Here is a 119,450-nt window from a genome sequence, read left to right as displayed (position 1 = left end):
TTGATCAAGTGATATATTATAACTTTTATCAGTGTATAAAAAAGAGATTCATTAGAATTTAAAAAATTGAAGTAAACAAACATTTAAAATATATTTTAATTTGAATATTTGTTTTCCTTTTATATTTTTTTGAAATATTTTTTAATTTTATCAACTAAGTTCATCAATGTTGTAGTTTACAAATTTAATAAATGTTTTGGTTCACATGAAATTTTATTTGGTATTCTAATATAAAATGTAAACAATTATAATTTATTTTAAGGTATTTGGCATCGGAGAAAATCCTCCTAATATTGAATATTTCATAATATTATGTTTTCTTTTATAAAAATTAATATTGAAGTAGTTAGAACACGGGTACGGGTATGAGTACGAGATTATACCCGTTACCCGATGGGGATGGAAAAAAAGTTTGATACCCGTTGGGTTTGGGTATGGATATGGGGATGAATTTTTTATGCAGAAATGGGTATGGGATAGCGAAACCCGTCCCCGTCCCGCCCCATTGTTATTCCTAGGAACAATGGACCAAAACCAACGATGTTCACGGGGTTGCAAAGAAGGAAAGTGAAAAAATAAAATATTGTAACACTTTCCAACTAATCAGTGACGGTTATTCCAATTAGTCGTCGTTATTTTCATACTTATAACGACGAATGTTTGTAAATCCGTTATGATTTGGCCTTTTTATTCGATATGACAGGTAGTTTCAGAAACACCGTTATGGTTTCGAATTTTAAATCAATATAATAACAATTTTATAAATAAGATGTTGTATAGTACATCAGAAAACTCTTGAACTCTTGATAATTTTTAAAATGTTAAAAAGATAGGAGATCATTGAAGTAAATGCAGAATAAATTTTGGTATAATTCAAGTGAGACAGAAAAAAGGCAAGAAAATATTTTATTCATTATTAGAAGATAATGTTTCACAAATATCCAATTTGTGCAAATCCAATGTAAATATAATTCTTTTATGTTGGACTAAGACTGCTCAACATGAAAAAATTGGTCAAAATTGTAAGAATATATGTCGTCTTCTTTTTTCATGTAAAATAGTCAATTAAGAATAATGAATATTGACATATTTTGTTTTTAGTACAATAAAAAGAAATATAGAATCTTAATACAACAATTTTACTTTTCTACTTCGATGAGTATTGTTTGAATTTTATTAATATTAGTATAATTGAACATCTAACATATCCTTAATAATTGTCAAATGAGTTTATTAAAGAAAAGAAAAATAACGTTATTATGCAATTAACTTTTTAAGAAATGTTAAGGCTGCTAAACTTACAAAGTAAGGAAAAAAAAGATAAATAGTGAAAATTTCAAAATTAATTGTATATTAATCCTGATTCTACTTTTAATAAACATAAGTGATAATTACTGAATACTAATACTTAATCATCTCAACACTCCAACATTAACAAAGTTAAAATTAAATTAATAAAATTAAAGTTTTTATACTAATATTATAATTTTTTTCATTATAATAGAAGAATACATGGTTAAGTATATTTTTAGTCCATGAACTTTGATCCAAACTTGGAATTCATCAATGTTTGAAACTTTTATACATTTTGGTTTCTAGACTTTAAAAAATAATGAATATAATCATTTTAATCCAATTACATTAACTTTTTTTTAGGTGTCGAACGCATTTTCCAACAAATACTGAACCAGGAATGTGTCAAGAATGGTGTAAACAATTTCGATACTAACATGAAACGCATTCAACACGTTAAAAGAAAAATTAACGTAATTTGATTAAAATGACTATATTCATTTATTTCTAAAGATTAAAGACCAAAATGTATCAAAGTTCTAGACAAAGACGGATTTTAATTTTGGATTAATTTAAGGACTAAAAACATATTTGTCCCAAATATATATATATATATATATATATATATATATATATATATATATATATATATATATATTTATCATGCTGAGATAACTATTTTTTCTATTTTTATGTTAAAAATCGTCCCACTTACATAAATTGAGTGACATGAATAACACATTTTCCGCTACTTTATCTAACTATAGATTTGTTCTATTGTACAATATAAATTTTATTTAATGTAGTAAGGTTTAATTTTTACTTTTTTCTTTTTAATATCATATGCGTATTGAGCTATTCTTTATCAAAATTATTTTAACTCAATATTTATTTTAAATAAAAAAATATACGCTAAGGTTAATTAATTAATCCATTAATATATATTAACTAAAAAACATATGTAATTAAATAACATAGCCATCTGCTTCAAATTTTATAGATATATAATTTAAATTTATGAAATTTTCTTTTAAGGAAATAAGTTATTAACAATTATTAAATTCTCAAATTTTGATACATATTTATTCTTAAATTTTTAAAAATAATATATATAATCTTTTTAACCAAACAATGTCAACCTTTTTACGTGTTAAATGATGTTTTAAGTTGTTATTTGAACTAAAAGATATCAAATGATATAGACATCTCAAATGTTAACATTAGTATAGAAAAGATGTTTGGAATTGGTTATTTTCAGGGTTCTACTTTGATTCTACAATCAAAGCATATCAAGATGAGGTAAAAAATAGAAGCTTTAAATTTTGGTTCTTAACCGAACACTACAAGAAAAAACATATTACGTACAACAAAAATCCATAGGTAAGATAGTTTTACCTACAAACAAAAATTTGTAGGTAAACTAGTCGTAACTAACGTACCTACAGATATATTCCTATGTAATATGCTTATCAACTTTAATGGCCACTTTTTTTCTGGAACACTTATGCAAACTTAAACATTAAAGTTTATCATTGTAGAGAATTTATATAATATCTAAGTAGTTATTAAAGCAAATAATTTAAAATACAATATTCGTGTCTAGGTTTAACAATGTCAAATTTTCAAATACAAGTATCTGAATACAACAAATATAGTAATGTGATGTTATTTTGAAGAATGCTTTCCAAATTAACAATGTCAATATTCTTCGAATCATATTCTTCGAAGATAGGCTTGGATCAAAGCCTATATTTGACATAAAAAATAATAATTAAACATTAAACAAACCAAAACAAATGTGAGATACTTAACGAACATATGAAGAAAACCATTAAAACATGTCACTGCGTGTCTTTACATTACAAATAAACATTAAATAGACCAAAACATATGCGAGAAAGAGGAAAACAAGATGGTTTGTGGCGGCCAAGAATGGAAATGGAAAAGACAGGAGAACAAGATACTTCGTCAAAAGAGGAGACAAGAACAAGATGTTTCACAATGGAGAAGAGCTTCATGTGGAAAGGAGACCAACAATGGAGAACTAGCTTTTAAAATTGGCAGAAGAGCTTCACAGTTGCAATGGAGACATTGGCGCAACGTTGTGGCAGATAAGTAATTTTTCTAAAAATTTAACCTTAGACAGAAGAATAAGCTTCAGTTATTTTTAAAACCGAAGCCTATAGCACTACAAATAATTTCAAAAGTGTCACATTGTTTTGGATTTTTTTTAAACCAAAACCTATTAGGCGATTCCGAATTTTTTTCTATATTAGTGTAACTTGAAACATCGTTAATATGTAAAAGAAACAAACGACATTGGTTTAATAAAATAACTACATTCATTCATTTGTAAAGTTTAAGGTCAACAAAAAAAGGATATTTTGCAGAGGTTTCTATTTCAATTTGCGAAGGTTTTTTACGACCTCTAGTATCAAATTTATGTTGCAGAGGTTTTTTTGTAGAGGGTTTTAACATCTTATATTGGTGACTAGTATTTTTTAGAGGTTGGAAACTTCCTTTATTTACAATTATATTACTACAGGATTTTAAAACCTCCACTTTTTTGTGGGGGTTAATACCCTATTCAATTTGATGATATATTGCAGAGGTTTTAACCTCCCTCTTTCATATTATTTATTTTTGTGGGTTTACTATTTTAATTTCCTTACGTTATTTCTAATATCCTGAATACAATAATATCTTAGTAATTAGAAACTTTTGTACCTGAGAATGTATTTCACCATTTGAGGTGTTTATATGTTTTTGTCAACAATATGTATTTATAAACTCCGTTCAAATAGTTTAATTGTGACAAAAGATATAACAAACATTTACCAAAGTGCTCAAATATATATATCATTGAAATATTTCATTCTCAAAATCACCATAGTAACATAAAATTAATTTAAAAATGAGACATAATTACAACTTAATCCATAATAACTCAAAAATCCATAATAGACTAAATAAATTTCATCTTAAAAAACATCATATACACCCTAAATGTTACCAGCACCAAATGATCCTCTTGTACTTAAAAGGAGACTCAAACTCATTTGCAACACCAGCTTCCTCAAATAATAAAAGAAAAATATTATAGTAAAAAATCGATAATATAAGTGCGATTTGAAAGAATTTGAAACATAAAAAAAAATATTAAAGTGAAATAATATAATGAGGCTTAATGATTCAAGGTTTCAAAATATAAATGGTTCAATAGCCAGAAAGATACTCTTCCTTGTTGTAATGAATACATAACATATAATTTGTTTAATTTAACAAGAGGAGGAAATGGCTAAGACGGCATATGAAAACTACAAGATGCATAACGACTCATGGTTTCAAGATAGACATGGTTCAAGAACATAATAGCCATTAAGATACATGTCCATGCTGTTTAAGGAAAAATGAGGACTAAACTTCCAAAAAGAATAAGATCAAAATTTTTGTAATCAAGATATATAATATTCACAACAATTAAAATTAAGTTCAACCAAGATCAAAGTTGTAAAATGAATAGGTCAACAGTATATCTCGTAGAATATTTACATTTGGACTATCATCCCCCATCATAAAAAGGGATTGATTCATCAGTTCTCATGCTTTTAAAACGAGTTTGATGTCGAATGGGATTGTAGTTAACATTATAAAGCCTTTTAACGTCAGTTATAGAGGAGTCAATGTCAATTAATGTCTATTTAATAGAAGACCAACTTCAAATTCAATTTAGATGTCTGTTGCAATGGGGATCAACATCATTTTTTACATTGATTTTTTCAAATTCTGACGTCAAATTTATATTGTTAGTTAATTATAAAATTAATTTTTATATTAATATTATAGACAATTAAATGTAGTAAAACCATTTAAAATATATAACAATATAAAAGAAAGAGAAAATAATTTAAGAGATATAAAAGAATGAGAAAATAATTTAAGAGATATAAAAGAAAGAGAAAATAATTTAAGAAATATATGAAACTTTACAAGAAACAAAATAAAATTTTTCTTTCCATTAATTTTTGTGAAATTAGATTTCATCCATGTCCTAAACTATCAATCACTTTTACTATGAAACTTTATTAATAAATGAATTTAATTTTCATAACCAAACAACATTAAAAATTTGTTAACGTGACAAATGGTGTTACTATATATCAAAGTGTGTTGATGTGAACACATATATCAACACGTGGACATATGCACGAAACAATGTTGTTTGCCACATCAATAAATCTTTAATGTCATTGGGTCACAATGACTAAATTCATTTATTAATAAAGTTTCTAATGAAAATGATTCAATTTGAGACTGAGACGAAATTTAATCTCATGTGAAAGTTAAGGAACTAAACATATTTAATTCTATTTACTATACAAATTTTAACTTACTTTAAGTTCCAAAATGATTCCTTAACTGTGTAACAGACAAAAAAAATGTCATCAATATAAAATACAAGTATTGCTATTTCAAAAACAAAAATAGTTTAGACTTAAACCATTAATTGAAGTGATAAAACACTTGATCACTTAAATCCAAAATCAAAATGATTATTCAAATTATTTTAACATGTTGTTAAATGTGCCACATGTTTTAAACTGGAATTGAAATTGAAATCAATGACAAATATCTTTGCACAATTATCCTATCTTAAACTAAACAGCTAATCGATAAATTGGTCTAATTAACAAATGCTTCTTTCTTGGTACGGTGAGTCCAAATATCTCTTCCATGTCTAACTCATCACAAGACATGCCCAACGGAAGCACCCAGTCAAAACAATGCACCAATTCAGCCAAAATAAGACTAACCATGGTTAAACCCAAATGAATCCCAGGGCACCCTCTTCGACCTGACCCAAATGGTATAATTCGAAAGTCCTTTCCACGAATGTCTATGTTGTTATTCTCAAACCTTGTAGGATTGAAAATTTCGGCCATTTCCCAAACTTTAGGATCTCGCCCTATAGCCCAAGCATTTATTATAACCCTTGATCTTTTCCTTATGAAATAACCATCAATAGTAACATCTTCTCTGCACTCATGAGGTACTAGCAAAGGTCCAACCGGGTGTAACCTTAGTGTTTCCTTCACCACCATGTTCAAATAAGACAACTTTTCCAAGTCCTTTTCCTCCACGTGTCTATTCATTCCAACCACATGTTGTAGCTCTTGTTGAAGTTTCTTCATCTCACATGGTTGTCTTAAGAGTTGTGACATAGCCCATTCTACTGTTGTGGAAGAGGTGTCAAATGTTGCAGTGATCATGTCAAATAATATAGCTTTCACATTTGTTCTATCAATGACATATTGGTGGTTTTGAAGATCATTGGGTTGGTGCATGAGTGACAACAAAATATCCACAAAGTCCATGTTGTGATTTTTATCTTCATCGTATGGATTACTTTCATGTTCTTGAATTATTTGCTCCAGAAACTCATCAAATGACTTTGCTGCTTTCTTTAATCTTTTTGTTCTTCCCTGCATAATAGTTGCATGTACAAGGGATAAATAAACCTTAACATCATTGTTTATTGAACATAATACCTCCATTTTTCTTAATAAAATATTATAGTATAATTAAACAATTATTATATAGTTGTAAAGTTGAGTATAAAAATATTAAAGATAGGTGTGAGTTAATCATGATTTATACCAAAGTTTAATATCTTATGGTAACAAGCATAAATGATAAATATAATAAATGAAAAGGTTTAGAAGTTTGGATTAAAATGCACACAAAAAAATTCTCACTGCACCGATTAATATATTCTAATAATATATATTAAAATATATTCTAATAAAATTTTTAATGTGGTGCACTACGTGATTTAATCTATTATGGAACAAACAAAGTCAATAATAATTAATCATGAAAATATTTATGTTGAGAATGAATTTTTTTTATTAAGAATATATATGTCATTGGTTCATATGATTTTTTTTAAAAGATGTCATTTTCATAATTCTTTCACGTCCAAAGAAGTTCAGAAGTTCGTCTTATAAAATAATTGAACTTAGCTTTTAAATAGGTCAACATGCATGATGATAAAAATTATTTTAATATTCAGGAGAATGATAACTGAATTCAAACTAAAAAAAACTTAAAGATAAATTAAAGAAAATTAATACTAAATTTTTTTAAATATAGATTTATAAAAAATACAATGAGTTTTAAAAACCCTTTTTTGAAATAGACATGAAATTCAAAGTATAAAATAATTTTCATCAAGACAATGAAGGGTTTAGTGTCATCTATCCATATTTTTACTTAATTTTTATATAATTGTTTTTGTTTTGCTGTGTGATTTTATTATAGATTGATTGTGGTCTTTTATGTTTTTTTTTTCTTTTGCTTTTTATTTTTTATTTATTGTAATAAAATATTCCTTTAATGACATTGTCCGATATAAATTTATTTGGGAAGTAAATATATTTTGTTTTATAAAAGTAAAACTTTTGTTTTATAATTATAAGGTTGAACTTTTTTCTTTCGTGGTCCATAATCGATCGATGACAAGGACATTAATGAAAATTATAATTTGAAAAAAAAAAAAGATATATGTATTTGTAGTGCTTGTTAGTAATTGTTGGAGGATTGATAGTGACTCATCATCCGTATCCACCAGAAAACAAATCCTCATGAGTTGTGTCTCATCATCCGTATCCACCAGAAAACAAATCCTCATAAGTTGTTTTCTCCTACTGATGTATAATTATCACTTCTCATACCAAAATGGAAAATGATTTTTCAAAGAGATAAATATGTTTTTTCCCCTATCTTAACTTTTAAGAAAATTTTAAAATTAATCTATTTTAAAATTTTGAATTAATTTAGTTCTTTACTTTTTGAAATATATGAATTTAGTCTTTTTAATCAAATTTTGTTAAGTTTATTTATATTTCGTACACATTTCGAGATTATATTTGAGTTGTTTACATTATTTGACACATTTTTGCTTTAATGTTAAGTTAAATATTATTATGAAATGTGCTTGAAATGTCAAATAAACTAAACAAAATTTGATTAAAAGGACTAAATTGAATTGATCCAAAGTTTTGAAAAATGAATGACTAAATTGATCCAAAATTTTGAAACGGACTAATTTCAAAATTCATTGAAAATTAAAGAAGAAAAAACATATTTAACCCTTTTATAATTAAATTTTGACAATTTTCTATTATAAGATAGTAGCTGTCCATTTTTTTCATTTATTCATTTTTCATATTTTAAAATTATTTAAAAGATCAAACATCAAATTATAAAAAAATAATTATCAAAATTTAATAGTTAAAATCTCGTTATCCTATCAAATTTTATTTTTATTTTCTTATAGGTTTCTACAAATTAATTGAGCTGTATATATTATATTGCACCACTTTATCATATATGTTATGAAAATTGATGTAGTGTGAGTGCATATACTAACAAGTTATAGCTGCAAAATATCTATAATTGAATTTGATACCTGAGGATCAAACACCCCTACCCAGGGCATGTAATCTGCAAGATTGAAAGCTCCAAGCAAGTTCATCACCTCGTGAGTCAGCAATTTCATGTCAAATCTGTCATCTTTGGCACGTCCCAACACCATTTTGAAGACGATGTTCTCCATCAGCTCCCCCAGCAAATGACTCAGATCCACGACTTCACCTGATTCTGCACAATTTTTCAGCGACTTCACCAGCATTCCCAACTCTTCTCTCCTCAGAGGAGCAAACATTTCAACCTTTGAGGCACTCAGAAGCTGCAGAGTGCACACTTTCCTCATGTTGCGCCAGTATGCACTGTACTCAGAAAAGGCCAAACCTTTGCTGCCATAAGAAAGAAATTCGGTGGCTTGGGTTTTGGGTCTGCTGGCAAAAACAATGTCATGGGTTTTCAGGAACAGCTCTGCAGTTTCGGGGGAAGAAACCACTATGGCTGGGACCTGCCCCAGCTTTAAGGACATTATGGGACCATATTTTGTGGCAAGGGATTGAAGGCTTCGATGTGGGAGTTTTCCTAGCATGTGAAGGTTACCTATAATTGGCAAGGGTTTAGGACCTGGTGCAGTTCTCCCATGATGTTTTTTTCGGAAGAACACAAAAACAATGAATGAGAGTGTGATGGAGAGGATAGCTAGTGCTTGAAGCAACATTTCTAGATCTGGATAGTTTTATGAGAAGTAAGATATGACTTTAGGGTATTTATAGACCACACTGATATTTGATGTGAAAATAGAAAAGAAATATATATATATATATATATATATATATATATATATATATATATTGAAATTGCTATAGAATTGAATTATAAAGGGTATTTGAAGAATATACATTTGAAGAAAAGTTTAGTAATGCATATAAAATGTATTTTTGAAGAAGGAAAGACAAAAAACGGATTGAGAATATACATTTGAAGAAAAGTTAAAAGAGGAAGAATATTTCTGAATTTTTATTACATATATTAATTTATAATAGAAATAAGTTAAGAGAGCATTTAAAAAAATAGTTGAGTCACTAGTTTTAGTTGTATATGAATAAACAGATAGATAAAACAATGTGTATACATGCAAGTAATTTACACTTATATTGTTTAACAAGGACAAGTATCATCAGTTTATCTACTTTTAGAAAAGAAAATTAAAAATATAAACAATTAATTTCTTCTATTATTTTCAAAAGTTAGTTGCAAATTTCTTATTTCAGTGTGGTCGGCAGCTACACCGGTCTTGAAACACAAGTAGTAAGAAAAATAAGGGATGTTAACCGGTCGGATCAATTCATTGTCAGATTCGCGACAAAAATTATTTTACTCGTTATCAATTTTGTTATTCGTCATATATCTATTTAAGAAATATATATATATATATATATATATATATATATGTAAATTTTAAAAAATTTACGAACATCCATAAATATTTGCACATATTTAAAAAACTTATTTTTATAAAACTTTAAATAAAATTATAAAAGATAATGTAATATAATATAAATTAAATTTTAATTGTACTTAAATTTAAACTAATAAAATATAACTTAAATTTAACTTTATAAATTATAAATTAAATTTTAATTTTAAATTTTGGAAGTAATAGATATATGTGGATACAGATAGTATGATATGTGCACTTGACATGTTTATAAATAGGTATATCAACTATTCGGAGACAATAGATATCTATAAGTACCAATTATCCGTTGCGGATTTTAAAAAATTTGCGAGTATCCGTTAATATATGCGAATATTTAAAAAAGTTATAAAACTTTAAAATAAAATTATAAAAAATATAAATATAACTTAACTTAAATTAAATTAAATTAAATGTAAATTAATTTTAACTTTAATTAAATTTAACCTAATAAAATATAAATTAAAATTTAATTTTAATTAAATTAACTAATAAAATATAAATTAAATTTTAATTTTAACATTTTATGGGTACGGGTACTATGATACCCACTACCCAGAAGTAATACATACCTGAGGTATCAACTATCTATCACGAATTTTATCTACAGATACCCACGAATATGAGTGTTTTTGTCATCCTAAAAAGGATACACAAGAAATAATTACAAGTCAGACTAACAAATATAGGGTTATGTATATGGATTTAGTTCTTAAATTTGGATGTGAAATTAAAATTCATTTTTATCTTAAATTTTGATATATTATGATTCTCAAATTTAGAAAATGAATGGATATAATCATTCTAACCAAATGACGTCAACCTTTTTTACATGTATTAAACGATGGTTACTTGACTTGGAACATGTGAAATGATGTAAACATTCCAAATACTACTATGAAACACCTTTTAATACGTAGAAAAAGTTGATATAATTTGTTTAAAATAACTACATTTATTTGTACATATTAGAGTTAAAATGCATCAAAATTTGTCATTAAAACGAATTTTAATTTTGCATCCAAAATTAAGGATAACAAATATATTTAAACCATAAATATATAAATACTCACCCATCTATGGTCCTAATTTAAAAAAGCTAAATATTATTTATATTTATACTTAATCAAGTATTCTATTTTTTAAATATTTAAACGAGTTTAAAGAGTGATTAAGATTTATTTGTAATTCCTAATCGAGTGTCTTTCGCTCTTCCGATAAAGAACAAGAGTTTTGCACTTATATAAATAATGTTTTAGAATTCTGTAGATGAAACAAATCAGCAGGAACAATTATTGGTTCCGAATTTCAGGTTTACCGAGCCCTTAGACACCACATAAAAATAATAGAGATAATGTGAAAGACATAAATGTTAAAGCAATATATTTTTTTTTTTAACTCAAACGAGAGGTGGCAGTGCGAGCATACGCGGTCGTTTCTGACTCTCAACTTTTTTATATATAATAGATAATATTTAATAAAAATTTACATTAATATAATTTACAATTGTATACTTATTTATTTACTTATTAAGTAACCAATTAGTGGTAAAAAGAGTGTGCAAATTCAACTCTTCTATTATAAAATATTAATAATTGATAAAAAAATATAATTACTTATTTAGTATTATCATTTTTAGTTTGGTTCAATTTATTCCTTTATTATTGATTGGTTTAATTTAGTTCTCTAATTATTTAAAAGAGTTTAATTTGATCATATGACAAACAACATTACGATGAATGTGTCCATGTGTTACCATGTGTGTGTCCGTCTTAGCACATGTTGACACATGACAACACTATTTTGTTACTCATTTTTTGCATTTTTAAACCTATTTGTATTTTCCCTCCTTTTTTTGGTAGTAAGTTGAAATAAATTAAAAGAAAATTACATAATTTGTAATATTTGTCTAGAAATCATCAACTTTATGTTAATTATGCCTACTAAGCTCATGTTTTGCAATAGTTACTTTATGTATCAACTTCCCTATCAATCTCGCGTAATCATTTATTTCAATTTTGTTTAGTGAACATCTTTCTCGATGCATATTTTGCGTTTTTGACCATTCTTCAATTTTCACTTGGCTTTATTATTTTGATTCCATGTGTAACCATCTCTTTTTTAATCTTATCCATGATGGTTTCATTTTTCAATTCCCTCACCTCAATTTTATATATATATATATATATATATATATATATATATATATATATATATATATATATATATATATATATATATATATATATATATACTTCGTTTTTTTATATTTTTACACTTTCTTTTTTTCTTTTCTATTTGTGAAAAAAAAAATATTGTGATTAATTAAAGATAGTTGAATTTAAAAATCTTAAACTCAAAATAGTTTTTCTTAACAAATTTTTAAGAATCAATAAACTTAGTCAACATAGAACTTTCTATTTATATATTATACATCTTATTATCGTTTTTAAGTAATATGAGAATTTTAACTCACTTTGTATTCATAAAGGACTCCTTAGTCATCTAATTTATAAAACAATTCCATCAATGCAAAATATAGGTATCATTATTACAAAACAAACAGAAATATATATTTTCACATTGTCTTTGATTATGACAAACAAAAATAGTTACACTTAAACCATTGACCGGATAAAACACTTGATCACATAAATCCAAAAACATTGTTCAAATTATTTTATCATATTGTTAAATATGTCACATGTCTTAAATTGGAATTGAAATCAACCTTCTCTCAACTTAAAGGGCTAGTCGATAAACTGGTCTAGTGAGTAAATGTTTCTTTCTTGGTGTGGTGAGTCCAAATATCTCTTCCATGTCCAACTCATCACAAGACACGCCCAATGGAAGCTCCCAATCAAAACAATGCACCAATTCAGCCAAAACAAGACTAATAGTGGTCAAACCCAAATGAATCCCAGGGCACCCTCTTCGACCCGACCCAAATGGTAAAATCCGAAAGTCCTTTCCACGAACGTCTATGTTATTATTTTCAAACCTTGTAGGATCGAAAATCTCTGACTTGTCCCAAACTTTAGGATCTCGCCCTATAGCCCAAGCATTTATTATAACCCTTGATTTTTTCTTTATGAAATAACCATCAACAGTGACATCTTCTCTACATTCGCGAGGTAATAACAAAGGTGCAACTGGGTGTAACCTTAGCGTTTCCTTCACCACCATGTTCAAATAGGATAACTTTTCCAAGTCATTTTCCTCCACTTGTCTTTTCATTCCGACCACATGTGTAAGCTCTTGCTGAAGTCTCTTCATGACAGCTGGATGTCTCAAGAGTTGTGACATGGCCCACTCTACTGTAGTGGAAGAGGTGTCAAATGCTGCAGTGATCATATCTAATATGATACCTTTCACGTTTGTTCTATCAATGGCATTTTGGTGATTTTGAAGATCACTGGGTTGGTACATGAGTGACAGCAAAATGTCCACAAAGTCCATGTTGCGGTTTTTGTCTTTGTCATATGGATTACTCTCGTGTTCTTGGATTATCTTCTCCAAAAACTCGTCGAATAACTTGGTTAATTTCTTTAATCTTCTGGTTAATCCCTGCAGAATGGTTGCATTGTATAAGTATTCTTTTACATGTAATAAATGTTTACATTAATTTTCATTCAACGATTTTATTTATTATTTTGTTATAAATACGAGTTGTTTTTAAATAGTCATACTAACCTAACAATGAATTGTAACAATGAATTGTAGATTGTGTGAAAAAATATTTCTCATATTTGTGTGAATATTTTTTTTGTCCGGATATGACCAATAACCTCTGTTATTTATGGAGTTAGATAATTTTATTCAATGACCGCAAATATGTCAAAAGTTGGACTACCATTAAGAAGTGGTGTATAATATTTTTTATATTTTAAAACAAATGTATTTTGTTTCATAAAAGTATTTTTGTTATTATTGATTGGTGGGACACAGACAAATTATACAAAATAAAAATAAGGCTTAACTTTCTCTTTTGTTGTCGAAGGATAATAAATGAATGAAAATTACAATAAAGAAAAAGCAGATATTTATGTATTTATTGTGGATGTAAACAATTGGTATAAACAAAAGCATTTGTATTTTTTACTTAAAAAATAGTATGAAAATAGATAGATTTTAAAATATGAAAATAGATATATGTGATTGAATTTGATATACCTGAGGATCAAACACCCCAAGCCAGGGCATGTAATCTGCAAGATTGAAAGCTCCAACCAAGTTCATCACCTCGTAAATCAGCCATTTTAAGTTAAATCTATCATCTTTGTCACGTCCCAACACCATTTTGAACACGATGTTCTCCATAAGCTCCCCCAGCAACTGACTCAGATCCACAACTTCACCTGATTCTGCAGAATTTTTGAGCGACTTCACCAACACTCCCAACTCCTCTCTCCTCAGAGGACCAAACATTTCGACCTTTGAGGCACTCAGAAGCTGCAGAGTGCACACTTTCCTGGCGTTGCGCCAGTATGCACTGTACTCAGAAAAAGCCAAACCCTTGCTGCCATGACAAAGAAAGTCTGAGGCTTGGATTTTGGGTCTGCTGGCAAAAACAGTGTCATGGGTTTTCAGGAACAGTTCTGCAGTTTGTGGGGAAGAAACAACTATGGCTGGGACCTGCCCTAGCTTTAAGGACATTATGGGACCATATTTTGTGGCAAGAGATTGAAGGCTCCGATGTGGGAGTTTTCCCAGCATGTGAAGGTTACCAATAATTGGCAAGGGTTTGGGACCTGGTGCAGCTCTTCCATGATGTTTGTTTTGAAACACAAAAACAATGAATGAGAGTGTGATGAAGATGATAGCTAGTGCTTGAAACAACATTTTTGAATCTTATGAGAAGTAAGATATGAATATAGGGTATTTATAGACCACACTGGTATTTGTGGTGAAGGAAATTGATTTTTTGAAATATTTTTTTATTAGAACTTGACGCGATTTTTTTTAGGTAATTTTTTGTTTTTTCATATTTTAAAATAATTTAAAAGAGATATTATAAAAAAAATTATCAAATTTTTGAACAAAAGAAACTAAACAAAAATGTCAGGGAATTTTTTTATTTTAGTAAGGTAGGTAACTCCTTTGCACGAGTAAGTAAGAAAGATACACAAGAAACAGCTACAAGTCAGGATAAATAATTTCGTACAGCGTACGCGCACGTGCATCTAAATTTATTGTCGTGTAAATTTTTTTTTTATTCAAATAATCAAAACAAAATGAATACAACATTATTAAAATGTTAATATAAAAAAAACACATCTTTTAATCTACAACAAATATGTATATAAAATAAATATATAAACACTCATCATCATCAGTTGTGGATTTAATTTAAAAAAATTTAAACATTGTTTATACTCATTATGATCAAGTTTTTTTTTTTTAATATTTAAACTAATTTAAATGATAATTAATATTTATTTGTTATTTCTAGTCTTTTTCACCACCCAACTTTCCCAAAACACAAGTTTTGCACGATATATATGATGTTCTGAAGATACTGTTGATGAAACAAATCAAGAGGAAGATGATTGGTTCTGAATATATGTTTATTGGTGTTTACGTAAGTCCTTATCCACCACAAAAAAATTGGTAGACATAAATGCTAATATAATTGCAAGCATAAGAGGTCATTTCTGGCACTCAACTTTCATATAAATATCTTACAAATTTCAAAATCTTTTTATATCAAAAAATTATTATCTAAAAATTTTAAAAAATATTTTTATCTTTTCTATAAAATATGTTACATACATTTATATTCTTTTAATTTATATATTTAATTATTTTAACTGTCAATATAAAAATAACGGAATCAATACCTATTAATTATTTTTTTAATCACTATCTTAGCATTCTATTTTATTTATTTAATTATTTAAGAAATTGGTTTCCTTTTATCTTTGTTGGCCCTAATCCTGTGAAAGTCCACCTTGGCTGGGTCCAAGTGTTTTCGATTTTGGCACTAAACGACGTCGGAAAAGACGTGCCTACTTTTACCTTTTAGAGCCGGACACAATAATGTAAGATTGAAAAAAAAATTGAGTTTGGATACTTCTTATTAATTTGGAGTGACTTAAAAAAAAAAAAAAAAAAAGAGTTTTTGAGCCTTATGATTATTTATATTCTTTTATAAATATTACTCTACCGTGTATTCCGTAGATTCCTGCCTCTCATCGCATATACTGCTTTTTCCGCTTTGCCTATACTGCCTTTCCGCTCTGTCTGATTACTACTACTGCTCTCTTATTTTTCTTGTTTTACAATATTTATTTTATTATGGATAACATACAGCCATTTTTGGGCGCCGACTACAAATCAGCGTTAACCGCTGTAGAAAAAATTACAAGCTCTCCTCCTGTAGGATATAAAAAACCTACTGCAGAGGTAGACTCTGTACACACAGTCCTTATAGGACAAAATAACACTATAATAGCCCTTCTAGAAGAAGTTTCTAGAAAATTGAATCATATTATTGATTCTACCAAAAAGACAAACTTGTCCGAAGAAATGGATGGTCTTATAAAGCAAATATCAAAACTGTCCTTAGGAACACATACACCTATAAAAACAACTTTTAAAAAATCACAAAAGTTTATCAAAGTGATAACCAAAGAAGATTCAAAAGCTGCAAGTACCAACACAGCATCCTATACAAAAGAAGATTCAAAAGCTGCAAGTACCAACACAGCATCCTCTACAAACAATAATAATAGTTTGTAATGATAGCACAAACCAATACCTCTACACAAACACAAACTGACAATATTAATATGAATATTACAACAGAACCTAATAGCACACAAAGATTCCCTGGAACCCCCAGAAGACTAAGGGAACATCAGACTAGAAGTCAAAATCTTATACAACATCCAGGAATCCTAGATAGATTCCTAAACAGACAAACAACTACTAATGTTAGAAGATTAGAAGATTTAGTAGATATACAACAAAATACAGATATAGGATCTAACTCGAGGATAGATTCCTTGAATCCTAGACAATTATACAACATAGGATGGCTAAGTTCAGAAAGAACAAGCCTCTACCGATATAGGAGAATAGAAGATTTTCATCTCCCTGACAACACATATGAGATAATCCCTCTTATATCTCCACAAACTGGAAGACAGTTATTAAACCAACAAGGAAGATATGTCCACATGGGATTAATTACCATTGGAGTAAGATCCCTAGCTAGACATATGATCGGAGCTAGAGCTTTGATAGTTCTACACGATTCAAGATTTCAAAACAATGATTCACAAAGTATAATAGGGATTTTAGAGGTAGATCTAAATCAACCTTTTTCTCTTATTTATCTTGCTCCAAATTTCACATTAACTTTGCAAGATTTTATAAATCATATAAACTTAGAAGTACAAACAATAGGTTTTGGACCAAATTGGATTGGTGAAAATCTACATCTAGACATAACCTTCATAGGAAGAATAAGTAATCATATTTCTTCCATGTATAGAATAAACACTAGACCGTTAGAAGAAGCCATTAGCTCTTATGGTACACAGTTCTTACCAGCCCAAGCCTTCACCAGAAGAAATGAAGGACATTTATGGCAAACACATTTACCCAGAGATGAAAATAACCCAATCACAGCCCCTTCATCTGCTATTTTACATAACAGGTCTAGAGGACTTAGTCTAAGTTTTGTAGATTACACAAATATACCACAACTTGACTTAGAACAAGATAGGATAGCTGAAAATAGACATAGCACTTCAGCCATTCCTAATAGTGAACACATCTCCATGATGAACATAATACAATATGAAGAAGATAAAGATGATGATATAACTGACGAAGAATGGAATCATCATCAAGAAATTATTGCCATGTATAGACAAGGATCTTTGAATCCTACTACAAACACAAATACTGAAAATATTTATGATGAGACAGACGATATCATAAATAATTTCCTTCACAGTTTAAATTTAGACAAAGAAGAAAACTCTTCAGTAATATCAGAACCTTTATCAACAATAGGACTCGTCAATGAAAGTGTAGGATCAGTAAACCCCAATAGTTATCAGTTAGATCATGGGGGCACACAAGAATATCCTACCGGATTCATACCCAGACAATATCCAACAAATGTTATTCTTTCAGATAATCAATATACAACACAGGGAAAAAGACTCCCAATAGAACCAAATTTCACTTTACCAAATCTTTTATTAAATATAGGAGGAATTGACCCTCAGTTGTTACCAACATACATTGAACAATGGACTGCTACTGTAATCCGTGATTATGGTATTCATTATGAAAAAGAAGTCCAATCTTCACAAGAAATGATTGCCAAAGGTGAAACCTATTTAGGTGATATAGCAAGAGCATGTTGGGAATCTTTTAAACAAAAATACCCAGCAGAATTAAATACATTAGTGATCGAACCTGGTCCTAATATTTATAATTTTTGTTCTCTGATACAAAGATTACTTACCTCCCAATCTGCAAACGATGGGAATACACTCAGACAACGAATTTATCTGGGACACCTAGAAAGGTTGTCTATAACGTATTTTGGAAAAATTAAAGAATTTTTACAAGATTATCTCATGTATGCCTCCATAGCTGGATGCTTTCATGATATAAGTATTGGAGAAAAAATGTTTCTCAAACTTCCAGGAAAATTAGGTCAGAAAATTAGAGAATCCTGGAAAAACGATGAGGTAACTCCCATGTTAAATAACCTCTCAATAAGAATACAACACATTATGAAAATAATGGAAGACACTTGCACACATATTGCAATACAAAAACAACTAAAAAATTCTGATTCTGGAATTTGTAAACAGATATACACTCCACAACAATACCATCAAAACAGACCTAACAGAAAATATATTCCAAGAAGAAGACCTAAATATAATCAATCTTACAGCCAAAGGTCTCAATCTTCTATACAAAAACCTTCAAATTCTAGAAAAACTTATACAATAAGATCTTCAAATTCTAGAAAACCTACTCTAAACCCTGACAGGCATGTCAGAAAATTTAGAGAAAATAAAAATTACAAACAAGCATTAAAATGTTATGCTTGTAACCAAACTGGACATTTTTCAAGAGATTGTCCAAACATAGCAAATCTTTATACAAAAGAAGCAGAGCTTGTAAAATCCTGCCACATGAATCTTCTCCCAATTGACGAAGATGTATCTACTGATTCTGAAATTTTATCAGTAGTTAGTATAACAGAATTCAGTGATGAAATTAATCTAGAAAAGCAACCCAAAAATTATGATTTAATAAATGATTTCACAAATAATGAATTCATCGAAATCTACCCTAAAGAAAATAATTTCGAATTAAACGACAAATACAATGAATTAAGTGAAATATTAGATGATTCTGGATATTATCTAATGAATATAACTGAAACAAACATATGTCCTCACACACTGCAATACTTCTCAGGACCAACATCCATTCCCTGCCAGTATTGTGATAGATATTTTCATAACTCACAAAGGGCTCATTGTCCGTTATGCTACAAAAATTTTTGTATAAAATGTATTACAACACATCTAAAAATACAAGATATACCAATCTTGTTAGAACAAAAAGAAAAAGTAAAAGATAAAAACATAATAGATACTAGAATCTCAATTTTAGAAACCAGAATAAATAACCTTGAAGAAAAGATTCTTCGTCTAGAACAAATAACCCAAGATACTGGAACAAGCAACATACAAAATAACATGATGGGAACCACAGAATGTATCCCATTAGTTTGTAACGAGAAACAACTAATATCTGTTAAGGTATTAGTAAAATTAAACTTTCCTAAACAAAACAAGAACCCTGCTAAAGAAAAAATCATACAGGCCCTCATAGACACAGGATGTTCAGAAACAGTTGTCTGCAAAACAAAAGTACCCTCATACATGATTACTAAGAGTAAACACATACAAAAAACCAGGACAATGTCCGGAATAATAATGATAAATGATGAAGAAATAAACAATATCTCTCTCCAATTTAGTACAAATTGTGACCTTTTTGGCCAAAAGATACACCTTAAAACGATACGGGTAGAAAACCTGGTCCCTTCAAAACAAAATATGATCATTGGTCTAGATTTTATTTTAGGCCAGAATAGAGCTATCACTATAAACAAAGATTACGTCACTATTAGTGACAAAACACAAATGTCACCCATAATTAGTGGAGACAGCCATACAAGACAATCCCCCGAGGAATGTTCATGTACAAACCCTAATTCCTCAGAAAAATGTAATTGTATGAAAGAAAATTTAGAAAATATAGATTATTACTCAGATGACACAATGGATTCTTTTTCATCCATAAAAATATCCAAAACAATCACTTTTGATAATATCCAACAGATTTTGGATAGGTTAAACAAAACCAGTATAATAGGAGAAGATCCTACAAAATTTTGGGACCGTGACCCCATTACTTGCAAATTAAACATAATTAACCCAGATTTAGTTATAAAAACTAAAGATATACAGTTCAATAACTGGGAACAAGAAGAATGTCGAATGCATATCGACCACCTTCTAAAATTGAAAGTAATAACTCCAAGTGAAAGTCCTCACAGGAGTCCTGCTTTCATAGTTAATAAATCCTCTGAACAAAAAAGAGGTAAATCTAGAATGGTTTACAATTATAAACGATTAAACGACAATACAGTTGAAGATGGATACACAATTCCATCTAAAGAAATTCTTATAAATCGAATTCAGAATGCAAAATGGTTTTCAAAATTCGATCTCAAAAGTGGATTCCATCAAGTAAAAATGGATCCAGAATCCATAAAATGGACAGCATTCTCCTGTTCTGAAGGATTATACGAATGGCATGTCATGCCTTTTGGTCTTAAAAATGCTCCAGCAGTTTTTCAAAGAAAGATGGACAACATTTTTAATGATTGTAAATCTTTTACATGCGTCTACATAGACGATATACTTATTTTTTCCAAAACAAAAGAAGAACATTATCTCCATTTAAAACAAGTACTATACAAACTGGAAAAATATGGTTTAATTATATCAAAAGGAAAAATGGAAATTTGTAAAAATTTCATTGAATTCCTAGGAACAGAAATAGGTAATGGAACCATTAAACTCCAACCTCATATTTCTAAAAAAATACAAGATTTTCCTGATAAAATGGAAGATATAAAAACACTAAGATCCTTTTTAGGACTTTTAAATTATGCTAGAAATTTTATCCCAGATTTGGGAAAATACACGGCCTCTTTATACAATAAAACTTCACTAAAAGGAGAAAGAAAATTCAATTCTGAAGACATAAAATTAGTCCAAAATATAAAACAAAAGGTAAATAAGTTACCTATTTTACAATTACCATTAGATTCAGATTACTTAGTAGTCGAATGTGATGGATGTGAATCAGGATGGGGAGCCATCCTAAAAAGAAAGAAAAATAAATATTTGTCTAAAAAGGATGAACAAATATGCAGGTATGCTTCTGGAAAATATACTGTAAAACCACAAGTTTACCAAACTAGCACCGATTACGAGGTCAACGCAATCATACATGCCTTAGAAGCATTTAAATTATTTCTGATAAATAAACCAGAAATAACCATTAGAACTGATTGCGAAGCAATTGTTTCTTATGGAAAAAATCAAATAAATAATGACAAAAAACCTCACAGGCGATGGTTACTTTTCAGAGATTATATAAACTCCGGAAAAATAATAAATTTTGAACATATTAAGGGATCTGACAATATGTTTGCTGATATCCTTTCCAGGTACATCATACAAAAATAAGATTCGAAAGAATCTTCTATACAAGTGTATATATGGAAGTAATACACATCAGAGATCCTGAGATCCCTCTTGGATTTCGGGTCAACATCAGATTACAAACATCATGGCCAAGAGGAATTAGTCCTAATTTTAGTTCTAATCCTGCTGTCGAAATAACTAAACTAATAAAAAGGATGAAAAGAAAACTAGCCAGGTTAAGGCTAAGAAGGAATGAATTATTCCCACACAACCCCTTTCTATACACCTATACACTTGCCTCTTATAAGGCCCACATCATAATGTTAGAAAGACAACTCAGAACTCTTAGACATTTTGTTGCCTAACCTTTGTGTCTTATTGCAGGTACAAAAGTTCCAGAATGGAATTTATACAGAGTACAAAGAAAGGACCTTTAGGTCCTAAACCCGTAAAGTCCCCTTTTGTGGTGGACCAATATACAAAATATGGCAAACAAGAATTGCCAATACTTACAAATACCTACCACTTTCCTAGTAGAGACAACACAAACGTCAAATTAAATGTTTTAATTGACAATATTTGGAATATTCCAAAATACACAGTTCAGAATGAACAACAAGTCACTAAGGTGAAACAGAGCATCATTAGTGCATTATACAATTTCTGCAATGCAGATAACAAAGGAGTTTTATTAACTTCATCAGCCTCTCCCTCTGGGAAAGGATTTACACACTATGCCCTGATTACAGGGCCAAACAAAGGAGTTTATACTTCATACAAAGACCTCTCTGAGGCAAAACAGGACCAATTCTGGTCTACATACAAAGGTTTTAATTCCCTAGAAGAAGCTCAAATGGCTTTAAAACTAGGAACTATTGATGAAGAGAAAATAAAAATGGGAATGGCATTCGAACCAAAGACCCAAACACATACCTATGCTGCCTCTTGCAGTTTTTCACCACAAATAAACCCAAACATCTTCCTTGCAAAATTTGAGGTCATACAGGAATTCTTGTTTGAGGTACATTCTGAAACACAAAATTACCACGGTTTGTTTGTTAAACCCCAAACATATTTTGACACAAAGACACCTTGTCAAGAGTCCTCCGACTATTGCAAAACAGTATCCACAAAATGTACTTGCCAGATCAAGTTTATTTTTAGGAAGGCCCAAATTGACTTAAAGACCTTCAAAAACCAACTATACAGAGATGTTGTCATATGTCCTTCTCTATTATTAGAAGCAGGATGTCTCCAAACACTTATCATTCCCCCTACCGAAAAATTTAATTCTCTGACCCAAGAAATAAATTCGGTAGTAAATGAGATACAGGCAGAATACATGACCAACATCTGCCTCCAAATTACCTCTTCTCCCAAGAGTGCCAGTAACCCTGATAGCATGGCAACCCATGTGATAAAACTATACACAGAATCTAATCCTGAGGCCCATGTCCAACTACAACACGAAACCTTGAAAGGATTATCTTTAAACAAAGATAAGCTTTACCAGTACCAGCTCTGGAAGGCCTATGTTGAAGGAACAAACTGGAATTTCTTAAGAAAGGATAACTCAGAGTATATCCTTTTAAAAGAAACCATAAACACCAAGATGTATTGGAAAAAGTTTATGGGAAATAAATTTCATCCTTTCCCTATTGAAGCTAGTCCAATACTAGTAAAAAGATTTGAAAAGGAAAGGATATACAGAGAAATCTACGAAGAAACAGGAATCCATGGACAAGGGACACCTGGATCTTCTTTTCCTTCAGACAATGAAGACTCTGACCAAATCCTTGAAGAAGACCCTGAAGACTTAACATCTACTGTAGTCTCCAGAAAAGGACAATAAGAAAAGTTTTACCTGTGACACAGTAATTTTACTCTTATCTGAGTAATAGACTGAAGGGTAAAACAACACAGTCATCTCATGACAGACACTACAAGTAACCGGTCAGTTAAAATCGGTTCTACAAGTAACCGGTCATTTAAAACCGGTTCAACAGGTTACAAGTCCAGAATTTCTCTATAAAAGAGTCTGTAAGACCCTTATGCTGGGCAAGAACTCGGAACCCCTCTCTCTCTAAATCCTCACTACTCTCCTCCTCTGCCTTCTCTCTACAAATCTCTCTCTCTTTAGTTTCTCTCCTTGTATACTTTGTTTGAAAACATAAATAAACAAGGAACTTCAGATCTCCCCTCTCCCCCTGGAATCTGAGTAAGTCTTTATGGAGTAGTTTCTTTTTAGGCATCTACGGATGCCCTGAGTAATATTTATTAAAAGATGCGATAATCATTTAAAGGCTTAAAAACTTTTTATCTTCCCGTTTAGCTTTCTGTTTATATATTCTGCACTCAGAGACTAAAATTTATGAGAGAATATCTAACCGGCTTTGCCAGATTTATATTCTTATAAGTTTTACCTCTTTCATGTTTCCCCCCCTTTTCCCATTTAAAATAAAATATCTTAAGCCAAACATACCACATATATACATAAACTCAAACTGAGTACAAAATAAATAGTAAAAAGTAAACTTTCTATGATCACAGTTATATTCTGATAGAACTTTGTGCTTTAGGTCAAGATTATTCTAGTATCTTGTGATCTTAAAAAAGATAAATAAATAAATTAGAAATTAAAAAAAAAGTAGAGTAAAATAAATATAATTCTAAAGAAATAATATTTTTGTAAAATAAAACTCGATTAATTAATTATAAATATTTATAATTTGACTTTTTAATATAAAATTATTGATATAATTTGATCCATTGTGTAACAATTTTTATTTATTCAAATATAAATGTAAATGAAAATAAAAATAATATAAGTTGATGAAAAATATCAAACTTGTAGTATTTTGTAAGGATAATAATTAATTTAGAAAAATCTTAAGTTGAAAAATGAAACTAATAATTTATTTCATAAATATTAAATTATAAATATATACTAATTCTACTTTAATTAATGTAGCTACGAATCTAACCTCACACAGCTGTTATTAATATTATTGATTACGTGGCAAACTTTGAGAGGATGTTAATTAATGTAGCTATTTTACTCTTGTTGTGATGTGAAGTTGATTATAACGTTTTTTGGAATCACGTTTAACATAATATCCACGACCAAACACAATAAATATCCACGACCAAACACAAGACTATTTATTCTTTATTCTGGTCGGAAGGAGAATGGAGATCAAGGAAAAGAGAAAAAAAAAAAAAAAAAGGTAAAATCTACTTATTTTATTTCTTATATGTTTTCTTTAATATTTTTAAAATTTGTATTATATTAATAAAAGTTACATAATTTTTAAAATAATTATCTATTTTTTAACTTATTTTTCTATTTAATTATCTCTAATTTTTTCCTCCAGACAAAAGATACTATATAGAGTACTATAGTTATAGTCACATTTTCATCATTATTTCTATCAATAATTATTGAAGCATAACTTTTTTTTTCTGTAGTCTATGAATGCTTTATGTTTATGTTCTATTGAGAAATAATATAAATTGCATATTTGTTAAGAGAAGAAAGCAATAATTTTATTATGAAAAGTAGTGGTGTATACTTATTTTAAGTGAATAAATAGTCCATCTTCACTATTGTTTTCAAAAAATTTTATTGATATATATTATAATAATAGTTTTGAGATTTAAATTATTAACATTTTAAAATAGATAGTATATTATACATAAATATATTTAAGAGGTGCTAGGATTCCAAACAAAGCCGAAATAAAACATGGATATCTTCATAGATACTTGCAAATGATAAACATAGGTATTTTACTATATGCTTGCAAGGGTTTAAACAGTTATTATTATTAATTGATTATGTTATGTTTGATTTTTATCGTGTTTGGTAAGATTAATAAATTAGCTATCAATTTATAACCTTTAGTTTATTTATTTATTTATATTTTAATATATTCTTGTGATATCTATACTTTTTTTAATACTAGTTATTTTAGTTTTATAACAAAATTTAATTATTGAATAATTATTTAAAGTTACATGAAAATTACATACTTAAAAATTATAAGTAACAAAACTTAATTAAAGTTTAAATCTCACTTATTTTTAATTATTTTTAATCGCGAGTTAGGTAAAAAAACCAATTGAGTAAATTTTTTTACATTTTTAATTAAATTTGTATGGTTATATTTTTTCATTAATTTGAATGATATGACTATTATTTAAAATAAAACATTTTTCAAATAAAGAAAAACCAACATAACTTTTCCTAAAAACATATAAGTACTAAAAAAGTTAATTATTTTAAAAATTTTAAAATTATAATTACATAATAATATGTTTTTATTAACCATGATTTCTTAGTTTCTAGATGGGTATGAAATCAGATTTATAATTCTTTATGGTTATGACCAAAACAACAGCAAATAGATTATACTTTTAATAGAGTGTGTTTGGGTAACTGGATTTAGTTTTAATAGCCTTTTCTTAGTTAATTCATAGTGATTTTTTAATTTTTTTAATTCAGATCTTATTTTACTTAAAAAGATTAATGTGATTTATAAGTTAAATTGACGTTGATTTAGCTCAAAAGTGATTATATCTTAATAATTTTATTTTTATTTTATTTTATAATTTTTTTTACTCACATGTTTCCACACTTTCGAAGCTGACATGACGATATAGTGAGTAAAAATAGAAAGAGTTAGAGAGTCGAAAAAATCAATTTTAAAATGGTGCAAACATCAATTTTATAAAAAAAAAAAAAAACAATTAATTTTAAATAAAATAAAACCTAAATTAAAAATAAAATAAAAAATTAATATATCACATTAAATAAATCCCCAGAGAGAAGGAAAATATTATACGAAGTTTCACGGCATCTTCAGCCTTTTGATGTGAAAGTGCATCGGAATACAATAATCGTAACAACAGCAAATAGCATGTTTAGATCGACAATCCACATGTGTTTTGTCCACTTTTCTTTCTTTCTATTATTTTTTTTTCTTGTATTGAGAATATACAACATGAAAAAAAATTAATTAATGGCTCTATGATTAACTTCTTCTTTTTTTGTTTTCTACATGTGATGTGCTGAATTTCACCTAACATTTGAAAGTTTTGAAAATAGTATTGAATTTCACCTAACATTTGAAAGTTTTAAAAATAGGATATCAATTCACTTCAATCTATATGTTTGCTTTCTATTAAGGCTTTATTTTGTAGTTGCTTTCTTTGTTTTTTTTTTATTATTTAGGTATACTGTTTCTTTTTTAATTATGTCCTGTGCACGTTTTATTAGGTTAATTGTTAATTTTTATTAGATTATTATTACAAAATTGAATATATAGGATATTATAATATATTGAAATAATGATGTATTTAATATCTTTTAATATGATATTCAAATATAAAATAATATTATTAATATATCTATATACAAAAGAATTTTATTAATATTATTACTTCCAACTTTTTATTTTTCAAATTATTTTTTAATTAATAAATTATATATATATATATATATATATATATATATATATATATATATATATATATATATTAAAGTCATTATTATGGTAGTTCATAGAAGTTAGGATACTCATCAAAACTATTTTTACTATTTTTTTTTTCAGCTAAAGGATGGGTGATGGACCAAAATCAAACAAACTAACCCATTTTACCACTTGATACCACAAATAAATCTTTAAATATTTGAATATCACTAATTTCCTTTTAAAAAAAAATCATAGACAAGAAATACAATACACACTTCTAACAAAAACACATTAACAATTTTTAAGTTTAGTTAATTAAGTATAAAAACATTTTAAAAAAACATGAATAGATATTTAAGCTTGGTTAAGTAAAAGTACTTTTCCTACTAAAATTCAAAATATAATAATAGTGATAAATTTTGAATCATAACTAGATATACTAAACATGTGTAGATGTGTTTATTTTTTTTAACTTTTATTCTAATTTATTATCTTTAAAAACCACATAGCAAGATAACATAGATGAACAGTCTGCAATAAATTTCCTTACCATGGTACATGTCAAGCCATAAGTTCCAATAAATTTATCTGAAGAATATATATATATATATATATATATATATATATATATATATATATATATATATATATATATATATATATATATATATATATAAGAAAACACCCTAATAAGGATGTAATAAAATTTCTCATAGCTCATGCATATAGGTAATCTATGAAAAGAATATAGTATCTTCTTAGGAAGCTTGAGATGGTTGAATCAAGACTAGGATTTGCTGGATGTCGAATCTGATTAAAGACTATCAAATTCTAAATAAAAATTACACAAATGTCTATGTGTTGCCATGTTCAACCAAACATTTCACACCAATGTTTCAGAAATAATTGTTCAAAACATAAAACACCACCTCCTCAAATTACACGTGTAGTTCCGGATAATCAATTCACATAATTCTTACAACAATGCTATCCTAGAACTCAAAGGTCTGCATCAATGAGTTTTAGGCCTTTTCGTCTGGCCTCCTTGAGGTCGAAATGCTGCACAGATCTTCTTCCAACAACGGACGGCAACTATAGAGGGTATTACAATCCAAGATGCATTTGCTCCGATATAATATGCATAATAGTAAAATGTGTTGCTAGAAAAATTATCACCTTCCAAAATAGCTGTGATATAATAGACAGCAGTTCCATATAATTGACCCAGAGAAATGGCAAACTGAAGAATATAGCTATATGACTTTCCTGTAGCTATTGCATATCTGTCATCACATACAAACAATGGGAAATGAAAAACAAGAGCAGATAAGATATTCAATCCAATGTTAAACTCACCACAGCAACAAGAGTTTGTTTATTAAAAGTTATTGAAAACATAAATCAGTCAATAGTCAATTAGGTAATGAGAATTCCAACAGTGTCACAACTATAGTTATCTTATTACAGTCTTTTGTTCTTTAAGTTCAACTTACACTGCTAGGAGGCTAGCTGGACCCTCCAAAACAGCTGTTATTCCTTCAACAGTAACCACCCCTGCATCCCTTCCTGCATACCTTGAATCCCCTTTGCTATATTCCTTCCCTGTTCATTCAAAAACTTTCATCAGCTAAAAGAATGCAAATACCTTGAAGGGAAATCCAAATTTCAATGTCTATACATTTCTGCTAAATGCTAAAGAAACTTACAAACTTCAGCCAGGTAGAAGCCACTCTTATCCTTGAAGAACTCAGGTGAGAAAACAAAATAACCCTCAAGAATCATGTGTGTAAGGCCTGTGAAGGCCCACCAGCACATCAGCACCCTGTCAACTTTGCTTTTCTTAAAACCTCCTGAACAAAATACAAAATCATCAAAATACAAACAGAAAACCTACTATCACCATTCCCACAATTTGATCACAGAAATTCAAATAACAATCATATTGGAAAGCACGGACATCCTAAACATACCACTCATATCAATTTCACTCTCTAATACATTATACTCTCAAATGTCCTTGTTGGTCAGGACAAAACTTAGATGCAACTTTTTAACTGCATCTGGTACTGTTCTCTCCAAATGCATGACAAATCTGTATTACTTGGATTACTCAGATAAAACTTTTGTTGTAAATCTTCATCAAAATCACATATAATTTTGTTCTACTACACAGTTAGTCATCATGCAGGTGGGTTTGACAATCAAGGACTATAAATAGTTTCAGAGACAATACACGGTTAACTGGAAACAACTGCTTTTGGATTGTATTATACTGACATATTATTAAACAATAAATCAGATGCATAGCAATGCAAATCAAGATTGGAAAACAAAAAAGAAAACAGATCTATTCAAATGTTTCACAGATTTGGAAGACACTGCACATTTGTAACCTAGAGAAACAATGTTTGACAGATGCAAATAGATTGGAAGACACTGCACAGATGAACAAATGTTTGACAGATGCAAATCAAGATTGGAAGACAATGCACAGAGAAGCAAATGTTGGATTTGACATATGCAAATCAAGATTGGAAGTCACTGCACATAGAAGCAAATGTTTGACAGATGCAAATCAAGACTGGAAGACACTACACTGAGAAGCAGATGTTTGAAAGATGCAAATTAAGATTTGGAAGACACAAGCAAAATGTTTTACAGAAACAAATCAAAATTGGAAGATACAGCAATGCTAACATAGAAGCAAATGTTTGACATATTGTTTTAATCCTGGATACTTACGATCAAAAAGAGGATAAAAAAGCAGTCTTTTCATTTCAATCACACATATTGCAGCACTTGAAACATGTGAAACATCTAACCAGCAGTCTCTCAGTAACATTCAAAATCAAATTTTGAAAAGCACCCAACACTCAATACTCCAACTTTAGCGGAAATGAAAAGTTTCGAACAAAGGGTTTTTAATTTTAAAAAAATTGTGACCAATTAAAGTCACAAAAACCTCACCATACACATACCCTAGACGCAGCTTTAAAATCTGTCAAGAAACACAATTGAAATAACATTGTGGGTTTTGAAAAGCAGAGAAGAAAGAGTGGAAACCTGAGAAAACCCAGATGAGAGAGACGATGAGCAACGAGGAGAAGGCGAAGACGACGAGGATGTTGGACATGGAAAGTAAGCAGGGAGAGTAATCGGGTAGGTGCAAATCGAGTGGGACATAGGGGTGAACCTTCGAGACTAGGGATGGATCCATCGTCGTCTTCTTCTTCTGCTTCTCCTGGCGTCGCAATGGGTATAGAGACTGCCTAGTGTTGACTGATGAGTTGGACAGAGGGAGTGTGAAAGGAGATAAGGGATGCGACACAATACTTCCTTCATCTTACGTTAATTCAATATTACATTAGTATTTGGAATTTTCGATGATATATTATAGATATTTTTAAATAAATTAATTATGTTGAATTGAATCAATATTTTTACTAATAGTATTTTTAAAATTATTTAGAGTTTTTTATGATAAGTGAAAATAGAAGCAGATTATGTATATATGAATGAAGAACTATTCATTTATTTCAAAATAACTAAAATGAATTACTCTTGATGTTAACATTTTATTTTACAGTTTAGAATTAACTATGTTTTTTATTTTTAAATTTGAATGCGAAAATATAATTCATTTCTGTCCCAAATTTTTGATACATTTTTTATCTCAGGTTTTAAAACTAAATAATTATAATTATTTTAATCAAGTGGTATTGAATTTTTTTACTTCAAGATAATTATGATTATTTTAATCGAATGGTATTGAGCTTTTGTTTAGTTCAAGGTCTACATTTGAATTGGATTATATATATCAAGTTGTTTAAATAACTCAAATATTGATGTTCACTTAAAAATATTTAACATAATTAAATTTTTTTTGACTAAATTTATTTATTTTTAACATTTAAGGGGATCAAAGTTTAAAATAAAAATGAATTTTGGTTTCACGTTAAAGTCTAATAAATAAAAATACATTTAATGTTGTATTCTTATAACGTTTCAATGAATTTTATAAGGTCACATTAATAATATTTTTATATAAAAAGAATAATTTATATACTTCAAAAAAAATCTTTCTTTTTCATAATAATAATAATAAAAGTAAATAATGAAATTAATTTAATTGATATATAAACTCTTTTTTTTCTTATCGAGTATTGGGATAACATTATTTTTTATTTAGTTCCTCTCTTGAAAAAAAAAACAAAGTAAAAATTGATATGTTTAGATAACTATTTTTAAAATCGAGATATTTGAGATATATACTTATATACTTATGCAAGGAATAATTTTTTTATGTAAAGAATTCATAATTGAGTATAATTTTTAAGAAAGAAGTATACTCATCAATTAAAACAATTTATTTTATTATTAATTTAACAACAGTTATATTTTGACAATGAAAAAGATGGAAAGATTGTTTCAATAAGTTGTATACAATAATAAAGATGATAGAGAATTGTGATATTTAATAAGATACAATTCATGAGAGGGAGAGAGAAAGAGACATTGTTGTTTTGATATGAAATATTATTGATGTGTATATATGATCATTAATAAGATGGAATATTGAGATTAAGAATAATTACTTTTGTAATAAATGAATCCTACTCATATTTTAGAGAATGAAATTATTAAAATTAGCCAATTAGTTTATCCTATATGCTATAAGTTAACATCTTAAATGGGATGAATTGGAAAATATGTTGATTAGGTAAAAAATGAATAAAAAAATTAATCACATTTATGATAGTAATTGAATTACTAAAAATGAGATGATTTCAAATTTAACATCAAAGTTAAAATGTGAAAATTTTTATATCAAATATATGTCTATTTTCCTTAAAAGGTTTGAGAGATATTAACTTGAAATTGTATAATTTGTTACGATTAATTAAATTATTTAAAATAAATAATGTTAAGTTTCACTTAAAAATAAAATTTTGAAAATATTAATATTTTGAAATTCATGTCTTTCATTTATAAGTTGTCGAGAACTTTATATTATTGTAATTTTTCGTTATTTCTCTTTTGATATTAGTTAGAATCATTTACGAGAGACTATTTTTTTATTTTTTTGTCTAGAAATTACTTCTTCTTTCTTTTCTAGTATCAACTCAAAAAAGTAAAACAGAAAAATTAATTAGATGTAATGCGTCTCCCTTTGCTGTACCCAAATATATTGTTTACCGGATCATGGGTTTTTCGTAGAGTTAAACATTTAATTATGTTAATTTTACTATTTTCTTGTGATTGAAATGGTTAACTTTATATAAATTAATGTCCAAGTAATGTTTCCGTATAAATTTATTCTTTATTATAAATTAAAACAGTTACCATTTCTCAATTATGTTTTGAAAAAAATACAAAAAATAACAATTAAACGATAGTAAACAATTCAAACATTAAATCCATAATGCAACAATAAAGAAATAATCTGAAGAAGTTAAATAAATTGTTAAAAAAAAAAAGTGTACATTAAGATTTCATTTTAATGAGTAAGAGAATAAAACACAAGTTTGATTTAGGTAAGTTATTTTAAAATGTTAATACAATGATTTAGTAAAACAAACTAAAATTTATTAAAATACCTTGTCAAATTCGGATAAACTAATTCCATCAACAATTTGGATTAAATGTTTTGTCAAACTTAATCTACAATTCGTATAATTATTTATACAATTGAAGTAAAAGTCAATTCCAATATCATATTGACCATTTTCTTTTTTTCTTCATTGGAGTTGATAACGGAACCAGTTTACTTACCAGACTTTGAATATTACCTGTACCAATGTTTTTGTTTATCGATAAATTCACGATTACTTATCTAATAAAACTATGAATTAAATATTAATATAGCTTTTTGTGTAAAATTCTCTTGGCAATTCTTTTATTCTTTTTCCATTTCCCAACACAACAATCAACGGTTTTACGCTTCAAAATTAGAAAATAAATCCTAATTTTTTTATTTTGTAAAAAAATTTAATATCTCAAATTCATTTTTAAAGGCTGGGAACAGTTTTGAAAAAAAAATTATAATCCTCAAATATTTTACTTATTACTAAAAAAACACTTTTAATTTATTTTAAGTTCACCTCAAACTTTAGGAATTCTAGATTTAACTAATTAAGTCATAAAAGTTTGTCCTAAAATAAATAAACAGACAAATTAACAAATACCCAAAAATTGAGCGGCGCGGGGGCCCAAAGCCCAGAGTACCGACTCGGCCCAACGATTACAAGGAAGAACCTGTCTCCTTCAAAATTGAACCTGTAAATGTAAAAATTACTCATGGATAATGAAAAAAATTGATAACAATGATACAAATTAATTATTAACCCAGCTAAATCACTGGTTATTGACCAAACAAAACATGAATAAAAGGTATTAAGCTTAAGCTAATATCACTTAATTTAATTAACTTTGCAACACATTCAGATCCGTTTTTCTGATTCCACATTACTCAGCACATAAGAGTTTTCCGGTTAGGCGAATACAAAACCCGAAACCGAGACACGAAAAAGAGAAGAAGAAACTATAACACAATTTCTTCAACCAATTCAGACACTGCACCACAAAATGGAGGCTCCATTAGGTGGATCCGGATCCGGACCCGAGAGGGACAAATCCACCGCTCCTCCATCCTCTTCTCCGATCTCCGTCGTCTCCGCCTTCTGGAAAGGTATCATCGAAACTTCACTTCCACGTTTCGCTGATTCTTCTCATTTCGCTCTTTCCAGTTTCCCATTGATATTCATAGCTTTCTTCTTAGTCTGTGTTTCTGTGTGCGGCAATTGACTTGGCTGTCTCTAATCTATGATGCGTTGCCGCATTGTTTCAATTACTATTGTTTCGGGACTTTATTTTTCTTCTTTTCAGATTTTGAGTTGGAGAAGGAGAAAACAGTATTGGATGAGCAAGGGCTTCGAATTGCGGAGAATCAGGAGAACAGTCAGAAAAATCGACGCAAGCTTGCAGAGAACACTAGAGGTATGAGCAGTTAGTGTTTTCGTTTCTGTTTCCGAATTGTGCTAGAAACGTATTTAGTAGAATTATTATTGATCTTTGTTACGAAATCAGCATTTGATTTAAGCTTCAAAGTTCACAGTTCACCTTGGATAATGTATATTTACATCTTCGGGCATGTTTTCACTAAAATTGGAACAACGGAAGGAGCACTGCTGCACTCTGCTTTTTCATGCTCTGTTTTTTTTTTTTTTCTTTGTCGTTTGTTGAGAAACTACATATTATACTTCTTACAGATTTCAAAAAGGCTTCCCCGGAGGATAAGTTAAGTTTGTTCAGTTCCTTGCTTAAGGGGTACCAGGAAGAGGTTGATAATCTTACTAAGAGAGCCAAGTTTGGAGAAAATGCTTTTCTCAACATCTATCAAAAGCTCTATGAAGCTCCCGATCCTTATCCAGCTCTTGTATCGATTGCTGTGAGTTCTAGGATTTAGCTTACGTTCCTCGTTCTTTTTATTTTTTATTGTGTTCGTATGTGAAAGAACTTGTGTAGTATTACTGGATGAATTGCATATACATTCTTGAGTTAGTTATGTATAATGAGTGTATGATTCTCTGATATAGAGATACTGATGTAATAATGCTTTTTTTAACAATGAGCACTGGTCCTTCCATCTTGGAATGCATGCAACTTTAGCGGTGTTTCCTTGCCATCAAATCTATGCTGAGACAATATTCTGTTTCCAGTATATCTTTTTTGTTCAGCTCATTATTGCTTTAATTAACGCATTATCATATTTTGACTTTCAGAGAGTTTGGCAACCATACTTTCTTAGTTTGTATATTTAAAGATTATCAACTTAGGCCTCCGTCATTAATTTATTATGCAATAACAGATCCATTTTTATTGCTTGCTAACTTGTAGGTACAATGCTTTTGTGCATTGGCACTTATGTTTTATGTGTGAAGGATGTGCATGTTTACGTATGCTTGTTCATGTTCTGATATGTTTTCATTGTACAGGAGCAAGATCTCAAGTTATCTGAACTTGAATCTGAAAACCGGAAAATGAAAGTGGAGCTTGAGGAGTTCAGAACAGAGGCAACTCACTTGAAAAATCAGCAGGCTACAATACGAAGACTTGAGGAGAGAAATAGGCAATTAGAGCAACAGGTTATTAATGCTTCTGATACTGTTGTATATGGTTACGTAATGTAGCAGTTCCTTTCATTTCTAGAGGAGAACAACTGTTGATGCTTTTATTTGTTGCCTCCTGTTCCCAATCTTGTATCAACTGGTGTGTTTTTCAGGATCCTATTTGACCGCCTGTTTTCATTTCTGTTATGAAACAATTCTCCCAAAAGCTTTTAGGTGAAAGCACAACAATGGTTTTTAATATATTAAATCTCTAAATCCTAATCCTTTATCCATGTTCCTTGTCTAATTTAATTTCTTAATAATATAAGGATGAATAAACTAAGGGGTACAGTAACTACAGGTATAGTATTGACTAAAGATTGCTTTACATGTGTTTTATCTAATACTGTATCCTACAACTTTCCTTAAATCTATTGGAAAAGGGGCAAAGTAGGACTTACCAAGTTGCTGATTTTGTACCCTATTTTTCAGTAAAAAGATTTCTCATGAATTTTGCATATATGGTGCAAACAAGTGAATTTGGGATGCATTTGCATGTTTCACGCCGGTTTATTATCTTAACATAACTGAATTCAACTCCCTACCATCAAATTGATAAAGTTCCTTTCAATCTGTTTTGGAGTGCTCTAGATCCCCAATATCTTTAAATTTCAATTACAAATTAAACCTAGTTTTCTTTCATGATTTTTAATTAGTCATTTGAATTTATGTGTATTAGATGGAAGAGAAAGTGAAAGAAATTGTGGAGATTAAACAACGGAGTCTGGCCGAAGAAAACCAGAAAACACTGGAAGTTCTGAAAGAAAGGTATCCTACAATCTTTTCTGCTATGGAGAATTGTTTGTTTGTTCAGTTTAGTACATGCAACAATTGCATTACGGGACCATTGAAAGAAGAGAGGGGAGGTATGGGATCGCACCATGTGTGAGCCAAATAAACACTGGCTCCAAGTACTACTTGTACACATGGCAAGGTGGGAGGAAGAAACAAAATTTGTTAATCGTGTGAAGTATAAGAAGGTCTGACAGGGAAAAGGAGGGGCAAAGAAGGACCTATTGTGACATTGGATGGATGTTAAGGTCTCTTGCATGACCTTGACTTTCTTTTTTTATTCCTTTCTGTGTGTACGTTTTCGTTAGCTTTCAGTTTTCTGTGAGTGAGGGAGAGTCCATGTTTTGTAAGTTCTGTTTATGCTATTTGGAATTATTCCTCTCTTTCTACATTCAAATATGAAATACCTAGGTTCCCATTAGTTTGTCCCTCTTGTTCTGTACAGACTGACTATTACTACTGTATCAGAAGTGTCCTCTGCTTTGATTACCTAGTATGATGATCTCTTTTTTTATGCAGGGAACAAGCACTACAAGACCAGTTGCAGCATGCCAAAGACAGTGTTTCTAATATGCAGAAATTGCATGAAATTGCTCAAAACCAGTTGTTTGAACTCCGTGCCCAATCTGGTAATCTAATAGTTTTCACTGCAATTTTAGTTGTATACTTCACTGGAATCTGTAACATTTGTTCTTTCATTACTTTATAATCTGCGGATTAAGAGTTAAGACCGTGATTCTCCTGATATTATCTAATATTAAGACCATGATTCTCCTGTGTTCTTGAAAACTACAGAGGAAGAGAGGGCAGCTAAGCAATCGGAGGTTACAATTCTAATGGATGAAGTGGAGCGTGCACAAACAACGCTTCTTAGTTTAGAAAGAGAGAAGGTGAAATTTACCATCTTTTATTTCGATAATTTGATTGTGAAGTATGATTTTTTGTATATGTGTTTACCTGTTTGATAAACTTTTTTTCAAATTTTGCTGCTTTCTCTTTATTTGTTTTAGAAGTTATGAAATAGTATGGTGCACTTCCTTGGATCTATCCCGTTTGATCAAATTCTTCAATTTTTGCTGCTTTCTATCTTTTTGTTTTAGAAGGTATGAAATAGTATAGTGCACTTCCTTTAGATCTATTTAATTGTTCTTTTGAAAAAATAGATTTTATAGAGCCTAGTAATAGGTTTTATAGAGCATAGTGGCAGAGTTTGATCTAAGGTGCAAACTTTTCCTAGTGAGATAAGGCTTGAGTTTTTTTTGTATTCTTTTTTTTTTTCACATTAGGTGCTCTGGTGGGTTGTAACTGTTTGTTGCTTTTATCCTTCAAAAAATGTCACTGCTGCAATCAATTCATGCTCCATATACATCTTAATTACATAGCGGGGAGTCTCTTACAAACCCACAATGCAGAATTTAAGTTTAGAATGAAAGGTAGAAATCTCCTTCTTAGGGTTTCCCATTGACAAAGGGGTTCCCTTTTTTTGCTTTCACATCTGAACTATTTTTCTGTTTTTCAATACCAACACTTCTCAATGTTTTCTCCTTTCATTCCCATCCTATTAGTTATGCTAACAAATAAACCAGTTCTGTAACTGATACTTGCTAATATTAACAACTATTACTAATTCCATAACTGGTTAGACTACTTTGCTCTGAATCCCATTCCCTTCAGAGTTCTTCTATACTCAAAAGTGGAACAAGAAAAAATATATTGGTAACCAAGGGAGATGGCGTCTTAACACTAAATCCTTTAACTATTCCCTGTGTTTGGTTATTCAACTATTAATTGATTCTTGTAGGGATCCTGATTGAAATAAGGTCTCTGAATTTGAGGACAGAGGAGCCTCCTAAACTAGAGAAGAGAAGGAATTCTCAGATTATATTCAGCATATCTCATAATATTAGAGTACACAGGTTATATAGTAGTCAATGCCTCATTCTAACAGAATTTATCCTAGCAAGTTGCCAGCTGCATAATATCATAATAATATTCTGGAACCACTGTTATGCTTTTATCCATAATAAACACATTCAGAGCCATGATTCTGTTAGAAGACCCTTTTGGGCCTGCTGGACTGGGCTTCTTCATTCACCATCGTAACAGATTCCAACTCTTATAAGGGTTGGTAGTTGTTGTTATTGTTGAAAGTTCAAAAGAAAATTATTTTCCTTTCTAAAGTTCATTTAATATCCTTTATAATCAACTTTAAATTTCTTTTACAACCTACCCCTCAATATTCTATACTGTTCTGGTCTCGCTAACAGTTTTCTTCCCACCAGGCATAAAGTATTGAATTACTACATTATATTATATGCTAACGCTATCATTGACTGTAAGCTAAATATAATTTGTAATTGTCATGCTAAAGGAACAGTTTTATTTGTTCAGGAATTTCTTGGGTCTTTAATGTAGGGATAGTTATTACTAGCTCATGATCAAATCTTAAAATGACTAAGGCTCTTTGGATATGCAAACTTTGGATGGGAGAGGAAGGAACAGGGGAACAAAAGGATTGGTCCCTTGTTTGGTATCAATTAGGGTAGAGAGGAAGAGAATTGGATGAGTTTCATTGTCTCAATCTGCTGAGTGCTGATGCAATTTTACATTCAATTAGACTTACGGTTTATTCTTGTGATACTTCTTTGTCTATGCAGGGGCTTCTCCGATCTCAGTTACAAACAGCAAATGAAGGTACTGAAACTAAGAATAGGTATGGCAGTCCTCTTTGTTTTCTATTTATTATTCTTTTTTCTAAAATCAATATTATCTGCATTTCAAGTTTCTAACTTCCAAATTGTACATAAACATTATTTTCATTGGTAGCTAAACAAGAACAGAAGTTACAGTTCTATGGATGTGATTTGTACTCTTCTCTAATTAGAATTGGAATTTCACCTTGGTAATATGTATAATTCTTTAATGTAAAGCTTTCCCTACATTTTAACAAGGTGAAGCGCCTAGTGTAATTAAAAAAAATAGCAGCTATTGAACCGTATGTAAGTTTTACCTTAAACAAAAGCAATATGTTGTAAGTACACGATCCATCTTTACTGTCCCTTCTAAGTTCAGTAACATTTCTGCTCTGCATTTTCTCCAAAGATCCTTTGGTCTTCGTTCTTCCAAACATGATTAGTAAAGGCAAACTTAGTTGAAATTGTTCAAATCCATGTTTTCATCAAGAAATCCAGTTTTATTTTTATGATCAATTTGCTATTTCTTGGAACAAAGTGAAAGTTGCAGCTGCTTGTTCCAAAATGAGTAAAATTATCACAATTCTATGAATATGCTAAGCAACAAACCAGAAGTTGTTGGATATATAGCACTGTTTCTGTTACTCTTATGATTCTAATTTGGTATTTTTAGCTTTATGTGTTATTATTTTAATTATTTTGTTCAGGTTTAAAAGCTTGTAAAACAAACCCACTTGATAAAATTCAGAGCAGAGCAAGCGAAGCAAACTGCATTCTTCACCTTTGGTTTTATCTCTTTCTGTTAACAGAAGCGATTACCTGGACACTTCAACCTATTAGTCGTACAAAAAGTTATTCAGTGGGCATAGCTACTTGACTTATTTTCTCTTTCTGTCTATCTGATCCTATATTCATATATGCATACTCACTCATTGATACTGCTCAAATTCTTCTAATTTCTTACCTTTTACACTGGATAACACTCTTCAGATTATTGTTTGTTTTTATTTTTGCAGTGATAGTTTTGACTCAACTAGTGCACTTGAGAATTCTTTAAATGCCAAAGAAAAGCAAATCTCTGAATTGAACTTGGAACTACACAATATTGAAACAACCTTATCTAATGAAAGAGAGGAACACATGAATGATGTCAAGAAACTTACTGCAATGCTCAATGAAAAGGTAATATTATGGTTTGCAAAAGTCTACATCAGATCTACTTAATGATATTTGAATTCATGTTAAGTTAATTGTGGTTTACGAATAAGCACATATTTTGATCCAATATATTGTTTCAAATTGTACAAGTTCCACAGTAAATGCATTTCAGTTGATATATTAGCAATTCCATCTGCATCATTTCATGGCACATAGTTTTGTTCTTTCATGTTCATGAGACTCTGAAACTACTTTTTAACTATTCCAGTCACAAAATTCTCAATTCAAATTGTGGTTTGGCATGTAGGTCTGTGAACTTTCACTTTGATGATGAATATTTCTTTTCCATTATTTGAGATATAAAAATGCAACTTGATAGTGCTCTTCCTTTGTGAAACTTTCTTTGTGTATGATACCGTGATTTACAAGCATTTGTTATGTATATCTAAAGCCATTATCTCGTAGTATGAACAGTTACAATACATGTCTGCTAATTTGAGTCTCTAAATTATTTTTGGAGCTAACTCACTTTTTTATGTCTTTTCATAATGTAGGAGGCTGCTCTTGAGGAGATGAAGAAGGAACTTCAAGCAAGGCCTACAGAAAAAACAGTTGATGATCTGCGAAAGAAAGTGAAAATTTTGCAGGTGGTGTTAGTGTTTCTTGCATTCTCTTATTTATTATTTTGGTTACCTCTTGTAACTTCACTATTTTTATACCTCCTTGTGAGCTATACATGCAGGCAGTGGGATATAATTCAATTGAAGCTGAAGACTGGGAAGTGGCTACAAGTGGGGAAGAGATGAGCAAGATGGAGTTTCTTCTTCTTGATAAGAACCGTAAAATGGAACATGAACTAACACAGTTGAAGGTAAGAATGTGATTTATTTAGCAATGGGATGCCCAGTCTTCCTGCCCCTATAAACAGAGAAAACTTTGCAAAAATTAGGGTGAAATAAATGATCAACTACCATAGCAATGTCCTTTTTTTGAAGAAAACAAGACCAGTTTCAAAAGGATCCTCTGTACTTCCTTCATTTGAGCATTGTTCATGTTAAGGACTCAGTAACACTATCATGTAGAAGGATGTTCTTTAAGATGATAACAAGTGTTCTTGCTGTGCATTTCAAAAACCTTTATTATTCAGATGAAGTTTTACCATTTCAGGTCTCACTTTCTGAGAAAACATCTTTACTGGAAACAGCTGAAGAAAAGATAGCAGAGCTTACGACAAAGGTTAATGAACAACAAAAATTGATACAGAAGTTGGAAGATGACATATTGAAGGTTTTGAATAATTGTCTCTGCCACCACTTTTACATATCCCCCACTTTGATTAGGATATGAATTGCTCTCTTTTTCTGATCTCTATTTGTCTGTATATGCATTTGTAAATTAGGATAATTATTATTTTTATAATGCATTTAATTCTTTTGATACAGGGATATAGTTCCAATTCAAAAGATCGTAAAGGCAACTTCCTTGATGATTGGGATCTTTCAGATGCGGGAGGGGCTGAGGCCTCTGAGGTAGATTCCTCTCTTGTGCTTCCATTCTTTCTGGATTTTATTTCTTTTCAAAGAATAATCTTGAAAGACACTAATGTCATGCATGCAGAAATTGGAAATAGATGCTGCCTCAACCATTAGTTTATTTTAGGCTAACCAAAAGGCTTAATCAGTGATTTGTTGGCTGGAGTGGAATTGAGTGTACTGAACAATGGATAAATTTAATTCTTATTTCAGATGCATCTCTTGGAGATATTAGCAAAATTCATCACAAGCCTTTTCCAACTTATGCTTTTGGGATAGCTAGTTCATGGGGTGGTTGAAATCTTCTTTTACCAGACAATTGATAGATTGATTCTTATAATTCGCATTCTCCCATTCAAACTTAGATGAACATTAGATGTGCTTCAAGTTAGCACGCTTTGAAGGGATGTACACCATTATTTAACTTTTTCTTTACAGCTTAAGCTTTGAGACAGATGGTTTAATGATACAATCTATTTTCTTTGGTTTTTTTAATGATGCATTTAGCTACAAATATTTATTTTTGCAATTAGAAGATTAAGACGTCGGAAAAAATGAAAAATTATTTTGCTGGATAAGTAAGTGGTGATTGATTAATCATACACCCAAATATTCCTCTGTATGTAAGTGCTTTAAAATAATATTTGAAGGACTCTTAAATTGGCTCTTTGTTTATCAGAACACAGACCAAAGGCAAGTATCCTTGGACCAAGATCAGAGCTCAATGCTTAAAGTGATTTGTAATCAAAGAGATCGATTTAGGAACCGCTTGCGAGAGACAGAAGAGGTATGTATATAATTGATATTACCTCATTTATTTTATTTCTTTATATCTAACATTATTTAAACCAAATTTTAGATTATGGATATGGCAGTGTAACAAGTGTTGACCTGGGTGAAATTTTCGCTTTTAATAGGAAATAAGGCAATTGAAGGAGAAGATTGGGATATTAACAGTGGAACTGGAAAAGAGTAAAGCTGATAATGTCAAACTATATGGGAAGATGCGTTATGTTCAAGATTATAATATTGAGAAAGTGGTTTCAAGGGGTTCGAAAAAGGTTTTCTAAACTGCGCTTGCATCATTTTGTTTCTTTCTTCAAGATCGTTTTTTAGCTTTTACCCTGAACTTGAGATTTTTTTGTGATTTTTGTTTAGTATGCTGAAGATATTGAAAGTGGTTTCTCGTCAGATGTTGAATCAAAATACAAGAAGATATATGAGGATGATATAAATCCTTTTGCTGCATTCTCGAAAAAGGTAATCCAGCTTGACTAATGTAATGAAACCCGGCATTTTAAAAGATGGCTCATGCATCATTATTAGTTTGTATTAGTGTCATGGCTTCACTGCCTTAATGAAATACACACATGTTAAAACTCTGATGTCTATATGTCCAAGATAACTAAAAGCCTAAAACCATACAATAAAATCTTTGAATGAATGTTCTATCTATTTTAAGGTTGTGACTGCCATCAAACGTGACTTCTTTATAACTGTTTGTAAAATAGCTTGAGTTTTCAGGTGTAGTATTACTAGTATTAAAAAGTTGTACGTGACTAGCCTTTGGTACAGGGAAGATACCTATTATGTCCTTGATTGAAAATCTAAACTTTGTCGGTTAAACCTGCATTTAAATAGTTGTTGTTGCTTGTTGGATCTATTAAACACTGGATTCTCTATATGCATAGATCTCCGTCTCCCATTTTGAACCTTACCTAGAAAAGGGAGGGCAAATTGGTATTGGATGAAAGAAGTGATTTGGTTAGAAATATGTAAACGTTGCCTTTGTTGTGTTCTATTATCAATTTTATTTAATTTTAATTAACTGCTTCATCTATTTTCATTTAATTAGGAAAGGGATCAAAGATACAAGGAGTTGGGATTCAGGGACCGAATTACACTCAGCAGTGGGCGTTTTCTCCTTGGTAACAAGTATGTCTTAATGCTTCTACAATATTTTTGAAATTATCCAATGCTCCTGTTTTCTTTTGCTTAAATTATTTATTAAACTATTTGATTTCAAAATAATGGAGAAAAAAAATTTCTCAATTCTTCTAATGCATTGACTTGCAAGCTCATAACTCATCATTAATTGTTGGCTTAAATATGTTTCAGCTCTTCAATATATAACCGATTTTTGTTGAGTATCCAATACAATTTTCCTTCAAATTGAATACTTAATCAAAGTTTCTGGTTAAGTCTCTTTCGATTCTTTCATCAGTTCCATGGTCCACGTGACTGTTTAGTTGTCAAACGTGTCACAAGATTTGAGTAAGTTTCTTTTGTCACTTGTATTAACATTTTCCGTCATCGCATAATGAAAAATATATCAATTGTTGTGATAAATAAAATCTTGAGGAATTAAAAGGGAAATTTAGAAATATTTCAAGGAATTGAACCAAATTAATATTTCATCTAAGAACTTAAATCAAAATTCTTAATTTATTAAGAATCCAATTTAAAGGAAAAAAAATTATTGGGTATTCAAGATAAAAATCGGTCGTATGCAGGAAAGCATATTTAAGTCTTAATTTTTTCACCAACCATTAATTTTTGGAGAAGGCTAGCTTTCATGCTTTCGAATCTCCAATTTCTTGCTGGTTCTGTCTGCCGAAAACAATGCCTCTTTCTACTGACCCAAGCAGGGGTGGAGCTATGATGATTGGCTAGAGAGGAGCCATGGCTCCCCCAAGCTTTTCAGAACCACTTATATACCTATATTTTTTATATTAAAATATTAATGAAAAATTGTAACGATTTAATGTTGTTTATTATATATATAAGGTATGTGATCGCGTTACGTATTCTGTTGGTGTCGTATATGGTCTTTTATGTTTACAAGAAAATTTAAATTATATATATATATATATATATATATAATATAATATAAAATTGTAAATTTAATTATTTTGACTCCCTCGAATTTCTGGATCAAGTTCCCCAGCCCAACTGGTTGCACTTTTTAGTTTTTAGGGTTACCCTGGTCAATTCTTGACACAGCCTTTCTTATATGTATGTTATTTTATTGATGTTATAGTCTATTTACCTCAATGGTATTCTTGTCTTGCGCACTTTCTACCAGTGTTCTTATTTCATGGGAATCTGCTAGTTGCAAATAATTTATTCCACTGAGTATACCTAATATTTTTCCGAAGAAAAGTGGTGCTCATTGTCTCTTCACCTTTATTCCTGGTTGTCTCGTATGATGCTGCTTTATTACTCTCTTTTCTACGGTTTCTTGATTATGTAGATAAGAGTTGGTCTAATCGTTATCCTCATGCTGAAACTAAGGAAATTGGTATCTTTAGTTTGGTTATCGTACAAGTTAATTGATAAAAAAATCACTTGCAGGTATGCCCGAGCTTTCGCATTCTTTTATACCATTGGATTGCATGTATTGGTCTTCACCTGTCTCTACCGAATGTCTGCTCTCAGTTATCTTAGGTAAAAATATGTGATGACTAATTTCACTGTTATAACTAACTATCATAGATGGATTTCAGCCACTCTTACCCTTCTCTTTTCCTGCAGCAATGGCCCAGAGGAATTCCTTGTCGGAGAGAAAAACGTTGATCTTCCACGTGGACTGTAACTCAGTTTTCTTCTGCAGTGATCGATTTCTCAAATTGAATGGTGCATGTGGTCGGAATGCAACCTCTTTTCAGTGGTCTTTATTTTTGCAGACAAAACGATAACATATTGTCAATATTCAACTATCAAATGTATTGTACATATGACTGTTGTTTTACTCTATACAATGTTGCAATGAAATAGAGAGGATTTTTTGTTTCTTTTCTTGTACACGACAAAACACTATAAAGTCGTTGTTGACGGGCCCATGAAAGAAGAAGTGTGGACTGAAAATTAGTTCCTTTTCTCAAACTTATGCCTTCAAATTAGTATATAGATTTAACAAATTTATATAAAAAGTCGCTTCAATTATGAGTGCTTAAGTCATTAAATTTTGCAATGCACCGTCACGTGATTTGTTTTGGCGATTTTTTTTTTGTTATGCAACATTGTTTTATTTTAGAAACCTCTTCTCTAGTACTCTAATTATAGAATAAATTATTATGGGATATGCTTTATTGGATTAGTTAATAATTTCTGTAAAATTTTAATTTCAGTTACTTTTATACAAATAAATTTTACCAATTAAATTGTTAAAAACTTCATTAAATAAATTAAATTAAATATATTTTAAATAAATACAACTATTGTTATGATTCCGAAAAAAGATATAGCACGAGTTGAGAGTGGCTGAATTGAATTGGAAACAAACAAGACTGTGTTTTAACATTACCTCAGAACTAAACTCCATTTCATCTTTTTTATTGATAAAAAAATGAAATGACTTATTTTTCTCTTGTTTAAAAAAAAAAAAATCATCTTTGATTGTTAGCTCTGGAAGCCACACTTCAAAGAAAGTTTGTTGTGTTATTTGATGAGAAAGTCCTCCACACGTTAACTGTTCCATTGATTTTATGGTAAGTTCAACTCTTCAATTGAGATTATATCATTCCTTTTTTGACCATATCAGAGAAAATAAAGAAATATTTGCAAGCTTTGTTGTCTTCTTCACCATGATTTTTTTTTCAATGATCATGTGCACACCTTACCTTCACTCTGAAAAAGGAAATAGTCAATTTCCTTCAGAAGAACGTTGGATACATTAGGTTAATTTAAAAGAAATAAAAAAAAAAAAAATTGCCAAATGTATTCTTAAACTTGTTGAAGGTAAAAAGGTTCAATCATGTTCTTTATCAAGACTTGGATGTGTGAACAATCTATTATTGCCCATATCATGTCACTTTCAAATAGTTTCGGGAATAGAACAGAACAACTATGCTCACAGAAAATAATATACTATTCAACAATAGTCTCCTAGTAGTTGGAATTCATCAAATTCTCTTTATGAAGAGAAGTGCTTGATTTTGAAATCAAATTTTAATGAACCCCACTTTTTCCTCTTTGACTTACCCTCCCTTTTTCACACCGCTTTGGATGATCCCAATGCGTAATCAGTGGTCAACATACAAAACTTTTTCCTGTCCCAAGACTTCATAGATTTTGTGTAATGAACCCATGTTATATAAAGTGATTTTTCATCATAAAGTGAACTATAATCTTTAGTTAAAACCGTATCAATCAGTAAGCTCTTGAATGGTTGAGTGGCTGAAAAATATAATTACCCTAAGAGATTTCATCAAAAACAATCATTTAAATTTTTAAGTTACTTTTATAAATTTTTAAGTTACTTTTATAAGGTAGAATTTAAGTTTAATTTAACTTCATAGAAAATCGATAAACAGATTTGAATTCATTTAAATATTATAAATTTATTTTATTTATAATTGATGTAAAATCTTTAAAATAATAAATTTTAAAAAAATAGGTTTTATATGATCTGATAGCATCTTAATAATTAAATTTTAAATATAATTCAATCTTTGTAAAATAAAGTGTGTATCTAATTATATTTTGTAAATTCGTCTTAACAATATAAAATTTTTAACAATAATGGATAAAAATTTCATATTAATAAAAATACAATGTTAAAAGAATAGGAATAAACACATCTTTGTCTTGTAAAACCATTATATATGAGGCTTTATCAATTAGTGGCACAACACGTGCAACATGTAACATGTAACGTGTGTAAAGTATGAGATTTTGGGACTTGCATTGCACTTACTTTATGCAGCATTTGTGGTTGACCAACCTGCATTCAACCATTTTTTTCAATGACATGATTTCATAACTCAAACTCTCTCTTCTTTGCTTTCACTGTGCTTCAACATCCCCAACCACTGCTTTCAATTTTACAAATACAAAATTTTTTTTCTTCCATCCACCCTTTTCTAAGACAATAACATATCAACATGACATTTTCCTAAATATCTCATTTATTTGGTATAAATTATCTATCAATTTCCTCAATAATTCAATTTAAATAATCATTTTTAGTAGAACATCATATCATATTTACTTTATGTAGAAAATTTGAATTCAATACATTACTTCAAACAACAAATACAAGTGTAAAACCAATATTTTATTTTGTTATATTATTTTATAGGGAATATCGAATTACAATGAGTAACTTTTACAAAATGTTATAGGGTTCAATATATTTAATTGATAATGTTTCTTTTTTCAAAACTTAATGTTAAATTGAAAGTTTTTTCCTATGAATTTTATGTAGAAAATTGTGTATTATTAAACAAATTAATTTCTAATCTATGTAGATCAAAATTATCATCTTAGATAAATATTTAATTTGATATTTAACATAAATAATTATAATGCTATGAAATTATCCGTATTTTATACGTTTATCATACTTTTAATTAAAGTCAACAAATAAATACAAATTATCATTATCATAAATAAAAATAGTAATGAGTAATATTGGTAAATACTTTGGTAGAAATAGAAAATAGGGAAATATAAGAGTGGATTCCAGCTGTTTAAAGTAGACAGAACCAAACCTATTTACTGCTACCATCCATGCATTATTTGGCCTACAATCACGGACCCTCTGCCCCACTTTTTAATGTTCACCCTTTGCAAATAGGTATGCTACCCTTCTTCTCTTCCCTTAACCTTCACAATAATAATAGGTTTATTTATATTATATTCATTAGGAAAAGATTATAAGATTATGCATGCATGATTTCACCTCGATCTACATAAAAGCTGATACAAATTCTTTTTGTAAACCTTAAATATGTCCTAAAATAAATAAGGAGAAAAAATTAAAAAAAAGATCAAAGAGACAAACATCCTTAAATCTCCTTCATTATCCAAATAAAATAAGAAAAACATAACAAGTTAAGTTCTCACATCACTGTCACATTTTGTATGCCATGTGCCCTACATGCAAAGCCTTTAACCAACACAACAGAGTACAGAACAGAGGAAAAACATGAACATTGACCTAAGACTCCAAACTCAAAAACCAGAACAAAAGAGTGAAGAGAGAAAAAAAAAAAAAAAAGCTAAGAACTTCATCAATCTTACAAACAACCCATGTAATGGAATGGAGTATTCATTCTCATTAAATTAAAAACAGCTACTTTTGGATCCACACAATCCAATTAATAATACAAACCTACCATCACTATATATATCATCTATTATTCATGTTATTTTTTTTTTTTCATAACATTAATAACAATAAGGATAAAGTGGTAAATTACACGATCTAGCACTTGTTGGAAGAGAATCCGACTAAAGAGTTCGCTAGATCGAAACTGACACGTGTCCCTTGCTGCTGCACGTTCCCTATGATCGACAGAGACGACGACGTTGGCGCAAACGCGAAACAGTAAGTTCCGGCGCCGTCCACCGGAATCAGATAATTCTTCGCCGGAAGCGCCCATATCTTGTCGCCGGAGAAGTGAAGCGACACCGTCGGCACGCGCACAGACTGCAGGGACGACAGGTCGTAGCAAGTGTCGAACAGCGCAACGCCCTCCGCGGGACGCAGGTTCTGGGTCATCCTCTTGAATGCGTCGCGCACGGCATTGTAGGCCCGGGTCTGCAACCGAGTTATGGCGGTACCGGAATCGACGATCACCCCGCCGACGCCGGACTGGTCGACGGCGAAAGTGTCCGGTGGGATGGAGACCATCTCGCCGCCGACGCTAAATCCGGTGAGTTCCACGTAGTAGAACGTGTTCACTTGGCGGTTCTTCAGCAACGGCGCGGTGACCGAGTCACTGGGTCGAGGCGAGTTGAACTCAAGAGTGGACGATGTACCCGAGTCGCGGTCCACTAAACAGTACGAAAACGACGCCGCTTTGATTTGCGAGGTTAATGACAACGGCCCACCACCGAGACCGAGAAGCCCCGCAGCCCCGACGAACAGCCCCTCGTTATCGTGGCCGCACCCGAGCGCGACCCGATTAACGGACCCGGACCCGCCGAACGACACCGTTTCGGTGACGTACTCGCCTACGGTGAACGACCCGTCTCCGTAGGAAACTTGGTATTCGCATCTACCGTTTTTGCACGCCGACATTTCAAGGTCCTGGCACTGCTGCGCGTCGCAGGTTAATGGGTAGTACGAGGAGGAGGATGTCGGGTCGAAAACCGGGTCGGACTGTTGGTAACAATCTGAGCAGGGTTTGCATTGGAGCCAGTTCACGTCGGAGCCTGTGTCGAGCACCATGTAGAAGGGCTTTGCGGGCTGGCCGACGCCGACGCGTGAGAAGTACTCGCCGCTTCCCTGGGAGGTGCCGGAGGAGACAGGCGTGGAGAGGTCTTCGAGGCGGACCTCCGTCTGGGTAGGGAAAAGGTCCGATCTTTTGACGCCATAGAGTGCGAGCTGAAGCCTGGTCTCGAGCGAGTTGACTCGTGCCGAGTCGCGGGCGAGTCGGGCCAAAACTAGGGTTTTGTAATCTGGGTGTTGCTCATTGACGAGGGTTTCCCTTGAGTGGAGCTGAACGGAGAAGAAAGACGAAGATGGTGAAGTGGGGTGGTGTTGCTGAGTTAAAGCTTGTTGTTGCAGAGCATTTTGGGGTTTGAAGGAGAGGATTTGATGGGCTTGGTGAAGGGAAGAAGAGATATTGAGAATGGTGGTGTGTGAAGGAGTAGTGATGGTGCGAGAAGAGGTGAGAGAGAGGATTGTGAAAATGGTGAAAAGTGAGAGAAGAAAATTTGCCATTGTTTAAAGAGAAAAAAGGTGTGAGAGTGAGTGAGGAGTGTGGAGGAAGAGAGGGTGATTGGATTGGCTTTATTGGAGTGAGAGAAGGAGAAGAAGGCACGGAGAAAGAGGTGCTTGCATTTCATTTCATTCATTGATTTTGTTGGTTGGTGGATGGGAAATTAAATTGGGAAAAAGAGTTTGGTAATGCATCTTATGCATTATTATTATTATTATTATACTTGTAAACTGTAAATAGACAGGTAGATTTCTAATATCTCATTTTTGTCTTTATGTGCATGCACAAGGTTCAGGTTTACTCTTATTTATTTTCTATATATATAACTAAAATCCCACATACAAGAAAAAAAATAACTCAATAAAGAAAAGTTTAAAAAAGTATCAGTGGATTGAACATGTTTTTAAAAAAGATTAAAAACTGTGTCAGAAACATAGTTAGGAGATATATCGGTAAAGGGTAAGTTGAGAGTAAACAAAGAATAATATGTTAATATATGTACCATTGAGAAGTAAAATCAGTAATTAAATTATATTTGTTGGCAAGTTGCAAAATGACTTTAATATTTCTTGTTTAATTGATATTAGCATCGATAAATTATAGTTTAACAAGAATGTCGAGAATAACTTTAAATAAATTATATTGTCAATATAACTTCTTATTAACCCTTCTTGGTAACACGTGCGTTACAAAAGGAATTGTTTAATATAATGTATTTCATCAGATGGGGTAATCCTTTACATAATTTCAGTATCATTATCCACTCCAATGCTCTCAAACTAAAACTAGGGAAGTTTGTTAGTTAATATATACCTATTGTATTTTTTTGATTAGTTTTTATGTTGTTTATTTTAGGAAAAAAGATGGTTATAGTTTAGCTTGCGTTCAGGGAAATATAATTGGTGAGGAAAATGAGACGCAATGCCAGTGTCTTTAAATGTTTTTATCAAAGTCCTTCAACGAACCAATTTTATTTTATCTAAGGGTAATAAACTCAATCGAACACGATTTTAAGTGTATAGAGTATAGTAGGCTAGAGTGAGTTGTCTTGCATAGCACATTAATGTTAACATAGTAACTACCAGGGATGTTCAAACACAATAGTTGCAATTGTGAAAGGTATTTGAGCTAAGAAAATTAGAGAACAGAGAAATGATAACAACGTTAATATTTCACTAGGTGGTTTCTGCATGTGTGTACAAGAATAGGACATTGTTTGATTTTTGTTTCAGATTGTTTCTGGCCCAATATGCTTGAATGCGCTACTTTAGCCCAAAAATCTGATCAGCCCAAGTCATATTATGAATCAAACAAGGTTGATCAAGTCAAACTGCATAGATACAAAATTTCTAAGACAAGTTCTTCAACAGTAAACAAAGCTTTGATCCAAGTAGAGTTGTCGTGTCAATGTTCCAAGAAACATTGATTTATAGGAAGTGTTAGAAATTCAAGTGTGAGTCTAAGTCCTATATTGGATAAAAATGATAAAGTAGAGCAATATATAAGAATAAAGATCCATAAACCCATTGCTTTAAAGTTTTCGATTAAGAGTGATATCAATACCTTATGTGGTTCGGCTTAGCTTTCATTGGTATTAGTTTTCACCGGTGAAACCCTTGGCCAAACATAGGACCGGTAACCTGAAGATCGAAACACCCAAAAGATCTAGGAAGAGTGTCCGACCGGTCATGTAGAAGCAATTGTAGTATCTAGAAGACACCAAATTTATGTATACCTCAAATTTGTCTTGGTTGTTGAGGTTGTTGTATCGGTCATAAAAGCATGTCAGTGTCATTGCTATTCTTGCTTCCTAGATTTTCTTTTATCTAGCTATGATTATATTTTCACTTTTTCTAGATTGCAACTAACCTGGATAACTTTGGAAGCAGCCAATGTTGTGCTGATGAATATATCAGCAATATCTGTTTGTTTTTAATGCTGCAAACTAGAACATTTAAAATGCTTTTCAAGACACCAACAAACACTGCTATAGTTAAAGCTCATTCCCTGTGATATTTATTCTTTTAGGTATGAAGCATTCTAGATAACCAATTGGTGCTTCAACTTTTACTTGAGTTTCAACCAACCATCTGAATCCAAATTTTATGTTATGTTCTGAATATTGCTTATATCAGAGTCTTGCTTCGGTGAAGGTGGAAATGTAGGGAGTGATGATATAGTATAAGGCTTTAAATCTAACCCATTGGTAGCAATTTATGTCTTGTATTAAGTACAAAGTAGCTGCTACCATCCCTTTCCTTAGCTAGTCATTACTTTTCTATACAAACATCATTAATGGTCGGAATTGGAAAGAAGAACATTATGGAACTGAGTAATTTGTAAGATATGATATGATTTGTGACCCAACCAAGAAAGTACTAGGCCAAAATAAGCACATGCCAATGATCTGTTTTTCTATCAGCAACCACCACCATCAGCTGGCTCAATTGAGCTCAAAAGGCCGTTTCCTCTCAGTTGCATGCAGTGGTCTTCAGCATCCACCTGAGCACATGTGATCACCACTGCTAATCCATTATGATGTGCCTCCTGCATGATGTTAACTGCATTATCAATTGTCATTCCAGGTATCACCTTCATCAACACTTGCACAACATATTCTCTCTTGTTGAAGTTGTCATTGTGCAGCAAAACTCGAAATGGTGGAGATGTTTTCCGAGATTTCCTGGTAGAAAAACATGTGATCAAAGATTTCATCATTCCCTTTTGGTTTCAAACATTTGATGAAATGAGACAGGAACAAACAAGAAAGATAAGAGTGAGCACTGGCAGAAAGATTGAATGCGTTTCCAGAAAATGGATTACTTGTCTATTTAGTTTGAACCACCCATTGAAATTGAAAGTTGAATTGTTATCAGTGAAATAACCATAACTAATATGGCAGACAACTAAAGAAACCTTGAACAAAGATATCAACATAATTTGGACATTTGCTATTGACACAACTTTGGCATTTCATCTTCCACCAAGATCAGTTCCAGAAATCAAACATTAGTATTGATGTGATATGCAGTAATGCTTTCATTTCATCAGTGGTTTTCAGTTCTTGCTGTAGTAGTTTAGCTAAACTGAAAGATAGTTATGGAATTTAAAATCTACTCCATACTCCCAGTAACAGTAGGAAATTAAGGGTCCAAATTTGTACTTCAGAGGCAGCATCTATAGTTTTTCAAATTGTTTAAATATTATTAGAAAGTAATGTAAATTCTAAAACAAAATCAAATGAAAACAAGAAGATATAGACTAGAAATGAGAAAAAGTCACAAAACAGAGGAAAAACATTTTCTCTGTGGCATCTAGCTAGATAAACTGATTCCAAAATATAATAATTTGTGTTGAGTGTTGACAGTGGAAATTTCTGACCTTGAACTAGGAGTTACAGTTTCCTAATTACACTACACCAAAATCCCCTTTCTGTTCTTACAATATATTTGAATGCATCATAACAGGGGCTTCAACATAACAACACAACTCAGCTAAAGGCTTAATCTATCACAGAAGGCTAAGGCAAGGGTTCTACCATTTTAAGAAACCAAACTAATACTTGGTAACACTTGTAAGAAAACTTATCCAGACATACACACGAATTTTCAACACGTCTCTTCAATTCTTCAGCATAATCATACAGTGATAAAATAAAATCCTCTCAACTGTGCTTACTGTTCCAGATGTTGGTATTACCTTACATCAAATTCAGATTCCCTTCCAGGTGTTGTAGTCTCTATGGTTGGCTTCTCAACCAACCCTCCACCTTTTCCCAATATTCCAGTGGCTGCCATTGTCATTACAACAGTACGATCTTTGCAATATTTCAGAGCAAAATTTTTATCTCCTGCGATTACAAAAAGTAATGAACCCTTCTATAATTTTGGAAAATATGTCAGAAATATAAACAAACAGTTACAGTGCAATATGCTGATGAAAAAAGAAAAATGGAACATAGTTAGAAAATGGACATGCTATAGTACCAGGATTTACTGCATTGAATACTTGGTTAGGTGAAAGAGCAAGTGCAGTGCTTAATGCAGCTTCCATTGCTGCTCTTTGAGTTTCTTTGTTGACACTTAGCAAATAGCTCCTGTAACAATAGGAGGGTAGCAAGAATGTGAGATAATTAATCCAATGTTGTCTTTGTCGTTACCTCACTGATTTTTTTGGGTGTGTGAAAGAGATGCAGAGGGTATAAAAAATTGGTCAAGAGAATTTTGTAAGGTGCAAACTCAATTTGATTTTACAAGCTAATATGGTGACACGTGTAGATCCCAATTTTTTGAGGTTTTTGTGCCTTTGTGATAATGGAGGATTGAAACGGACATGAAATTTTGGTAAAATGCTGAAAGCCACAAACTAAAATGGTGAAGTTAGCTTGAATTGTATGGCTGAAGAATTTACTCAGAAAATTGAAGTTTGTGTCACAATTAATAGAGCATACATTGTAATTGCCACAAAAATCAATTACTTTGTTAGCCAAATCTTCCCTTTACGAATGTGGTCATCATGAATTCAATACCTAACTTTTTTAGGTTTTTGCATTCACATTCCCATTCTGAAGAGTCATAATCTATTATAATTTAACAGTAAGTCCTTATGATAGCAAGAATATGTTGAAAACTTTGTCTTATAACTTCTAGTAAAATATAAATAAAAAATTTTAAAGTTCAGATTTTTTTATTGATTTTTTTATTGTTATCAGTTGAATATTAAAAATACACTGTTTTGGTATTTTAAATATTTTTTAAATATATTTTAAAACATCAAAATAATAATTAATCAGTGTATTATAAAAATACAGTAGAAAAATAACACAATAGTATAAAATCAAAATTCGAAATTTTATCTTCCAAGCAAAATAATTTTTTAATGTGGTAGATTTAAATCTCTGTTTACCATTATGAGACTAATTTTGGACTAAATACACCATTCAATGAACTATCATTTTTCAACATTAAGAGAAGGTAAAATTGTGTTATTTAATGTTATTAGTATACTTTGAAAAAGCTTTTTAAAAGAGATACTATACAATTTTAATCTACCAGAAGTTCTTTTAAGATAAAACTTTGAAATATTACAATGTCTTTTTTACTTTGGAGTCAAGATTAATAACAATTCATATATATTCTCCTTTTTTAACTTATTCAAATGACTTATAAGAATAAAAAAAAAACTATAATAACATTAAATTTTAAAATAGACACTTGAATATGGTATTTGCTTTAACGATTATTATCAGAAACTTGAATTTAAAATATTAAAGTCCTTGTGAGAACAAAACGAAGGATTCAATGTTACTTTTACCTTTTAGCTCTTTATCTCTCCTTTTTTTTTTTTTCTTCTAAAATATAAATTGGAATTTGTTTATTTTTACTTAAATATACATCTAGATATTTAAATTTTTTACCTCTATATTTTAAATTTGATATTTTAATCTACTGGATTTGAAAACAAAAATCGTCTTAATCTCTTTAATTAAATAATATTATAAATTTCGCTTGTTTGATTAATAAATTATAAGTTATTTACATAATAATTTATTTAAATTTTACATTTGATTCTTAAATTTTATAACAAATAGATAAAAAAAAATTAATAGAAATATTAACTTAATTGCCTTTTTAATTACATAGACGTAGAAATAATTTATTTTTTGAAGAATAAAAACAAAACTTATCCTTAAATGAAGAAACTAAAAACAATCAATTGTTTATTAGTCAGAATATCCATGATAATTATTATTGAAAAAAATATTAAAATTACAGTATACCTTTTTTTTCTTTCTAATTTCACACAGTTAACTTAAAAATTGTGTAATATAGGTTATATTAGGTAAGACAAAGTCAATCTGTGCTAGCTTGAATGAAGTATTAATGATACCACCAACCTATAGCCACATTAAACTCTAATTGCTAACCCTAATATTGGAGGCTAACATGAATTCTTAATTTTACTTTTCATATATACATCTATCATTTTTATGGTATGTTTAGGTGAATTAGGAGTTATTTTAAATCTAACTTAATTATACAAAACTAATTTGTAAATACATTTTTTACTAATTTATATATCGTTAACATTATTTATAATTGATGAAAGATTTTTGATACATCCTTATGTTGAGATAAATACATTTCAAACGACATGTGAATAAACATTAATAGATGATTTGATAAAAGGTAAAACAATATACTAAACAAAAAATAAATTTCGTTAGAATAAACTCTAATACATGACTATTACACATGTTAAGAAGTGAATTTTAAATTTAATTCAATCTTACAAAATTCATTTGTAGATTAAGATTTACACGCACTTATATATTATAAATTGATATGATTTTTGAATGTCGATGAATAGATTAAAATAAATAAATAAGAAAAAAATTGAATTTAGAATTCATTAAACAAACAATTTCTAAAAGTCAAATTTTTTAATTTTTATTTCCTACCAAACAGAAGAAAAGAAAAACATTAACTACAATTTTCCTTTTGACGCAGTTTTTATAACAACTTTGTTAGACTTAAATTTTTTAATATTCCCAAAACTAAAATTTTTCATGTAATGGAGTATTATTATTTGACGCTATAATCCAACATACTTGGGTCAATTGAGTATAAGCAACAAACTCTTTTTCTTTATTGTTGATTCAAGACTCCGTCCATTGATCCATCTTTTCAGAATTTCCCATCATATGAATCACGTAATGAAAACGTTTATTTTGTGCTAAGTTCTTCATCAAACATATGATTAATGTTTGGTTTGGTAAAAGGAAATTAAACGTAACTTCAGGACTAACTAACACCACTTAACGGAGTGCGAAATTGACTCTATTTTTTATTTTTAGATTTAGTTCCGTCCATTAAAAGTATTTGCTTATTCACTTTTGTTTAATATTAAGGAATAAATAAATGTGTGAACTATAACATAAAAAAATGAAGTTACATAGTAAAGTGGAGCTTCGACGACAACAATAGTAAATGCTTGATTTTAGGTAGATCTTGTCGAAAATGCTTTGCTCCTTTCAATGAGCTCAAATTTATTATAATTTAAAAATTTTGACTTATCTTGTCTCATTATGAATTTATCTCCTAATTTAATAGAGAGCATGAGTAAGATAGGATACAATAAAATTAATTAATAGCGTGGGATTAAAATAAAGTTAAAATTAGTTTTGCTTAATATTTCATGTACACTCAAAATTAGATAATAAATTATAGTAGTAAGGAGCTTGTGACAATGATAAGGGATGATAATAGGATGTTAGTGATAATGATTATAGTTGTGATACCAATAATAGTAATAATGAGTTAATGATAAAAAAAAAAAAAATAATAATATTAATATTAATAATAAGAAAAAGAAGAAGAAGAGCGATGATGATTTTTATTAGAACATTAATATTAATAATAATAATAATAATAGTGATAAAAATAAAAAAATAACATAATAATAATTTGATAATAATAATAATGATAAGAGTGATACTTGTTATAATGAAATTAAACCATATCTTAAAACTAACACAACTTAAAAATACGAGAACAACAACAAATAAATAATACAACAGAAAAAATTATATTCTATTGTGTACAAAATAATTGCTAACAACATTATAAAATAATGACCCTATTATATATATCATTAAAAAAAATCCTAAAAGTATTAAAAATAATAAAACCAAATCAATCGTATGACATGCACTAAATAGTTAATTGTATCAAGATAAAATAAGGTGATAAAATATCACGTTATATTGTGAGCTACCACATGATCTTAATTATAAAAGTTTTACATAATTAATTCATAAAAGATAGTGATGATATGATATATAAAATAGTTATTTCAAAATTTAATACGGTAATATATGATTGGAGGATGCTAGCTAGCATATTTTATCTTAAGATAAAAAATATATATGAATTATATGTATTGAATTATTAATCATTAATGTAGTAAATGTAAAAAATTTATTCACCTTTTTCCGTCAAATTAAAACGTTTGAAAAGAACGCGTGTCTCTTCTTTCAAATCAAAGCAACAGGTGCATCATTGATTATACTTCACTCGTAACTGTCCAACACATAACCGATTAAACTTGATCAACGGTTCATATCTTCTCCTATAAAACCAGGGCAATATAGCAGCACCACATAAATTCTCGGGACCCACACCTTACGTGTAATCATGATCCACAGACCAAAAATAATATCCAAAAAAGCACACTAAACCTATTTGCCAATCAAAGGTGTCCACGTGGCTCCCGGCAAGAAACCACCGATCTCGTAGGGGAAAGGTTCTCTGATTTGGTGTTTTATTTTAGAACCTTTCATCGGGTTTCCGGTCGGTCACTGATTTCAAACTTCCATGACCATCCATTCCCAATATCTATTTCCAATTTGTTATTTTTCATTTTGATTCGATTCTGGGTATCGCCCAATTTCTCGATTTTCCGCGTATTTTGGATTTGGAGAGTTTCAACAAATAACCGAACTTTGGAAGGAAAAACACAACCCCATGATGCAACGGTTGGTTGATCATGTTCTTGCTGTAACTAAAGAGTGAGGACATTTGACTTACCTATGTTGGGTTTGAATATATTATCATGGTTGTTGATTATCCATGTTTTTTAATGAAATGGGGGGTGCCTGTATTTTATTTTTTCTGTGTGTGGAGTTTAATGTAATCATATTATGATGCTTTTTTTTTTTGGAGGAAACGATTCAATGATAAGGACATGTTTGTTTTCTTTGTTGTCATAGTTTCCGTTTGGTCATGATTTTTCTTTCCCTAAGGCTGTAATTCTGCTGATCCTCCTACACAAGGATGTTTGGTATCGTTTTTTACTGTTCAATGTTTATCATTTTTTTTTTTGTTGGAGAGGGTTAAGTCCTTTGGCTTCTCTTATAACTTTTTTTCTTCTGGGGAAGGGGGTAAATGTTGTTTTAATGTTAATCTACATGTTTTGCAGAAAATTGTTCTGTTTTATTGTTACTTTTATTCAGCCTTAAGGTGTTGATCAGTTTAACAGATTCTTTTTTTATGGCAGAGATTTCAGAATTCTAAAACTATTTCAATGAATTAATCAGTTTTCACTTGGCAAAGGATGAACATGTTTATCTGGTTTTTAGTGCAGGTCCGTGAAGGCGTTTACTTATGAGTCCTTAAACAATATTGTGAGGCTAATCAATGGAATATCTGCCCTTTTGTTGGCAATCCTTCCCGGGAAAGCTAATATACTTGAAGGTATCCATGGTTGGGAACTCAGGCCAACTTTCCGTGGACCACGATTTCCACGGTGGATGGAGAAGTAAGTTGCCATTATAACATCAGTAATTTCTGTGTGGATTTTTTCTTAATTTTCCTAGTGTCACTTAGTTGATTTTGTATACTTCTATCTGTTGCTAAGTTAGAACTCTGAGTATTGGTATGGAGTAATAGAATCACTATTTCTTTGCCAAGAGCCTTTAGTTCAATTATTATTACTTGTTTGTTAATGTTCTTTACAATATTATTATATTTTCCATTATAGATTTTGTTATGTTATTTACCAAGTGATTGAATGCACCCTGGTAATTAAGAAAAGATTCACCTATGCATTCTGAGGTTGCATTTACCCTTTACCTTCCCATGATTCTGGTGTCAATTGGTCATGCCTACAGCACTTGGCTACTAAAAGAATTCATAAACAATGCAAGTGGCAAATAACTATATTATTGAAAAAAACCAAATTCGGAAAGAAACGACTCAGGCTTTATATTTTCTGAACTAAAGATTCAGAGTTTTAAACTCGAGACTAGAAGGAAGAATAAAAACTTAAGGATTAGCATATGAATAATTTAGGACATTGAATGTTGCTAGAGAATTGGCAGAGAATGAGTTTAGCTAGACTAGAAAATAATTTATGCCAAGGAGTTATTACACAAGGATAAAACTTGATATTCTTTTAGTTATTGTGTTAGTGAGACATATGAGTCTATCAGAAATTTGGGGTTGTGCTTATTTCTTAAAAATATTGTACATATGTACTGTATTTTATTATTTCTTTTACATTTTTGTACCTTACAATCTACATTATTTTCTTTTATGTTTTGTTTTTCTGATTCTTTGAAAATTTAGAGTTTATATCACTCATTCTATCTTATTTTGAAATGAATATCTTTACTCTACAGCTTAATAATGTGGCTAGTTCGTTCCTGGTATTATTGCTTTTGGCGCTGATTTTTGTTTTCTGTTTTCTAGTGGTGTATCCTCTTTCAATCAGTTTGTCTATGATCTTTCTGTGGATTCTGACAATTCAAGCTTTGAATACTCGTCCGAAGACGACGATAGTGAGATATATAGTGATGGACTTGAATACCCTCCAACTCCTGCATCTCAGAGTTCTAGAACCTCAGAAGCCAGTAATACCAAATTCAGCAGGCATCGGAAGGATTGGATCCAATTTATCAAACTTTCAATTTTGTTTCCTTTCAAGTTATTGCTGTGGATTCCACTTAACCTTTTTCGGCTAGTTTATTATGGGGTGTCAAAAGCCATGTCTTTCTCCAGAAACAAGCGTCCTCCTCCTTTACGTGCACATAATAGAGTGCTGAGTCTCAAGGATCATATTATCCACCGTGCTACTGATAGGAGACGTGGACTTGTAGAGGTTGTGCAACAATTTCTTTATATTAATTTATATTGTGTTTTTTTTTTTTTGTATTTCTCAGATAAATTTCATAGGAATGTAAAATTTGTTTTGCTAAGTTTATTTTGTCAATCAGGATCTTCATCTAGGCATAGAGTTATCTATAGAAGCTGTGTTCGATGTTGTTCACAAGGCAGCACATCTTCTTCTTTCCCCTTCAGAAGCTTTTGGGGCATTACACAGGTTGTTTTCGTCTCATGAAAGTGCTGTTAAAGAAGATCCTGATGGTGAAGAGGACGGCTCCATATATACAGATACATTAGGAGAAAAAGACCCAAAACCCATAGAGAGAACTGTCAAGTATCAGCCTCTGAATACAGATGCTCGGACATGTCAGGATGTCATAACGGACCTTGGGTAATGTCTATCATGCAGTTGCCTTTATAATTTATTCTTTTTTTATTTTGAAATCTTTGCTTGTATGCCTCATGATTTCCCATTCTACTTATGGCAGGTATCCATATGAAGCCATTAGTGTGATCACTTCTGATGGATACATTCTTCTTTTGGAAAGAATACCCAGGTAAAAATTTCATTCTGAGAAAAGTATATGGATCTTCATAAATTTAATTGCACATCCCTTTTTTATTTATTGTACTTATTTTATCTTCTGAAATTAAGCGCATAACAGATGGTTATATATGATGAATCACTTCAGAAGTAATAAATGTACACAGGATACACTAGTTGTGATTCTAGTTGGCGTGTTTGTACAATTCAGGTCTAGAGCTGGTGGAAATGCATGAAATGTATATTAATGTGATCATTATAAACAAAGTTCTTTTTCATAAATTGATAACAAAGTTGAAAAACACATTTATGTGGAATGTGGAGATGATTAGGGTGGTCATTGTAATTTCTAGAAAAAGGTGGTCTCTTTGCATGCGCAGTGTGTTGTGTCTAATGTGTGTTCTTACTTCCCAGGCGAGATTCAAGAAAAGCTGTTTATCTTCAACATGGGGTTTTGGATTCATCAATGGGGTGAGTCATTTTTATCTCTATATTTTCATAGTTCTTACTTGATTCTGTTATTAGTTTACCTCAGTTAAAAGAGTTGAGTAGTAGTATATATATGTTTGGAAATATGGTTTTGAAGAACAAATTTTTGCCTGATCATTAGTATGACGCCAGAGTAAGCTAATTTTGTGTAGTGAATTTGGACAATGTTTTTGTGACAACAATATGAGCTTTTGTTTAAGTCAGTAGGTTCATGACTATTGGTAGGATATGAATCACCTGTAGTTTCCACTTCCCACGGAGTTAGTGACAACTGACAAAACATTGTTCTTGTCCAAGTCACGGGTGCAGAAGAGTTATGACTTTGGATTTAATTTTTTTGTTTCAATTTACTTCTTAACCCCAGACTATTCTCAAAATTACAATGATACTCTAACCTTTTTCTTTCTTGGGTTCAGTTGGGTATCTAATGGAATCGTTGGCTCTCCAGCTTTTGCAGCATACGATCAAGGTATGCTATATTTGGCAATAATGTCTGTACTTGAGCAAAAAATTCGTCTTTTTGGAATTATTACATGTATAGTTTGTTCTATCTGCAGGTTATGATGTATTTCTGGGGAATTTTCGGGGTTTGGTTTCACGGGAACATGTGAACAAGAACATATCATCACGTCAGTAAGTTCATAAAGTAAATCTATTTGAATACTTTTGGAAATTTCAGAGAGAATGGAATTGGAAAGGGAAACAAAAAATGAAAAGTGAATAGATGGATTCAAAAAGAGGTTATTGAAGAGAAACATGTGTTTGCTATTGTTTAAAAGTTAACTCCCAAATAAGTGGAAGTATTTCCTTCCCATTCTTCCCCCTCCCTATCTTCATTTTGAATAATCTGTGTTTGAATTGATGAAATGCAGATACTGGCGATATTCCATCAATGAGCACGGGACTGAGGATATTCCTGCTATGATAGAAAAAATCCATGAAGTAAAGACTTTTGAATTGAGGTTTACCAAACCTGATATAGAGGAGGAAACTGATGACGATCAACCTTACAAGCTTTGTGCCATTTGCCATAGTTTGGGAGGAGCTGCTGTGCTGATGTATGTTATTACGCGAAGGATTGAAGGGAAACCCCATAGAATTTCAAGATTGGTTTTGTTATCACCTGCTGGTTTTCATGATGACTCTAACATGGTTTTTTCTGTGGCTGAACTTCTACTAGTTTTACTGGCTCCTGTTTTGTCTCTTCTTGTTCCTGCCTTCTATATACCAACCAGATTTTTTCGCATGCTTTTCAACAAGTTAGCACGGGATCTGCATAACCTACCTGCAGTTGGAGGGTTGGTTCAAACATTAATGAGTTATGTTGTTGGTGGAGACAGCTCAAACTGGATTGGAGTTTTAGGATTACCACACTATAACATGAATGACATGCCAGGAGTATCTTTTCGTGTTGCTCTCCATCTTTCACAGATGAAGCGCACTGGAAAATTCATAATGTTTGATTATGGTAAAGCTTCTGCCAACATGGAAGCGTATGGTTCACCTGTGCCTTTGGACTTGGGTGAACGCTATGGACTCATAGACATTCCTGTTAATCTTGTTGCTGGACAGAAGGACAAAGTGATAAGGCCTTCAATGGTGAAGAGACACTATAAATTGATGAAGGGTGCTGGTGTAGATGTTTCATACAATGAGTTTGAATATGCACACTTAGACTTCACCTTTTCCCACCATGAAGAACTCTTATCATTTGTTATGTCATGCTTGCTGCTTGTGGATTCTAATGCAAAACATCAAGTGAATCAAAGGGGTTTAAGGTCAAGAAGAAAAGGGCAAGTTGCAAGCAGTGGTTAGATTGATTGAACAAAAATCTTACAGAGTTTCATACTTACTGAAGTACTTCTGCCATTTCTTGCAGGAGTATCTGGCACATGTATGCTTGAATATAGAGTTGCTCTCTTTATTAGGGGTCATCATTTCCTTCAAGTTTCTGTTTTCTGTTTGGAGGAAAAATAGACCTTGAAATATGTTTGTATTGTACATTGTAAAATGTTGTACTGATTATCAAAATTCAGAACACAGACATTAGAGTCTAGATTAATGTTGTACTATGTTGGTAGTTCATCCTCAGGTTCACTGATTGCAATGATACTTCATGAGATGATACTTTCTTTCTTAGTATCATGCTTTGCTGTTTACCCCAATAAATATATGTGAACGCGTTATGAAATTTGTCCTAGAGCATGAACTTCTAATTAAATGTCTAAAATTTAGATAACTTCAAAAATGTTTGTTTTATTTCTTAAAGAAAACAATCTTTTGAACATGAGAATCTCATTGTTTAACACAAATTTATTATTTTTGAAACAGGACGGAATATGATAAAACACTTTTTTATCTTTGAATTTGATAAAAATATGGGATAAATAATGGACTTTTTTTATTTCAGGTCCCTTTGACTAAAAAATTGTAAAATAAGATCCGTTAATTTTTTTTTTTTAAATTAGGTCGAGTGACGACATTCAGGGTGAAGTCGTCCTCTCCTAGACTAGTTTTGCTTGTTCTTTTTTAAAGTAATGTGTTGTTTTTTAGAACGACTTTTGTTTAATTGAGAAGTGAAGTCTTCCTCTAACATGACGACTTTACTTTTCACTTTTTTTTTTCAAACTTTCCAGTTTTAATTACTTTTAATTTTTTTCAAATTTTTCACTTTTCATTATTTTCTTTTTTAAATATTTCAGATTTTTTTTTTAATTTAACGGTTTTGATTATTTTGATTATTTTTTTATTTTTCAGTTTTGATTATCTTTTCTTTTAATTTTCTAGTTTTCGTTATTTGTCCTTTTTCTTAATAAAATTTATCAGTTATTAATGTTTTATGAATTTGTAATTATTCTTACATTAATTGGAAACTGGTCCAACAGATGACGGTTTTGATTTCATTAAATAGAAACTGGTCTTGGCGCACACGGTTTTGGTGGTTTCATTAAATAGAAACCAATCCTGGTGCGCACGGTTTTGTCAGGAAACTGGTCCTTCTCATCACGGTTTTGCCTGAAACTAAAATATAATTAAAATTCATTATTAACGAAAAAAATTGAAAAAGTGAAATCATCATGTATGAAAATGATTTTACTTTTTTCAATATCACAAGACATTGCTTTTTTAAAAAAAATAAATAAAGAAACCGGTGGGGTGGATGACGACTTCACCTCAATGTCGTCCTCCACCCTGACGACTTAACCTATTTTGAAAAGAAAAAGAGAATTCATTTATACAATTTTGACTTCCAATCGATCCCAAAATACAAAAAAACCTAAATAATGCATAGAGAATAAAAAAAGTGTAGTAAAATCTGAAGTATTGTACATGAAAATTTATCTTTAAAATTTATTCTTTTTTTAAGATGAAATAAAAGTATAGCAATGGAATTTTACAATAAACAAAATAATGCAACGAACAAGGTATCAATTATTTTATTGAGACACAAAACGAAAACTAATTATTTAATTATATATAAGTTTTTGTTTCCTTTATTGAATTTTAAGAAATACATATGCATTATCTTTTAGATTCATTTAATTTTAATATAATAATTCTACTGAAAAATTTGTGATCTTTATTATATTTTTATAAACTTTTTTCTGTTTTAGGTCGAAGTAATATGTTCCAAACAATACTCATTAAGAATGACGGCATTTCAAATAATACTTTATACGATTTAATAGGTTTTTGGTCTCAATATTCGAAGAGTTTATTACGTGGTTGTTCAACGTTTGTTCTCAATTCAAATTTCATTTTATTTCAAAAGAAATTAATGTGATTCCTTCCATATTTTTCTTTTAATAATAAAAATCAAATAACAAATTACTTTTAGAAAAAAATATAAATTATTTGAAATAATTAATGTAGTAATAATTGTTAATTGATACTTAGGAGATATTTAAATTTGATTTAAGTCTTAAATTATGAATGATGATAAATATTTGTAATTACGTGTCATCCATGCATGAAAAAAAGAATAAAAGAAGTAACGGAAGTTAATTCCATAATTAATGAGAGTTGAGCTGTGTAATGAACCTGAGTGTTATATAAACAACCAAACACTGCTCCATCTTCTTCATTCTCATTCTCAATCTCATCTTCATCTTCTTCATTTTCTTTGGTTTTTAGTTCCAGAGAGTTCAATGACAATTAAGAAATGGTTAAACATAATAGTAGACGGAAACTCAGCCTTACGTACTTACTGGCCCAACATTTTATCACACTTTCTCGAGAAGATTATCAGGTTACTACTAAAAAAAATCATATTTTCTACCAATTTTATTTTGTAAATTTTTTCGTAAAAAATATTTACAAATTTTGTTATAAAAAATTGCAAAAGATTGATATTAATTTTCTTGTAAAATATTTTGTATAAAACATTTTTGCAACAAATAACAAATTTTGTAGAAAATACTTGCAAATTTTATAATTTTATAAGAAATGATTATCCACGAAGGAATTACTTGTCAATTAAAAATCTTAGAAAAAATAGTAAAAAAAAGTCTTTTCTTATAATTTCTTTTAATAAATTTACAACAAAAATTTGATATAATATGAGAACTTTTAGCGGTGAGTGTCGAAATTCTTGATGCATCATAATTTGCTTCATCTGTATGCATTTATTTTTGTGTGTTTCCTGAAACTATTTCTTGCCCTTTTTTCTTTCAAGAATGTAGATATATAAAGTGCAGAACTTTTTCTTAGATTCAAGTACCCCTGTGAAAATTAGTCGTTTTTATTATATTTTTACAAGTAAAAACTATGACTTTAACATCAGTGGGGGAAATGTAACCAAAAAGAAGACGAAGGAGAATTTTTTATGACTTTTACTTGATTTAATTGCTTTTATAGTAATAGATATATATATATTAAAGTTAAGCTGAAGCAATATGAATAATTTTGTATTTTTATATGATAAACAAAATATCAAAACATAGTCTCCATGCATCATTTCTATCTTAGTATTTTTCTCTTTTATATTTTATATCTTGAACCTCATTTTCTTGTATATAAAGTGAACTAGCCAACCTTGTTTTAAGAATGAAACTCTGGCTGGCTTAATTTATTTACTCAATTTAAAATTTAAATCTGTAACTCTGTGAACTGAATTTGCTGTGCATCAATTAATTACTTCTTATGCAGGTCCTTCTTTGACGACTCAGGAGAAGAGGTAATTCATAATCCTTCTGTATGTGAATTTTTTATGGAATGATCTCTTGTGTAAACATGCACATAGCTTAGAGAGACATTTGTGCTATTTATGACAAGAAATGCAGCGAGGAAGCAAGTTTTTTAGTAGCAGAAGATTTAAACTACTTGATGTTAATATACTGAATCCTTACATCGATTTGAAAACAAAGTATGAGGTTCATGTTAAGAATTCAAGTGTGAGTCTAAGTTTCACATTGGCTAGAAATTAAATAGAGCACTATATAAGAGTAAAGATCCATAAATCCATTGCCTTAAAGTTTTGGGTTTAGAGTGATGTCAATACCACCACACAAATCATTTTTCCTTACCATGCCTCATATGTTTGCAGGGAACTAATGCACAGGTAGCTCTGGTAATGTACAATGCCAACTCCAATGCAGGTATTATTTCATTCACCTTTTATTTTCAGTGTATATAATAAGATACGCCATGTTGAGTTTAATTAATAACAACTTTGTACTAATTATTTTTGCTTTTAGTCTTATGTAATGTTAATTATCTGGTCCATTCCCTTAGTAAGCACACACATCATATATAGGATAATTTCTTTTGTTCATACAGTAAAACTGTTATATTGAAGCAGAAATCCTAAATTTGTTTCTGTGTCCCTTACACAGGTGTCCAACATATCCATTGGACAGGAGAGTTGGATTTTTTCTTAGGTGTGTTATCATCATTAGTCTTCAATGGAAATAGTGAAAACCAACACACCATGGTGCTAGGTCTTGCAGAAGCTCTACTGGTATATATCTATTCCAAACCATTGATTCTGATAACATTGTTGGGTTATGTGTTTTTTTTTTTTTTCATATATGATATGTTATAGGCATATTGAGAGATTTTGGTCGACATATATATGACATTAGTATTAGTACACATGTACAAGACATTTGACACTATTTTAATCCCAAAACCTTAAGACAATGGTGTTACGAGTCTTTATTCTTATATAGTATTTAACTTTTTTTATTATATCCAATGTGAGACTTTGATTCACACTTGGACTATTCTCAATAAAAAGTGACGTTAATCGTTATACGATTAAGCTCATCTCACACACACACACACACACATATATATATATATATATATATATATATATATATATATATATATATATATAACAATGTGTAATGTGAATCATGGTATAAGCAGTTGTTTCCAAAGCCGTCTAATGTGATGACAAAAGAAGAATACTACAATGGGAGCAGACATTGTATTGTTATAGCATCTGGGGACCCTGTTCCTAGGAGAATGTTAGTCTCTGTGCCAGAGATTGATAAAGGAAGAATTTTGGGCACACACTTGAATACTTTATATGTTGATTTTTGTGAGGTGGCAGAAATGTTTGGCCCGGTAATATTTTGGAACTCTGTTCTTACTTCTTTTACCCAATGCTAGCCTTCTATGTAAACTAACTGTGTTCATGTTACTACATGCAGCTAGCAGTATCCCTTTCAATAATATCTGCACTGCAACATCCAATTTTTGGAGTCATATTCAATATGGTATAAGTTAACATCATTTCACTAATATCTTATTTCTTAAGCTGGTTTAAGATATGTAATGGCATGTTCCAATCTAGAGTATTGTTAATACTGGTAGCAAAGGGAAGTGATCCCTCTCATTAGTCTAAGCCAAGGTTTTTTGCACTTTAGTTTGTTACAGTGAATCATCACAAGTAGTGTTGCATGTTTAGAACAACATGGTATTCATATATGTTTTGGTTAGTACATAACTTTGTTTTCCTTCTTTTGTAGGGAAATAATGGTTCTCCACTGGCAAACACTCGAAACTCTAACATTAGAATTGGCGAGTTGAATATTTTATTGGCAAGAAATTTTAAGGAGGCACGTGATGCCCTTCGTGGGAAAAGAAGAGTGACTCCAGCCACAAAAGAGAGTGTAAAATCAATGATGATGACAAACGGTATTAGACTTCCCATAGATTTTTCTACTGACAATGGAGGCAAAAGCACCATTCTGGTGCAATTTTTATTAAAAATTACCAATTTGAAAAAAATTGTGGATTTGAATATATCGTGTCAATGTGACACGACTTTATTAATAAATTGCATCAGGATGACACAACTTTAATAGAAAATATTTTCAAGTTAAAGTGACACGACTTTAATTTAGTGCATTCTAAACTAAAGTCGTGTAAGGATAACACGACTTTAGTTTAATTACACAACTTTAGTTTAATTTGATAGAAATCATGTTAGGAATGATACAACTTGAGTTTAAAATATTTTGAATTATAGTCGTGTCATCTAATCACTATTTCAACTTTAAAAATGTTTTGAACTAATGTTATTGAAGTAATGGCATTCTTGTGAAATGAAGCATTGCATGTGTTATATCCTTGTTATGCTTCTTACAATTCAATGATTGTTAGAAGTACACGTATAATTGGCTAGGAAAATTTAGCTCTTGCTTCCACTTTATCAAGAAAAGACTTGTCCACATATCTCAGCTTTTCTAGCTGATCAAAACTTCAAACTGTTATCTGAATTTTAGTACTAATCATTGTAATAAATCTTCCAACCACTGTGTAGCTTACTGCTATTTTTTCGTCTATAGACATTTTTTCCAATTCGTGCACAAAATATGAAAACTTTGGATGGATAACATTGTTTCTTTATCTGCAATGTGGCAAGTGATATGAAACACCCTTCCCTTCATTTTTGTTCTGGTATTTTCAGAAGAAGTTGCTAAAATGGTTGATCCAAGGGGTGCTAGCAGCAGTAGGCGTGCACATCTTCCATTCCTGGCTGCAGGGTTTGATCCATATGGTAGACCTGTGTTTGGACCAAGCACTGGGGTTCCACCTCCACCCAAAACACCTCAATTTAATCCCCATGATTTTTGGCCTCCACCACCATCTTCTACATATTCTCAAAACCTGGTGCAAGCATGGGAGGTAAACTCATTAATTAGCTTCATTTTATGCAGAAAACTAACATAATATGCCTTCGTAATTGCATGATTCATTGGAATTCTCACACTGATCAGAGATAAAGTCGATCTAAAGTATACAAGTGGGTGCAAACCTCCTCTTACAAGCCGGTTTTGTAAGGTTGAGTTAGACTTAAAGTCTACTTCTTAACATGATGTCTGAACCATAAGTGAGAGGTGTTGGAAGTTTCACATCCACTAGATATAAGGTCAATTTAGAGTGTATAAAATGGTGCAAACCCTACCTTACAGGCAGGTTTTGAAAAGTTGAGATAAATTTAAAGTTCACTTTTTTAACATAATCATTGAAAACATTTATGTCCAAAATGGATTGCTAGTTCTTTAACTGGAAGACCTGTTTGGTGTTACTTCAGGAAAACATACAATTTAATGGAAAAATCATGTCTTTATGTTTTTTTGTGATGACAAGATATATACTAATGCATTGTTAGCATAGTTTTATGTAACTCGTTAAGTTTTTCTTATACTAGTTTCTCTTTAAGATATTTTCATACTTTCTAGCTTAAAATTTAATCTTTGGTTTTACATTGACATTTTCTCGTGCTTCTCTAGGGAACTTTGTTTGGACAAATGCACAGGAATCGCACAAACACTCAGAGAGGAAAGGTGTGTTAGAATCCATTAATCTCTAAAATCATTTTTCTTGGCCTAGAACTAGTTTTATGTTCTGAACTTTTAACAATCAAAATTCTATTATAATAGCTGAATTTATGTCCTCTTTCTACCCATGAAACAGGCCCTCAGAAGAGCAACATCACCCCCAACGTAAGTGTGTTGTATTCCCAATCTTAAGTTTCCTTAGAAATCCTTGTAGTTACATTTTCCCAATTAAATATAGTGCTATAAATGATCACTGTAATCTACTTTTGTTGTTCATTGCAGACTTACTTACGAGTGGTCGAGTAGGCTAGAGATATCCTTCTATTTACCTCAGAAAAGTATCGACTATATGATAACGTAATTTTATGGAACAACGTTATTGCTACTTCTGAAACAATCACTTCCTTTTTGTATGGAATCTTACACATCTTCCAATAAATTTTAAATGCAGGATTCATCTTGGACCCATAGATTATGTTTTCTTCGACATATTGCATTTCAACAATCTGGACTTGTATGAACATCTGACAAACAAAAACCTGGTCTGTCATCTATGCTTATAACAACACTGTCCAAAAACATGTTATTTCTCTATTGCATTGCCTTTTAACTATAATTTAGTTCATTTTCTGCTTGGCTTTTTCACCACTGATGTTAGATATCTGTGTGCAGTGTGCGAAAATTAATCTCCCTTCTCAGATTTTGATCATATCCCCAACCAGAAACAGACACTACTACATAGGAACAATCTTCCCTGCGGTGAGTGAGATTTGACATCATTATTCTCCTTAGGGTTGGACAAAATATACCAAACTGCACTGTATTACCAAAAACCGCACTGAACTAAAAAACAGTTCGCCTGAACTGTACTGAACTGAAAAACAGTTCAGACGAATTGAACTGAACTGTTTTTCTTAAAAATAAACTGGACTGAACTGCACTGCACTATAATATGAACTGAATGTTTAATAAACTGTTTTATAAACTGTTCGTCAGACTGAACTGCACTATTTTTGAACTGAACTGCTCTATTTTTGAACTGAACTGCACTACTATTGAACTTAACTACACTGTTTTTGAACCGAATTATACTGATTTTGAATAAACTACACTATTTTTAAACCGAATTGTATTATTTTTGAATCGAATTGTATTGATTTTGAACTAAATTGCACTACTTTTGTTCAATTTAGGTTGTCTTATGAACATTTAGGTACACATGGTGTGAGCTTTTGTTCTGTTTTCAATACTTTAATTTTGACTAATCAATAAATGGCAGGATACTACATTTATTCAGAAGATCTGAGTTTGCAAATGACTTTGAAGAGAAGATGAACTGCAATTTGTAGGAGCTGTTGTGGATTTAAAAGAGAATTAAAAGGAGAGATAGATGATGCTCCTTTTTTTTATCAAAGATATAGCAGTTTTTAACAGTTAAGGGACTGTACATGAGTTTTATCTTTTATTGTTTCAGTTTGTTAAGTAAATTCCTGTGTTCAGAAACTGATACCTTGTTTTACTAATATTATAATTATATTTTCTTTTGAAACTTATGTAAAACTATATTTATATATATATATATATATATATATAAAATTATGTGTGAAATTTTTTGTATAATAAACATATGAAGGTATTATATAATAACAAAAGTGATAAGAAAAAAAATATTTGAGAGAGAAGTTAGTTTAAATGGTTAATTTAAAAAAAAATCATATTACTCTAATTTATAAATTAATTTATTAATTTAGAAAAAAAGACGTTACATTTTTATTTTTTATTACACCCTTATTTCTTATGGTAATTCACAAAATATATTTATTATATTAGATAAAAAGAGAAATAGATAAAATACGAAATTATACAATTATTTATTAGAATAAAAAATGTATTATATCTATTTTTTAGAAAAATAAATTTAAAAGATAATAATAAAAAAAAGGAACGGATGTAATATTTAATACTTTTGCAAAGAAAACCATACTTTATAATCTTTAAATATTGTTATATTTAAAACAAGAGAAAGTTACTATTACAAATTTAATTAAGTTTCAACTGATTATTTTTAGTAAATTGTGTTATATATTTAAAATTTAATATTTTTTAATTAAGTTTAAGTATTTAATTTTGTGTTAATTATGTAATATGGTTATTATTTTGTCTCATTATTATTTAAGAAATATGAGGAAATGTGATTATAAAGTCCTGTTATCTAACTCAAAATTCAATGAAAATAATAAAAATTATTTTTCGTTATATATTAAAAGAAATATATTTTTATGTTTTCAATTGAAAAATTTAAATAAATTTTATTAACATTCTTTAAACATAAAAAATAATTTTAATTTTTCAATTAAAAATATAGTTTTATTCTCTTAAATTTATTATTTATAAGTGACAGTTTTGAAAAACTAGTTTAATTTCTTAAATTGTGTTTTGAAACTAAAAATGTATTTTGTTTATCACAACAAGATAATCATAAAAAAAAACTAAATTTAGATACAAAATTAATTGTTATTATAATAAATTTCTAAAAATGATTTTATAAATTAAATATTATTAATTTCTAAAATAATTTTTATTGTTAATAGAAAATTATAATTTTAAATTATTAATTAGAGTCTAAAATAGTATCTAAATTCAATCTAAATTAATTGAGTTTCCACCGATTATTTCTGATTCCTCTGTCTTTCCCCGAAAATATATATCATCTAGAAATTCATTCCTCTATTTATTTATTTTATTTTTTTCAGTTTTTGTATTAAAAAATCACATCATTAATGCTATTTATTTCCCATTTAATGAATTTTACATCAACTTTATTAACCAAGAACCACATGCAGTTTGCATTTATAACGCAATAAATAATTTAAGGTTCTTTAGAAGTAGTTATATAAGAAATGTTTGTCAGTATATAGATGAATGCCTGAAATAAAGTAACAAACGTAAATTCTATATTAATGAAAGTTGAGCTTTGTAATGAACACCACTGTTATATAAACAATCAAACACTGCTCCATCTTCTTCATTCCATCTTCTGCATTTTCTGCATCTTCTTCAACTTCTGCATTTGAGTTCTTGATTCCATGGCAAATAACAAATGGTTAAATATAGTTGTTGATGGAAACTCAGCCTTGGCTCCTTACTGGCCCAACATTTTCTCAGACTGTCTTCAAAAGATAGTCAGGTTTCAAAATTCTTCATTCTCATAATTTAATTTGCTTCATCTTCTGTATATGCATGTTGTATTTTTTTTTATCATATATATGTTTGATATTAACCATCATTATTCATAACATGCCCAATTAATATAGATTTTTTTTCATAAATAGCAGTATGAATTATTTTTTTAACCAGAGGATATAGGAGAAGAAAACTATTAAAGAAGAAATGTTTAAAGTGATAAAAAAAGAAATACTTTTGTGTGCTTCATGGAGTTATTTCTTACCTTTTTTTTTTCTTCTTTAAGAATGTAGATATCTATAAACTATTCCAAACATTTTCTTGGATTTAAGAAGCACAATGAAAATTGATAATATTTTTAGCAAAAACCAATTCTTTTATGAAGGAAGTTTTTTGTGTGACTTATAAGCATAAAGAGTTTCAATAAAATTTTAAAATATTATATTTTTAAGGGTTAAATATATTTTTAATCCCTAAATTTAGACGCAAAATTGAAATTTGTTATTGTTCCAAAATTTTGATACATTTTAATTCCAAATTTTAAAAATGAATAAATGTAATTCTTTTAACTCAACTATGTTAAAAAAAAATTAATGTATGTCAAACGTAAGAATGATGTTTGAGTTGTTTACACCATTTTTATACATTATAACTAACGTTTAAATATTAAAATGTATCAAAGTTTGCGGAAGGGATTAATTCAAATTTTGTGAATAGGGAATAAAATCATACTTAACCCTATATTTTATAATAAAAATTGGTTTAATTAGTCTGATGATACCCATTTTCTTTCAGATATGTCAATTTGGTACCCGCCTTTTACAAATGGACTTAATTAAGACATTTTTTCAAGAGTTAAGACTCAATTTTATAAAAAATGGATACTAAAATGATACATACAAAAAAAAAAATGAGTATCTTCCAACTAATTAAACCACATAAATTTGAACAGATTAGGATTATAATATAATCGTTTATAACGTATGCATTAAACCCAGTGACTAATAAAGATGATACTAATTAATACAGTCTATTGAAAAAATAAAAATTAAACGACTTTGTCTAAAGTGCCCCTAATTTATACAAGAAAAAATATATCAAACTTTCATTTCTTTATTATATAAAAGATTAAACTATTTTATTTTTACTGCGTTATATTTTATATAGTCCGCTATTAGTTTATACATAAAAAGTGAACTGGCTAACCTTGTTTAATGAATGAAATTTTGGGTGATTTAATTTATTTATCTAAATTTAAATTTGTTACTCTCTTTGAACTGGTTTGCTGTCATAATATGTATTAATATAACTTCTTTCCCTATATATGCAGGACCTTCTTTGAAGACTCGAGAAACGAGGTAATTTAAAACATTATAGTTTTATCTGTTACGCGTTTATCTTTTGTAAATTATGCACAGAAATAAGTTACAACAATTGATCGATTTCAAAACTAAAACTCAAGGTTTCTTGCATAATTTATGCTACACATATCATTCAGCCAAAACTTCATCAAGAATAAAAATATTTCCTGTCTGTCATAGATGTGTTTTTGGTGTGTGAAGCTATACAAATTAAGAATAGGTAAAAAATCTAATTTTCATTTCATCTGATTCACTTTTGTTTTGATTCGATCCATTTAAAATTTATTTTATTAAAAATTTAATTTATTTGAATGAATTTAGATTTCAATCTAATCTACATTTTATATATTTTATGGATCGAATATCCATTCTCTAAATAAAGATTTTTAAATATGGATAATTCAATCCAAATTTTCAATTTATATTTTAGTTGGGTTAAACTAAATTTGACGGACCGGACGAGACGGAGCAGAACAAATTGATGAGTTAAAATCTTCAACCTAACACGTTCCTTTTAACACGAGTTGACAGACTCGTCCGTTTTACCTACCCGTTTTGTTACCCCTACTGCTGCTAATGAATACTTTACTGAAATAAACAAACGTCACAATCATATATTAATTACTCATACATTAATATGTTATAGTCTAATTAACTTTTCAAATCCACAAGAAAAATCATCTTGGCTTACCATAACTCAATTTTTTTTACAGGGAGCTAATGCACAGGTAGGTCTGGTAATGTATAATGCCAATAACAATCCAGGTATATATTATTTCATTTACCTTTTATTTTCCATGTATATATATAAGATATGCATTGTTGAGTTAATAACTAATTATTTTTGCCCTTAACCTTATGACATGTAATGTTAATATATGATCCATTCCTTCAATAAGCTCACACATCATATATAGGGTCATTTTCATTCCACTGTAAAACTGTCATGTTGAAGCAGAAATCCTAAATTTGTGTGTGTCCCTTATTCAGGGTTGGACATTCAATATATCCCTTGGACAAAAGAGGTGGATAATTTTTTAGGTGTGTTATCATCATTGCTTTTCAATGGAAATAATGAAAACCAACACACCATGGTGAAAGGTCTTGCAGAAGCTCTTCTGGTATCTATATATATATGTTAATTTTTTACTCCTTATTTTAATATCCACTATTGATGTAACTTTCTTGCATATGGGATTTGCAAGCAATAATAATAAAAGTGTGTGATTTGAATCATGCCCTAATAACAGATGTTTCCAAGGCCTTCTAATTTCATGACAACAGAAGAATACTACAATGAGACAAGACATTGTATTGTTGTAGCAGCAAGAGATCCCATTCCTCAGAAAATGCTGGTCTCTGTGCCAGAGCTTAATCATGGAAAAACCGTTGGCACACAAATATATACCGTAAATGCTGATTTCTACGATGTTGCAGAATTGTTTGGCCCAGTAATGTCATCAAACTCTCTTTTTACATTTTTTTTTTCACCTAATTCATAGCCTTGGATTTATATATATACTGATAGTTATGTTCACGTTACTGCATGCAGTTCGCAGCATCTCTTTCAATCATATCCCCAGTTCAACATCCATGTTTTGAAGTGATATTCAATATGGTAAAACTTTAATATATAAGTAACATTTTGTTAAGTAAGAGACATGTTTCATGTACTTAACTTTGTTTTCCTTCTTCTGTAGGGGAATAATGGTTCTCCACTGGAAACCGCTCCTATTTCTAATTTTAGAATCGGTGAGTTTAATGTTATATTGTCCAGGAATTTTAAGGAGGCACATGTTGCCCTTCGTGGGAAAGAAACAATGGATCCACCCACAAATGATGTTATGGTTCCTATACATTATGCTAGCGACAATCAAGGTGGTCTTGCTCTCTCTGTGTTCATCAATTTTCATCCTTCTCTCATTCTGTATCTAAGAACAATATATTATATATGATTTGAAACACCCTTTGGTATTTTCAGAAGACCTATTCACAATAGCTAAGATGATGATGAGTGGAGGGAGAAATACTACAAACCCAGTGTCCGCTGTCTCAAATGTCTCAACCAGTGCAACTCCAGCAATGGCTGTTTCCAATGCAGCAACCTCCATTACTGGAGAACGGTGTTCAGAAGGATTAGTTGTTGAAGAAGTTTCAGGTATGGCTGATCCAATGGGTTTTCCACCAACGCGAAACTCCACACCCTCTGGTTCCAGTGAAAACTCATTCAATATTCTAACCTACTTATCACCACAAACGCTTCCTAATCTTGCTACTATTACTACCACTGGTAGTAGCAGCAATGGTTTGTCACGTATTCCATACTTAGCAGCTGGGTTTGATCGATACGGTAGACCTACTTATGAACCAAATGGGGTTCCTCCACCACCCGTAACACCCCAGTTTAATCCCTTTGATTTTTGGCCTCCACAACCATCTTCAATCTCTCTGAATCTCGTGCAAGCATGGCAGGTAAATGTGTTCTATATGTGTTCTATGTAGCTTTTTAATCTTTTTCTTACACCAGTTATATCCATATTTGATTCTACAGTATTTACTGTTGAAGAAACTACCTGGTTTATACTGATATCTGGTATAAATCTTGGAATGTTTGCATCATGCAAACACATACTATAAGATATTTCATACTTTCTATCTTTGGTCTTCAGGGAACTTTGCTTGCAAAAACGCACAGGAGTCGCAAAAACCTTCAGAGAGGAAAGGTATGATAGAATCAATTACCTATAAAACTTAGAACTAGAATTTGCTAGAGAAGATCAACATTCTAACAACTATATATGCTATCAACAGGCTCACAGAAGAGTAACATCACCCTCCACGTAAGTGTACCTTCCATAACCTAATTGTTACATTTCCTTAATCGTATAATGAATGATATCAGTATAAAGTCACTGTCATGTAATTGTTTTTGTTCATTGCAGGCTTACGAATGAGTGGTCCAGTAGGCTAGAAGTAGCCTTCTATTTACCACAGAGAGCTGTGAACTATACGATAACGTGAATTTTTTAACAATTCCATTGCTAGTTCTTAAACGAACACTTCTTTCTGTGAGGAATCTTACCTATATCTTGTGAAAACATTGAAATGTAGGATTTTTCGTGGACCCATTGATTATGTTTTCTTCTACATGTTGCATTTCAACAATCTGGACTTGTATGAACATTTGATGAAGAAAAGCCTGGTTAGTCATCGATACTTAGAAAACGTTTGCATTGAATTTACTTTTGAACCATATTTTGTGCATGGTTTTTTCCCATTGATATAATGATGGTATCTCTTTGAAGTGTGCGAAAGTTAATCTCCCATCTCAGACTTTGATCATATCTCCAACGAAAAACAGACACTTCTACGTAGGAACAGTGTTCCCTGCGGTGAGTGTATATAAGATTTCACATTATTATTCTTCTTAGGTTGTCTGTTGAACGTTTAGCTACACACATGTTCTTTTCTGAATACTTTAATTTTGATTCATCTATAAATGACAGGATACTACGTTTGTTCAAATGAACTAAAGTATGCAAAAAGGAAGAGAAGTTTGAAACTGAAGTTTAAAGGTGTGTTAGGGATTTAAAAGAGCATTGAAAGGAGAGATTGTGTGCACCCCTTGTGCATCAATAATGATAGCAATACTTCAATGTATTCTACTCTTTAAATATAGAAACTATTTAATTAGTTTGGAGTAAAGAATTTATGCAGTTACATGATTTATTAAATAATACATTTTTTTATGTTGAAAAAATATAATTATTTAATAAAAAATGGCAAAAAACTAATTGTAGAAGCAAAATATATATGAATATAAAATATATTAAAAGAATTAAAGAACCGGTATTTTTAATGCTTAACGGAAGTCATCAAAATTATATTAATGTGTGTCTTGATTTTCGTAACTTTTATTTGACCAAAAATACAATTTTTTTAAAAGGGAAATATCACTTATCCATGAATAATTAATATTCTATCATTTTTATATTAAAAATTAAAATAATTAAGTACATTCATTAAAATAGTATAAATACATATAATATATTTTATAAAGATAAATGAAGATTTCACTTCTCGAAAAAAAAAAAAATTGACAAGGTGGAGGACGACTTCACCTATAATATCGTTCTCCATCCTGACAACTTGTTCTTATTTTAAAAAAATTTCAACTGGGCAATTTTACAAATTTGAGTTAAAAAAAACCCTCAAATACAAAAAAGCAATTAAATTAATACATTAATTTTTCTTTTTGTAAATTTTTTAGATATTTAACATTATTTTTTTTGTTGATTTTTCTATTAATTTAAACTTTCTAAGGTTTAATTATATTTATTTATTAATAACATTAAAATATAATTATTTTATTATTTAATTGGTTTTTAATTTTTAATGATGAGCATTAAATAAAATATTAAATACACATATATGAACATTTTTATCCTTTAAATAAAATAAAATTGTATTAATTATTAAATTTAATTTAATTTAATATTACATGTACTTTTGTAAAATTAAATACATATTAATTATTATTGACCGGTGTTCACGGGTTACGGTCAAAAGACCATTTTTAAAAAATAATCTCCTTAATAACATTTAAAAAGATTTAGTAGAAAATAGAAAATACTATTAGTCTCGACTTTGTATTCATTTGCATAAGTTTTTATTATACCAACACTCCAACCATGTTAATAAATTCAAATTACTCTATTACCTTATAAGAGAAGGTGGAAAAAATAATCTAATTTAAAAAAAATTATTTTTACAAGTTGAAATTTGTAGAAATAAATTTTTCTATTTATTAATGTTTTGATTTAGTCAATAAAACATTCTTATTTTATTTTACTTTGACCACTTATATTTTTAAACTAAATTAGTTGGTCCGTTCAATGTTCCTTCAACACTACATTTCTAAAACGACTAAAAAATAATAATTTATAAAGGTTGTGCGTTAATTTTTTTCCGAATAACACATTTATTATATAATATAAATTAATTTGAATTTGCATTTATAACCAGGTTAAAAGTATATTTTATTTTAAGAGAATATTAATTAGTGGACACTAGTTAAAGAATAATTAATATATATCGGTATTGAGAGTTGAAATAATTAAGTACATTAATTAAAATAATATAAATGCATATAATAGATTTTTTCAAGAACAAAAATATTCTTTTAATTCTTAGACAATAAATTTTTAATAAAAAATAAGGACTTTGAAAATTTTAAAATTTTTACTCAAATTGATATTTTAGTTGTTTATTTTTTTATAATTTTAGATGTTTAACATTATTTTATTTTTTTATTCAATTTAAACTTTCTTATGTTTAATTATATTTAATTTTTAACAATACTAAAATATATTAATTTTATTATTTAATTATTTTTTAATTTTTATTGGTGAGTATTAAATAAAATATTAAACATACATGTATAACACTTATGAGTACTTTTGTTCTTTAATTAAAATAAAATTACATTAATGTCAGATTTTATTTAATATTACACTTATTTATGTACTTTTGTAGGATTCAATGTATGTTAATTATTCTTAACCGGATGGTTAGCAATATCCTCTATTTTAAGGATCCTGTTAACCAGGGTTGAACACCATTCAAGATATATTTAATAAACATTGAATTCTGTAAAAATTCATAATTATTTATGATATTAAATGCAATATGACCATAATAATTATTGATACAATTTTATTTTATTTAGAAGACAAAATTGCACATAATTATTATATAGCTGTGTGTGGTAGAAGAGAGAAAAGGAAGTAGTAAAAGGGGTTTCGCATGTATACTCTAGTCTTTCTAAAAGTTATTCACATTTAAATTATTTCTTTTATTTTGTTGCTTCTCCAAAGTCAAATTAAAAATAATTTCAACATTTTTAATTAATTATTTAAAATTAATTATTAAATTTTTTCTTCGGCTTTTAAAAGATTGGGAAAAAAAATCAAAATTTGGTCTGGAAAACTAAATTTTAACCTGTTTTTGGGTATAAAAAAAAAAAAACAGTGTGCATGACTGACAATTCGGCATTGGAGTCAAAATCTGAACTTAAGATACTAAACAAGTCTAATTTAGAAAATAAAGTGTACGAAAATATATTTGAAGATTTTTTTTTATTGAATTAGGTTTATTTTGGCGAAAGAAAATCAATACAAAGAGTTTTGAATATTCAAATAAAGAATAAAAATAATTCAATTAACCTTTCACATATATTTGTATAAACAGACGAGAATTCAATTAAGCTGTGATAAAATTGAAATAAAAGCTTGGATATTTGAATAAGAGACAAAAAGTAGAGGAATTTAATTAAGTTGAAAAAATATAATAGAAAAATTAATTTAAATTTATAAAGAAAAAAGTAATTATGTAGTTTATATTTTAAATATTTTAATCAACACGATTTCATTTAAAAATTGGCCATTCATTTTGACTATATTTTTACTTATCTAAACAACAATTTTCACTCTCTTTTTTTATTTATTTTCTTTTTTTTCCCCGTCCAAATGCGTGCTAAAACAACACATTTTGATGTTTCAGGGAGTAAAGAAGCACATTTTTTTTGAGACTTAAATCAAATCTCCAAATTTTTAGAAAAACAAAAAATATATTTTCAAAAGAAATGTAATAATTGATTTTCTTTATATTTATTTGTCATTAATTATATATTTAATACTCTGACTTTTTTATTAACAATATATTCACCAGCAAGGTGGCAATGTACAGGTATTACCTGCCAATTACAACATTGGACCCTTTAAAGGCGTTTTTTTTTTTAAATACTTGGTCCATTCTTTTTCATTTATCTCAATTCTGAAAAATATGATTCCTTTTTTTTTTTTATTTCAATAGCACATTTCTTATTATTTTTTATTATACTTTTATTCCTTATAATTATTTTTTAAGTAATTACAGTACAATTTATTGTATTAAACAGAAAAAAGAATATATATATATATATATATATATATATATATAAGTATTTTATTAAAATTGATTATATTTTCCAAAAGTAATTTTAAAATGCATGCAATAAAAAAATTGAGTATTTGTGAGTATCTCTCATCCATGAATAATGAAATGACAAAAGTCAAAGCAATATGTTAATGAGGGTGGAGTCCACAACTAGCTCTATAAAGTGCTTCATCTTCTTCATTCTCACCCTTCTTTCTTCTCTTCTTCTTCTTCTTCTTCTTCTATTCTTCTTCCTTTTTTTGTTTTGAAGCTTTCAATTCTACAAAAATGGCAGCTAAGAAATGGTTAAACATAGTAGTAGATGGCAGCTCAGCCTTGGGCCCATACTGGCCCAACATTGTTTCAGAGTATCTCCAGGAAATTGTCAGGTATGAAAATTTTTGCTACTTTAAGTAAGATTTTTTTTTTTCTAATCATTAAAATAATTATATTTTTTCTTTTTTATTCTTTAAGTGATACTTAATTTAAATTTAATTCCTTTTTAAATTAAAATAATTATTTCATTATTTTATTCTTTTGAATCAAAATTATTTAAATTATTTTTTAAAAATTAAATTAATTATTTATGATAAAAAAGTGAATATACAAATGTATTTTTACAAGTATATGTAAAAATTATAATTTTTTTCACATATTATATATATATATATATATATATATATATATATATATATATATATGTGTGTGTGTGTGTGTAAGTATGCTTTGTTCTGGTAAAAGTTAAGTAACTTTTTTCTAAAATAATATGCTATGAATGATTCTTTTGCACCATAGGATGAGTTTATGCATGGAAGCAAAAAAATAAAAACAGAAAAAGAAATAGGTGATACCTTGTTTTAAAATAAATTAGATGTATAAACTAGTAAAAAATATTCTTCGATCTGTTGGAAAATTGCGTACTAAAAGAAAACAAAAAGCTTTTTTTAATCAAAATTTCCTATTTTATATATATATATATATATATATATATATATATATATATAATATTAGTGATGTGTAATAATTTGAAAACCATAAATGTAAGTTGGTTCGCATTATACAATTAGATCACATGACATGCAACAAAATGACATTATTAAAATATATTATATTTTTCCTAACATTTAATGATAAACATAACAAAAAAAATTATTTTATGGTGTGCATTAAATACATATTCTCTAATAAATGTCACTAATTAATAACTTATTAAAAATAAAAATAAAAGCAGAAAAATAAAACCAAATGTCTAAAGTGCCCTTAATTTGAGCAGGAAAAAGGTGGCAGAATTTATTTTCTTTATTGTATTTTATCTTCTTGTGTAATGTTATTATTTTTTATGCTTTGTGTATTTTTGTTCTATCATGTTATATTTTGAAAAAGCTAGCTTTGTTTTATGAACAAAAGCATTAATTGTTTTAGTTGAAGTAAATAAAAAAAATTGAATTTGTAACCACAATTATGCAAAATGAATTATTAATCGCCTTGTTTATTGATTATGCAGGACCTTCTTTTACAACTCAATACAAGAGGTATATTTTATAATATTTTATATATTTTTAATTGCAAAAATTACAGATTTTCTCAAAAATATTTGTTGCAGTACATCTTCGACTCAAATTCATACTTGTTTAGAATATTTTAATACATTTTTGTTTTCAAATTTTGTGTAGTTTCCAAATTTACGATATATGTTCCCTTACCATGCATCATTTGTTCACAGGAAGCTAATGAAGCAGCATGTGAGTTGGGTCTTGTCATGTATAATTCCAACTCCAATATAGGTATTTCATTTTTGTTTACATTTTTCTTTACAAGACATTCCTTTTTATTCAATTCGATTTATAACAATTCTGTAAACAATTTTTTTAAAGTCACTTTCTACTTCTTTTTATTGACGTACTTTTAGGGACCAAATTTATGGAATAGTTAAAATAAAAAACAAATTATAAGAAATTTGATGTATATTTTAGGGTTAAATATATTTTTGTACCTTGACTTTCAATGAATTTTGAAATTAGTCAATTTTGAAACTTTGAATCAATTTAGTTATTCATTTATCAAAATACGTGGATTTAGTCATTTTAATCAAATTTGGTTGGGTGTATTTGATGTTTCGTACGCATAGGATTGTATTTTAGTTGTTTATACTGTTTGATACATTTTTGTTTTAATGTGAAATCAAATGTTATTATGAGACACACTTGAAATGTCAAATAAACTCCACAAAATTTGATTAAAATGACTAAATCCACGTATTTCAAAAAATGAAAGACTAAATTGGTCTAAAGTTTCGAAATGGACTTATTTCAAAATTCACTAGGACCAAAAACATATTTAACCCTTTATTTTATCTACAAACTTTAATAATAAATTACTAAAAAAATTATTAATAATAAAAATTTTAAAACCCTTCTCAATTAACGGTGAATCAATTACGAACAAATATTTAAAATTCATTAATATTCTCTATCGATAAACTCATTTTATCAACAAATTTTTATCTCTTAGGAAAATTTTATGGATAAATACAAAATTTTCTGTAATAGAAAAACATATTTGTCGAACATAATTCCTTTTTAGGAAAGTTCATAATTTTGAAGAAAAACAAGAAAATTGATTATTTATGTATTTTGTGTGCAGGGTTGGATGTCCAATATATTGATTGGACAAGAGATGTGAATTATTTTTTAGACATTTTATCATGCTTAGCTTTTAATGGGGATAATAATCTAAACCGAAATGTTATGGTGGAAGGCCTTGCAAAGGCACTAATGGTATGTATATGTCAACACATACTTCATTTTCTTTTTATTACGGTGTTAATTTTAGGTTTAATTAGTTAAATGGTATCTACTCTAATTTATATGTGTCAGTTTGGAAAAGATGCATTAATTAGGTTCTTTTCATAAAAATATTATTAATATCGTTAATGGTATTGATAATTAAAATGAATTACAAAAGTAAGTATTGATATTTACATTTAAATTTAATGGTAAAAGTCATGAATTAACTTAATGACTTTAGTAATTTTTGTCTGAGAGGAACTTGATTAAGATACTTTTTTAAAAGAAGTTAAAATTAAATTGACACATTTTTAAAAGCATGTACTAAACTGATACATTTAAACGAAAGTAGATATTATCTGACTAATTAAAGCTTAATTGTACTGTTGCATATGCATGTCCATAAAATAGAAAACTAACTATGCATGATGTGAATCATGTAACAGATGTTTCCAAGGCCTTCTAATGTAATGACAATACAAGAGTACTATAATGGACAAAGACACTGTGTTGTTGTAGCAGCAAGAGATCCATTTCCTAGGAGAAGCTTGGTCTCTGTACCTGAGATTACTAATGGAGGAATTATTGGCACAAAGTTACATCATGTAAATGCTGATTTTTACGAGGTGGCAGAAATGTTTGGTCCAGTAATGTCTTGAACTCTGTTCTTTTATTTATTTTTTTCCTATGTTAGTTTTCTATTTACACTCACTATATACTCATGTTACTACATGCAGTTAGCAGTGTCTATATCAATAATATCTCCAATGCAACACCCCATTTTTGGAGTGATATTCAACATGGTAAAAGTTAATCTCTCTAAACTCCTTCCATTGATATTTTATCTGTCACACCCCAAAATCATTCAAACTTGTGCAATGGACATCAAGTTTTTTTTTCTTTTTTTTAATTTAGCACCATGAACGAGAATAAATATAATTACGTTACATTGTGGTTGTCTTATGAAAGACTATGATGTTTGTTGAAATAAGAAACGTGTTGGGAATAGTTCAAGTGTATGAATGATTATGATGTTTGTTGAAATAAGAAATGTGTCGGAAATAATTCAAATGTGAGTCAAAGTCCTATATCTTAAACACGGTATAAGATGAAAAACTTATAATTTCATTGTCTTAAGTTTGAGATAAAAATGGTGTCAAATGCCTTATATGTGTCAGACCAATGTCATATATATAGAATCATAATTTTTCAATGACTATAATCGAATCACAATCTGTCAATGAATATATGAGAAAAATATATAAACCCAAGAAAACATTATAGTATTAATGTATGTTTTGCTTAGTACATAATGTGAGGTTTTTTCGCACAATACCAACAAGTTGTGAACAAGTCTATGTACCACCGTTTTACAACAAAAACCATTAACTCTGATGGTAGCGTAAGATTATATTAAAAACCACGACATCACTTACAACCAAAAGATAATAAATTTAGGAATCATTCTATTTTATAGCGGTCATTTTTCTATTTTTACTCGATGTGAGGCTTTAACCTTGACTTGAATTGTAACTCGGTAACTATCTTTTTCTTCTTTTTGTAGGGCAATGATGGTTCTCTGGTATCAAAGATTCCCATCAGCAGTATTAGGATGAATGAATTTACTGTTTTACTGTCAAGAAAATTTAAGGAGGCACACAATGCCTTTCGAGGGAAAAGGACAATGGATCCACACACAGAAGAATGGGTAGAATCAATGAAGAGAACAAATAACACAGCACCAACTTTGACAGCAGGAGAAGGGTCTTCAAAAGGAATGGTTATGGAAGAAAGAGACAATAAGGGTGTTCTTGGAGGCATTTCAGAGAACTGGTCAATGTTCCCTCATTCAACTGGAAATTCATTCAATGTTCAACCACACTCATCATCAAACCTTCTTTATGCTACCAACAATGGTAGTGGTGGTGCTCATCAACATCATCAAACTTTCTCACCATATTTTACAAACTTTCAACTCTACAATCATGCATGGGAGGTAAGTTATGTCAAATTCATATTATGCGTTTCTGCCTCTGCGTTAAAGTGGTGTAAAATTTATTAGAATTTATTTTCTAACGCATAATCAATATGTGTTTAGTTTCCAAAACTAATCAGAAAATAAAAAATTCACGCCGACCGAGAAGCAACTATGTTGGATAATTGATTGAATTTAACTGGAATCAATTCTCCGATACTGAACCAAACATATCATGGATTTAGAGATTTTAAAAAATTATTCACTTACAATTCTCTTTCTCTATTGTGCACCTCTAGGGATGTTTGGTCGGAAATATTCGCAAGAATCGCAACTCCTTTCATATAGCAAAGGTACGGTGGAATCAATGAATCTTTATAACCTTGAACATCTACTTTGTTAAATGGGATCATAATGATCCATGTTCTACTTTTTTAGAACACAACATTATGATTATGTCAATTTGTTAAATAATTGATCTTTCTACTCATGAAACAGGCTCTCAAAAGAGCAACATCGCCCTTAACGTAAGTGTCTCTTCTCAAAAGATTTTTCTATGTGTACTCACATAGAAAATATTTTGCATCAACCATAATTTGGATAAATACAGTACAATTAATGTAAAATGATTTTTTATTACTAAATTTTAATAACTTTCTCTTACAACATTAGATGTCATTTTTTTAAGTTTTTTTATTTATTTTTTTTATTTTCAATATTTAAAACGACTTAAGAAGATAACACATTATTATGTAAGAAAAAATTGTCAAAATTTAGTAGTCAAAATATCATTGTTCGTAATTAATTTCAGAAGCATAATATATAATTTATTTTTTCATTGTAGGCTCACTGAAGATTGGTCTAGTAGGCTAGACATTATCCTCTATTTATCAGAGAAAGCTGTCACCCATACAATAAAGTAATTTGAAGCCACAATGCTAATATTGGTACTCTTTAAATGAATACTTTTGTGAAAAAATCTTACATATATATACTCCAATTACATTTAAATGCAGTATTTATAGTGAGCCTGTGGATTATGTGTTCTTCACTATAATGCAATTCAACAATCTTGACTTATACGAACATCTGAAGAACAAAAAACTGGTTAGTCATTTATACTTACATGTTATCTTTTATCAATTTACATCAGAAACATTAACTGTATTTTGAATCTTAATGAAAAAAAAATGATAAATTAGTTCTGATTAGGGCATAGTTCTCTGTATCTAAGTCTAACGTAAAGATGATCCATTTTTGTGCAGTGTGCGAAAATTCGTCTTCCTTCTCAAACTTTGATCTTATCTCCGACTGAAAGCAAACACCACTACATAGGAACAATTTTCCTTGGGGTGAGTCTAACATCAATAGTGTTTCACATCATTGTTTTCATTTGGTTTAATTAGTCAGACGATACTTACTTTTGTTTAAATATGTTAGTTTAGTACTCAATTAAATGTTTTTTAGAAAAAAAATTATTAATACCGTTAACGGTATTGATATTTAATTAAAATGACTTACAAAATTAAATATTTGTATTTATATTAAAATTTAATGATCATGAATTAAGTTAACAACTTTAGTAATTTTTGTCTGAAAGGACTCTAATTAAGACACTTTTTCAATAATTGGAATTAGATTAACACATTTTTTAAAACGGATACCAAACTAACACATTGAACGAAAATGATTATCATCCGACTAATTAAACCCTTTTTCATTTTGAGTTTTTGTCTGAACATGTAATCATCAACATGTTGAAATTTCTTGTGCCAGGAGACCATATTTGTTGAACCTATCTAAGCATGCATGTGATTCTCTGAAGAGAAGATTGAAGAAGAAGATGAAAGAATTTCATGTTGTGGAAACAAGAGAAGAACATAATCAAACATCATGCTTCTCTTCACTGATCCTAGTTTTCATAGAAGACAGCTTAGTATTGAATCTGTTTTTATGGTTGCACATGTAACTTTAGATGTTTCACAAACTATGATTGTTAACTATTTTTAATTTGGCAAAAGTCATGGTTAAAAAAAATTGTAATAAAGGAAGTGCTTCTCCAACTTTGAAGTGTTTCCCGGCTAAAATAAGATAAGTATTTAAGTTATTGAATCTCAATTGTCAATTCTTGTTTTAATCGTTATTTTTAATTCAATTGCATACTAAAAAAAAAAAACTTAATAAAAGAATCAGATATTTTCTCTTTCTATTATATTTGACCTTACCTTTTACTATACTAAAATTTCTTATTTAAAAATGAAGGTTTTACGAGACCATCAAACTACCATTTAAATGATGAAGGAGTTGTGTATATTTTAATCAATAAATTGTACTCTTTTTCTTTTTTTTTTCAAATTACACTTAAATACTATTTTTAAAAATCCTACACAAATCACCCTTTTATTTTAAAAATATTACATCTCAATAAATTTTAAAAGTATTACACTTACATAAAACTAACTCTTAAATAATAACTAATTTTAGTGAAAAAAATTGTTAGTTATGGTAGAAATTAATTTAGATACCAATTCACAAAATAAAATTTATTGATTGTTAAAATAGTAACTAATATTTATAAATAAATAAATATAATTGATCATTAAATTAGTTACAGATTAATTAGAGACTAATTTAGAAACGAAATTATCTGATAGTCAAAATTTTGATAATTAATGTTTAGAGACTAATTTATAAACTAATTATTTTGATAGTCAAAATCTTGGTAACTAAATTTTAGAAACCAATTATAACTATTTATTTATAATGGTCACTATTTTAGTAACCAATATTTTTTTATTTTTGTAAATTAGTATTTAAATTAATCAATAAAGTGATTAAAAAAAATTTATCATTTTTTAATAGAAGATTTTTGTATAATGTAAGAAATAATTGTAAAAAAAATATTATGTTATCATTTTTTTTTTTACTTTACACATGCATTCTCTTCTCAGGAAAATGGTATACTTACAATATATAAATAAACCGTTAGTTTTAAAAAAAATCAAATTTTTTTGAAACGGATTACAGAATCCGTTTCACATTTTTATGAAACGGAATTCGTATCCCGTTTCCCAAAATTTTTCAATTTTTTCCCGAAGCGGATTACGTAATCCATTTCAAAATGGTGTGAAACAGATGCCAACATGCGTTTCATAAAGATTTCGTGTTGTTTTTCTGAAATGGAATGTGGAATCTGTTTCATACTTTTTGAAACGGAATACGAATTCCGTTTTACATCATAAACAGAAAAGAAAAAAAAGGTTAAACTAATATTAAGGGTAACCTGGACAGAAAAATTTAAATGAAGGCACAGTAATGAAACGGAGAAGAAACGAAAGAAGAAATAATAAGAAATCATTTTGGGGTGTAGAGGAGTTGGCTTTCACCTGTATATTAATGAAGGGCATAATAATAAATTTTGGGATGCAGAAGAGACATCGGAGGTGCAGGGAGAAGCACCCTAATATATTAGTACCTCGTTAATCGTTATACGAGAGAGACTTGATAATATGTGGCCCATAAAAAATGGGCCTGAGACAAACAAGGCCTAAATTGCTACACTAAAAAAAAAAACCATTGTCTGCACTCCTTTGATCATGTCAGACATAGATACCTTAACTTTGTTCGGTTGAGCAAACCAGAGACAACAATGGGAACGGTTTGCTGCATCAGCAAATTTGCTACTTTGAGCTACGTCAGATCACGACCCTTCTCTTCACTCCTTCCCTCTCACCCTTTTCTCTCCACAACTTCCACCAACTTCAGCTTGGCCTCGTCTTTTTCTTCTTCTGCCACATTATCGTTCACATGGGACGATGCCATTGGCATTTCTGAATCTCAATCTAACACACAAGACCGCTCTCGCTATCTCCAAGGCTTCTTCAACAAAGTTCAACTGTGCAATCGTGGTTCTGTAAGCTCTTTGCACCGTTCTCTTTGCTTCCTTGGAAAACACAAACACTGATGAGTGAAGTAAATTTCATATATAGAGACACCCAGTTGTGTGTTTGTGCATCATACCCTCTATTTTACCGTAAAGTTATTTTCTTTTCGGTTTTTGAATTATGGGTCTGGCTAATTTTAAGTTTGTGGGTGAGTGAGCTTTTGCGAAATTGGTTTGAGTGCTATTGAGTTACGATATTGTTTTTTAACAGAATTGATTTTCGACCGAAGCATTGGGTTAGTACTAAAATTTAGTGTGAATTGTTTTATAACTGGAAATCAATTCTGGACCCTACATAAGACCAAATATGTGAAAAGTTATCTAAGTTCATGATAGCGGGTATCTTAACGTGATTTTATGAGTTGAAGTGAAACCAAGCAGGCACTAGATTATAGGATACACTTGTTTCTGTTTCTGTCAATTCAACTTCGTTGGTAGCAGAATTGAGTTTAATCATAGTCTTTGTTGTTGACATTGAACTTATAGGAAAAACAATCTGAGTTCCTTCCGTTTGTCATCGAGGGCCACATTGTTGGATTCATTCACAATGGGTAAGTTTACTTCAATTCTATCTCTTTTTTTCCTTGTAATTCTCGTGTCATCTCTTGCATAGTTATTTGTGAATATCTCATTGATTAATCTTGTTGTGTTCTGACTGATCCATGTAGCCGATCTCACCTTGTGGGATAATGCTTTTTGTCGTTGTTGTTGTTGTTCTTATTTATTTTCATTACATGAACTGCTGCGCCTGCACCTTAGCTAATGATAGTTGCAGGTTATTGTTTAACATAAAATAAGTTCAGATTTGTGGAGCATTTGAGGGGCTTTGGCGATGTGTTCGTTTTCCCCAAAGAAAAATTCAATGGAGGCCCCAATGGTGACTTTGTTTCTTTGCATCCAATGCTGAAGACAGCTGACGAAAGAACCAGTGCTGTTGCATATGTAGTACAGCAGTTGGGAGAGGAGCGGATTCCAGGTATACGGAACGAGGTATAAAATGCGTAGAATGTTATATGTTGTCATTTTTCTGTGCCTTCCTAATGCCCAGGTATCTAACCTATGTTTCTTGTCCATGTTTTACCAGCTTTACCCTGTGACATCATCCTTTGGTGCACCCATTTTCTTTTCATTGGAGCGTGCAGCAGCTCCTTATTTCGGCATAAAGGTACAAGGAGATGTTTCTTGGTACTTGTTTCCTGTACTTTTTGTAGTTACTGCAAATGTTAGAAGCCATATATTCGGCAGTGTGTACACTGTGAATTCTTCCATGGCCTTGGGCTGTTGTCATAGTTTAGACTGTTATTTCTACTCTTCTAAGCATGTTTAGCACAATTGATCATCTTGGAAGAAAACTGAATTCCTCCGCATTGCAGGTTTGTGAACTGTTTTTTGCCAAATAAATTTCATGAGAAAAACTGTTGAACAAACCGGATTACAATTCATTGCTAAATAGTAATTGAAAATTGAACTTGCGTTAGTTTGTGGAATTGAATGTTACCAATTTGCAATCTTGTGTTGCCATCATTTTGAAATTACTTGGTGATTTGTGTTCAAGCAAATTTTGGCAACCACTAAAGATTTGTTTTTCAAAAGCCTTTTTTATTGATAATTCGGTGTACATCCTAAAGCTCTTGTTCAAAACTTTTCATCCTTAACCTGTCTTTTTATATATATCTTGATTCCAAAGCTCTTGTTTTAACCCTTTTTTTTCTCTTCAAAGATTAGGCTTATGGAGTCCATATGAATGGCTATGTTGAGGTGGATGGGCAGAAGCACCTGTGGATAGGAAAGAGAAGCGACACCAAACAGACATATCCTGGAATGCTTGATCATCTAGTTGCAGGAGGACTGGTTTGTAGTTTCATTGTTCTCTATTCTATGCTTAAACATTCTCCCCAACATCACTATTACCTTTTGGGTGAATCATTTTTCCTCTGGTTAGGAACTGAACAGTGTTAGCAAAGTGTAGCCACTGCATAAGCAAATCAATATACAAGTTCCATTTAATATTAAATGTTTCCTTTATTCAATAGATTATCATCAAGTTTCTTATTTAATTGCTACTGTCACAGCCACACGGCATTGACTGTCAGGAGAATGTCATAAAGGAATGTGAAGAGGAAGCAGGAATACCTAGATCTATCTCTGTCAAGTAAGTAACTAACCTCATACTAAACTTTTCCCCTTCCTCCTATATTCCTCTAGTGCATGAATTTTGATTTGCCTTTGGAATGGTGGGTTAACTGATTCTGTTTTTAAGCCTATGCTATTTAATGAGTTGTGTGTGTGTACCACTTTACTCTATACAATCATTAGCCAAAATGAAAGATTTCAAATAAGTAGTACACCTTCTATCTGTCTAATTCTTTTAATTGCCGCTTTCACAGAGCCATACCTGTAGGAGCTGTTTCATATATGGATATTGATGGGTATAGATACAAGAGAGATGTTCTATTTTGTTATGATCTAAAACTTCCACAAGATTTCATACCTAATAATGAAGGTAAGCCTTACATGTCCTTCAATTTTACTGTTGTTTGTTTTGTTCTATCGTTGCCCTTCTCACCTTTTTGTGGTCTAATAATATCAGATGGAGAAGTTGATAGCTTCAAGTTGATCCCTGTTAGACAAGTTGCAGAAGTCATACGTAAGACAGAGTTTTTCAAGACAAATTGCTCGCTCGTAATCATTGACTTCCTGTTTCGACATGGGTATTTGTCTACATCATTCCTACCTTTGGTAGAGTATACACAATAGATTTTGGAATTTTTGAGGCTGTGAATATAAACTAGGAAATCATATTGCAAACATACAAAGTAACAAAAGTGAAATTTCTTTAGCAATAGTTCTCTTGAATGGATATTGGTTCCAGTGAAAACTTTATGATTGTTTGTTCTTATATTGCAGATACATCACTCCTGAATATCATGGATATTTGGATCTTCTACGAAGCTTAAGAATAGGAGATTGCTCCTGACACAAAGTATCATGAATATTCACTGTGTCATGCATTGATATTTGTTGTTGAAACTTCATAATGGTTAATTCAATATTATCTTAGAAACTGTTGGATTGCACTTTTCCAGTGATGCAGTCTTCAACTTGGATACTTATATTGTACTTCTGATTTTTGCAATAATTGGTGAGTAAACATTAAACATGTTCAAAGAATTATTTCATGCATGCAAAATCTGACATTTAGATTTCATAAAGTCAAAATTGCGGCTGTTTGTTTTCCTTGTTGCAACAACTTAAAATGAACAAAGCACAATGGTCCAGATCATGTCTTGAAGATGAATTTGACCAATGGATAAAATAAGATTATTGTCAACACACTTTATTTGCCAGCATACCTATATGAGAAAGAGATTGAGAAAAAGTACATTCCCACAAGCTAATTCACATTATTATTTCAAGAGTACAATGAATTAAGTAACACATACCACACTTTGTCCACATCAAGACACCATATAAACCTCACACAAACTACACGTGTGTTTGGAACCACGTCAGGTGTGCGTTCACTTCAACACAAAATGTAGCCACTTCAGTATTAGCGTGGGTTGTGAACGTAGTTCCAACCAAACATGTACATCAACCTATTTATATAAATGAAATCAGAAACAAGTATAACTAAGATGACAAAATGAAGGAGATTGAGAATCACAAGCCAATAACACCCTTCAGCACATCAACTAGCTGAGAGCATGCAGTCATCTGAGGAAAATGCCCTTTAGCTTCTAAAGCCTCCAATGTAACTTTTCCTTTAATTTTTCTCTCCATGTACAGTGCTACATTGAATGGAACAATAATGTCACTAGTGGTCTGAATAATGGTGCATGGAGTTTCAATTTTCTCAAGTATATCTCTGTAATCACTATAGAACACAGTCTTGGCTAAGGAGAGTGCCACACCAGCTCTCATTCTTCTCAGGAACTCTCTGAATTTGTTAACAGATGGCTCATCATTTGTGTCCACTGCTAGTAAGGAGAAGGCAGTGACCCAGTTGTCATAGTTGGACTCCATGCTCTGCAGAAACTGCTCAACATCTGAGCTAGTAAAGCCACCCTCATAGTCATCTGTATTAAGATACCTGTATGTCATAGCAAGAAGTTAGAGGGACTTACCCTTAAGATGTCTTGGGTTTGAGTTGGTTAAAAAACTGATTTTTTTCAATCTTAGCCATGCTTATTAAAAGCTTAAAACACTGTTATAACTCTTAAGAACATTTATGATGGAAAGAATGATAATGTAGTGATGGAAAAAAGATTCTTCCTTCTTTTGTTTTGTATACTTTTAAAGGTGAAAAGAGAAAACTGTGGATCGTTCTTCTGAACCAGAGAGGAAAGAACTGAATCAACCTTACTTTGCTTTCATACAATTTTTTTGATGTTATTTGTAAAGGGTATTTTTGTCACTGTTAAGGACCTGTTTGGTTTAGTATCAAAATCAAATTTTCACACTGTAGTATACGTGTTCTGGTCTGATATTTCTGACTAAGATAGATATGAACACACATCTTAATCACTTCACCTCTTTAAATTGCACATAAATGTCTTTCTACCTTTAATTTAATACATCTCTTTACTTCAGAGGAATCAAAAATAAAAATTGTAAAAATGGTGAGAGAATATATTTTTATCTCTAACTGAAATTGACATGGCCGGCAAATTGGTGGTTCAAATTTGAAAAGGGCTAAGGTGCAATCTTCCAAATCTTATTTTATAAGAAGTGGAGATGATTGAAGTCAGCAAAGTGGGAAGAGAAAGTGAAGTTTTGTCTTTTTGAGTTAGTTCAGAGCTTTCTGTTTATTCTATTAACATTTTTTTATGGATGAAAGCAAGGTTGGTTCATCAAACACACCACGCTGAAAAAGGTGATACCACAAGATTACAAAAAAAATTGGAAACCCTCCCCCAATACCGTATACACCACATGATTTGGTTGGTTCATCTTTTTTTTTTCTATAATTCTGTAACTGGTTGGTTCTTTTTAATAGTGAAATTTAAATTATTGTTTATTTGGGCTATGATATATCCTTATCTTTTCCACAGTCGAAGGTTGCAAGTTGCCCAAATTATTAGGTGTGTTGTTCTGTGAATAGTGCTGATTATTGTTCTTTTTCCCTCACAAATATAGATTCCTACAGACAGTGGAAAGTCCTAGAAAAAATTCTGGGACCAAACCATTAAACTTTGTGTAGGGGTTCCCTTAAGAGAAAGAGTTAAAAAAAACAACAGACACATATGGCTCAACCTAACTCAAACAACATAGAGAGGATGGGATTAGTAAGACAAATACTAAAAAAATTGAAGTGGGGAATATAAGAAAGCAAAATTATATTTGTAAAACAAATTTTAAACAATGAAGTAGAAAGAGACGAGAAAGAGAGATGTGTGAAAGAATATAGATTGTAAAATGTATGGTGTGAATAATGAATTATACAATGGTAAAACTGATAGAAGTGTAGAATGAATACCAGGACTATTGATTTAAAAATAAAAATATTGTTAGAAATATATTTACTATTTCAAACAAAAACTGTTACTGATTAAAAATATTTAATAAATATAAAAAATATATAATAGTTTTCTAAAAACACCAGTTAACATAAATCCAAAAAGGGACATGAGAGAAAGCTCGTAAAGATGAAAACAGTTCAAAGTGGTACTGTTGTCCATGATTAATGCAAAGAGAGTTACTGTTTCTGTCAACAGACGCAGAAGGACTTCAAAAACATTCCAGAAAACTTACAAGTTCTGCAAAAGGAGAAGTTGAACATCTGGTATAATAAGAATTCAAGTCATAAGTTTTAAACTTTAACCTCAGTATGATCAATGTAAGAAAATAAGAGGAGGAAGTTGAATCAGATCAAATGACAGAAAGTCAAGTTATTTCTTAATCTTGAAAGAACATCATAGTAAAGGAGAAGCAGACACTGAAACGTTTTTGGTCTGTCATGAGTTTGTGGAACACAGAACAAAGATACAAGGGAGAAAGACAAGGTAAGAGAAGAGGAAGAAGAAGAAGAATATGACCTGGGAGAAGCACCAAGGAGAATAAGCCTTTTGAAGAGGTCAGGTCTGGCTATGGAGGCTATGCAGCCAATCATGCCAGACATGGAATGACCAACAAAGGTGATAGCTTTGAGGTCCATCTGATCCATGAGAGTGACCAAAACATCAGCAAAAGCTTCCAAGGAGGAATACTTGAAAGGGTCATAGAGGGTTGGATCCACAGCGCCAGAAAAGGGCCAATCAAACAGCACAACCTTGTAGTGTTCGGCAAGGAAAGGAGTGATCTTGTCCCAGACAGACTGGTCTGTTCCAAAACCATGAGCAAAGACTATGGTCTCAGTGCCTAATCCGAGGGTTCTGGCATTCAAGGCAGTAGAAAGCCACTGTTTTTCTAACATCTTTGGGTTGTTGTGAAGTTTGGGTTCCATAAGAAGGAAAATTGGGAGGGAGAAAAGTAGTGAAAGATCAGAATGTGTGGCTTCTGGTGCTCCCTTTTGGTGTGTCTGCCCATATTTATAGCCATAGGAGAAATGTTTTTCTCTTTCTTTTCTTTTTTATTGGTCAAAATAAAAAACATGTACAACAAACAACTGTAAGATGGTAGTTGTAAAGGTGCAATTCGCCATCATTTGATCTCATCTCATGCATCCTGAGATTTTTTATATGTTCGCAAACAAATTTTTACCTAATCTCTAAAAAAAAGATATTTGAAGTTTGGAAGTCTAGTATCGATTAAAATAAAATAATGATTTAATTACATAGTACCCATATTGAAAAAAGTATATTGATTTAATGCTTGTGAAAAAAAAATTGTCAATTACTGTTTTAAAACTAATATATAAATGATGTAAATTTTATTTCATAAGTCAATTTTTTAAAATTAAGTTAAAATTAAAATTTATTTTACAGTATCAGAATCATAATTAAAATTTATTTTAAAAAATTTGTAATTCTCAAAAATTAGGATATAATTTTTTAATTTAATGATACATATTAAATAATATTTTTATTAATATTTAAGTTAAAATATTTCAAACATCTAAACAATTTAAATTTAAGAAGAATATTTAACACATTAAAAATATTTAATCCAAACATATATATTTATTCATGTATTAAGTAGAAAATCAAATTGAATTGAAAAGTCAAAAAGAAATAAAGTATAATTTTACATTAAAATTTATAGACTAAAATTATATTCAACTTTTTTATATTAAGAATAATTAAAAACATGTTATTTACTGAAATAATCTTATTCTCACGATTAATATGTTATAAATATTCATATCATTTGAAAAACAAAGAAAAGTTAAGAACGTAACTATTTTAAGTTATAGAAAATACTTAATATATATTCACACGTTCGAAAGAGAAGATCTAGAAAGTATGTAACTAAAAATTTGATAGTTTTACATTTTTTTTAAGTTTATTTATTTTATTTAAGTATATTTCTATTTTATAGTAGTCAAATTCTAAAATTTGGAGGTAATAGTATCTCTTTACATTCAATAAATAAATTTATTAATATTATTATTGCTAAAATAAAAAATTAGATGGTTTTCACAAAGTTGACATAAAAAGAAGCCGTGAAACTTTTGTATAAGTGAATACATGATGCATATGTAAGATATTATATCTATTCTTCCAACAACTTATTAATTATTTATAAGAATCCTCTAAATTTATTTCTTTTATCTTCACAACGAAATAAAAAATATCATACTTTCTACGTCATTATTATATACATCAATTATATAAGTAGAATCTAAAACAACTTTTCTAAAAAGTCTCATTCCCACTATTGTGTGACATCACTGTGTTAATGCAACTAAAAAATCACTTTCTTATATTTGTTGTCAGCCAGAGCACTATTCATTTAAAAATTAGTGCAATCAAAGCTCATTTCTTTTTTGTTTTTTTTAACCACAACACTTATTTACTTTATTAACGTGTATGAGGTTACAAACCCAATTAAAAATTAAAAGTGTTATTTTGGTGCATCTCTTATCTTTCCGGCTAAATGTCTTTCGATTAAAAGTTTCATATCGTTAAAATTAATTTATAATATATAAATGAATCTAAATTATTATTTTATAAGTTAATTTTATAAAATTGATTTAAATTTAAAGTTCACTTATCTATTCATTGTTAAATTGTGTACATAAAGTTGATTTAATTTTAAAATATTAAATTAGATTTAAAATTTATTTTTTAATTATTTTTATTTATTAATATATTAATAAATAAAAATATATTATCATTAATAAAAAAAATTAAAAGAAGAATACATTTAACTCTTTCACATTTAATTACAACAATGGAACAAGGTTGATGTACTCCTTTTTTTCATCTCTGTCAAACTGTGCTTTGGTCAAAAGTGTACATAAGTGCATTAAGTTGTTTCTTCATTGAAATTCGTTTTTTTTTCCTTTTTTTTTAATTAAAACTTTTTAAAAGCCACAGACAATTTATGACGAATTTGAGAAGATAGTTGGCGACATTTATTATTTTGAATTGAACAGTGTCTGATATTGCTGCCTAGGTCCACATTCTAGTAGGCTACCCACTCAAACAAAAGAAAAATCAAACTCTTCATATTTCCACTCTTTTCGATTCTCTTCTCCAAAGCTTTTGCAACTACAAAATTTTATACACTAAAAATGTAGGATAAAATATAATTCTCACTTTAAAAAGTTTCACATTAAAAATAAAGTTAAATATATTTTTGATTTCTCAAATTTCAATTAATTTTGGAATTAGTCCCTCTTCAAAACTTTATATTAATTTAGTTATTCAACTTTAAAAATGTGTGGATTTATTCATTTTAACCAAATTTTATTAAATTTATTTGACATTTTAAATACATTTTACGATAATATTTGAGTTAACATTGAAGCAAAAATGTGTTAAACAGTTAAAACAATTCAGATACTATCATGAAATACGCTTGAAACGTCAGATCAACCTAACAAAATAAGGGTTAAATGATCAAATTCACGCATTTTTAAAGATAAATGACTAATTGATCAAATTTTTTTAAAAAAAAACTAATTTCAAATTTCACTGAAACTTGAGAGACCAGAGAAATATTCAACCCTTAAAAATATGATTTTTTTTTCTTCAGGAGTTTATTAATAAGACGAGGCAGCATGTTAGGGTTTGCAAGGGTTCATAAGATAATAATGTTTTATAGAATAAATTATTGGTGTATTAAAGTAGTATTTTTGGAGTATGATTTGTTGTGAAGTGAAGTAAAATAAGATAAGTTTGTATGAGTTGAGAGAAAAGATTAATAATAATATAATAATAATATAATAGGATGTTATGTAGCAACCTTATCTTTGAAAACTTTGTAGATGTCGTATATCGAATTCGAATAAAATAATAATAATAAAAAGGCAATTAGAGAGAAAAGGGGCAATTTGTCGTGTTATGTTTATAGCGGCGTGACAGTTGGTGGAATGAGATAAAGAAAGTCCAATAAGAACCTTTTTCCGCCATTAAAACCTCCTTTTGCTATTAATTCTATGTCCCTACCCTACACTACAACACGCCACTTTCTTCTCTCTCTTTCATTCCACACTCACCACAAAAATCGCACATTCTTTTAATATTATACTCTTTTTTTCCTTTATTATAAACCATGCTCTTTAAATACACCACTCAAAACAAAAACATGTTACAAGATATTTTTAAAAACTGAAAACACAAGTTCCTTTCTCCACCTAAATAATAATGTTGCTTTAAATATGGTTTTTCTCTAAAAATATTTTTTTCATTTTCACTCCTTCCTGTTTTGGTTTTAGTCTTGAATGTTTTGTTTAAATTCTTCTAATTAATATAATATAACAGTTGTAAAATCCTTATGTTGTTTTGTTTAATATTATTTTATGAGAGTTCAAAAATTTATATATGTATATAGGAACGAAAATTTAAATAAAAATATTACTGCTATGTATTTCTTTAAGTGTCAACAAAACAATGACTTCAATCACCTTTTTTTCTTGGACCTACAAGATTATCTATCACAACAATATCTTCTACTTCTCCCCTCTCTTGCCACTTACTAATCAAATTTTCCTCTCAATTTTATATTTATTTATGTTCTTCTTTTATGTGTATGTAATTATTTTCTAATTTTTCTTTTTAAATAAAAGTGTTTTGAATTAAAATTATTTATTTTATTATTTAAGTGATCATTTTTCTAAATTTTAACTATTTTTTTCAATTTAACCATCTTTTTAAATTTAATAACTTTTTAATTAAATTTATTTTCTGCAAAATAAATAATTTATTTATAATAAAACTACAAAAAATATTTATATTTAACTTTATAATTGTAATAATAATAATAATAACAATAACAATAATTGTACCTGTATCCATATTCGTTAGGTATCCGCTATGTGCATACCCGCATAATTTTTGTGTGTCTTTGCAAACTCTCTACCGGTGTGGCATCTAGAACCTTCATCGGAAGATGTTAGGTTTATAAAGAAGGGGTTTCACTGGGGAGATCAAACACCAATGAGACCTGAGTCTAACCATATAAGGTATTTGACACCACTCTCAACCCAAAACCTTAAGGCAATAGGTTTATGGGTCTTTATTCTTATATAGTGCTCTACTTTCCCATTTCTGGTCAATATGAGACTTAGACTCACACTTGAATTCCTAAAAGAAGAGAACATCTCGACAAAAACAGTATTGAAAACTAATAACTTAGAGGAGAGATCGAAGAATGAACCTAAATATTAACTTGAAACATCTCAATTTTTATAAAAGATTTTGTATCCATCTAAATACATCTAAGTCGATAAGATAAGAAGGTACTAATTTATAAAAAAAATGTGATATGTCTATTTTGACGGTGACTTTTCTCCAAGTTAATTCAATCAAAGAAAAACTGTTTAACTTTATTGATTGGCCTGTGCATAAGTAAATACATGTGACAGTATTAAAAGTTTTGTTTTGCCGGCTTTAAATTTGCTCCATTTGTTTGATTGCATAATCTTATCCATTCCGCCATGATTGAACCAATGGAAGCTCAGAATTTGAACTTATTAACTAAACTTGGGGTCCCTCTTTGCTTCTCATACATATATATTTTCCCTACAAATACTTAGATCCATGTGTTAATGTTTTCTTTTTAGGGTACCATTCTGTTTCCAACAAATAATTCTGAAATCAGAAGGAATAACATGCACTACATCGTTCAATAAAATTAACATAGGACTTAATTGTATGACAAAACGTTTTCTTTGTCTTGGATTAATAATTTTGACTTGGTTTGTGTGAATTTTTGTTTTTTTTCAGTAATTTGAACGAGGTTTTTGCTCTGTCGGTCAACGTTTTTTCTTCATTTGGTGTGATGTGTTCTTATAATAATATGTACCTAATGAACAACATGGTGTGTGTAAGTTTGTTTGACAAGATACATAATATGTGCATATTCCTAGCTAATGTTGTATATTTGTACTTCTAATTTTGTTAATATATTGTGTTACTTATAATGGTCAGGTGATTTGAAAATTTTACTATTTATTATATATTTATATCTAGATTTAATTAGTCGGATGGTATCCACTTTCGTTCAAATGTGTAATTTAGTATCTGTTTTTAAAAATGTGTCAATCTAGTCTTAAATAGGTCTCTTTCAAACAAAAATTATTAAAGTCATTAATTTAATTCATGACTTTTATCACTAAATTTTGATATAAATATCAATACTTAATTTTGTAAGTCGTTTTAAATATCAATACCGTTAGTGGTATTAATAATTTTTTGCTGAAAAGAACATAATTGAAGTATGTTTTTAAAAGTTTGAACTCAATTGACACATTTTTAAAAGCGAATATCAAACTGACACATCTAAATGAAAGTGGGTATCATCCGACTAATTAAATTTTATATCTATGTTTATAATTATTATTGAGCTATAGGTCGTACCATACACCACATCCAAATCAAACCAAATTTATGATAAAAAAATTAGTTTGGATTCGGCTATTTATTTGATATTAAAATAGTATAAAATAAAATAAATTATAAAATTAATACAAATTATGCATCATACAAGATTATGAAACATTAAATTAAGTGTGAAAATTTTAAGTATATTAAAGTCTATATAGTTAAGTTATAGTATGTTGTTAGATCGATTTGGACAAGTATTTATTGAATGTTTTTTTTTTTATTAATTTATACTCTTTTTTTAATATTAACGAGAATGAAGATGTTCCTTTTGAATTTCGGATGATAGAGGCGTGTTTTAGAAAATTGCAAATTTTTTCTTTTACTTTTCTAATATGAAATTTGTAAATTTGGAGAATTTGATTTTGTTGCATGTTGTGTCGTAAGTTAAAATTTTTATTTTTTGGAAGTTGTTATAACATTTTATTTATTGATCTTGAGGTTTAAAAAAATGGATGTGACTTTATGCTTTATCTCAAACTATAAAGTGGTTTCACTTAAGAAAGTATTATGACAAGTTGTATCTCTTAATTAGTTTAAAGTGATTATTGATACTGCAACTATAAGTTATTCTAATTTAGTTATATAGAATGATATTTTTAGAGCTCAAGGTGAATATTTTGATAGTTCTTTATCTTCTTTTAAGAGACTTGACTTGTACTTATATTAAATTTATGAGAATCATTTATATTTTAAAATATAAGGGTAGATTTTCAGAAATTTTGATTATAGAATGATTATACTTTAATTGCTCATGATTTTTTTTACTAACGATTGTTTTCTTAGAATTTTAGAAAAAAATAACATTGGTATTTACATTTTTGAAAAGTATATTCAATTCAAAGTTTTTTATATTTTTTCGTGAAAAAAATTGTTAGTGCTGATAAATTAATTAATTTAATTTTTATTATAAAAAATAATAAAAATGGTTTAATATTTTATATTCATGTATTTATTTAAATTTCTTTTCGTAATAAACACAATTTGCTTACGTGTTTCGATATAATTTTTATGATGAATTTAATGTGATTTTTAATATAATGACAAATGATCAATAAATTTTAAAATATAATCATAATTATGTCAAAATTCATAATAGCAAAATATAAATAAATTAACTAATATTTTAAATACAATATTCGAATTAAATTAACTATACTTACATCTTTTCAATGGATTTTGAATCAACACTCCGAATGAAGTAGAATTTTCGGGGACTGATTCAAATTTAAGGAATTGTTGATTAATTGGAATCTGGGCACACCTTTAAGAAAAAGGTTATTTTCCAAAACTATATATTTTTATTTACAAGTTGACATGATAAAAGTGATTACAGGTGGCAAGCATTTTCTATTTGGTAAGAATCTGATTTCAGAAAGACATAAAAGAATCCATTTATAAGAATTCGCCGTCACCTTTGTCCTTTCTATCTCTCTGTATTCCATATTGTGTGGACAGGGCCATAACTCACCAATCTTTTTTTATCTTTTTTTTTCTTTATCAAATATTCATTACCGACAAGACAACATGCACATATTATCCTAAATTCTAGTTGAATGTTTCAACTTTCGCTCACCACCATTTTCATTTATTTTCTTGTTGTAAACCAAACTCTGCAAATATGTATTACAAGATTGTTTCGGTAATATCTAAAAACACTAGGTTTATGTTTATCCTCTCCTTTTTTTCGTCGCAGTTCCTTTCGTTCGATCTCGTCCTTTTCTTTTCTGTTTAGTTATTTAGACGATCGGATATCAATGTAATAAAGTTTTGATGCTTAAGTCATTTAAAGTCCATTTGAATGAGTGTAATTAATGTTGTAATAAATGTAAAGTAAAAATTTTTTCTAACTTACTTGAGTTTCTACTTATAATGTTTGACATGAGCTGTGATTGAGATTTTCTTAATCATGGTTCAATTGTGTTTTAAATTTGATTACTGTCTTGTATTACCTTAATTTGCAGATTTGATTTTTTGATGTAGCCGTCCGACCGAAGGTCCGTGCGTGCTGTTGAAGGTCACATATTTATGTTATGGTGACAAAATTTCACTGTCACGGGTGAGCTATGACCGTTTGGTTTTGAGCTCTCTAAATTTATTCTGAAAAAATTGTAACATTAACAATCTACAGGATTATCCGCCTGTAGCGAACTGCCTTATTTTTGAGCTGCTGACTGAGGGTCTGGCCAGAAATGTATAAAGATTAAATTAAAATATATTTGAGGATTAAATATGTATTAGAGATTAATTAAAATATTTAATCAAGTTCTATGAGCAGTTATTGCTCCTCAATCCGTGGCATGATTCATGTCCACGAACTTCGGGCATGATAATTGTGAAATAAAATTAAGTATTTGACCTAATACTATAGACAACAAGAACAATATTGTTGATTTGGTCTGAGATTTAATTTGAGATCCATCTTTGACCTATTATTTATAGTAAAGTTCTTTAATGGGGTCGAGCTTATAAAATTGGATGATGAATTAATTGGAGAACAATCTAAAAGTGAAAAATGTTTTATAATTAAGATTATTTTGAAAGTGAAAAATGTTTTATAATTAAGTGTTGTGTGATGGGATTTAGAAGAATGATGCAAAATCATGCAATGTGAGAAATTGTGTTATAAATTTAAAAGTAATTAGTGAAAATTAATATAAAATGAAATTTATTTTTTTAAAATTGAAAAAGGTTATGATTGGAATAATAAAATAAAATTTATAATATTATAATTGTTATTAGTCCTTTTATGGAGTTGGCCGAATAGAATAAGCGGAAAATTGGATTTAAGTTGTTTAGCAATAATGACGTGACACAATAGAAATTACAAATTAGAATTTTAAATATATGAAATAATTCATATAAGTTACTCTTACTAAAAATGTCCTCCCGATCATAAAAAAAATGGACACTCAATGAGATCACTGTGAATATAAAATTTATATTAAATAAAAATAATTTTTTAATAAAACTCATGAATTATAGATTAGAGATCTTTGAGGTATTTCTTTCACTTAAATTCTAAAATAAAACCAAAAAGGATATGAAACAATATAACAATCACTTTCCTTCTGTCAAATATTGCTGCTGCCATTAAAATTTCTTCATCAATATCTTTGCTGTTTACTTTTTAATTACTTATAATATATATTTTTCTTCATAAAAAAAGGTTAGGAAGTTATAAAATTTATCTATGTTTACTTTTTAATTACTTATAATATATATTTTTCACATGAAGAAAACTTATCAATGAAAGTAATATTAATATAACTAAACAAGGCAAATCCAATTAACTGTGTATTATTAGTAAGCACTTAACTAATTGAGTTTTTCTTTTCTTTTCATCAGAAAAAATATAAAGAGTCATTATTTTGATTTGACATGACAAAAACATACAAGTTTTAAAGAGGATATCTCTATCTTCTAATACAGAAAGTAAAGATTTTTATTTTATATATATTTTTAAAATAGTATAATTTTAAGTAGTGTCTGTCATTACCATTTTCATTTATACTTTTTGTTTTACAAAAACCCATTTTAAAAAATATCAAGAAATTAAAAAAAAAATTAATGCAGGTAATGATATTCTATATACTTCCTTCCCTTAAAAATGACCTGTGTTTTAGTCATATAAAACGTGCTAAAATGAAGATGGTGTACATTATCAATAAGGAACTTTTTAAAAAATTATATATTTATTCTTTTTGTTAATACCTATCATAACCTTAAATAAATAAACATACGAAGCTCTTTTGATATTTATAAATTGCTTTTTTCTGTCTATACTATAAGGTATTTTACACCAAATTACAACAAATAATTAATTCATATTATTTTACTGATCCTTCTGACCCTAAAGTGTAAAACATAGGCAAATATTTTGAAAATTATTCTATTTATACAATTTTTTAATAATGTATTTTAGAAAAAAAATAAAGAATTAAAAGTAGAAAAAGGGGTTGAAGCCACCACCAGCACTGCGATGGTGATTTTAGTGTGAGAAAAAAAAAATCTGAAAATGGGTCCTTTTTTCATTAATTGGACGGTTCCTAATACTGCTACTTCAGATGTGACTCAACTCTTCGGTTTTAACTCTTTCATTCAAATATAATAATAATAATAAATAATAATAATAATAAATTTTCAATAAGATATATATTATAAAGTAAAATATTATTTTATCCTAGAAATAATTTTTCCTCTCAAGTTTTTGCAAAACTCTCTCATTAAAAGAACATAATAAAATTTTAAAATAATGTGAAAGGGGAATTTTTATAAGAAAGAAAATTAAAATTTCATATCATAACTGTGGAGATCACCAAAAAATAGGCTTCCTTCAATGCAAACCACAGAATCAGATTCAGAGTCTTATGGGTAAGAGTATGACCCATAAATGCGCATACTACCCTAAAATAAAGTCTAATTTATGGGAAACACCAAAACATTAATGATTTTTGTGTGAAATGTTTAAAAAGTTTATTTTTTGTTTAATTGAAGTACATTTGATGCATAATGAATTAAAAATCTTCTATATATAGTGTTTCATATTTATATAAATGAAATGAGTAAATTCTCATAGGTGAAAATTAAAGTATTTAAATATTTAAATAATTTTTTAAGCAATTTATGAGATGTCAATTATAGTAAAATCAAGAATCAATATCTTCATCATGCTCACCACCAATATAAGATGAATTGTTTTCAAGAAAGTATTCATGTGTCCAAGAAAACATGGTTAATATTACACATTTTTTTGTTATAGTATTTAACAAAATATAAATGAAAAAACTACACATTTAGAAAAAATTGTATATAAGACGGTGCTTGAATAATTTACTATACAAATTATAATTAAAAATTAAAATATCAATATATATAACGTGACAATCAAATTAATTAAATATTTAAATATTCAAATATTATTGAGCAACATTCTAGTATTTAAAAATATGAAATTATGAATCTATATAATTTGAAATAATAAATAATTATAGAAAAATTTTAAAAAATAGTAAAAAAAAATTAATGTGTTAAATGAGTCAACCCCACTTGAATCCATTTAACTCGTGAGTCGGTTGAGTTCAATCCATTTTTTAAAAACTTGAATTTTTATCAACTCAACCTGATTCGATTCCGTGAGTCAACTCAGATTGGAACCCATTTTTACATCTTTACTTTTAACACAAAATATAAAATTTTAAAAATTGTGATAGTGATTGCTAGGTATTTTTAAAAAGTTGTATAGTAAAAGCTTGTTGATGAATGTGGATGTGATTATCACGTGGACCAGTTAGGGTTGCATGAAATGAAAGACGTGTCCAAGATTTTCATATAGTCACAATCACAACTTAGAACCACAAATCGAATTTGAACATTAATTTCGTGCATATACCAAAAGTATACAAAATAAAAGAATCATAAACATTACCATATATTGATAAATGTTTTTGTTATTTTTGTTTAAATATAAACTATGTAGCCCTATTTGCATATTTTTCAAGAATTTAATTTTGGTGGTAATATCTCAACTTTTTTAAGTTAAAAAGTCACCTGTTTCTTGAAAAAGTATGCAGAAAAAAATTCACCTCTTATAATGCTCACATATATATGAATTAATTTATTTTACATTCAAATATCAAAATTTCCAAAAACACATGTTTTAGCAAATTATTTTTTATACAATTATAAAAGTCGATCAACATCCTTTTCACAAATGTAAGGATTTCTTCCAAATTTTAATGACATGACTTATAAACTAACTTCATACTCTCAATGGTTATCCTAAAGTTTTAAGAATTAAATTTGATGGTTAAGTTATCACAAATTTGATTTCAATTTTTTCATATTTGAATACAAATTGATCTTAATAAGTTTCTAGACAAATTTAAGTGAGAAAAAGTATGAAACGAAACTACATAAATCAATCAAACAACTCCTCAAACTACCAAAAAAGGAAGAAGCTTGAATATGTTTTCCAATAATACGTTTTTTTTTATTTCCCATAAATTCGTCATTAATTTAAGAAAACACTATAAATTTATTCTCTTGTAAAGTATTAATGTTTAGAAGCACAATTTTTTTTAATGTTTTGAAGAAATAAAAAACATGTGAAACCACTTCCAAATAATAAACATTTAAAAATAATATTTTTATATATAAATAATTTCAGAAAGGTATTTTTTTTATAAAAAACTAAAAATATATTTAATAGAAAGTTAAAACCACTTTTTTATATACGAAAGGAAACATAAGAAATAAAACTAAAATAACAGCCATGGACATAACAAGGACAAATGTTGTATTGAATAAGAACATGATTGGACAAAGCCAAACATTATCTCTTTCGATTTCTCAGAAATGAACAAAATTGGAAACACATGTTTCACCATTGGAGAACCTTTCAAGTTTTGTTGCAGACGGTTTCCATGAAAAACTATTTCTTAACGCATTGTGCAAAAACCATAAAAGTTCTATGTTACCACTTTTATGACTTTCTATTTTATTTTTCAATGGTAAGTGTATTTGTATGATGTTACATATTGTTTGTGTCTATGACGATGATGTCTTTGCACTATTCATCATATAGTGACGGAGACTAAACCTTTTTATAAGAACCAGAATAAAAAATTTATCAAATCTAAAGTAAAATAAATGGGGATAAAGACTTAAAAGATCAAGACGAAAAAAAAAATACGTGGACTAAACACGAACATAGCCCATTTTGTTATTAGAAGAATAATATGTCCATTAAATGTGACTGACAAAGTATATCCACAACTAGCATAATAATAAAAAGGTTAAATATGTTTTTTTGTCCCTTATTGTTTAATGAATTTTGGAATTAGTCTATTTCGAAATTTTGGACCAATTTAATCTTTCATTTTTCGAAATACGTGAATTTAGTCTTTTTAATCAAATTTTGTTAGATTTATTTGATGTTTCGTAGACATTTCAAGATTGTATTTGAGTTGTTTATACTGTTTAATACATTTTTACTTTAATGTTAAGTCAAATACTATTATGAAGCGCACTTACAATGTCAAATAAACTTAACAATATTTGATTAAAAAGACTAAATCTACGTATTTCAAAAGATGAAGGACTAAATTAGTCCAAAGTTTCGAAATACACTAATTTTAGAATTCAGTTAAAGTTAAAGGATCAAAAACATATTTAACCCTACAAAAATAATACAGTAGAAACAAAAAGGAAAATCAAAACACCATATGGACTCTGGGATTTTTAATACTTATTTCTTATACTATAGTCTATATACACCCACAATTAAAATATTATTAATACGAATAAAATAATGTTAACAATAATACACAAACTAAATCATGAAGCACACTTTATTAATAATATAACAAATATAATTCAAATCCTTTGTGATTTAAAAAAATAAAAGTTTTCTTTGTAATTTGGTTTTATATTTAGGTTTTTGATTTGATATCTTCTTTTTATAAATTGAGTTCCTAGGTTGTTAACTTAACTTTAACGTCTTAAAGTGTCGTGTTAAAATAAAAGAAAAATTAATGCATGAGTTTTGGGCTGGCCATTGAAAAACTTAATATCTTGACCATCTATATATAATTCTAGTATCTTGATGGTGTAAAAGTCTTTATCAGAATACATGACATTAAAAATATATTTAGTTTAAACTAAAGTTATTGTTTATTGTTTGTCTTTGGGAAGAAAAGTGGAATTTTAGCATAATATATCTTGATATCTGCAAAATAATACATGCTTAAAAGATTTATGGTACACCTCTGTTCACAGTTGAAAAAAAAATCTTTATTCTTGAGGTGTGATGTGAATCTCAAGGCCAACCTATCTCACAGAATAATGCTCTATCAAACTCTGTTCATATCCCTATTTGTTGAAAGATTTATGAACTGAGGCTATCATACATGTATAATGGTTTTTTCCATTCCCAGCACCATCAATGCAACTAAGTTGATGTTTTTCTTCATCATGCTTGTACACTTGGTTCAAAAACATCATCAACCAGCCGCTCCATCGTCTGTAATTGATCATAAGGAGCAATCTGCAACATGTGGTAGCAATAAAAATTAACCACAGATTAAAACTTGCCAGTACTCTCTAGTTCTGGTTGCATTGCATATACTGATATGCTTCAACCAAGGATATTAGTACTCTCTCAGTAACTTACAAGATATAATGATCGATGGATTTTGAAGTATCAGCATAACGGATACGTAAAAGTTCACAGTGATGTTTAACATGATCTTATTTGAATATAGTAAAAATTCGTTATCATATCAGATGTTATAAAATTACCTGACTAAACCCATCCGGCCAAGTTATTGAAACTGCATAATTTCCCATTGGCCGAATTTCTTCAGGTTCAATATCTTCAGGAACATCATTGTACTGCAGTTTCTGCTCCCCCGTCCATTCATCCTATTTTAGATAAAAATTAGCTCTTGATGAGACAGATACCTAAGTGGAATATGACATTTGAAAGATCCATGCAGGTATTAATTTAAATTATTTAAGAAAATCAGACATGGATTACTAGTCAATGTGCAATTTTTCTTCTTAGAAAGCAACAGGTTTTTTTTCAATGTATTTGGTATGGACTTTCTTTCACAACTATCCATTCTCTTCAACCAGACACTTTGAATTCTGGTTAACATGAATTTCAACTTCAATCCAATGTTTCCCTGTACTTTCCAAGGTCAGAAAAAATAAATAGTCCTAAACTATTAGGTTGGTTATTTTATCATCCTCATGTATGCTGATATAAGAACAACGTTCAGAAATTTTAGTTTTAAACTATTACTTCACTTCAAAGTATTTTGAAAATAAAACTTATCCTTTAATTTTTCACATACCACACTTTGAGCAGAGCGATCATTCCGTCTCACTGTTGCAGGATGCAGCAAGAATACTTCTTTTGAATCTGGTACCTTCACTTTGATTGCCTTGATTGATTTATCATAGGTGACAGCAGTTGAAACTGATATGAAGTAAAGTATTTTTCAATCAAAGAAAAAACACTAATAAGCTTTAAAATATTTGATAAAGTAACTATTATTACATATTTAAAGGAAAAACTGCATTCTGTTTCCATAAGTAGCATCAAATACAATTGTGGGACAAAACATTAATAAATAATAATGTTTCACAAACATCACCAAGAGGGAACAGAATACCTTGTTGGCGTATTTTGGCACACTGCTGAACAACACATACTCCTAGATTTTGGAATATCTTGGAAACTTCACCTTGAGGATCAGCCACCACTTCTGGCTTTCCACTGTCTCCAGAGGCAGAGAGCTGTGACACTTATTCAAATAAACTTCACTTGTTCTCAAATCATAGTTTGCATTTAGCAATGCAGCAAGAACATTGAGGTTTTGAGACTGCTATAAACATAATATCTTTAAAGAACTAAACAGGTTCATTGCGTACTGTATGTTGAAAGTTTCATATCGACTAGAGATAAAGTCAATTTAGAGTATATAAGGCAACTACTTAACACTGTGTAGTTAGTTAATCGCTGTTTTAACTCCTCTAAGTCTAAAATATGGAAGGTTAAGGACAAATTTTGCTGGTGAAACAAAAATTTGAGAAAAAGATTTGAATTATAAAAGATAAAGTAAAATGAAACATACAGTTGGTCTAATAGGGAGATCAAATAGATGAGGTATTCCAAACTGCTGAACAACCTGCAAACATAATCAAACTATCAAACATGTGCCACAGACAGTACAGAATTGTTTTCTATTAAGTATAATAAGCTTGTCCACATTTTTTTCCTTGATGAAGCAGCACATAAAAGTTAACAATCAAAAACATTATTCATGCCTGAGAACCTGAACCTCTGCCAAATGGGTAATATCGTTTTCCATCAGCATCAAAATGACACATGTTCTCCACAACAGCAACACAAGGCACCTTAAGCATTAACAGAAAAAAATACACATAAGTATAAAACATAAATAATATCAAAGTATGAATGACTAGCAAGTACTTTCACAAACATTTTTAAAAGAACTATATATCAAAAAGAGGAAAGGATAAAAAAATGTGAAACAGTTCAAAACATGAAATTAAACAGTAAAAGACATGGTTTTGTAGAAGAACCACCTTAAGCTTTGAAAACATCCGAACTCCTTTTGCAACATCAATGAACGACAGCTTTTGAGGAGTGGTAACAATTACAGCGGCAGTTAATGGAACTACCTAAAGAAATATGAAACCAAAATCAAATCAAATGAGACTAGGCAAAGTGTGATTTGAAACAAACCATAACAAATTATGAAAGATAACAATACTAGTCCACCAATTCAGAACCTGGCATAATGTGAGTTGAATATCTCCAGTTCCAGGAGGCATGTCTATAATAAGGTAATCCAGCTCACCCCTACATTGTATATCAAATCACGATTATATAATTTTTGAACAGGATTAGTGTATAGATTACTGAACAAATGTAATTTTTGTTAACTCCAATGCATGCTTTAGGGGTGATCAATAAACTTGAATAACATAACAAAGCTGGCAAAAACAACAAAAAGCCTTGCCCCTACAGGTAACTAGTATAATAAATACAATGCAAAAACTAAAAGACATGGTTTTATAAGCCAATATAGCATGTAATATTTTCTCTATTCACTCTTTAGTATTTTTTCTTTAAATGCTTACCACTCTGTAGTAGTAAGAAGTTGATTAATGACTCCAGAAACCATGGGGCCACGCATTATTGCACGTCCTTGTCCCGCAAATCCAAAAGAGACTAGTTTCACTCCCGAGTATTCAGTTGGAATTATGGTCTTCTTCTCTGGATTCTGCAGCAAGACTCTGAAGCATTATGTTTGCAGTACTCAACAAATATTTAAAATCCATTGGTTTATCAAATCTTACCATTAGTAACAGTCGGTTTTCGGGAGAGACCATGGTTGGCAAGCTTGGACCATAAACATCAGCATCAAATATACCAACTCTAGCACCCATATCAGCCAATGTGTAAGCAAGGTTTACAGCTACAGTTGATTTTCCCACACCCCCCTGCAAAGTTTGACATAAAAGGTCTTCATGAATGCAAATTATGGTACATGAATTGGCACATAATTCCATCTAGGAATTTTTTAGCTTCAACCAATCGTTGATTTTAATCCTTTCAGTGTGGAAAGATTGCATTTAGTTTTTGTTGCAATAAAAAATCAAGATATTTTTCAGCAGCTATACCTATCCTATATATGAAAAACTATCATTCACAACTCAGAACTGCAAAATCTTTTATCAGCAGGAATAACGGGCAAATAATTCAGTATAACAGGACCAATATACGATGAAGGAAAACCTCCAACAAAGATCAACCTTGCAACTGGACACAGCCACAATATTTGAAATTGTCCGTAGACCTGCCGGAAGTTGCTCGGCGTATATAGGTCTTGCTGGTTGTGCAGACATTGTAACTTTAACATTCTTGACCCAAGGGAGCATTGCCACCACTTCATTTGCCTGCTGCTCAAACTGTGCCATTCATATATATTCATTAGTCTCAATAACATAGAGTTAGTGATGGGGAAAATCAAGTACTAAACATTTCTTTCTCTAATAGAAGATGGATGAAATAGTTCATTTTTTTATCCCTGCTATGTACTGAGTTTACAAAAAGAAAGGTCCACCACTCTAACCTACATCAGATATAGCTCAAACAATGGCAATTGTGTCATTTACCATGTCCTTGATTGGACATGCTGGTGTAGTGAGCTCCAACCGAAACGACACCTGAGATTCAAAGGAAAAACTTTTGGTGAGAACATTATCATTTACAAGTGTTGCAGAAAGTTTCAGGTTAGTGATTTTAAGACCTCTCCTAATGCTTTATCAATCTGCAGATCTTTCACAAATCCACATGTAACAATATCCGTACCAAAGTCTGGATCAATGATCTGAGACAAGGCTTTCAACACATCACCCTCAGCCGTTCCAGTTGATACTGAAGAATCACCAACTGCATCTATGAAAATCCACAAAATTAACGCAAGAAGCAACAATAAGTATTCACCGAACAGCATAAGGTGTAGTACTTTTTATGACAAGTTTTATGCATGAAAATCTTCAAACTTTTTCCAATATAATTCTGCATTGTCATTTAACCAAATACGTGACTCATTAGGCTGTGAAAAACTTCTTCCTTGTCAAATCTTCATAATCCTTCCACTGACTTCATGATCTCATGCAATGTTTGATCATTTGATATATAACCGCACTGGTCTTAACCATCTGAGCATTCAAAAGTCTAAAGCAATTGCTGAATGTGAAAATAATCTGGTTTAGTGCTCAACAAAAAATATTCTTTTGAAATTCGAGCTAAAACATTTTATGCATATTCTGGATTACAGCCATGATTTTTTGAATTTACCCAAATGAAAGATATAAATTTTGAAAAGATTATTTACACACATTAAAAAAGTCTTATGAAACATCAACCAAGAAATCATGAATTCCTGGATAGACAATTTGGAATGGCTTTTCATAAACACTTGACCTTTATTATTCATTCTTATTTTTAGTGTATAGATTGTCTCACCAGCCCAATCTACCATTGGAATGGGCATATACATTGAACTTCCAACCTGATCCCAAACTTTTAAGATTATCTGGTTGTAAATTACCACAAAATCATAATTCACAACATGAGATACTAACATTGACATAGTTTAACTATTATGCCTAAAAAAACCACCAGGGAGCCAAAAGTATATGAATAAATTCAATAGTCCCCACCGGTACAACAGTATGCCTAAATCCCAAACTTCATCCTTTGACAAACATCCTATTTGAATTATCCTCTATGTCAGCAAATTAGTTAGTTGATCTTGTTTTGTCAGTTTTCTCCAATCACTAATTTATACAGGAACCAGCAGAAAAAGAAAACAGAACAATCTATAGCCATTTCACCCCTGCATAGAAGTGTGAAATTCTGCTCTTTAATCTATCATATCAATCCTGATAAGACTATACAACAAGTGAACCTACCTCAGGTGAGCTTAAGATTGATCAAGCATTAGGTTTACACCACCCACCAAAACCCAGAAACACGGAAAGTGACTTTTTCATTATAAAACAGTTCCATTATGCATACACTCTAAAACCACAGCCACACTGATATTCACAATGCCCACATCCCAGTTCACAAAACTTTGACTAAATTCCAAAACTTTAGCACACATTTGAGGCCAATGAGTGGATTAAGCATCTTCCATCCACAGAAAAGGAATCAAATTTAGTAATTTACCTTCAACAGAAGCAGCTCTGGAGGTGAACCTTTTATGGGGGGCCCACAACAACCGCTGGTCCTTTTGGGAGTGAAGAGAAACATGAAGGGTGGAAAAAGGTGAAGAATTTACACTCACAGAAGGAAGCAAACCTGCAAGAAAGAAAGACAGAGAATTGTGATGAGCATAACATGATGTGAAAAGGTTGTAAGAGAGTGGTGTGTGTGAAGAACAGATGAGAGACACACCCCATGTTAGGTGTGGAGGTTTTGAGGTTTGGATAGAAAGGTGAGGAGAAGATGGAGCATGAAGAACTTGCATTGTGTGTTTGTGGGTGAGGTCAGTGACAGTTTGTTTCCAACCTCATGTTTCAGTTACTAGTTGCCACTACTATATATTTTTTTTAATCATCATTTTGCAGATTACAACCTCAATGTTTCCTACTAAAATTTGTTTGGTCATTGCTTTATAGGGTATCTGGGCTAAACCCATGATTGGTCCGAATAACTTGTGGTTCATACAGTTTAGGATAAATAAAAAGATTTAATTTTAGAGCACTTGTTCTATTTTGATTCTCATGTATAATAAAAAAAATAGTTTTTAATAACTATTTTTGAAAGTCAAAATCATTTATAATCGAATGAGTGTAAACAAAATGATGTTGATAATGTATAAAAGAGTAAAGCATAGATTTTGGACTTTTTATAGTTCATCTTCTACAAGAATTTGATTGAAATGCATTTACAATTTTTTTTTTAATATTGTCATATAACCATGTATTATATCTTAAAAGTTTATTGACTTTTGTAAAAATTACTTAGAATATCATACCAACTTCAAATTAATTAATAATGTAAAGATATTTATACTCACAATACATGTTAAACTCTACATAAATTGTGGGTTAAAAGAGTTGTGATGAGTTATTACTAGGTGAATCCAAGGACTAGTAATTTATATTTGTTCACAACAAAGATTTAAGAAGGTTCATATTTTGACATTTTCTTTTACTTTAGATTATATAAGAGTTTTTTTAACCTTAAAAAGATTAAGAAGGTTTTATGTTTTATTATTTGATTAATCAATACAAATGTGTTATATTTTTAGTTGATTTATTTATTTTATATTTTTTTAATTTTTTTTAATATATTTTCTAATCATACAAGTCAACCCATTAGCTTGTGTATTCAGTAATTTATTATAAAGAACGCTATTAAAAAAATTCAGTAAAAAAAAATTACTAACACTTTTATTCGACATATTTTCTATTTATCTTTTATTTAATAGAGTTTATTTCTTCCATTTTTTTCCTTAAATTGGATGATAACATAATAAAGGGATAAAAAGAATGAATAATTGTAATATATATAAACTCATCAACTTTTAACCGATTTAATGATAATTGAAAGGGACAAACTTTTTAAATAAATATGCATCACATCATCGAGTCTTTTTTTAAAAAAATATATAGAGTCAAAACTAAATAAAAAAAATCATTATAAAAAATACTATCAAATAAAAAGAAAAAACAATTTATAGAAAACATATATTTAAAGTGTGAAAAAAACTGGCTAATTAAAAAAAAATGACATTATTGGTCAACTGTGACAGCTAAAAATAAAATTGGACATCTCTAACGAAAAAAATAAATAAAATATAAGTTTGCATCTTCTTCTATCTTGAGTTCTGAGAGTGAGAATCTTCATCTTCTTCATCTTCTTCATCTCCAACTCACAGCATGCTATCTGATTTTGCAGGCATTCTCCTGAGGAAGTTCTGTGGAACTGCAGGAATATCAAAGCTTCGAAACCTCGGAGGTCTCAACACATAACTCAGCCAAACCAACATCAAAATGCGAAAAGGAACAAAACATGTCACAATAACTGCCACAAAGCAGAAAATAACGAACAAAACGGTTGCTCTTGGGTCTCTCCAACTCAGCAAAGATTGAACCCTTTCTCCTTGAGTTGCCAAATCAGCCATCACTTCCACCACCCTCCCTGCAACTGCTCTTAACCGATCATACCTTTTCTTCAAGTTGTCACCACTGAATTTTGAAGGAAAGGGGTCAAATTCTTCTTCAAGTTCTTCAACACTGGCTGTGTCAGCCTGAGACAAACTCATATCCATGTGAGAAGGGTACCTTGGCCTTGTTCTATAGCGCCAAATTCCAACCATAAAGAGGAAGGAAAATGCTGATGGCAGAATCATTTTAGGAAGGAAAATGATGAACACAAACATGAAGTAACTAACCACTGTGGTGACTGTACTCTTCCAAGAATGTATCTCATGAAACTGTTTAGCTGCAGAAACAAGAAAACTCAGAAGACCAGCAATTCTGTAGAACTGAGCTTTTCCCCTTCTCATGCTCCACACATTTGCACCCATGTCTACCATGTACTCAACAATCTCTTTACTCAGTGGTGGTTCAGCCCTTCTGAATCTCAGTGTTGTGATCACTGCAGCTTGGTTTCTCAAACTATCCAACTGAAATCTAGACAAAGGGCTTGTGTAGTGCATTCTTGGGAGCAAAGGTTGTGCATAGGTTTGCAAAACATTCAACATAGATGGACAAGAAAATCTCACAGCTAATTGAATTTCTCCCATCTTTTTTGCTCCTTGAGTTTGCAAGTTCATAAGAGGATAAGAGTGAGTGTAAATCTTGTCACTTTCAAGAGTGGACAAACGAATCCTTACCTTGCCGATTCTCTTATCAAGTGCTTCTTCTGGTTTTTTTCCTCCACCACTTTTTGCTGCACTCAAGTTTCCATTATCAAACACAGCAATGGTGATCACTGTGCAAGGATCATAAACTTCCCATGTGTATTGCTCATTCCACTTGGGAGAAAGACTATCCACAACAGTTCTTGTCCTCACCCACTTGGGACCATACTTTGCTACACAAAATGCATCAGTGCGGTTATCCTTCTTCATTGGAGACAGCCCCACAGCATTAAGAATTCCCAATTCAAGAACACCAATGCTTGGTTTGCACAGGTTTCTTGATGATGGCCTGAGATCACTGGTGTAGTGAGTG

The 119,450-nt window shown here is 29.7% G+C and overlaps 15 protein-coding genes across 17 annotated transcripts in view; 7 read left to right on the top strand and 8 right to left on the bottom strand.

The window, feature by feature from the left end:
- Window positions 1-5,906: 5,906 nt before the first annotated feature.
- Window positions 5,907-9,443, bottom strand: LOC114180985 (cytochrome P450 CYP736A12-like). Its single transcript, XM_028067292.2, has 2 exons — window positions 8,765-9,443; window positions 5,907-6,776 (listed from the first exon to the last, which is right to left on the bottom strand). The coding sequence occupies exons 1-2, from the start codon at window positions 9,434-9,436 to the stop codon at window positions 5,952-5,954; spliced, it is 1,497 nt and encodes a 498-aa protein (XP_027923093.1). The 5' UTR covers window positions 9,437-9,443; the 3' UTR covers window positions 5,907-5,951.
- Window positions 9,444-12,838: 3,395 nt separating this feature from the next.
- Window positions 12,839-15,055, bottom strand: LOC114181263 (cytochrome P450 CYP736A12-like). Its single transcript, XM_028067669.2, has 2 exons — window positions 14,369-15,055; window positions 12,839-13,762 (listed from the first exon to the last, which is right to left on the bottom strand). The coding sequence occupies exons 1-2, from the start codon at window positions 15,035-15,037 to the stop codon at window positions 12,938-12,940; spliced, it is 1,494 nt and encodes a 497-aa protein (XP_027923470.2). The 5' UTR covers window positions 15,038-15,055; the 3' UTR covers window positions 12,839-12,937.
- Window positions 15,056-18,528: 3,473 nt separating this feature from the next.
- LOC146886618 (uncharacterized) lies at window positions 18,529-23,815 on the top strand. The gene is made up of 3 exons (XM_085672590.1): window positions 18,529-20,137; window positions 20,897-21,062; window positions 22,348-23,815. Exons 1-3 carry the CDS (start codon window positions 18,529-18,531, stop codon window positions 23,813-23,815), a joined length of 3,243 nt encoding a protein of 1,080 aa, XP_085528716.1.
- A 4,415-nt stretch (window positions 23,816-28,230) lies between these two features.
- Window positions 28,231-30,775, bottom strand: HYD1 (C-8,7 sterol isomerase). Its single transcript, XM_028067294.2, has 4 exons — window positions 30,501-30,775; window positions 29,144-29,287; window positions 28,931-29,039; window positions 28,231-28,720 (listed from the first exon to the last, which is right to left on the bottom strand). Exons 1-4 carry the CDS (start codon window positions 30,652-30,654, stop codon window positions 28,450-28,452), a joined length of 678 nt encoding a protein of 225 aa, XP_027923095.1. The 5' UTR covers window positions 30,655-30,775; the 3' UTR covers window positions 28,231-28,449.
- A 3,078-nt stretch (window positions 30,776-33,853) lies between these two features.
- On the top strand, window positions 33,854-45,584 carry LOC114182207 (protein CASP). Its single transcript, XM_028069022.2, has 19 exons — window positions 33,854-34,125; window positions 34,323-34,433; window positions 34,706-34,884; window positions 35,432-35,581; window positions 36,285-36,373; window positions 36,917-37,026; window positions 37,193-37,287; window positions 39,055-39,110; window positions 40,107-40,272; window positions 40,803-40,895; window positions 40,991-41,119; window positions 41,416-41,535; window positions 41,691-41,777; window positions 42,460-42,567; window positions 42,698-42,841; window positions 42,939-43,040; window positions 43,636-43,715; window positions 45,135-45,227; window positions 45,315-45,584. Exons 1-19 carry the CDS (start codon window positions 34,023-34,025, stop codon window positions 45,373-45,375), a joined length of 2,076 nt encoding a protein of 691 aa, XP_027924823.1. The 5' UTR covers window positions 33,854-34,022; the 3' UTR covers window positions 45,376-45,584.
- Window positions 45,585-48,802: 3,218 nt separating this feature from the next.
- LOC114182375 (protein ASPARTIC PROTEASE IN GUARD CELL 1-like) lies at window positions 48,803-50,562 on the bottom strand. The gene has a single exon (XM_028069244.2). It carries the CDS (start codon window positions 50,452-50,454, stop codon window positions 48,991-48,993), a length of 1,464 nt encoding a protein of 487 aa, XP_027925045.1. The 5' UTR covers window positions 50,455-50,562; the 3' UTR covers window positions 48,803-48,990.
- Window positions 50,563-52,640: 2,078 nt separating this feature from the next.
- LOC114181545 (ATP-dependent Clp protease adapter protein CLPS1, chloroplastic-like) lies at window positions 52,641-54,629 on the bottom strand. The gene is made up of 3 exons (XM_028068021.2): window positions 54,439-54,629; window positions 54,152-54,302; window positions 52,641-53,135 (listed from the first exon to the last, which is right to left on the bottom strand). The coding sequence occupies exons 1-3, from the start codon at window positions 54,503-54,505 to the stop codon at window positions 52,871-52,873; spliced, it is 483 nt and encodes a 160-aa protein (XP_027923822.1). The 5' UTR covers window positions 54,506-54,629; the 3' UTR covers window positions 52,641-52,870.
- Window positions 54,630-58,715: 4,086 nt separating this feature from the next.
- Window positions 58,716-64,318, top strand: LOC114181849 (uncharacterized). 2 transcript variants are annotated; one of them, XM_028068453.2, is made up of 9 exons: window positions 58,716-59,021; window positions 59,597-59,770; window positions 60,703-61,111; window positions 61,227-61,507; window positions 61,605-61,673; window positions 62,075-62,131; window positions 62,566-62,618; window positions 62,707-62,782; window positions 63,022-64,318. In XM_028068453.2, exons 1-9 carry the CDS (start codon window positions 58,978-58,980, stop codon window positions 63,962-63,964), a joined length of 2,106 nt encoding a protein of 701 aa, XP_027924254.2. In that variant the 5' UTR covers window positions 58,716-58,977; the 3' UTR covers window positions 63,965-64,318. The 2 variants fall into 2 exon arrangements, with proteins under 2 accessions (XP_027924254.2, XP_027924255.2); XM_028068454.2 differs by having other exon boundaries at window positions 58,772-59,021; window positions 59,592-59,770.
- Window positions 64,319-66,255: 1,937 nt separating this feature from the next.
- LOC114182729 (mediator of RNA polymerase II transcription subunit 25-like) lies at window positions 66,256-72,493 on the top strand. Its single transcript, XM_028069663.2, has 14 exons — window positions 66,256-66,398; window positions 67,298-67,325; window positions 67,695-67,746; window positions 67,984-68,108; window positions 68,522-68,722; window positions 68,809-68,874; window positions 69,127-69,295; window positions 70,071-70,288; window positions 70,897-70,950; window positions 71,081-71,109; window positions 71,227-71,301; window positions 71,396-71,486; window positions 71,617-71,703; window positions 72,224-72,493. Exons 1-14 carry the CDS (start codon window positions 66,298-66,300, stop codon window positions 72,248-72,250), a joined length of 1,323 nt encoding a protein of 440 aa, XP_027925464.2. The 5' UTR covers window positions 66,256-66,297; the 3' UTR covers window positions 72,251-72,493.
- A 1,432-nt stretch (window positions 72,494-73,925) lies between these two features.
- Window positions 73,926-79,181, top strand: LOC114182607 (uncharacterized). The gene is made up of 14 exons (XM_028069505.2): window positions 73,926-74,131; window positions 75,458-75,485; window positions 76,202-76,253; window positions 76,479-76,609; window positions 76,739-76,939; window positions 77,041-77,106; window positions 77,189-77,366; window positions 77,470-77,960; window positions 78,158-78,211; window positions 78,300-78,328; window positions 78,431-78,505; window positions 78,600-78,690; window positions 78,794-78,880; window positions 78,995-79,181. Exons 1-14 carry the CDS (start codon window positions 74,031-74,033, stop codon window positions 79,019-79,021), a joined length of 1,611 nt encoding a protein of 536 aa, XP_027925306.2. The 5' UTR covers window positions 73,926-74,030; the 3' UTR covers window positions 79,022-79,181.
- Window positions 79,182-84,207: 5,026 nt separating this feature from the next.
- On the top strand, window positions 84,208-89,027 carry LOC146886617 (uncharacterized). Its single transcript, XM_085672161.1, has 11 exons — window positions 84,208-84,247; window positions 85,107-85,240; window positions 85,696-85,896; window positions 85,987-86,052; window positions 86,814-87,245; window positions 87,524-87,577; window positions 87,723-87,751; window positions 88,069-88,143; window positions 88,241-88,331; window positions 88,490-88,576; window positions 89,001-89,027. Exons 1-11 carry the CDS (start codon window positions 84,223-84,225, stop codon window positions 89,025-89,027), a joined length of 1,221 nt encoding a protein of 406 aa, XP_085528287.1. The 5' UTR covers window positions 84,208-84,222.
- Window positions 89,028-90,807: 1,780 nt separating this feature from the next.
- LOC114182150 (nudix hydrolase 20, chloroplastic-like) lies at window positions 90,808-94,338 on the top strand. The gene is made up of 9 exons (XM_028068932.2): window positions 90,808-91,137; window positions 91,654-91,718; window positions 91,971-92,157; window positions 92,252-92,332; window positions 92,893-93,018; window positions 93,240-93,319; window positions 93,555-93,670; window positions 93,758-93,878; window positions 94,075-94,338. Exons 1-9 carry the CDS (start codon window positions 90,874-90,876, stop codon window positions 94,142-94,144), a joined length of 1,110 nt encoding a protein of 369 aa, XP_027924733.2. The 5' UTR covers window positions 90,808-90,873; the 3' UTR covers window positions 94,145-94,338.
- Window positions 94,339-94,551: 213 nt separating this feature from the next.
- On the bottom strand, window positions 94,552-97,682 carry LOC114182151 (alpha/beta-Hydrolases superfamily protein). The gene is made up of 2 exons (XM_028068933.2): window positions 97,206-97,682; window positions 94,552-95,260 (listed from the first exon to the last, which is right to left on the bottom strand). Exons 1-2 carry the CDS (start codon window positions 97,610-97,612, stop codon window positions 94,831-94,833), a joined length of 837 nt encoding a protein of 278 aa, XP_027924734.2. The 5' UTR covers window positions 97,613-97,682; the 3' UTR covers window positions 94,552-94,830.
- A 13,180-nt stretch (window positions 97,683-110,862) lies between these two features.
- Window positions 110,863-116,860, bottom strand: HCF101 (ATP binding protein). Of its 2 annotated transcripts, none has more exons than XM_028067486.2 (15): window positions 116,662-116,860; window positions 116,434-116,565; window positions 115,004-115,152; window positions 114,870-114,920; window positions 114,507-114,662; window positions 114,051-114,194; window positions 113,832-113,974; window positions 113,481-113,550; window positions 113,274-113,369; window positions 112,992-113,081; window positions 112,799-112,852; window positions 112,337-112,460; window positions 112,016-112,140; window positions 111,459-111,581; window positions 110,863-111,204 (listed from the first exon to the last, which is right to left on the bottom strand). In XM_028067486.2, exons 1-15 carry the CDS (start codon window positions 116,732-116,734, stop codon window positions 111,130-111,132), a joined length of 1,605 nt encoding a protein of 534 aa, XP_027923287.2. In that variant the 5' UTR covers window positions 116,735-116,860; the 3' UTR covers window positions 110,863-111,129. The 2 variants fall into 2 exon arrangements, with proteins under 2 accessions (XP_027923287.2, XP_027923288.2); XM_028067487.2 differs by having other exon boundaries at window positions 115,004-115,146.
- A 1,241-nt stretch (window positions 116,861-118,101) lies between these two features.
- Window positions 118,102-119,450, bottom strand: part of LOC114180332 (FT-interacting protein 3-like) — a 2,395-nt gene continuing 1,046 nt past the window's right edge. The window contains exon 1 of the mRNA XM_085671798.1: window positions 118,102-119,450. This exon is cut by the window's right edge and continues 1,046 nt beyond it. Within this exon, the coding sequence (XP_085527924.1) occupies window positions 118,145-119,450 (1,306 nt within the window). The 3' untranslated portion in view covers window positions 118,102-118,144.

This window comes from Vigna unguiculata, chromosome 4 (genome assembly GCF_037176805.1).
Source record: "Vigna unguiculata cultivar grain cowpea cultivar isolate G323 ecotype 2 chromosome 4, ASM3717680v1, whole genome shotgun sequence".
Classification (NCBI taxonomy): domain Eukaryota; kingdom Viridiplantae; phylum Streptophyta; class Magnoliopsida; order Fabales; family Fabaceae; genus Vigna; species Vigna unguiculata.
This window is presented reverse-complemented; position numbering and strand designations above follow the sequence as displayed.

Bases quoted from the DNA above. Each gene is read 5' to 3' on its own strand.
- LOC114180985 (XM_028067292.2), bottom strand. From the start codon at position 9,436: ATGTTGCTTCAAGCACTAGCTATCCTCTCCATCACACTCTCATTCATT. The intron at 6,777-8,764 runs GTATCAAATTCA...ACTATTATGCAG, and splicing joins TAGGGGTGTTTGATCCTCAG to GGAAGAACAAAAAGATTAAA.
- LOC114181263 (XM_028067669.2), bottom strand. From the start codon at position 15,037: ATGTTGTTTCAAGCACTAGCTATCATCTTCATCACACTCTCATTCATT. The intron at 13,763-14,368 runs GTATATCAAATT...ACCATTCTGCAG, and splicing joins TTGGGGTGTTTGATCCTCAG to GGATTAACCAGAAGATTAAA.
- LOC146886618 (XM_085672590.1), top strand. From the start codon at position 18,529: ATGATTGCCAAAGGTGAAACCTATTTAGGTGATATAGCAAGAGCATGT. The intron at 20,138-20,896 runs GTAAACACATAC...ACGACAATACAG, and splicing joins CTCATACATGATTACTAAGA to TTGAAGATGGATACACAATT. The intron at 21,063-22,347 runs GCATGTCATGCC...GTCTTATTGCAG, and splicing joins TCTGAAGGATTATACGAATG to GTACAAAAGTTCCAGAATGG.
- HYD1 (XM_028067294.2), bottom strand. From the start codon at position 30,654: ATGGATCCATCCCTAGTCTCGAAGGTTCACCCCTATGTCCCACTCGAT. The intron at 29,040-29,143 runs GTAAGTTTCTTT...TTGAATGAACAG, and splicing joins CTTCTACCTGGCTGAAGTTT to GGAAGGAATATAGCAAAGGG. The intron at 28,721-28,930 runs GTAAGTTGAACT...ATGTGATGACAG, and splicing joins CCAGCTAGCCTCCTAGCAGT to ATATGCAATAGCTACAGGAA.
- LOC114182207 (XM_028069022.2), top strand. From the start codon at position 34,023: ATGGAGGCTCCATTAGGTGGATCCGGATCCGGACCCGAGAGGGACAAA. The intron at 34,434-34,705 runs GTATGAGCAGTT...TACTTCTTACAG, and splicing joins GCTTGCAGAGAACACTAGAG to ATTTCAAAAAGGCTTCCCCG. The intron at 40,273-40,802 runs GTAATATTATGG...TTCATAATGTAG, and splicing joins CTGCAATGCTCAATGAAAAG to GAGGCTGCTCTTGAGGAGAT.
- LOC114182375 (XM_028069244.2), bottom strand. From the start codon at position 50,454: ATGGCAAATTTTCTTCTCTCACTTTTCACCATTTTCACAATCCTCTCT.
- LOC114181545 (XM_028068021.2), bottom strand. From the start codon at position 54,505: ATGGAAGCTGCATTAAGCACTGCACTTGCTCTTTCACCTAACCAAGTA. The intron at 54,303-54,438 runs GTACTATAGCAT...TTGTAATCGCAG, and splicing joins ATTCAATGCAGTAAATCCTG to GAGATAAAAATTTTGCTCTG. The intron at 53,136-54,151 runs GTAATACCAACA...TTTTTCTACCAG, and splicing joins GAATCTGAATTTGATGTAAG to GAAATCTCGGAAAACATCTC.
- LOC114181849 (XM_028068453.2), top strand. From the start codon at position 58,978: ATGATGCAACGGTTGGTTGATCATGTTCTTGCTGTAACTAAAGA. The intron at 61,674-62,074 runs GTAAAAATTTCA...CTTACTTCCCAG, and splicing joins CTTTTGGAAAGAATACCCAG to GCGAGATTCAAGAAAAGCTG. The intron at 62,783-63,021 runs GTAAGTTCATAA...GATGAAATGCAG, and splicing joins AAGAACATATCATCACGTCA to ATACTGGCGATATTCCATCA.
- LOC114182729 (XM_028069663.2), top strand. From the start codon at position 66,298: ATGACAATTAAGAAATGGTTAAACATAATAGTAGACGGAAACTCAGCC. The intron at 69,296-70,070 runs GTATTAGACTTC...TGGTATTTTCAG, and splicing joins ATCAATGATGATGACAAACG to AAGAAGTTGCTAAAATGGTT. The intron at 70,951-71,080 runs GTGTGTTAGAAT...CCCATGAAACAG, and splicing joins CAAACACTCAGAGAGGAAAG to GCCCTCAGAAGAGCAACATC.
- LOC114182607 (XM_028069505.2), top strand. From the start codon at position 74,031: ATGGCAAATAACAAATGGTTAAATATAGTTGTTGATGGAAACTCAGCC. The intron at 77,367-77,469 runs GTGGTCTTGCTC...TGGTATTTTCAG, and splicing joins TTATGCTAGCGACAATCAAG to AAGACCTATTCACAATAGCT. The intron at 78,691-78,793 runs GTTAGTCATCGA...ATCTCTTTGAAG, and splicing joins ATTTGATGAAGAAAAGCCTG to TGTGCGAAAGTTAATCTCCC.
- LOC146886617 (XM_085672161.1), top strand. From the start codon at position 84,223: ATGTATAATTCCAACTCCAATATAG. The intron at 87,246-87,523 runs GTAAGTTATGTC...GTGCACCTCTAG, and splicing joins TCTACAATCATGCATGGGAG to GGATGTTTGGTCGGAAATAT. The intron at 88,144-88,240 runs GTAATTTGAAGC...ATTTAAATGCAG, and splicing joins GCTGTCACCCATACAATAAA to TATTTATAGTGAGCCTGTGG.
- LOC114182150 (XM_028068932.2), top strand. From the start codon at position 90,874: ATGGGAACGGTTTGCTGCATCAGCAAATTTGCTACTTTGAGCTACGTC. The intron at 93,671-93,757 runs GTAAGCCTTACA...TAATAATATCAG, and splicing joins TTTCATACCTAATAATGAAG to ATGGAGAAGTTGATAGCTTC. The intron at 93,879-94,074 runs GTATTTGTCTAC...CTTATATTGCAG, and splicing joins GACTTCCTGTTTCGACATGG to ATACATCACTCCTGAATATC.
- LOC114182151 (XM_028068933.2), bottom strand. From the start codon at position 97,612: ATGGAACCCAAACTTCACAACAACCCAAAGATGTTAGAAAAACAGTGG. The intron at 95,261-97,205 runs GTCATATTCTTC...TATGACATACAG, and splicing joins CTCCTTGGTGCTTCTCCCAG to GTATCTTAATACAGATGACT.
- HCF101 (XM_028067486.2), bottom strand. From the start codon at position 116,734: ATGCAAGTTCTTCATGCTCCATCTTCTCCTCACCTTTCTATCCAAACC. The intron at 115,153-116,433 runs GTAAATTACTAA...GGATTTTCATAG, and splicing joins CAGAGCTGCTTCTGTTGAAG to ATGCAGTTGGTGATTCTTCA. The intron at 112,853-112,991 runs GCATGAATAATG...TTATGTTTGCAG, and splicing joins GCAGAGGTTCAGGTTCTCAG to GTTGTTCAGCAGTTTGGAAT.